General features: G+C 41.8%; 4 protein-coding genes across 8 annotated transcripts; 3 read left to right on the top strand and 1 right to left on the bottom strand.

Annotated features, from left to right (window-relative positions):
- Positions 1 to 3,532: 3,532 nt before the first annotated feature.
- LOC306976950 (SH3 domain-binding glutamic acid-rich protein-like) lies at positions 3,533 to 31,485 on the bottom strand. Of its 5 annotated transcripts, XM_079575088.1 has the most exons (12): positions 31,329 to 31,485; positions 29,763 to 29,928; positions 28,978 to 29,045; positions 25,666 to 25,851; positions 25,514 to 25,594; positions 23,740 to 23,829; positions 20,763 to 20,951; positions 18,933 to 18,956; positions 16,677 to 16,700; positions 16,368 to 16,394; positions 9,525 to 9,583; positions 3,533 to 4,198 (listed from the first exon to the last, which is right to left on the bottom strand). In XM_079575088.1, the coding sequence occupies exons 1-11, from the start codon at positions 31,416 to 31,418 to the stop codon at positions 9,569 to 9,571; spliced, it is 960 nt and encodes a 319-aa protein (XP_079431214.1). In that variant the 5' UTR covers positions 31,419 to 31,485; the 3' UTR covers positions 3,533 to 4,198; positions 9,525 to 9,568. The 5 variants fall into 5 exon arrangements, with proteins under 5 accessions (XP_079431214.1, XP_079431210.1, XP_079431211.1 ...); XM_079575084.1 differs by lacking the exons at positions 28,978 to 29,045; positions 29,763 to 29,928; positions 31,329 to 31,485 and adding an exon at positions 27,840 to 28,047; XM_079575085.1 differs by lacking the exons at positions 28,978 to 29,045; positions 29,763 to 29,928; positions 31,329 to 31,485 and adding an exon at positions 27,840 to 28,047 and having other exon boundaries at positions 18,933 to 18,953.
- A 1,097-nt stretch (positions 31,486 to 32,582) lies between these two features.
- On the top strand, positions 32,583 to 36,124 carry LOC306970304 (uncharacterized protein; the record flags this gene model as incomplete). Its single annotated transcript, XM_079566220.1, has 6 exons — positions 32,583 to 32,597; positions 33,666 to 33,695; positions 34,182 to 34,214; positions 34,300 to 34,329; positions 34,653 to 34,799; positions 35,386 to 36,124. 6 exons carry the CDS (start codon positions 32,583 to 32,585, stop codon positions 35,464 to 35,466), a joined length of 336 nt encoding a protein of 111 aa, XP_079422346.1. The 3' UTR covers positions 35,467 to 36,124.
- Positions 36,125 to 36,571: 447 nt separating this feature from the next.
- Positions 36,572 to 68,628, top strand: brwd1 (bromodomain and WD repeat domain containing 1). Its single transcript, XM_079573144.1, has 44 exons — positions 36,572 to 36,805; positions 36,915 to 36,973; positions 37,093 to 37,122; positions 37,328 to 37,387; positions 40,009 to 40,159; positions 40,253 to 40,351; positions 41,407 to 41,567; positions 41,900 to 42,121; positions 42,204 to 42,304; positions 43,860 to 43,930; positions 44,019 to 44,119; positions 44,204 to 44,244; positions 44,346 to 44,447; positions 46,891 to 47,044; positions 47,131 to 47,265; positions 47,728 to 47,856; positions 47,932 to 48,080; positions 49,325 to 49,401; positions 49,499 to 49,696; positions 50,907 to 51,090; positions 51,196 to 51,286; positions 51,849 to 51,971; positions 52,086 to 52,153; positions 53,271 to 53,511; positions 55,874 to 55,990; positions 56,075 to 56,182; positions 56,287 to 56,411; positions 56,491 to 56,573; positions 58,213 to 58,324; positions 58,398 to 58,459; positions 58,595 to 58,750; positions 60,361 to 60,481; positions 60,556 to 60,681; positions 60,772 to 60,841; positions 60,921 to 60,971; positions 62,809 to 62,934; positions 63,057 to 63,209; positions 63,285 to 63,439; positions 64,273 to 64,445; positions 64,566 to 64,685; positions 64,808 to 64,969; positions 66,256 to 66,558; positions 66,647 to 66,790; positions 66,858 to 68,628. The coding sequence occupies exons 1-44, from the start codon at positions 36,769 to 36,771 to the stop codon at positions 68,300 to 68,302; spliced, it is 6,696 nt and encodes a 2,231-aa protein (XP_079429270.1). The 5' UTR covers positions 36,572 to 36,768; the 3' UTR covers positions 68,303 to 68,628.
- A 1,743-nt stretch (positions 68,629 to 70,371) lies between these two features.
- LOC306976238 (mitochondrial intermediate peptidase-like) lies at positions 70,372 to 116,296 on the top strand. Its single transcript, XM_079574136.1, has 19 exons — positions 70,372 to 70,782; positions 71,611 to 71,784; positions 71,991 to 72,079; positions 72,242 to 72,328; positions 72,833 to 72,896; positions 73,210 to 73,392; positions 74,669 to 74,825; positions 74,901 to 74,949; positions 76,435 to 76,495; positions 78,741 to 78,793; positions 79,055 to 79,208; positions 81,198 to 81,275; positions 84,910 to 85,117; positions 87,351 to 87,460; positions 87,542 to 87,616; positions 89,367 to 89,483; positions 99,821 to 99,942; positions 103,432 to 103,505; positions 116,067 to 116,296. Exons 1-19 carry the CDS (start codon positions 70,633 to 70,635, stop codon positions 116,165 to 116,167), a joined length of 2,106 nt encoding a protein of 701 aa, XP_079430262.1. The 5' UTR covers positions 70,372 to 70,632; the 3' UTR covers positions 116,168 to 116,296.
- The last annotated feature ends 1,654 nt before the right edge of the window (positions 116,297 to 117,950 follow it).

The following is a 117,950-nucleotide window of genomic DNA, read 5'->3' as shown; positions in this document are numbered from 1 at the left end:
AGCTTCATCCATCAGTTTCCACGTCTGTGTAAATAAATTGGTGCCGCTCTGAACATTTTTTTCGATCAAAGTGATTGCAGACCTACAGCTCCAGCCCTGTGAAGTGACAAATGATCAAGGTAACTTTACTTCTACCTCCAAAGCGACAACGACGCCGAATCTGTAACCTGCAACTTTTTGGGGTCCGAGCAACGGCAACAATCAGCAAAACAAAGCGTCTTACTCACCTCTAGCCTCGTCCTTTTTTGAAAGCGCGGTCAGAGTAAGTCCGTGGCAGCGGTGTTTTCTCATGTCTGCTCCCGTGTTGTGTCACCCAAAACTGTCCTTGTTAAACATTACCAAAGTGACTGGGAACTTTGTTTGGCCGAGTAAACACACAGAGCATGAGTCAGTCCACACAGACAATGGGCCTCACTTCTCATCCCAGTGACTCCAAGTGGAAGAAGTATCTGCAGTTTCAGGTTTCAATAAGTGATGTCAAAACATGTTGTTAGACTTTACTGACAAAAGGAAACAGTTTGATTTAGCCTCCAGGGGCGTGTCCAGCCTTTTTCCAATGGGGTTTCCCAAAGGGTGGCACTTACGTATATTTTGGTATATTTAGTCTGTTTATGTTAATTTTTCATCATATATTATTATTATTTTTTAATATACTGCTCATCTGAATGGGGATTCTGGAGGTGGCCCCCTAAACATGCCCCAGTTAGCACAGTAAGATTTGTGTCTGTGGCCCAGGTGTTATGTGGTTCAAATCCTACTCTGTCCCTGTGCCGTTGTTTGGAAAGACACTTTACTCATACCTGGCCTCAGTATGAAGAGGTCAGTGTTGCTCTTCTCTGACAGCTGACCCATGAGTTTCTCTAAAGCCTGTAGAGGATTTGTCCAAACAAAGCAATAAAGGCGCATTACCGGCTGAAATAAAGCTAAAGAAATTCTGCACAGGGACAAATCTTTCCACTCTTTATAGCCATTTTCTGGTGGAATATGAACTTATTTATCACATACACATAATGTCAAGTCTTAATCAGGACCATATGGATATTTTTCCACAGCAGATTGTGAAGTAGAAGTAAAAAAAACGGCAGTCGTAGCTAGCGTTAGCATTAGCACGATGCCAACCTATAGCATCATGTTAGCATTCTCTGTTATTTATGTATTTATGGGCTGTTGAACCACTTTGCTCATCCCCCTGTCTTTGTATCTTTATTGGGTAGAATATTAACAATTCAGCATTTGTTAAAGTATTTTTTGAGTAATTACAGAAAGTTAAGATTGTTCTCCAAATTGTTTTTGCCTTAACTGTTTTCAAACTCTACTCAAGCTCTACTACCGGGTTCCGAGATGTGCGAGAAACTATCAATCAATATTTCTGAAACTCAACAGAGAGTTACTGAGCATACTTGTTTATCAGGCCCATTAGCCAAAAATGCTGTACCTACTGCTAAGTAATACCAAAATCGGTACAGCCGGGTTAGCGGAGAAAAATGCTAACGGCGCAGCAGCTACGCTAACCCCAGAAGTAGTGACTTTAGTAAATCGGACTTTTTTTGCAGTATGTGCGGCATTTTTGGCTAATGAGTCTGAGATATGAAAAAAAATCTCAAATTTTGACCAAAATGGTGTTAAACAAATGAACCCTGGGCGTGAATTCAACCTGGTAAACTCATTACAGCGTCACCTGCCTTCATCCGATGAAAGCCTCGTCACTAGCCACACCTCCGCTTCAGCCTGTCATTGCTCAAGATTCCTCATTCAACCCCCGGTCTCCTCTGCTTGCCAGCTGTGCTGCAACCCACCTCCGTCCCATCATAGATTCGGCCATCGCTCATTCATCTCCAGCGTCCCACTCCCAGTGGTGTGTCCAGACTTTTTTCACTGGGTTGGCACTTGGTTTTTGCTGGGGTGGCACAGATGGGGAGTAATGGAAAAGTAATACTTTAACATGGCAATGGCACTTAGAATAACTTTTTTTGTTAAAGTGATGCACAACAAAAAGGGGTGTGCTGATGATGGGGCTGGGCACTGATAGAGGAAATGCTGCTACAAATATTTTTCCTCAAGCAGCTCTCTTGAATGGGGTGGCTCCTGTCGTGGCCCAGCAGATATCAGGGGTGGCCCGGGCTACCCTAAGCCACCCCATAGACACACCACAGCCCAGTCCACTACCAGCATTCAGGCTCTGGGGGAAAACACCCACAACACTCATCTAACCTGCTCATGCATATTATCATCAACGTATAACACCTATGTCTTCTGCCGGGGTCTGAACGCCAAAACTCATATTCATACATGCCAGCAAGGCTTTCTAATTGCTACTTTTGTTCGTCTCTCCAGGTTGGTCTTTCCGCCTCTGCTCTGCCCAATCCCATCAGGTCTCGGAAGCAGGAAGGGGCCTGGTAGGTACTTGGATGGGAGACCGTTGGTGGTGGTTGGAGTTGTGGCCACAATAGTAGTTGACCACCTCCAAATGGACCCTATTGTACATATATGAGGAGAGTTAGGTTAACCTCTTAACTCCCGCCTGAACTGAGAGGATCTTTTTCCTCACGTCATCAGATTTTTTTTCCATCATTTTTTTGTTGGGTATTCAACTCATTTTTGTAACTTTTTTGTCATTTTTTTGTCGTTTTTTGTCACATTTTTGTCATTTTTTTTATTTATTTTTTATTTTATTTTTTTTGTTAAATTTTTATCTTTTTTTTTTCATATTTTTGTTATTTTTTCATAAATTTTTGTCACATGTGTGTAATTTTTTTGTCATTTTTTCATCAATTTTTCGTCTTTTTTTGTCATTTTTTGTCACATTTTTGTATTTTTTTTGACACATTTTGTCACATTATCGTCATTTTTTTGTTAATTTTTTGGTCAATTTTTTGGTCAATTTCTTGTCACATTTTTGTGACATTTTTGCCACTTTTTCATCAATTTTTCGTCATTTTTTGTCACATTTTTGTATTTTTTTTGACACATTTTGTCACATTATCGTCATTTTTTTGGTAATTTTTTGGTCAATTTTTTGGTCAATTTCTTGTGACATCTTTGTGACATTTTTGCCACTTTTTCATCAATTTTTCATCACTTTTTTGTCAATGTTTTCTCACTTTTTTGTCCCATTTCATTGTTTTAGTCTCAGTTTTGTTGCTATTTTCACAGCTTTTTTTTTTAGAAGCTTTTGGACTGGGGTCAAGCCAAACTGGAGAAAATGTGCTCGGTTCAGGTGGGAGTTAAGGGGTTAACCAAAATGTGAGAAGGGGCCAGGTAGAAAACATAAGATGCAACTTTACTTTTCTGATTCGAAACTTTGCACAAGACAAATAACAGCAAATGATTACATTAAATGAGCACTTGTGTTCCATGGCACTCAGTGGAAAATCACAGAACTAGGGCGTTCATAGGAAGAAGATTCGAAGAGAAATGGTGCACACGGCCTGGGAATCAAACCCTGGCTGTGACGCAGAGCCTGCTCTGCCACACGACCATCAGCTCAATGTCATTATTTCTCCTCTACAGTCAGCGAAAGGAAAAAGCATCATTCTTGTTACCGGTCTACTTTATTTCAATGATCATTACATCAAATTATCACGTTTCTTAATGTACAAAGTGCATTTATTGTATGTCATCGTTGGCGGCTTTTCTACTAATATTAATGTGGTTAGACAAAAAAAAAAAACATTAACAAAACAGACCAACTAAAAAGCAGCTCGAGACACTAGGAGGGTTAGTCGTAGAATGAAAATTGTCTTTTCTAATTGTATTGGAAATAGTTAAGATATTACAGGTCATAGGCATTTATAGAAAGTAAGGCATTTTACACAATAGAACTTGTGTGAGGTGGAGCCTGATTATCTCATTGATAACTCAAAAGGTGTTGATTTTAAGTACAGATGTGAAGAGGCCTACAGTTTACTGCTATAAATCGGGTTAATCGTGTTAACAAATACTAACTATGACACCACTACGGTCTGCACATCACAGTAAGTAAGTCGTAGACAAAAGTTTGTCCTTTGTCTACGGTGAGAAACTCTTGCACGACTGAGAGCTTGCACAAAAATGACAGTAAGTTCCAGCAAAATATAAAAGTTTAGTCAACAGTCGAGAGGGAACGAAGCGGCACGTCTCTGTATCAGCTGTGTCCACGGGGCTCCAGCCAAGAGCGAGGGGCGGGGCAGTCAGGCGGGCGCGGTCCAGGGGCCAGGTCCTACTAACAGAAAAACATCAGACCAGCGGCATTCACAAACACATGTTCTCATACACCAGGGGTAGGCAAGTTTGTGTCATGGAGGGCCGATTTTCTTCATTTCCAAAACGCCAAGGGCCGAAACTCACAATTTTAGCCTAAAGTAAAGCACCTTTTTTTCTACAAATTTAAGTTTTGCACATAATATATGACCTAATGCAGTGTTTGCTGGGAAATGTTCACATTTTAGAGTCCTTTTCAAGTATTTGGTCTCTGATTTATGAATAAATGTTTCTTCAAAATTCTCTTGGGGGCCAAAGGTTTTATGCTGGAGGGCCGAATTTGGACCCCGGGCCTGACGTTGCCTACCCCTGCCATACACTGTTTTATAGTTATCGCTCCATACGGTTTGCACAAAGGTCTGAGAGTAACGCAATCTCAACTCTGGTACGACATGTGGAGAAATTAACAGAAAGATGACACGGGTTCAATGTTAATTTTGACAACATATTATAGTTTAGTTTTAATCTGGCATTTGGTTAAAATCAAGATTTAGTCTAGGACTGGTTGTGGATTATTCTACAGATTATTTTTAGGATTAATCACTTGCTAGGGCCGGGGGAAAAAATCTATTTGATTTAAAAATCGAGTTGGATGCCCGTGACAGTAAAACTGCCCAACGGTTCAAAATTAGGTATAGTCCCTCTGGGGGTAATACAAGTGTTTACGGAATGATTCTTTCATCTCCCCCTGGTGTCTCTGGCCATAAAACCACACTTGCAACTTCACTGCCTCCGGGTCGGAGCCACCAATACACACTAATAGAATGACGAAGAAGAAGCTAACAGGCTAACGGGCAAAGCTAACTGGGCTAGCGCCACTTTAGCAGTATTTACAGCCAAGCTTGAGTGAAAAAAAATATCTCCATTGTGTCATTGAGTTGTGGCACAATGTACAATATCCCACTCTCCCTTTGTCTTTTCTGTCAGCGTAGTATTTACTATCACAGACAATTAATGAGTAAAAAAAAAATGCTACGACACCTGTAGTGGCGCTTATGGCCTCTAGGGGCATGAGTTACTTAGTTCCAGTTTAATGCGAAAACCAATAGGGACTTTACACATGTCAAAAAATGACTTTAAACGCTGAGAATGAGTTTGTAAAGCTAGATATTGTAGATATTATGTGCACTGTTAAAGTTTTAGCTTGGCCTTTAATTGAGGCTCGTCGCCACAATGGCCGCCCAAGTTTCCTTCTTATATGGAACATACTCTATAGGAGAAGACAGATCTGCCCTCATGAACTCTCTCTCCAGCGGCGTTATGGATGTGAAAGGGTCAGGTGAGGAATGACAAGTCTACTGATAAATATGTCTATGATTCAAACACATACTGTATAATCATGCTGGAGCTGCTTCAACATGCGACACAGACTTGTTCCTTTGGCAGTGAATTTTTATATGATATGAGGCTTTTTCCAACGGTCACTGAACAGTTTTAGACCAATCTTTTCATTTTTATTTAGTCTAAATGAGCTGACAAAAACATCAGGAGATTTTAGTCACAGTTTTAGTCCCATTAACGACTTTTATTCTAGTTTCAGTCCATTTTTAGTCTGCAAAAATATCACAATCGACCAAAACCGTGACAAAATAATTGACCACTGTTGACCAAAACAAAATCACTTCTTATCAAAAATAAAAACTGCAACGACCAAATCTAGGTCACACTAATGATCGCACACCACTTTACACAGCCCCGCAGCTTCAGTATCTCCCTGAAGTTCTCCCAGTGGCGGAAGAAGCAGCCACCGCCACAGCCTTTGTTGCCAGTGCCACCCACGGGTCGCCCCGGCTCTGGAGGCACATGAGCCTTAGCAGCTTCCCCCTAACGCAGACTGACAGCGGCTGCGAGGGGCTGGGCGCACAGACGGAGGGGACAGAGCGCCGGCCAAGTCAAAGGATTCAAACGTCAGGATTGTCAGAACTATTGTCATCATTCGCCTCGAACTTACAAGAAAAATGTAGTAAATGGGATGTGGGCGAGTTATTACATACAGTTTGCAGCACATTTGTCTGTACTTTTACTTTACTGCTAATCCGAAAGAACACGAGCGAGTCATTCAGCCTAAAACCCTGAAAATAAAATTGCAGAGGGCCATCGTGATATAGTGAGGAGTGAGGAACTTTGGAAGATTTATAAAATACATTGTATCAGCAATATCTTGTTATGGAGTACGTGACAATACGTGTATCATATCGAGGCACCTGATACGTTTGTCTAACCATAGTATCAACTTATCACAACATGTTCTACAGTGTTGGCGGCAACGTATTACAAAATTAACGAATTACTTGCACAAAATGCTGGAATATATTAGTCATTACAAGTGAACCGTGTATATGAACGGAAAAGGCCAAACATCCCCCAAATAACGGACACTGGTGTATAATATCTGCAGTTGTGTGTAGCTAATATCAAAACAAAACAGAGAGAATGAGGGAAAGAGAAGGAAAAGGAAATCTTTGACTGCAGTTTTGCACGGTGGCATTATTACTATTTTGTGTAACTCAAAAGTAACTCAAAAGTAACTCAAAGTAGTGTAACAGTAATATGTAATACAAACATATTACATTTGAATAGCTGTACTACACATACAGAATATATTAGCAGTTTTAAAGTAACTTGCCAAACACTGCTGCTCTAACACTCCAATAAAAGACTTCAAGGGATTGAATTATGTATTTTTATTATGTTTTTTTTTTTTAAATACATATTTTAAAAAAAGTTAAAATTATGTATTTTCCTCACCCTCATGTTCCAGCCATGTCCTAATGTGTAGAATGAGCTCAGACCTGTTCACCACAACTGTCTCTAAAATCCTGCACTGTCACTCAAAACTTGTTACTTCGGGTCCGAAGTGCCGTCATGCACGAGCTTAATATAGAAGCTGCAGTTACACGTATGGCCTGAGATGGCAGTAGTGAGTATAAAATGGCAAACTTGCATTTATCCCCTTTAAAGGAACAAGCCACCATTTTTACATGCTGTGATATGTTCTTACCTGACGAGTTACCTTAGACGAGTTGATGCCCTCAGTCACACACAACGACCAAAGATGTTGTTAGCATTTAGCCTCTCCCAGTATATAAATATAGCTCCAAACGGGGGTGAAGTTGGAAGCTACCACGCTCTTCCACGGGCACACTCAAAGACCAGACGAGTACACATCAACTCATCGAAACTCAGGTAAGAACATATCTCAGTATGGAAAAACGGTGGCCTGTTCCTTTAAATTTCACACTGAGCTTTTTCAGCATTAGAAAAACCTTCATTTTGTCCACCTATAAGACCCTTTTTCTTAAATTCAGAATATATCTTGTATTATGGGCACTCTATCGCGATACGTTTCATACTGTGAGCTCTGTATCGGGATCGTTAACAATACCCAGCCCTAGTGTGTACATCAATGACACAGAGAAGAACTTTGTATGGGATTTCACTGGAAGTTCAAAGCAAGTTGGTAAATTCTTCATCCAAGCCTTTTTCACTGCTAAAAATACTAATCTAAAGAAAAGTACAAGACTGGAGAATGTGGCGTCTGTGGGTGTTACTAAAGTGTAATAGAAAAGCATTTTGAGAAAATAGGCTTTGAACTTCTCATATATCTACGAGGAGAAACAGTGACTCAGTGCAATAATTATAAACCTTATTGCAAAAAAAAAAGGCAATAGTTTTAGAGGATAGAGGTAGAGAAATAACAAGTTGGGGAAAATACTTTGTTTTAAACTTTTAGTTGTTTTCGTCTCTTCCTCAGGCAAAGACACAATGAACAAGGACATGTACAAGGTGAGCCTGATTTATATGTTGTATATCGTCTACACGCTGCAATAACGCCCGTCCTGCAGCTGTTTTCAGTTTACGGATAAGTCCAAAGAAAAGAATCATTGTGTGTGATCATAATACGGCAGCGTGTGATTGAAAAGAAAGGTCAAAGCGTGAGACAAAAGCTCCACCTCCACACAGCAGTATCTTCTAATTAATGTGTTTACATGGATGATGGATAGAAAAAGCTCACACAGGGACAGAGTCATGAACGTGTCTGCTCCATTAAGCTACACTGCCATCTAGTGGAGGAACAAAGCAATACGCCAGATCGTGTGCAGATTGAATATTCTTTTAAAAGTATTGAAGTATTTTTAATAGAGAGCCCTAAAACACCTCCATCCTACTTCAGAACTACGAACATAGACTGTATTACACATTTTACACAGTTTATGCAACAGCGAGGCATATTTAATGCTTTTGTATTTTGAAGCCACACATTTCTTTGATAATTCAAGGCGAATTCGATACAATGGAGTTACTTTTGCCAAAAAAGAAAAGAAAATTATGTACAATGTCAGGCAAAACTGCAGTTTCATGTGATTTGGACCTCATTCATTCATCCTTTTATTCTTTCTTTCTTCTTTATTTCCTTCCTTCCTTCCTTTCTTCATTCCCTTCCTTCCTTTCTCCTTTCCTTTCTGTCTTCCTTCCTTTCTTTCCTTCCTTCTTTCTTTCTTCCTCTTTCTTCATTCCTTTCCTTCCTTTCTACTTTCCTTTCTTTCCTTCTGTCTATCTGTCTTCCTTTTTTCCTTTCTTTCTTTCCATTCTTTCTTTCTTCTTTCCTTTCTGTTTTCCTTCCTTCCTTTCATTCTTCCTTCCTTCCTTCCTTCTTTCTTTCTTCCTTTCTTTCTTCCTCTTTCCTTTCTTCATTCCTTTCAGTCTTCCTTCCTTCCTTCTTTCCTTTCTTCATTCCTTTCTTCATTCCTTTCTTTCCTTCTGTCTATCTGTCTTCCTTTTTTCCTTTCTTTCTTTCCATTCTTTCTTTCTTCTTTCCTTTGTTTTCCTTCCTTCCTTTCTTTCTTTCTTTCTTTCTTTCCTTTTTTCTTTTCTTTCATCCTTCCTTTTTCTTTCCTTCCTTCTTTTTTCCTTTCTTTCCATTCTTTCTTTCATCCTTCCTTTTTCTTTCCTTCCTTCTTTTTTCCTTTCCTTTGTTTCTTTCTTTAATTCTTTAATTCATTCATTCTTTCTTCCTTAACAAACTTATGCCATAAATATAGTTGAGATGTATGTGATCCCAATTGAACACATTCCTCATAGAACCTAAGGCTTTAACTTGGCCAAGTTTTAAAAAGGCATTTGAAGACTTTGTCAGACCCCGCGGACGCTCAATAACACAGGGTCTTAAACGCAGAATATTAATTTAAATGTGAATATTTCTAAATTACAAGTGTCATTTTGTTGTGTGATAAACCCCCTCCGTGAAGCTGACACATTAAATGAAGTATTTCCAAAAGCAGTACCTGGGCAGTAGTACGTCAACATCACATTCATCTCCGGGCGGCACCTACTCGGCCTCCTCCTGAAAAACAAAACACAGAATGAGGAACATCATCACACGCGATTGAAACGGATGCTTCATTATCACTCGATGGTGGAAGATGCATGTTTGTCTCGTCGTTGATGATGATTATGGAGGGCGTCGTGTGAAGCTTCAGCAGGAGGTGAGAGGAATGTGAGGAGGTTAAAAATGGGAGACTTGTCAGCGGAAAGCGGAGCCGCGGGTGTCAATGTGATCCCTTTAAACATGACCCTGGACGACGCTCAGAACCACCGCAAACTTACACTAAAAGCCTCCACATGTTGTTTATTATGTCTGTTTTGAACATGTTTGAGGAGGCATCATCCAGAAGAAACCTACAGGAACACTGAAGCTGCTGCACTGCCATACCGCCTTATTTACAACTACGGCCTCGACGGTCTGTCGTCTCATGTGTCACCACGGCACGCCAATCCATGTCATTAACAGCAACAACTAGGGATGCACCGATCCGGGCATTTTGAGAGTATCGGATTGGATCGGATTTGATGACTGGACGGGTCCGATACAAGACTGCCATGAATCTGCGGTCATGGATCTGCAGTGGCTCCAGCCTGCAGGTTATCAATTATCAGGAGGATATCAATTAATTTGTCGGTTTTTTTTGCTTCTAAAAAACATTCTAATTTAAAATTCAAAGCTAAAGCCAAAAACTCTTGCATGTTTATAAAAAAAATCTGGTAAAATTACTGTAATATAATATATAATGATATATATTATATACAAATATAATAATACTAAAAGACTGTATCGGATTGCCCCTCCTGGTACAGCCACCTTAACGTGGTGGAGGGGTTTGAGCGCCCCAATGATTCTGGGAGCTCTGTTGTCGGGGGCTTCGTGCCCCTTGAAGGGTCTCCCACGGCAAACAGGTCCTAGGTGACGGGTCAGACAAAGAGCGGGTGGGAAGTCCCTTATGAGAGACCAACAGGCCCGGTTAGAACCGTGAGGCCGTCCTTCTGTGGACCCACCACCTGCAGGGGGAGCCATAAGGTGGCTGGTGCAATGTGATTTGGGCAGCTCCAACAGGACCCGGCAACAGATCGGTACATCCCTAGCAACAACTACACCAGAGGAGCAAACAAAACAATGACGGAGCTTCAGTTCGTGGCTCTGACTAAGATTTTTTTGGCACCGAAGACAATTACATATCATCCTTAAACTTTAATTCATGGAGAAGTGAGAACTATTTAACTACCGGGCAACACTGGATCTTTTAACATTGCAGAAGCTTAATGAAACAATGCCACAGTAAATGTAATCATAGCTAAAGGCGGCTCCACTAAATGTATTAGAGTGTACGTCCGTTGTTATGTGTGTTTTCTTTTTGGGTCAGACTGTGAACAACTTTTAAACTCGCCAGTTGATGCTTAGAAAACTTCTTGAAGTCCATGCTCAAATACAACAGAGATCCCATACACAGACACGCACTCAGGATACTTGCAGAGTTCAACAGTTCTGTTAAAAAAAAAAAGTTGATATTTGTGCGTATTTGACCTTGTAGTGACATGGCGGCTGCATGGGTGGTCAGCATGGCGCCTTTACTTTTGATCACCGTGGTCTTTAAAACGCTCCGGGATCAATTGTTTTGTAGGTTTTCTGGTGAGAGGCTCCGTCAGCAGAGAAAATCTCCAAAATAATTGATCCTGGAGCGTCCTGGAGACCGCTGTGATGGAAAGTAAAGCCGCTGGGTCACTACAAAGTCAAATATGCACAAATATCAACTTTTTTTCTCGCATAAAAAGTTGCATAGTGCACCTTTAATGCTTGTTCCATTGGTAATCTTATTTCAAGACAGCCCAAAACCGTAATTCAAGCACTATAGGATGGCAGGTTTTTCCTGTGTTAGGAAGAAATTACATAAAAGGGTTTAAATCTAAAGTTTGAGTAGGTTTGGCCTGGTCTTAGATCATCGCCAATGGAACAAGTACATTTCTTCATTCAGATTATTTTGTATAATTTCAAGTGAAAAGGAAAGTTAATTTGTCCGATTTCAAGTGGGATTTCAGCTTGTTCCATTGGCATTAGCATTCAAATCTGATCTTAGATTAGTTCAATATGGGGGATCTTCAAAGTCACTCGTTACATCATATCGGAATAGCCTTCATAGCATCTTTAAACACGAAATATTCGAATTCTGAATAGGATTTTTACTTCCCAAAACGGAGCAGGATTCAAGGTCTGCAGTGATTCTAAACGAAACCTGTCCTTTTTTGGTCATATTTTTGCTTTTTATCACATTTTGTCGATTTTTTGGTCAAATTTTTGTAGATTTTTTGTCAAATTTTTTTTGGTCACATTTTTGTTGCTTTTTTGCCACATTTTTGTTGATTTTTGTCTCAGTTTTGTTGATTTTTGTGTCATATTTGTTGCTTTTTTGTCACATTTTGTCGATTTTTTTGTCAAATTTTTATAGATTTTTTGTCACATTTTTTTTGGTCACATTTTTGTTGCTTTTTTGTCACATTTTTGTTGATTTTTGTCTCAGTTTTGTTGATTTTTGTCATATTTGTTGATTTTTGTGTCATATTTGTTGCTTTTTTGTCACATTTTGTTGCTTTTTTGTCACATTTTTATTGATTTTTTGTCTAAGTTTTTTGTCACATTTTTGTTGATTTTTTGTCTATCCATCCATCCATTTTCTTCCGCTTTATCCGGGGCCGGGTCGCGGGGGCAGCAGTCTCAGCAGACTCAACAGACTCTTGTCTAAGTTTTTTGTCACATTTTTGTTGCTTTTTTGCCACATTTTTGTTGATTTTTTGTCACATTTTTGTTGATTTTTTGCCACATTTTTGTTGATTTTTTTGTCATATTTGTTGCTTTTTTTGGTCATATTTGTTGCGGAATAGCCTTCATAGTTTCTTTAAACACGAAATATTTGAATTCTGAAATGGATTTTTACTTCCCAAACCGGAGCAGGATTCAAGATCTGCGGTGATTCTAAACAAAACCTGTCTCAGATTTTCACAAGCTGCTCAGACGACACAATAAAAACCACACGGACAAGTCGCCACCTCTGGACAACCACGACAAAACAGGGACTTCAGTTCCCACCACGACGACGACAACACAAACCCCCCAAAACAAGGCAATGACATTCCCAAACTGAGACCAAAACTGCTCTGTCGTCGCAAACGTATGGGACTCTCGTGCAGCAAATGATGGGAACACACTGATGTCAAAGCATGCTCGCCGTATTCCCCCACCTCTTGCACCTCTCCTTCTTCTTCCTCCTACAGAAGATAAAGTCAAGGTTAAGACCAGAGCACAAAACTATACCGAAGCGTGGAGCGGAACTACTTCAACTGAGGCGTGAGAGAGAATGGTTAAACTGTCATGCCTCGTGAGCGTCTGTACGTGTGGAGAAGAGTGGACAGAGCATGCGGGACAGAGAGAGAGAGAGGAGCGCGGGACGGGGGGGGGGTGAAAGGTCACAGGCAGGAGAGTACCTCGCTGCCGAGCTCGTCCTCCTGCAAGAGAGGGACGCACAGTTTGGACACGGAGGCAAGAGGCAAAGCAAAGCAGGCACAAGGTCGTGGAATGTTTCAGGACAGTTCAGCGGCTTTTCACACAGCGCAGACGAGTTCGGAGAAACGGGAGGTCTCGGGGTTTATACAGGCATTTTTAAGGTCATTCTTAAAGCCTGAATCCTATATTATAATGCCACAAACGCAGGGGGGGGGAAAAGAAAACCGCTGCATATTCATCCTCTTTCCCCCCACCTTAATTGAGCACATTTTCTCCAGTTCGGCTTTACCCAAGTTTGAAAGCTTCTTGTTTATAGATTCTATGGGCCAGTGTAACACCTGATTTGACGCTTTTTCATCACTTTTTTGGTGTTTTGTTTTAAGTTCTCTCTTTTGCGTTTTTTGTAACTTTTTAGTATTTTTTAACCACATTTGTGTTGATTTTTTTTTGTCAAATTCGAGTTGATTTTTTGGTCTTTTTTAAAAATATTTAGTCAAAAAAAAAATGGTCACATAAATTTTTTGTCACATTTTTGTTGCTTTTTTGTCACATTCTTTGTCCATTTTTGTCGATTGATTTTTTTGACAATTTTTTTTTGCTTTTTTGACACATTTTTGTTGATTTTTTGTCATATTTGTTGTTGTTTTGTCACTTTTTTGTCACTTTTTTGTAGATTTTTGGTCACACTTTTGTCACATTGTTGTTGCTTTTTTGTCACATTTTTGTTGCTTTTTTGTCACATTTTTGTTGATTTTTTTGTCATATTTGTCGTTTTTTGTGACTTTTTTGTACATTTTTGGTCAGTTTTTTGTTAAGGTGTTGGTAAGTTTTTTGTTGATTTTTCAACCTAGTTAAACTTTTTTTTTGGGTGCTTTTTTCATGAAACCTTTAGATTTGGGTAAAGCCAAACTGCTCGGTGAAGGCAGGGGTAAAGAGGTCAAAGTCTTATTAAACAAACAATTTGTAAAGAAAATGCCTGATTAGTTTGCGACCCCTGATCTGAGCCGGAGCTGAATTTATACAGTGAAAATTGTTAAGCGATGTCATTATTTAGATTGAATGCCAGTTTTAATCCAATTTAATGCTTTTAATGACATTTAATGCCTTCATTTTGGCATAATTTAATTTAATCAAATAACTTTTAATGCCCCGCGGGACCCTGGTTTGTACCTGATGATGCAGGTGGGTGAACTGAAAAACGAATTTGCTAATTATTAAATGGAGGTTCATGGTTTGGTATTAGAACCAAACGTGTGAAACATGGAGTGAGTGAGAGCGCCGTGAGCGCCGTGAGCGCCGTGAGCGCCGTGAGCGCCGTGAGCGCCGTGAGCGCCGTCAGCGCCGTGTGAAAAGGTCAAACATGTGACACGTGGGATTCAACAGATCTGACAAGACTGGAATGAAGCTTTTACACTAATTAACTCTAACCTACCTAAACAAGTTGGTGACCATCTGTGTGAATGTTTTTGTTATTAAAAAGTCACTGATAAAGTAAACATTACTTTAAAAAAAAGTACTTGGAGAAAATTGTACTTGAGCAGTGAGTAACTGAGTGTAAAAGTCTGATTCATGTTTCAGTTGTGACATAAGTAACCAAACACAAAATAAGATTACTTAAAGGCACACCGTGTAACATTTTGGATTATACAGTTGCCAGCAATACAAAGCATACTCCTAATGACCAGATAGACAGAGAAAGTGCTCTTTTTGCAGTGGATTTTAACCTGTTTAAATCTCATATTTTGCTATGTTTAGTCAGCATCTCCATGGCAACGGGCTGGAGACGCACCCACTCCCTGTAAAGCTAGTTGTCTATTTGTTCATACTTTAAACGTCTATTTCAACAATAAAAATGTGTGTAATTAAAATAAATGCTTGTACTTCATTCTATTTATGGGGTAAAATGTTACGCGGTGTGGCTTTAACTTAAAGGGACTATACGGAGTTTAGCAATGTCCTAATGTGTCGAATGAGCCCAGACCTGTTCACCACAACTGACTCTAAAATCCTGCACTGTCACTCAAAAAGGTGTTGCTTCGGGTCTGAAGTGCCATCATGCACGAGCTTAAAGGAATAGTTCACCTTACCTGAGCTTAGACGAGTTGATGTGTACCTGTCTGGTCTTTATGTGTGCCCTCAGTCACGCAAAAAGACCAAAGAAGTTGTTAGTATTTGGCCTCTCCCAATGTATTCCTATAGCTCCAGACGGGGGTTGAGTTGGAAGGGGCCACTTGTCTTAAGCTCAGGTAAGAACATATCTAAGTATGAAAAAACGGTGAACTATTCCTTTAAAATAGAAGGTGCAGTTGCATGTAATGACCTGAGGTGGCAGTAGTGAGTATAACATGGCCAACTTGCATCTAGTCCCTTTGAAGATTTACTCACAGTGGAGTTACTATTTTTTCTACTCTAGTAAGAAACAAATACTTCATTTTAATATTACTCAAGGTGAAGCACTGAATGAAAAAAAAACTACTTGCAAATCTAGTTACTTCAAAAAGTTACTTAAAGTGATAGTCTGGAAGTCTAAATGTTTTACAGATTTTTTTTTAAATGTGCAAAATCGACCACCTGGTTTAGCATTTTGATGTAAAGTAAGTACACATATACCAATTTTTTTTGTAAAGTCCCTCCTTCCCAGATTTCTTCAGCTAGGGTCTAGTATCCTCCCGCATTGACCAATGAGACGAGCGTTTCCTGTGAACCAGCCTGCCAGAGCCAATCAGGAGGGGAGGGGGAGGAGGTTGATCGTTTACTTTCAAAATTCTGTTCCTGCTCTCCTTATTTTGCAAACTAAGAAGGGCTTTCTGGTCCAAGAGGGGAGGAGTTTACTTTTACTTTTCACGCTATCTCTCCTCACTTTACAAACTCACAGACTATCGCTTTAAGTACATGTACTTGAGTAACTGTAACTGAGTACTACCCACATCTGCTTATACTGTAAATACAAAAAAGTTGTTCCTTCTTCTTCTTCTTCCTTCCCACTGAACGCAGTCAATAACAATCATGGCTTTAGGAATAAATCCCTGTGTTTAAACTGAACTAACGATCAGATGTAAGAAGAGACACTTTCAGGCAACGCTACATGTTCAAACATGTGACCAGGTCTTAACAAAACTATGTGTCAATTCAGGAGCAGGAAAAACCCATATTTCGACTGAAAGGTTACTAAGAGGTTAAAGAAACTAAACTGTGAGTGTTGACACAGTAACGTACTGGCAGTTACCAAACAGGTTACCAAAACAATGCAATCTGTAAAAGAGACACAGATATGAAATACTGGGTCAGGTCAATCTACCTCAAGCTCTCGAAGCTCTTCTTCCTCCTGAGGGGCAGACAGAAGCAGGTCAGCGAGCTGAAACAGCCACAAACCAGCAGCAGAGACATGCACGACTAAAGAGAGTGTGAGCTCTAACAGAGAGGACAGAGGAGGAGGTCAGGAGCGGCTACAGGACTGGGAAGAAATGAGAGGTTGTTAGCAATGAGAGAAGAGACAGAGGAGCTAATGTGAGGGAGATGTAAGACTGTGATGTGAAGAAAGAGAAAGATCAAGGCCGAGAAGTCCTCAGCCCAAACCCATGGAGTCTAGACTTCACCACGCGGTTACCTCTGAACGCAACTCCTCTTCCTCCTGTGGAGCAAACCAACAGATGGGAGAAAAGCTGAGCATGTGTGTGAGACAGTCAGGGGAACCGTGAGACAGACAGTGTGTGAGTTAAAGCTTCATGGTGCTGGGGTTATTATGTCTGGGGTCTGCTGTTATCATTCATCAGTAAACGACTGTGGTGCGACTTCAGGACAGGCTGTACTGTGCCTTCTCTTCACAACGGCTGCTTTGTGCAGAGAGGGGCACACGCATGTTAGCGGTCACAGTTAGACAGGGCAAACTACAGATGGAGACAAGAGTTTGAAAATCCCACGTGGCGTCGACAGAGAGAAATGAGGTGGATGCATCTAAACTTCACAATAATTACTTAGAACAGGGATCTCAAACCTGTAGCTCGCCAAAGACTTCCACATCTATACACGCTTGATGACAACATTTTAGATGCTTTTGCTGTTTGTTCTGAACACGCTGAACAATATGTGAACAGTTGGGTCAATATTGTAAAGCAGTCCAGGGTGAACTCCATCTAAGTCACATTTTACTCAAGTGTTTTTGACAGTGGTGGAAGAAGTACTCACTATTCTTACTTAAAGGGACTAGACAGAGTTTAAAAATGTTAAAAGTATGTATTTCCCTCCCCCTACATGTTCCAACAATGTCCTAAGGTGTAGAATAACTCAAAAAGTTGTTAATTCGGGTCTGAAGTGTCGTCATGCACGAGCTTGATATAGAAGCTGCAGTTACACGTATGACCTGAGGTGGCAGTAGTGAGTATAAAATGGCCAACTTGCATCTAGCCCCTTTAAGTAAAGAAAAAAAAAGATATAGGACCAAAAATGTACTCAATTAAAAGTAAAAAAAAGTAAAGTAAAAGTTTTATTTTACTTAAATGGACTAAGTATTTTCCTCCACCTACATGCCATGTCCTAATGTGTAGAATGAACACAGACCTGTTCACCACAACTGCCTCTAAAATCCTGCACCGTCACTCATAAAGGTGTTACTTCGGTCTGAAGTGCCGCCATGCACGAGCTTAATATAGAACCTGCAGTTACACCTAAGACCTGAAGTGGCAGTAGTGAGCATACAAATGACCAACTTGCATCTAGTCCCTTTAAGTAAATGTACAAAAGTATGCGTTGCAAAATGTACTTTATAAGTAAAAAGAAAAAGTATTGAAGACTTTAATTTGCAGGATTTTTTTTTAAATCATTTGAATCAAACCAGGTCTAGACGAGTAAACCACAAACTCAGGTCAAAAAAAGGAAGTAAATCACGTCTAAACCCCGACTAAACTACGTCTGGTCTAAACCAGGTCTAAACAAGGTCTAAAGGAGTAAACCACTAAACCAGGGCAAAACTGGGACTAAACCAGTTCATCATAGAGAGCTCACTTTGAAAATTAAATACTTTTAACCCAATTTAAAAATGTACTGAAGTAGAAAGTACAGATACAGGCTCTAAAATGTAGTAAAGTACTCTTGTTAGGTTGCCTTATGAGATCTGGCAGGGGGACTACCGGTGAAAACTAGCCTTTTGGCTAATTCGGGTACATTTACATTGTCTTAATGTTCATTAATGTACACAGTCCCACTTACAACTAAATAAATAAATAAATAGTAAAAAGTATTCACCATAAAATGAACTTACTTAATCTAAAAGTACCTGTAATTTGTACTTTTTACTTGTACTTTTTACTGTGTTATTTTCCACCACTGGTTTTTGATGCGGAAGTAGCTTCTTGTCGGGTAAAACAGGTTGGAGACCCCTGATTTAGAACATAGAAACTCTCAGCATTAAAGACATTGTTCTGACTCAGTAACACACAAATAAATGAATAAATCCATCACTAATGCAGTGGTTTTTCAACTGGGTGGGCTTTTGGATATATTATTATAACAATACATTATTTAGTAGCACTTTACAGCATAGTATGAGCTTGGTATTCGCATGATACTTATTATAAACAAGTGTTTCCCAATCTCATATATAATCTTATATCCCCATGGGGGATATTGATACAAACCCACTGTTGTAGAACTACTGCACCAATGCCACAGCATGCATTGTACATTATTCAACCTTCTGTGAAAAGACAAATAGAGTATATCATGTGGACAGTGCTGTATAGTTTCTGTGTAAGAGCGAAAACAGTCGGTTCATACCTCTCCTTCCTGCCAAAAGATAAAAATGAATGAATTGTTCTAACGAGCCTGAAGTCCTTGAGATAATGTCAGTATATTTAAGAGTTCTTACCTGTTCCTCCTCTGCAGCGGCCTGCTGAAAGAAAACACAGGACACAGCGTTAAAGTCGCTCAGTGAGATCATGAACAAATACATTATAAATATGGAATGTTTCAGGGTCGGCAGGAATAATGACACAGATGCACAAGGTCAATGAAGGGGATCGAGAAATTAAAACACAATGTACTCTGGGAATGTTGCTTTTGTTAGTAACAGGTTCACAGGGAGAGAGAAACAGATCACAAGGGAAACGACACGATTCGTATGATGTGCAAATAACAGTCAAACTGAGGAGTTGCATGAGGGAAACTGTTGCATGTCAGACGTTTTGTGGGAATGTACAAACATGGAATGACAAGAAGATGGAGGTGATGCAGTCGGAAAAGACATTCAGTCATTCAGGAAAGAAGGAACTCAAAGTTAGTATTCATGAAAATGGCTACAAATAGGGCTGCACGATGTCGGAAAAATATAGAAGTCTATCAAAGTCTATATCAAAGAGTATTGCAATTGACTCTGTGCACAAGTGACTTCCTGTTTCAATCGAGCACGCCAAAATAAAAGCACACAATTCGTCTCATTGAGTAGTTCAGCAGGTACTTAAAACATTACAAGAAAATTGTTAAATACACACATTTGAAGTGTTTTGTCTGTTAATAGTTAGGCAGAAAGAAAATTGAACTACTGAATAAGATGGTGCTTTTATTTTGGCGGGCTGGATCGAAACAGGAAGTCACTTCTTGGGCGGCGTTGTTATGATTTAAAGTTGAGTCAATTGTGGCAAGACGATACAAGAATCATGCTATTTTTGAAGATTGTTGGAGAAGTCTAAACGACCACACTGGTCCATCAAAACATCACGCTTTTACTACTTTATACAACAGGTATAGTCTTTATGGGATACTCTTTTTTAAGGGAGTTCCAGAGTGTGTTTACACGCACTTGAGTTTCATATCTTGGTTATGACAGTATTCTGGATATGAACATCACAAAAGGTTGTTCAAAAATAATTGGATGCCCTGTTCGAGCTCTTCCCACCCTGTGCAATGAGCAAACTATGAAATCTGCTCACAGGCTCTCATCCACTATATAATCCGTTTGAGTGGCTACCGTCTGGATGCAGGCTCCGCTGCTTGGCTTAAAGAATCAAGAGGAGAAGGGCAACTTTGGTCCCTAAGGCTGTAAACCTCCTGAACATGAAGTAGTTGTAGTCGTGCAGTTGGGGACAGAGAAGCCTGCCCTCTTGTGGCTACCTGATATACAGCACCTGATCTTTTTAAGTCTTTCTTTTATTTATGTCTATGTCCGTTTTCATCTGTGTGTGGGGGGGAATTTTCTGTTCTGTGGGCCCTTTGTAATTGCCGCTTGGGGACAAATAAAGTTTTTTTTTAATTGAATTGATACTTTAAATCCCCGTTGACCTGGATCCTCGAGTGCATGTAAACACACCCTATTGCGCAAATCTTTCATGTTTTACTCTGAAGCAAGAGTGCTGCTCCACCGTGCCACTACCACGTCACCTCAATTTCCAAAATATACAGCCATGAATCCTGCAGCCCTATCACAGAACAAATACTGTATGATGCAGGAATTGACAAGACGCGTGGCAAAACAAAATGCACGGGTCGCTCTCCAGGCCAAGCATGTCCAATGACCAGGGACGACACTGAAGGGGAGAAAGAGGGAACAGAATGTTGCAAATTAGTCGGTGGTGAACTTGGAGTGAAAGATTAGACACTGAGGGGGGAAAAGGAAACAAAAACGGTGGCTTTGACATTCAGGAAGCATTCAGACGTGGAGGGGGAGGCAGGAGGACAGATGGATGGAGCGAGATGGCATTACTGTGTCCTCTGTGACCTCTTCTGTCTGTTCTTCTGTGTCTTCTTCTTCTTCTTCATCTACAGCCGCCGCCTCCTCCTCCTCCTCCTCTTCACCAGCCTCAGCCTCACCCTCCTCCTCCTCCACCTCAGCCTCTCCGTCCTCAGCCTCTTCCTCGTGGGCGTCTCCGTTGCGCTCCTCAACCGGCACCTCCTTATCGTCAGTCGGGAAAGAATAAATGGTTAGCAAAGCACGCTGATAATTGCGGTGGCATTTTGACTCCAAAACCGCATGACGGGGGGAGAGTAGGAAAAGTGGAATGGCGGTCAACAGGGGGCGACAGTGCTCCGAGGAGTGCAAGTCAGAGAGATCAGTAACAAGTTATGTTACATTATATGCTTGCAAAAAAGTAAGTGTGTTTATTTCTCAAGCCAAAGTTAGATTTAAGGCCCTACACCTGATTTTTTGGATGTGGAACAAAATTATTTTTGTCCTTAAAGGAATAGGCCATCATTTTTACATACTGAGATATGTTCTTACCTGAGCTTAGACGAGTTCATTTGTACCTGTCTGGTCTTCACGCGTGCCCTCAGTCACGTAAACAGCACAGACGGCGTTTAGCCTCTCCCCCTCTCCTCTATAGCTCCAAAACAGGTGAAGATAAAAGCTACCAAGCTCTTCCATGTTTTCCTCATTTAAATATGGTTACGTGAAGTGTCACACTATAAATTATAATTACACAAAATTAAACAATGTGGATTTTCTAAGGGGATAAAAAAAAGGGAACTATATTGTAAGGCGCAATAATTGTTAGAAGATAACATTAAATCGCTATTTATCATACTGGGTCAAGCTGTAGAGTGGTACTATCTCTGTCATACCCTTGACTGTGGTGCCTCAGACTCTCAGCCACTGAATGTTTCCTTGCGTGTCAGTATGACGCTCTGAGTCTGTCTATGCTGTAGCAATAGGAATTGCTTATTTATGCTGTGTTCCTACCCGGACAGATTAGAGTGTGACACGCACCTGCAGAAATGTGTCTGCCGTGTGTTTGAGGCAACTGTTAAATAAAAGTTCCCTGTGAGTAGGGCAACGCTCAACTGTCCAGTTTGTATAGTCATTGAAGGACAGAACAAGCTGAAACATGTGCTTCCACAAAAAAGGGTATTCATCCCTTTTCTGTGGAAGCACAGACAGACCTGAATGTAGGACAAGCGCAATGTCTCGAGTTCATGTCTCCGGGTCCCGCACCGATGGAAAAAAAAACATCTCCTGTATAAGACATCAAGACTGCTGCCTATTCTTCATCTGTCCTCTCGAACACCATTGTTAATTCTCTAATAATAACACCAGCACAGTAAAGTGAAGATATTACTGCACAGATGTTGAACTGCTCCTGGTATCGTTACGCCTTACAATATAGTTCCCCTTTTTATTCGCTTGGAAGCTTCTATCTTCACCTCGTTTGGAGCTATAGAGGAGAGGAGAGGCTAAATGCTAACGCCGTCTGTGTTGTGTTTACGTGACTGAGGGCACGCGTGAAGACCAGACAGGTACAAATGAACTCGTCTAAGCTCTGGTAAGAACATCTCAGTATGTAAAAACGGCAGCCAATTACTTCTGTGAAAGTGACCCTGAAAAGTGTGTTGTGAAATGTATCAATAAACTAGTATTGGGAAGCTACAAATATGTTTGGAAAGTTAGGAATGAATTTGGACCACAACGAACATTTTAATTTGGTGGCTTCTTCTTTCAATGTTTGTGAGAAAAAAATCAAAATCAGGTTTAGAGCCTTGAAAGCCGGGTGTACGCTGCGTATTTTTTCATCTTAGAAGATTTTTAGATGTCCCGTTGCGAGACGTGTGGATTGAAAAATCATGAGCCTGCACTCGGTTCCACTGTGCGATGGTTCAAAGACAGAACTGTAGCTACGACCCGCACACTCGAAAATTAAGAATGGACTACTTCTTTCTGAAACCGTAGTGTACACCAGGCTTAAAACCTCAAAGATACAGTGTCCTAGTGCCAGTCTTGGTGCCACCCCTTGGCCTCCCGGTGAAAAACATCAAGACTCGCCCCTGGGGTTAATGGATAATGTGATGTAAAAGTGTCTTAGTGAGTCCAAAAAGATCAATATAAATCCAAGGCATAGTTATTAGTGATTAATTATTAACAGTTTATGGTGAGACACTGCAGGAAAAATACTATTCACCTGGAAATTAAAAAATATATTTATAATTTGAAGCATTTTATTATGTCACTCAATAAACTTTACTTTTTTTCCGTTCTCTCCAGGGACACCATCTCCACTAAAGTAGCACATGTACCACCGACAGTCTTGAATTTAACAATATTTTTGATGGTTTGTTTTGGAAAGATTTTGGAATATCTACCAAGTCTGGCTTATTAAGTTTTTACCCCCCAAAACTATTATAATTTACCTATTTTTTCTCCCCAGATATTGCTATGACAAGACTAGTGGTAAAAATATGTACATAAAATCAACTTAGCTTCTAATATACCAAAAGAATAAGCACGTATGTATTTAAAGATCAGATTTCATTCTCATTTTTATGTAAACTCACCTGCAGTGTCTTCCCTTAAAGTAGACAATGGAAATTCTTATACATTTTGTTAACAACATCCAGAAACCCATATGTTGGACTCAGTGTTTGTTATAAAGAACCTTTTACACACAGCAATTCAACTTTAAAGCAACACTATGCAATTTTAGAGAATCATCTCCAATGGCTACACCATATGAGGAGTAATGAACTCATAATATAAAAGATTATTTAAAAAAATGTCACAAAAAGCAATTAAACTTTAGGATCTAAGGAGACATAGTGTTGCTTTTAGTTTTCTGTAATATTTCCGCCTCTGTTTCTGGATTAGACGACCGATACATCGCGGAAACATGCAAAGACGAGGAGAAACTGTTAAGGGGAAAAGGAAAGTGACTGTAAGAGAAAGAAGGGAAACAAGATTTAAAAAATGTTACTATTGGATCATCTGGGGCTTCATCTGTATTACTGTCTTCCGCATGTGTCCCGTTCTCCACTATGTGAGCCGGGTCCGCTTGATCTGCTTCCTGTGCCAAGAAGACTGGGTCAGAATTAAGTCCGTTATAAGCTCAAATAAAAGCTGTGGCCCACGGTCAGCGAGAGAATCAGTAAAATTCTACAATGATGACTAGATATACATCATAAAGCGCAGATCCCCAATATTCACAGATGTGCAGCTGTTGAAATTTACCAAATATTGTGTTTTATATCATATTTGACACATGGATTTCTGAGCCCATCCAGCAGGGGTGAGTAAATGCCCCCAGAGTGAAATAATTGAGACACCTAAAATGGCTGCCGGTACTTGATCCACAAGAGTTGTAACATTTTAAGGTAAGAAAACCTTTCAAATTGTTACATATTTCAAAAGGAATGTGTTTATATGACTGCAATGTAAAACTTATCAATATTTCACAACTTGGGATGTAAATGTGCATATCAAATTTGATACGGAGGGTCATATAATAATGATATAAGTCATTTACTTGCAAATCTGCACATTGGAATGTATTTCATTTTAATGCGTTTGATAAAGAAACATTCACTCTTCATATATTGAGGTCAATGAATTACAGGTTTACATGACACAAATAGGTATGTTAATGTAACATTATTTAAGTTTACTTTGTCCCCCATTTATCAGAAGGTTCAATAATCACTCCAGTTTCAAACAATTTTAATTTTTTAGGAATTCATCATGATTTGGGCTTCACATGGTTGATATGGGGTTAGCATGGCAGCTTGTGGAGAATCTTCACCTGAGCATTTTGATAAACTTAAACACTACACTAGGGGTAGTAGTTTCCTCAAAATATGAGGGAACTAGGACCTCGGACTTTAGCACTTTGAACATGTATAATGTTCGACATTATCTAAATAGGGGGATCTGAGGGAGGATCCCAAGGACAGTACTTAGTTTAAACTAAACTAAGTAGTGAAATTCCTGTCCTTGGGGTCCTCCCTCAGATCCCCCTATTTAGATAATGTCGAACATTATACATGACCTAGGACTTCCACATTCTCTTAATAGGGGGATGTGAGGGAGGACCCCAAGGTCAGGAATTTTGATTTTAAGTAACACATTGAGGCTGTTTTGGGAATGTAGCTGTTGAGTGCCAACAATCCAGACCATTTTTCATGATATTTGTAGCACCACAGCGTATTCTATGCTAAAGCTATGGACAGCTATGCTATGGCTCGTTTTGAAGGTGAGACTCTAAGCTCTCCATAGGTGAAAACGGTTTAATTCTACGTGCCTCAGGTCCTGAAAAATCCAAAGCTAAACAGAGGCTAGTTTGGATCAAAATCACAGTTTTTTTCTAGATTCTGAGATAATTTGTGTTTTACGCAACAATCTCCTTTCTGATTAACCCCTCTCTTCAGCGCTCTCCTCCTCTCTCCTCTCTGGACGGACACTAACGTTATGGCACTCAATGTGTTAAGAGTGTATTGTGCTTCTTAAAATGATATATGCTACAGGCCCGGATTTGGTCCCTAAAGCAATGCTCAAAAATATGATTAAAATATTCTATATGTCCTCTGGAATAAGCGAGAGTTTTAGAGATTGGTTCAGCTGGAGGATTAGAATCATCAGGGCAAATGATGTCACCAGGTCAGATACAACTGTGGATGCTAATGTCTCAAACAGTAAAGCATAAAGAGGAATGTGTCTGAAAACAAACATTTTCAACCTTCCACAAAGTGTTTTACCTTTGATCCAGGAGGAGGTGGGAGCCCCAGGAAAGTAAACACTGCGTTATCTTCTTTGGCATCAAAGAATGTCTCGTAATCCTGTAATAGGACAGTAGATACATTAGATTCATTATGACTGTATGTAACCACACAGCCCAGTCTGAACTCACTCCACAGTAGCTCTCTTCGTTGAAGATCTGTGGGGGCAGAGGGATGCCGTTGGATGGTTTCTTCTCTTCTGGGACGTTCTGCCTCATCCACATGCGGTTCTGCTCGCTACAGGCGATGTCCAGTGGAGTGTAGTCCACTTTAAGAGCCTCCAAGTAGCCCACCACATCCTGCTGCTTCTTCTTGATCTGAGAAAACATGTACAATAGGTTAATCCTCCAGGTGTTCTAGCGCCTGGCTTCACATGGAGTACACTGGCTGCCCTCTGCTCCTACAGGTCGCCCGGCGGGACTGACGATGGGTCAAATGCAGAGAACAACTTTCCCAACGGGGATTAACAAAGAAACTTAAACCGTATTCGGATCGTCAGGTACCGTAACTATTGGCACATATGTTGAACCTAGACCTGAGCAACCCCAGATCATACAAATCCAGGTCAGGGCGACTTTATTGTTTTATTTTTGACCAGGCCGTGCATATTTAACATTAAAACGTATTATTTACTGATTTTACATTAAAGGTGCACTGCGCCACATTTTGGACTTGCACCGTTGCGGCAAAACAAAACATGTTCCTAATGACACAGATAATGCTGTTACTGCAGTGTGTAATAAAAGAATGGACTTGGATGAGAAACTAACCCGTTTATATCTCAAATTCTACTGCCTTTCGTCCCATCTCCATGGAGACGAGCCGGAGACGTACCCACTCCCAGTAAAGTTTACTGTCATATCTTAGGAGGGGTGAGCCTCATATATGTTTGTTTGTACATTTATATGGTATTATTCAATGATGAAAATATCTGTCATAAAACAAATGTTTTTTTTTTTCTATCTTATTTATTGGGTGAAATTCTACACAGTGTGGCTTTAAAAAAAAAAAACTGTGAAAGACTGCTTAAGGGGAGACACTGCAGGCAAAACTCAATTTTTTCAGTTTTCAGGTTTTGGGCCAAATTGGTCTCTGAACATACAAGCTTTCACCCGGAAACAGAAAATACGCCTAATCTTCACAATAACATGTTCAAATATTGCGCTGATTCAATGTTCCCCCATAGACTTATATGGGACAATGCAATTTCAAGGGCCTTTTTCTCAAAACACATATTTCTGTCATTGTGGCGACACTATATCCACGTCAGTCGGACCTAAAGACTTCACATTTTCCAGCCTTGGACTGAACAATGTTTGGAAGATTTTTTCAGAGGGATTTTTTATTATTTAATCCCTAAGCCCCATTTTTTGAGTTTTGAATGTGAAAAAATGAGGCGAAAATTACATTTTTACAAATTTTTACACTAAAAAACAGCTTATTTTAAAACTAAACAAGGAATCCAAAATCCCCTCTGAAAAAGTTTTGGTAACTCATTTACCAATGAAATGAAACCATAAATTTGAATGTAGCTGATGAAGATGTGAAATTTGGGGCATTTTTAGGCATAAAACACCTTGTTCTTATATGAAAAGATAAAATGACAGAAAACTTGCAATATATTTTTTTCTCACATTTATGCCAGTGATTGACAGCAAAAGTTTCAAATTGATATCTGTAAATTTAAATTTTTTCCCTATTCCCCTGCAGTGTCTCGCCTTAAAATGAAAATAAGCTATAAAATCGAATATACATAAATAAATATATACATGAATCTGTAAGGGTCGTCTTACCTGGGCCTATAGGTTACAATCCATGCCTTAGCGCAGGAGAAGACTGCAGCTACTTCACTTAACCGCTGAAAGGACTCCCTCTTGCTGTGGCCCAGAGCGCCACCATGACACCTCCAAACAACCCACTTATTTTAGCTTTGCCAAAATAGCAAAATGAAGATGAAAATGAAGAAACAAACACTCGTAAAGACAACTCCTTTGACTTTTATCATTTCCCGCAAAAGGCACGTTTATTTAGAAGGATTGTGCTGTAAAAACAAAATGCTGCGGGTCGTCACTAACGGGGTTTGTGGAATGAAAGTTTGTTAGACCCCCTTTCTAGAAAGCTCTACGCCTAAAACTTGCGTAAACAACCAAATAAGCAATGCGCCTTCATCGTGACTTGTATAAAAGGAGACATTGTGATTCATGTAGGGTTAATAGCAATGATTTTCGCTGCACTTTACAAGACACAACTATTCGAACTTTGTAACTATTCATGCACAGTCCCAAGCACCATTACGCACGCTTACCGCAGTGGATCCTGATGAAGTGGCGAGAAATACTTTGATAACCATTTTGGAGCAATTTAATTTCGTAGACTGTGGGCAACAAGTGGGATCTTAAAGGAGCAGGGTGCCTCTTCTATTATTAGAGCACAACTAGAGCCGAGACATAGTCCTGGGAACGCACACAGGCATGCGCGCACACACACACACAAACGCAGGACCTTGGTCTATTTTTGTCCCCAAACTCCAATCAGGACACGGTTGGCTGGTTGGCCCCTAGTGGCTTTGCACCGAACGCACGGATTGGCACCTTCAGCTGTCTGTCGGCCCGGGACACTGGCGACAGGAGTTCATATATGGGTAACACCCTGACCACCCCACTGAGGCTTTGGTTTCAAGCTCAGAACTGGGGTCTGAATCACCAAGCCGTGATTTTTGCAGTGAAACAAACCGCAGTAATTCAGTGGTCCCTTCACACTCACAAGTACCAACTGAGCTGTCAATAAAACATGATGATAAAGTACAATGGGCAGGGTATTTGCAATTTTTATCTTTTATTAAAAGGCGTTTAGTGTTTGATATTCCCAAAACATGATAAAAAGGTAGATGACTTAAAATAAATAACATTATCAACACAAAATCCAGTTCCATTTGCCATAATCACATTACATTTTACAATATGGAAAGGCTGACCCTTAATGCACTGCATAAGAAGTGGCCAGAGCAGCAAAACAAAACAGGTAACACTATGTAGGAGCATGTAGCTTTAAGAAGCTTGTTTAGCTCACAGCGCCGAGACCTAAAGTGACAACTTTGTTGCAAACCACCAACCAGCACGTGATGCCCACACCACCTACAGGGAAACGAAATGGATAAATAATTATACAAGTAATTGAGTATATAGGTATTTTGTAGATTAGTATTTAGTGAGGATTGTTACCTGCAACTCCTGTGGGGAAGGCAACAAGGCGCTCCACAGGAGCGATCCAGCGACTGGGGACCACAGTGACTGGGTCAGCGTAATACTTCCATATCAGCGAGATCATCAGAGCTCCCTGAAAACAACCAACCAAAAGAGAAACTCCTCTGAAATCAGCAACACATTCACACAGTGGCTGCAAAACATGAATTTGCTATTTTTTTTTTTTCAAATACAAATTACCTGTAAAATGTAAAAGATGATGTTCACAACCCACTTCATCTTGGCTTGTTGTGCCGTTCTTGATTTAACTGCAAACACAAAACATTAGGAATACACCGAATCGATACTAGTATTGGATATTGGAGCCGATACAGCAAAAGATACGGCATCAGGTATTGGATATTTGTAGTAATTTTTAATATCAGATACTGAACCAACACCACATTTGGCTCTCATCGCTTTAAAAACACAATTTTCACCGACTAAATCTAAGTGAATATGGGCATGGGAAGAACCTGGAGAATTAAATCCCTTAATTAGTTTTAATCTGTAATCGTATTTTTGATCGCCGCGCAAAATGCCAACAGTTGGTGGGAGCACGCTAATGCTAATGCTAATGCTAACGGCAACTAATCCAGACTGGGTCAGAAACTATGTATGAAATACCTAAAGCAGCCTAATAAAATAAAATCTGCCACTGCTGGAGCTGCCAAGGGTTTGTATTTTAGTTTATGAACCGCTGTTAAAGAAAAAATGAACATATTTGTAATGATCAGATGACTTTATGTGAGCTGTTTATATTTAAAATCCTGGGAAAATGATCTGGACAACACATAAGCCACAGCAGATGTTTTTGGCAAATGTAGTGACTAAAGTTAAAGCTCTCTCTTGTGCTTTGCTCAAGTAGATCTATGTGTAGTCAAGGATGGTAGTCAAACAGCTGACAGGCACACACTCAGTAATGCGGCTTGACGGTAATTCTTAAGACCTTAGTGTCAGCGACAGTATCCACTCTGGCCTCTTACCGTGTGTTTTCAGTTGGTCTGTCAACTTGTTGATCTTGCGCTCCAGCCGGGCATATCTGGCAAATTCATCCATCATACTTATGGAGGTCTGCTCCCTCTTGAGATCTTGAATTTCTGCTCTCATGTCACTCTCCTGCTCAGCATCCTTTTGCACCATTTTGGACAACTTCATAGAAAACAAAACACAAAGATTATTAGAATCAGCCCTAAACCGCCCTCATACCGCCTTTGCGATGCCCAATCCCGTCAGACCTTGGAAGCTAAGCAGGAAGAGCCTGGTCGAATGTAGTGAGTGAGTGGTTGGTGGTGGTCGGAGGGGCCGATGGCGCAGACTGGTTGCCTCGCTTCCGTTAGTCTACCCCAGGGCAGCTGTGGTTACAATAGTAGCTTACCACCACCGGGTATGGAGTGAATGAATAATGCAATGTAAAGCGTCTTTGAGTGTCCAGAAAAGCGCTATATAAAACCAATGCATTATTATTATTATAATTAAATCAATTTACTGTAATTCACTTTATCCCAATTACCCGACACTTGGACAACGTGATCGGTTTAAGTGCATGTGACAGGTTAGACTACATTTTCATCAGAGCATAGTTTGCACAGTTATATTTAAGATCTAGCTCATAAAGTCATAGTTTTCCCTGGTTGGACTTTTTGATTACGGTACAACACTTTTTGTTTTGGTACTTTTTCACTTCCTGTGAAACAGGGTTTAGGGTTAGGCAAGTTTACTCAGTCTCTGGGCGATTTTCTTTCTAAGTCAACAGAAGGAGGTCAACCCTTTCCACGTGGCCCAAAATTCAGGGATGGTTATGCACAAATAGTATACAAGATATCTCTAGTGTTTCTACTCCTTGATTGCACATTTTCCTGTTCATCTTGCACACCCTTGCGTGTTCTTGAGAGCTGATGTAACACGTGAATTTCTCCATTGTGAGATTAATAAAGTCCGATCTTATCTTCACACATATGCACTAAACAAGGAGGTTGCTGGATTTCCCCTAAGGCAGGAACTAACAAGATTTTCTATATTTTTTTAGTGTGTGATCAGATGTTAAGACTTTGAGTTGTGTACAATCCTGTTTCTCAACTTTTCTTTATAAATTACCTCTTCACCAGTGTAAAAAAAAACTATTACTTGTGCATTACCCTGTCAAACTAAGTAATTATTATATTACATAATTATATTACATTATGCACTTAAATGTATGCTATCAAGATTATACGTGCAATGTGTAGTAATAATAGTCATGTGTGGACAGCATTGAAGGCAGCTACGGGACAGTTTGAGTACCAGACCAAACTATCTCATGTAATGGCAACTAAAATGGGTTCTGGGTATGACCACACCCTCTTGCTACAGAAAAAAACATCTGCAACAGTACATTCTGTACAATTAGCCAAGGTTTTCAGAGCCCAGCTAGCATAACAGACAGGGCATTATGCTAGCCCTGCCTTAGCAAACAAAGCGTTCCCTCTTCTTCTCTACGTATTAAACTTAAAAGTAAGCGATGCGTCCCAGGCAAAGCGTGTACAGGACGAGAGGCGAAATGCCGTACTCACAAAGGACGACATGGACGGGAGAAGTGATTTCATGAGGTTGCATAAAAACACTGAGCACAACACGAGGAACCAAGCGTACCCCGCCGCCATGTTTGTTTCTCCGCCTCCGCCACGGCTCACACACCAGCGGCGCGCGGGCCAGCCTTGATCCAGTGATCCGCCGACACTGGGGGGTGGGCTGTGCCGATTACATAACGCGGAATTAAACCATTAAACCTATACCAGTTAATTAATGAGCGATATGTCATCGATATAGGTTATTATTACACAAAAAGATAGGCCAGGGACCGTTCTTCCTCATGTTATTTTGGCCGCGCGACCCCCAAAATCACCATGCCAACCGTGTACGAGAGCCCCCGATAAAACAAATAAAAATAAATAAAAATAATAAATTAATAATAATAATAATATGCATAAGATCAAGCAGCAAAACGTTTTAGAAACTGTTTAAAATAAAATACTTTGACTTAAACAATTTTCATATAAGACTTACGTACCACCTTTAAATAATTTGAAATAATCTCGGAGGGCATTTATAGGCAATAATGTATTTTACTGGAGCATGAATTGAATCAAATACACGAAAATTAACTACAAAGAATGCATGTAAATTATGTTAAAAATGCACAGAACAAGAAATTATGTAAATATATGGGGGAAACAAAGAAAAGGAGAAAGGGAAATACATTGCTTCACTACAAATCATGCCATTCACACACAAAAATCATACAGTAAATACTTAAAATCTCAAGTCATTTATTGGTCAGCCGCCGCTTCTTTTACATTACAGCTCCAAATTTGTTGCACATGTGCTGAGCAAACTTTTGGGGGGGAAGGAGAGAAAGCGCGCTGGCCGCCGGGGCAGCCGCTGCAGTGATTGGCGTGCGCCCCTGCCCACACAGGTGAGTTGTTATAGTTTGAAAACGTGTGGCCCGGACCGCAAAGCCAATCACTGGAGGCGAGGGGCGGGTGGAGGCTCTTCCCCGCCGGGTTGGTAGGACGAGGGACGAAATATACCGTGAGGTGGGATCCAATCCGGTTTCAGCTAGTTCTGGTACTGCTCGGACGTGTGCGTAATGCGCGCACTGTGTGTGTGTGTGTGAAAGCGAACGCGGCTCAGTCCTCGGGAGGTGCTTTATGTTGAGGTGCCCTCTTCACTGGCTTTACATTCAGTTTATGCACAGCTGCAACTGAGCACTCCATTGTCCTCCCCTCTTCTTCTCTCTCTCGACCCGAACGACAACCCGAGCAAACATGCCACGGAAGAAAGTAAGTTCACCTTTTGTTGGAGTTGGGTTTTTTTTTTTACAGTAGGATTTACAGTATGGGCTTTAAAAAATGCAAAGGCAGCGAATGTAGCTGTAGTTTAAACCTGCTTTGCGTTGGTTTAGATAACGTGTGCGTGAGTAAACTGTGCTTTGTGGGACTCTGTTGGTCCCCGGGAGTCGTGTGTGGCGCACCTTTGCTGTGCTCAGGTCCGTCGTGGCTGCCCTGTTGATACAGGAAAAGTGGCGCCTTTTTACTTGGTGCTGCGCGGCGCGTGCAGTCCGCTCGTGCAAGAACCCCCCACTGTACACGGAGCATGTGTTCTCACTGCTATCGTGGGGATGTTATAAGGCTTTTACGCGCATTATTTACCAACGCATCGGTTTTTTGTTATTTTATTTTTTTTAACTTAACTTCAGAACAAAGGGGCGTGTTGCCGCTCGACGTGCAGCCTCAACATGCATCGTCTTCCCCCATGTTCAAGCGTTTAGAAATATGGCCGTGCATGTCTTTTCACGTTTCTTTTCCGCGCGGACCCATAAGTACCGGTTTGTGAATGTGTTTGCGAAGCCAACAAGTGTGGTTAATATTTGTCCTGCAACCTCGCCTACCCTGGAGGTGTTTAGCCCTTTTCTACTGGGAAGTCGGTGCACATTTTTTCAGTTAAGACCGACACGCCCGGTTGGGGTTGGTCCAGAAATATGTAATAAAAGTCCAAAGATTTGATGGCATTGTTTGTTTGGCGCACGGATTCGAGCCATTCGCACATGCTGTGGGATGCTACTGTACCACCGTGTTCCACTGTGCAGAACCACCGTGTGCTCCTTTTTTGGATTCCACGATGTTTAAAGCTTTAAAACCAGTGAAATGTCTGAAATGCACAGTCATTTCCGATTTTAAAAGATAAAATTTGAACGCTGCACCCCCTTCCCTCCTCGAAGACTGTACATTTTCTTTGTGACTTGAGGGAGAAGGGTGCCCATCCCCCCTCGGCCTCACACACCCACTTTCACTCACTCCTGCACAGGACTTTATTTGTCTAATTTATAATCCTCTCCTTTTCTTTTTCAGTCTAAAACTGAGGCTGAAGTAGCTGTGGAGGTATGTATAACGCACACATGCATTGTTTTTGGTTTTATAAGGCATCACACTACTTTCTGAACCAAATGAACATTTTGTTCTCATTGTTGTCAGCTGACCTGTGATGTCATATTTTGGGCAAAAGTATATATATATTTTTTTTTTAGTAGTTTGGTGCAAAGACGCCATTCTGGTTAAGATGTGCCGAATCATTTCCCCAAGTGAGCGCAGTAGAATATGGATACATTTTAACACTTTACAGCCCTGTACTCTGTGGTTGCGCCGTTAACGGACGCCTGCAGGGGGCGCCAGAGCAGCTGATGTGGCAGCTCTTGTTTTGATAAGGAGAAATTGGCCCAACACAAGCACCAAATGTTTTTTACTAATCATAATAACAGTTATGTGAGATGTACTATATTCATTATTAATAACTGAGAACAGATTAAAGGCATTAAAGGTAAATTTAATTAATTAAAGGTAGATTTTAACAGTTCTCCCCATTTTCAGCCAAGAAGAAAGTCGGCAAGATTGAGTCTGGCGGTAAGTCCTTGTGCCCTTTGAAACTGAATAATTTTGATTCGTTAACTTATCCTTTTACATTGTCTAAAATGTTTGTGTTTTGTAGGAGAAAGAACCCGAGCCTGAGAAGAAAAAGGTACAGAAATTGTTATTCATAAAACTGTCGAGGTTTTCAAAGTTGTCAAACTGAAGAAGATTAGCGCGGAAACTGCGGACTCCACTCAAAATAATCCCCTGAACCTCAGTGGGACTATCCAGTTAAAATGAAGGTCACATGAACCTTTTGGGCGAGAGGTGTAATGTCTTCAACTTTAAACAACCCGGTTTAGATGACAACTTTGAAAACTTCTGTTAAAGTGTGATGGAAATGCTAGAAAAAGAGCAAACCTTCTCAGATACTCAGAATAAATATGCATAATGGACATTGGTTTGAAAGTATTTTCTTATATTTTCTGGCAGACTCCTGCTCCTAAAGCTAAAAAGGTTAAGGAAGCAAAGAAAGCACCTGCAGAGAAAGTAGAGGAGCCCGAGGAGGAGGAAGAGGAGAAGGAGGAAGAAGCGGCTCCAGCTCCTGCAGAGAATGGAGACACCAAGGCTGAGGAGGAGGTATGTTGATGGATAATTGTGATTGGTAGAGGACGTATCAAATCAAAGTTTATGATGCTGTAACTTCTTTAAAAGCATAATGAAGCTGCAGTACAACTTTGCTTCATTCACACAGTTTAAATCTGATCAATTTAGTTTTATTTCTTCTACAGCTGAAGTGCTCAATCTGTATTTCCTGGTTTTCATTGCGTAATATAGAATCCAATGTTTTTATCACTGTGCCATCATACGGTTTGTTACTAGTTTGATTTCCCCCGGCTGCCAACAGAGGGCGCTCCAGGCAACTCATGAAAGATGCAGAAGTGCAGCCCGGCTCTTTAAATGTCTTTCATACAAGCTGTAATTGCTTACAGGAGAATACGCTCCGGCTCTATGCTCAGAGAATGTTTTATTATCAACACTAATCAAGAATAATTATGTATATGCTTCATCAGAGGGTCATTGGATAACGGCGTTCATATTCTTGCACCTTTTGCCATCTAACAATCAATTGGTTAATAGAAGAAAAAGCTTAATCTATCAATAATAATGTAACTATGAGCTGCAGTACTAAAATGTCCCAAAACTAACGGAGTTGTTCGTGCAGGAGGCTGAGGCCGAGGCTGATGAAAAGGAGGACGCAGCTGAGGAGGAGGAGGAAGCGGGCGAGGAAGAGAAAGCGGAGTAAATCCTCGATGTCACCCACCACCTTCTACCTTATTTGTAGGCAGCACAGAGAATCTCTATTTTCTTAAAACGGCAGTGTTTTTAGGGATATTTTAACTGCAAACTCCAGTTTTGTGGTTCCAGTGAAGGGAAGTTTGTCTGTGTTGGGAATACTTCTAGCTTTGTGGCCTTAGATTTTAGTTTTGTTCTTTATCAGAAATCACTCACTGAACTGGGAAACCTGGGCGAGGGCATTTCCAGAGGTGTTTTGTAACCTGTACTGTTTGATTTTAATTCATTCATTATGATTCCAGTGTTTTAGCGTCTTTGAAAGGTGATCAGTCGTGTTGTATGCTATACTTTTTTACATTGCTTTTTGTTGAAATGTATTTAGTACAACTGGAGGTAGGGTTTCATATCTTTGTATCTTTTTTTTTTTATATATATATTTTTTGTCAGCATTAAAAGAATATGCACAGGTGCTGTGAAACCAATATTTTCTTTGCATTTAATGGTACATTTAAGAATGAACCGCATGTTCTGAACTGTGCCTAAAGTGTATTCGTTGTGTCATTGCTAATCCTTCAAGGATCATTGTATTTGGGGAATTCCTATGTTTATTGGATTTCTTGAACAATGTACAATTTCAAATAAAAAGTTGAAAAAAGAAATAAACTTGTAAAGTTGGTACAAATCAGCAAAGTGATTATCTTTCTTATTTTAGGAGGAGCTCAGAGTTGAAAACAAGCCTATATTGTGTAAAGTGACTGGCACATCATTGTATGGCAGTTTTAAACGTGCAGGCAAATATGTAAATGTGCAGAACCTATTTAAAACATGGAAAAGTGACAAATTGTGTCATGAAATGCTAAGTTATAAACTTAAGACCGCATTTAAAACGTAATAATTTCAGATGACGTCATGTGAGGAGCTGGTGACCTTGCCAGGGGGCGGTCTGTGCAACTAATTACACCATCTAAACGGCCTTTATTTATTTTTATTAATAGTCTCAATATATCTCGACAAGGAAACACGTGCACACGTTTAATAAAAGATGACAGCGCGCTCGAGGACGGCGCATAATAATCTTTTGTTGGGTCTCCCCTCCCCCTGGTTCCTGTGTGCGCTCCGCTGTGGCGGAAGTAAGTCGTATTGCTCAGGCCTCATCCTTCCAATGGCGACTGCAAACAGGCTCAACAGAAAGCGGGAGCAACTGTGGAGGGGGCCAGTGCGCTGGAACCAAAATTAATTAAATATATCAAGCTTCACACAGCCATAAAGTTCTGGTAAATCTATTTCGACTCTCCAAATCGCGGCCGAATCAATGGCCAAAAATCGGAACAGTTCGCTCCTTGAGTCGGGTAAGCCGCAGAAGTAAACCTAATTGAAGCCCAGTGTAGTTAGTTAACGCTGTGGTTAATTGATACAACCGCTTTGTCGCTTATTGCCGTTCGCTTTGTTCCGTTTCAGAGCTGTATTACCTCGTATCCCGTTTTCTAACCACGGGTCCATGTCGGAGAGCAGCCGAGGTGAGCTGGCGTGTCTTGACTGGCACACTGTCCTGCATTTCCAAATAGTTGCCTGATAATCGCGTTAATGGAGAGACAATCTAACGCGAGCCCTTCTTATCTCTGCCCCCCGTGCGTAGGTGCTGGCGAGTGAGCTGGAGGAACATCAGGTGAGTGTCCGCGCGCTGTCTTTCCCGTGTCTCATCTCTCCGCAGCCCGAACGCCTCAGCCGCGTCCGGGCATTAAAAGTTGTTACTTTCGCCTCCGCCGTGTTTATGTCTCGGTGGTTTTGACGTGCCCGTGCGCCGCTGCCAGCTGCCCCCGTGCTCTGTATCGCTGATTCACCCGGGTGTGTGTTTTTTTTTTTTTGCACAGCTCTTGCCCGGGAGACTGGACTGGCAGGGGAACGAGCACCCGAGATCCTACGAAGATGTGGTGAGTTTGTTTTCACTTTGCATGCGTGAAGTTGGCGGTGTGTTCGTGCATTGTCTTGTGACAGTCGCTCCGTGCTGTTTACGCTCTTTGTTCTGATCCTCTCTGAGCATGGCGCTCGCGGAGGCTGCGCTGACTTTAACCGCGGACGCGTTAGTGCGTTACCGCAACACGCGCGGTGCAGGCGAGGGGGCCGCGCGGGGGGGGGGGGGGGGGCACGCGCACGCTGAATATCGCTTTTGACAAACGCTAAGGTTAAATAATGTTTAGCCCGACGGTTGTACTGCGGATAGGGCGGGTTGTAAAGGCTGCCGTGGAGTCGAGACGGGAGTCGTGGCCAATCAGAGGCGGGGATTCACTGTCACTGCACTGTTTTGCATGGGAACCGAGCCCTGATTGGTCAATAAAAGGAGAGGATTTTGCATAATAAGCCACGCCACCGGTTATGTGTGAGATAGAGAAACATGAAAACACCACAGCTGTCAGGAAATAGCAAAAAAACAAAAAAACATGCTACTATTTAATATTGTGGTCTGCTGCTGTTTATATTGTGAGAGTGTTTGTAAAGCATGTAGCGAATTTCCTTTTAATAGTGTGATTGTTTTTAAATATTATTTTATTTACTGGTTTATTTGGTCAGGACAGTACTTGTTAATGAACAAACATGGGACTCATGCATGTAAACACGCCACACCAGATCGTAACCATAGGCTCATTTCCATCCGTCGTCCCCGATGCGGACTCTCAAACACACACTTTCATCCAGGCCTATTGCACATGTTTTTAGTGGTAGGTGTTTTTAGTGGTGGGGAAACCGGAGCACCCGGAGGAAACCTACGCCGACACAGGGAGAACATGCAAACTCCACACAGAGAGACCCCGTCCAGGTGGGAATCGAACCCGAGACCTTCGAGCTGTGAAGCACGAGCGCTAACCGCTGTGCTACTGTGCCGCATTACACGACCGCACAAAAGTTCGGGGTCACTTAAAATATGGTAATGTTCTAAGAATGTTTTAAAGAAAAGCACAGATCAATTTAAAATGAGGATAACAATAAATGAATCAGAAATACAGTCTTGAGGCTAGACATTGTTAATGTTGTGAATGCCTGTTCTAGATGGAAACGGGTGATTTTTAATGGAATACTTACTAGGGCTGGGACAAAATATCGTATCGGACTTGGATCGCAATACTTTGTGCTGCAATGCAAGTATCGATACTTTATCAAGTATAGCAATACTTTCATTGTGTTTGGAGGCGCTTTTTTTTATCATACACTGTTTTTTTCCAGTAACAGTTACACAGCACTTTGTGTTAATGCACTTTTCAGTCTGAACATTTCAGTAAAAGTCAAATGGCATTTGGTTTGTAAGCTTTGGACACATGACTTTTTACACATTTTCAGGCAAACATATCACTTGTTATAATTACTTACTGTATCACAATACGTATCAGCCCCTGGGTGTCGTGATATGTATCGGATCGTTACAAAAGTGTATCGTCCCAGCCCTTATGCCTACATACATGTGCAGAGACATATCGCTCCAGTGTCTAACGGAACATTGTGTTAGTTAATCGTGTTAAAGGGAAACTGATGATCAGAAAACCCTCGTGCGATTATACTCGCACTGTTGAAAACTGTGGTGTTTGATTAGAGAAGCTTTGGGTGACCCCAGACTTTACAACTGTAGGGTACATTGCTTAAGCTGCACAGTATATTGTCAAATTATCTTTGCTGCAATATTATATTTTGCAACACAGGGTTGGGAAAGTTTGTGTCGGGAAGGGCCGGTTTCCTTCGCCCCTAAAACACCGAGGGCCAAACCTCCCAAATGTAGCTCAAAGGAAAGTGTTGTTTTCTGCAAATGCCAGCATTGTACATCATAAAGGACCTATTGGGATAATTTTGCCAGGAAATTTTAAACCTGTTGACAGTGTTTTCCGTGTTCTTAATTCTTGAACACAGGTATTTAATCTCTGATTTGCTCAATATTATTTCTCTAAATCGTCTTGAGGGCCTGAGGTTGTATGTGATTTTGCAATACACAACTGCAGGTCAGGAATCGGTAAATTTATGTTATGCAATTTCTCCATCTGTGAGATCAATAAAGTATCATCTTATCTTATCTCATCAAATCCGGCCCTCCAACAGAGTTCTTTCATTAAACTTAGATTCAAATTTTTTGGCTTACACAGTGTAAAACATGCATGGTTTGCGTTTGATCCTGATTTCCATTTTTTTTAATTAAATGTCTTGTTTGGCACAATTTGAGGACATACACTCATATTGTTTTCGGTGCTTGTTCAAACTTGGACGCTGTGTTGAAATTATTGAGTAGAATATTGTAGTTGTAACAATATCATTATTGCAACACTCAATAGTTATTAAATATCACATTTTTCTTCTTACGTGCAGCCCTTCACTTCATTTCACTTCACTTTATTTCATGTACCCAAAGGGGCAACTGGTTTTACTGCAAAAGAAGGGAAAAATAGAAACATAAAACAAACACATCAGACACTCTGTACTCGAATCACAACAGAATCAAAAACAAGCTTTACACAGAGAAGGATTGTCCTCACACCCTTCGCATTACTATATAATGTCTTCTTTGTTATCACAGGTTGCAGGCAACAGGCACATTGCTCCGGACCATTTGCTTAAGATATGCCAACAGATCGGGCCACTTCTTGACAAAGAGGTGCCATCCTGTGTCCCAGGCGTGCACTCACTGCTGGGCTCGGGGAAGCAGTCGATGCTTCGGACAGCAAAAGGTGCACATCATTCCTGTTTGACAATAAATGTAGGATACTCATTGTGTCTTTCTTCATCCCATTGTAACGTGCCTCTTTTATGTTCTCTTCCAGAATGCGAGAATGTGCGGTTTACAGTTTCATCATATGCAGCCCTACACAGGGGACGACCACCAGAGAGGCCTTTGAACTGCAAAAAACCTCTACCACTCGGTAAATTCAAAGATCTGCTTCTGTGTTTTGGATACCCCTAAAGTGTGCTATGTTTAAAGCAGTACTAAGTAACGTGTTTACCTTAATAAATCCTTTTCGTGGTCCCTGTGGGGGTAAAACAAGTGTTTATGGGATGATTGGATGGTCTTTCATCTCCCCCTGGTGTCCCTGACCAGAAAACCATGTTTGCAACTTGACTGCCACCGGACCGGAGCCACCAATACACACTAATAGAATCACGAAGAAGCTAACATGCTAACGGGCAAAGCTAACTGTGGGCTAACGTCACTTTAAACAGTTTGTACAGCCAAATTTGAGTGAAAAAAAATGATTTCCATTGTATAATTGGATGTACAATATCCCTCACTCCCTTCGCCTTTTCTGTCAGCGTAGTATTTACTCTCAAAGACAATAAATAAGTAAAAAAATCGCAACTTGCTACGACACCTGCAGTTGCGCTTATGGCCTCTAGGGGCAAGAGTTACTTAGTACTGCTTTAAACCTAGGGCTGCTTAAAGAGTCACGAGAAGAGAATAGTTTGACGCTTGTTCTTTGAGTTAAATATGTAAAGTGTACTTCATTGTGGCTGTCCCCAAAGACAACAATAATCCAAACACTGTTGTATAGAAAGAATTATAAAGGCTTTAATATATTGTGTATAAAGAGACATAAATACGCACCAGCTCGTCTCGGCCTGGCAGTGGCCTTAATCAGGATTCGAGAGAGTAGTTTGATCAGGTGTAAAACTGATCAATCCACAAACATGTTTTGAAATGCATGTGGTTTGTGTATTAGCTTAGCGGTTCATTTCCATCTCCTTTAAACATCTAGGCATGTTTAGAATGTGCACTAAGAGGAACTGAGTCTTGATCAGAGAAGCAGTGCTTATCAGAAAAAAAGATTACTGGTACTTTCCTAAAATGTGCAACTTAACGTGGGAAAAAATGTACTAGAAAGCAATTACTCTACTTTCAGATCGCATACAATAATGTACAATAATAAAGCTCGATCCTTTCACATCTAAACCATTTGCTGCTTGTGTTTTTCATTCACAGTGAAGGTTCACAGAGGGAGAGAGCTGACGGGAGTCCAGAGGTTTGGCTCCATCAACCCAGTCAGCAACTACGAGCGCATGCGTCTGCACCGGCGCATCCTGGGCCACCTCTCCGCCGTCTACTGTATCGCCTTCGATCGCACCGGTCTCAGGATATTCACGGTAAGACTGTCCTCTATCTGGATCGAGACTGGCTGGACGCAGAAGGAGGGTCACGTGATCAGTGGAGCTCAACAGGAAATGACATCACCACCACCACTTCTTATTTAGATGATTCTCAATAAGATGCCTTTAGTAAACTGCACTGTCCTTAGGTTTAGCTTGGAGTAGTGGAGGTGATGTCATTTCCTGTGGAGGTGTGGAGCTCCACTGATCACATGCCCCTCTAGCGGCTGCATCCAGACCCTTCTCATCTGGATTGAAGTGCTCGTTTAAGGCTGGGTCTGTACTGTAGCTTCTGCTCGTGGCGCTGAGACCTTTCGTGTCCGTTGTAGGGCTCGGACGACTGTTTGGTGAAGATCTGGTCCTCGTTCGATGGAAGGCTCCATGCGACGTTGCGAGGACACTCTGCTGAGATCACAGACTTGGCCGTGAATTGTGAAAACACGCTGATCGCGGCTGGGAGCTGTGACAAGACTATCCGTGTGTGGTGCCTTCGAACCTGTGCCCCTGTGGCTGTGCTGCAGGGCCACAGTGGATCCATTACCTCCTTACAGGTACAGTATATATCATATATTTACAGTTAAAGGTTGGGTGGATTGTTTTCCATTTGGTTTAAAATACATGTGTTTGTTTCAGTTCTCACCATTTGCCAAGGGCTCAAAACGCTACATGCTGTCCACCGGGACTGACGCCACTGTCTGCTTCTGGCAGTGGGACGCTCACAACACCAACTTTAGGTGGGTCCAGCTTCTCAGATATTCAACGCTGCACTGTAGGTGCTTCACAATAGACCATACAGAGCTCGATCATCTCCCAGACGTTTGTGCAGATATGGGATCTTTACGCTGTTCTTTGCATTAAATGACTACATGCTTTTCCAACCCTTTACAAAGTCGTGTAGTCTGGGAATCTGCTGTATCTCTGGGTTCTTCAGGGTGTGATTGAAAGAAGGATTAACCAATCAAAGAAACACATGGTCTGTCAAACATTGCGGCTCACTGTGGTTCAGTACTTTAAAAATGCCAAAATCAACCTTCAAACTACTAGTTTATTGTAATTACAGGAGAGAGAAGTTCTAAAGTTTGTTCTGAATCATGCGTGATGTGAGAGTCTTTCACATTTAAGTGCCGCATTACAAATTTGCATCTGCAGTTGGAGCATTAAAAAGCTTTCCGGTTTTGGATTTGGTTGTGGTCAGACGACCAGACTGAATGGCCAGGTTATGAATGTGTAAACTAAGCTGATAAAGAAAATATACTATTTTATTCTTGGAGTTTTCTGCTTCAAACTGACTGTACTTCAAACCTGACAAGAGCTTTGGTGGTTGGTAGAGTGTGAGTGGTGAGGCAGTTGGCCCGGTCTAGGTTTAGCACCAAAGCATGAGATCAGCTGAACGTCCTGAATGACCAGGTTTTTCCACCAATGGATTTCTTCTTCTGTGATCAGACTCACATTGTGAAGGAGTCGTTCAGGGAGCATGTGACATAATTTCCATCATTTTTCATTCACACATGGATTGGCCTCCACAGAGTCCAGATCTTAACCCTATTGAGACTCTTTGGGATGTGCTGGAGAAGGCTTTGTGCAGTGGTCACACTCTCCCAGCATCAATACAAGATTTGTCTGGATGCAGCCAATGGAGGGGAATGCTGTCTTAAACGAATCCACACTAACCCTAAACCTAACCCTAACCTTAGATGAACAGGCCACAGTTTTTCCATACTGAGATGTTCTTACCTGAGCTTAGACGAGTTGATGCGTACCTGTCTGATCTTCATGCGTGCCCATCAAAGACCGTGGTAGCTTCCAACTTCACCCCAGTTTGGAGCTGAGCTGAGCGCACGCACAAAGACCAGACAGGTACGCATCAACTCGTCTAAGCTCAGCTAAGAACATATCTCAGTATGGAAAAACAGTGGCCTGTTCCTTTAAGGATAGTGGAGTTTACAATAGGTGTCTTATTGAGATTTATTGAAATAAATGTTGCGGGGGGAAAAAAGGAGGTGATGTCATTTTCTCTGGAGAAGAGAAGCTCCAGTGATCACGTGACTCTCCCGTTGACCGCATTCAGACTCTCTTGCAGGATCTTGGTAAAAAATTAATACATTTCAGAAGCTTATTGAAATAATGTCAGAGAGAATGGCTGCTGTAGTCGGAGCTAAAGGCATCCAACAAAATATTAGAGCGTGACTTTTTGCATAAATACATGTACTTGGATAAATTACAATGACTAGACCATTTTACTTGTTGGTTAATGCTGAGAAACTACACAAAATTGTACTTCTTTTCCAGTGACCGACCCATAAAATTCACAGAGCGGCCTCGACCCGGCGTCCAGACTGTTTGCTCCTCCTTCAGTCCCGGTGAATAAATCATTGATCGTCACTGTTGACCATTGGCATGTTTTTATTGCTTGGCTATCAATTATTTACCCATTCACAAATCTTCCAGGTGGGATGTTCTTGGCAACGGGGAGCACAGACGACGTCATCAGAATATATTACCTGGGAGGTGGCAGCCCGGAGAAGATCTCAGAACTTCACGAGCACACAGTAAGACAAATCTGTTCCCTTTTTAAACACAGCTGGCTCCTGAATCCTAACTCAAATCTTCCACTGTCTGTTTTTTTTTTGTAGGACAAAGTGGATAGCATTCAGTTTTGCCACACGAGCGAAAGGTTTGTACTAAATTTAAACCTCAGCACAAGTACAATCGGCTTGAATCGTGCAGCTCTGCGTGTGTGTGTGTGTCTAACGCTTGTGCGCATTGTCTTGTCAGATTCGTGAGTGGGAGTCGAGATGGAACAGCGAGGATCTGGAAGCTCCATAATCGACAGCAGTGGAGATCTGTCCTGCTCAACATGTCTGCCACGATACCAGGGTAAACAACCGCAAAACACGGCTCCACAAACTGGGATCCCAGATTTCGATATTCCATTTTGGTTCTGGCTCGTCTGTTTGTCAGATATGGTTTCTGTTGAGCTTTTAAGGGAAAAATACGCTTAGTGCTTTGACAATGCGTAGATTAGGGGACTCTGCTGCATAATATGTCACAAAATTACAACTAATGCAATATTTGACATGGTTCTGCATCAGACAAAAGATTTATACCTTCTTTTACTTTGCTTCCTAATATGTAAAAAGGAGCAGAGAGGAGCTATCTTGAAAGTTGAGTGACAAAGTTGAGATCTTGCCATGTTATAGTTTAAAATAGCACTTTCCCCCTCGGATTATGCAGTTTTATTGGGGTTCTGTAATTGAAGCCAGGGGACGTAGATTTGACTGAAAGTTGTATGTTGTTGGTTGTTTTATCTTCATAGATGCGATACCATTTGTTTGCCACTATACGGAGACTGCAGCTGATGCCAGGCTCAGCTTAACGGCAGCATAAACACTGACTGTGGAGGCTTTAGGGACAGGCGCTTAAACATGAAATGGCTGATGCTTCTCTATTGCTTAGAGCAGGGGTAGGCAACGTCAGGCCCGGGGGCTAAATCCGGCCCTCCAGCATTGAAGCTCTGGCCCTCACAATGAAGTTGAGAAATAACATAAATCAGAGATCAAAACCCTGTTGGTCTCTTAACCCCACCTGAACCAAGCACATTTTCTCCAGTTTGGCTTTACCCAAATGTAAAAGCTTCTTGAAAAAAAGTGTCAATATAGCAACAAAACGAGGATGAAAACGCAACAAAAAGGAAAAAAAAAAAGCTACGAATAAAAGTGACAAAACGCGAGAAATAAGTGACAAAAAAGGAACAAATGGACGACAAAAACACGACAAAAATCAATGGAGAAAAAGAATGAAAACGCAGCAAAAAAAGCAACGGCACAAAAAGTTACAATCAGTTTTGTAGGTCTTAGCTTAGGCTTTAAGCTCCTAAAGCTTTCTGATTTGGGTAAAGCCGGACTGGAGAGAATGTGCTCGGTTAAGGCAAGAGGTTCAAGTACTCAATTCCTTTACATTTCTTTGCAGAACAGCCACTTAAGTCGTATATGACGTACAACTGGCATTTGTTGAAAGTGAAAGCTTTACTTCGGGTTACTTCGAAAATCGGCCCTCCACAAAGCAAACTTTGCCTACCCCTGGGTTAGAGAGTAGATCGTCTTTGCAAGGAAAGGACCTTGGATGAACTGCTTCAAGTTATATTCCTTAGCACGGCGCTAACAACAACATGTCAAACAAAACCGCCAGGCAAATGTAGTTAAAAGCGAATATCTCTTTCATCTGTGGTGTCTTCGTCCTGATCTCACGTAAGTCTCAAGCTCTCGGTTGCCGTGGCACCGATAGCAGTTTGGAGACATGGCGGAGGAGAAGCATGTTAGGTGATGACGTCATCGCTCCACTTCCGGGTCCAACGGTGTTTTAGCCGTATTGACTATAATGGGATTTTACTGATTGTAACCTGCTCTATCTGATCACACAGAAATATTATTTTTACTCCGGACTGTCTTGAGTAATACCTTTCTGACAGTATCAAAAAAAATAAAAAATGTCTATACATAATGAAGGCTTATTTGGGAACTATGGGAAGAGTACCTGTACAGAAATGTTTTCCATTGACTGAAAACTCATACAAAGTCTTACCTTTTGGGTTTGACATACTCAGTCCAATTTGTCCAGATTTTGTAAAACACGAAAAGTTTTCCATAATGTAGATTTCTTGAATTATATCGTCGGAGGGTCCGGTTTTAGCCACTTATTTTAAGTATAAAATGGAGAATTATTGAGATATCATTTTGTTTCGGTGTAAAACAGTTCTTGGCCTTTAATCTATTAATTCAGCAGAAGATTCAGATAAAGTTGTGTTTTGTTGCTGTGTTTTCTATGGAACTGGAAGTAGCTCATTATTGTGTGTCTGATCTGTGTATTTATTTATTTATTTATGGTTTATTTGGTAGGGACAGAGCAAGTTAACGAACAAGCCACACCGGATTGTAGCCCATGCGTACTCTCAAACACACTCTCATACATCCTGGCCTATTGTACATGTTTTTAGTGGTAGGGGAAACCTACGCAGACACGGGGAGAACATGCAAACTCCACACAGAAAGGCCCCGTCCTTGGTGGGAATCGAACCCGGACCTTCTAGCTGTGAAGCACAAGCACTAACCGCTGTGCTACCGTGCCACCCATGATGTCACACTTAACAAACGAAGAGGGAGATGCTTTGAAAAAATGAAAATGAATGAATTTTGTCCAGTGTCATTATATCGTTGTCATGATCTTCCTCTTTTATATCATGATATAAAAGCCATAGTGTCGACTTGCACGATCGCACATGTATTGTCTGCCATTGATGTTTCTGTTTTTCTGCCCCGATCAGATCTGAACCCGTGAGCGAGGACGACAGCTACTTCAAACCCAAAGTCACCATGGTTGCGTGGGACCGGCACGACAATACAGTTATCACAGCCATAAACAACCATCTCCTCAAAGTGTGGAACTCCTACACAGGGCAGCTGCTGCACGTCCTCAAAGTACCACCATTTACTTGTTACATTCAGAGGAAGTGACATGAAAACAACAACATCCTTTTGGATCTAACTTCCAACACTGATTCTAGGGGCATGAGGCGGAGGTGTTCGTCCTGGAGCCGCACCCCTTTGACTCCAGGATCATCCTGTCTGCCGGCCACGACGGGAACGTCTTCATCTGGGACCTGCTGCGGGGAACAAAGATTCAGCACTACTTCAATATGGTACATGATGATCGTTTTGATTTTAAAGCTGCGGAACATTTCAGCCCTTTTTGTCACAAGAGCAACTAACGTAAGACCAAGCTAGGCACAGACGATGCTATTTTTGCTGCGGTTTTTCAAAATAAAGCATTTGGAAGAGGACCTACTGTGTTTAAACTTCATGGTTGGCCATTTATAGTCAAAGCAAAGCTGGAACATCCCCATATAGTCAAGTTGGTGATGTCCCGCAACCAGCAAAGTAATGAGAGTTGAGCCGTCTCACAGTAAGGACGCATGTTTTTAAGTGTAACCATAGAAACATCTATGATTACATAATTGCTTGTTTATGTGCTATTTATTGGGTGAAAAGTTAAACCTTGTCCCAGTAAATTGGACTAAATTGTGACTAATAAATTAATGGAATCACATGCAGCTGCCATTATAAGAACCATGGACTGACTGAAGTGATTGTGTCCTCCTCAGATCGAGGGCCAGGGACACGGCGCAGTGTTCGACTGTAAATTCACCCCTGATGGACAACGCTTCGCCTGCACAGACTCGCACGGCCATCTGCTCGTCTTTGGCTTCGGCAGCTCCAAGCCCTACGAGAAGGCAAGAATTGGACACATTTACGTCGCGGGGAAGATGCACAGATCGCTCACATTTTGATATGATCTGTCTCCTCAGCTCCCAGACCAAGTGTTCTTTCACACGGACTACAGGCCCCTGATCAGGGACGGCAACGGGTTCGTGCTGGACGAGCAAACGCAGCAGGCCCCTCATCTCATGCCGCCTCCGTTCTTGGTGGACGTGGATGGGAACCCTCACCCGCCCAGGTACACAGGACATAGAAATGATTAATCAGTTATAATATCACTCACACGACTTTGTACATAAAGGCTCTAGGGCTACATCCGAAATCCTCAAATACGTACCTTCTATGTCCTGATTCTAGCTCCTAATCCTTATGATGTGATAGGGTCAACTGTTTGTTCACTTTGCAGTTAGGAACTAAAGGTTCAGAGCTGTGTGCCGTATTGTTGTTTCTCATCCAGCGGCACAAACGGGAAGTGACATCACCAACAGTTTCATAAAAAACTACATTACCCATATAATATTGAATTACAAAAAACACTCCTACTGCAGCCCCTGACTTTAATTACTGAAGCCACATGGCTAGAAATAAATGTTTAAAGGGGCTAGATGCAAGTTGGCCATTTTATACTCACTACTGCCACCTCAGGTCATACGTGTAACTGCAGCTTCTATATTAAGCTCGTGCATGACGGCGCTTCGGACCCGAATTAACACCTTTTTGAGTGACAGTGCAGGATTTTAGAGGCAGTTGTGGTGAACAGGTCTGGGATCATTCTACACATTAGGACATGGCTGGAACATGTAGGGGGAGGAAAATTCATAATTTTAAAATTTTTACACTCCGTATAGTCCCTTTAAGTTTCCTGTAAATGAAAGCAAAAGCACAAATTGCCTTCATTTGGCCATTTACTGAGGCGGCTCTTTATAAAAGTGACAAAATACATGTTAAAGTCACATGTCACTGTTTTAAAGTTAGGCTATTATTATTGAATGTGACCAACAGTGGTTGCGCATGAATTACTGGAGGATGGGGTGGTGATGGGGGGATTGGCAGCGTGGTGGCTAATGGAATGGCACATAGCTCTCTCGCCGGTGAGGAATCGCCAGAGGTCCTTATGCTAAAGGAGGTATGTTAGTTAGCATTGAGGCTCCTTTCCCTCCCTCCCTCCCTCCTAACTGACTGCCTGCCTTATTCAGACGCTTTTTGTCATGGCGGACACTGACGCACATCCGTTTTGGCTTACTTTTTAAGTCAGTAAGAATTGGTTCCATTCTTGTTCGGTTGGAGCACTCTCTGCCGGCACTTGTGGGAACTGTTGGTCTTTAAACAGAAAATAAAAGCTTTTAAGTTGAGTTAGCAAAGAGAAAACTATACCATACATTTGCACTATAAAAACTTGATCACAAAAACAAAGAGATGATGTTTAAAAAATCCATTTGCAGTTTACTCGTCACAAATCTTAATTCTTTAATTTTATTGAAGGTATCAGCGCCTGGTTCCTGGTCGGGAGAACATTTCAGCTGAGCACCTCGTTCCACAGCTGGGATACGTCGCCACAAGTAAGAGCATGACATTTTAAAGTTTCAAGCGGAAAACAGTTGTGTGTTTTGTAAGAACTATCATTAAATTTGTCCCCTGTTGTCTGTCCTCTCCCAGGCGACGGTGAGGTGGTGGAGCAGGTGATCAGCCAGCAGACGGCAGAACCTGAGGAGATTTCCGTGAGGCGCAGCAGTCTCCTGGATGTAGCTATTCGGCAGCTCCAGGAACAACAAGCCCGTCAAACCCAGTCCGGGACTGAAGAGCAGCAGCAGGGGAACAGAGACGTGGCTCCAGCACCGAGCACCCCGCGCAGAGGTAACACCTCTACATAAAACTGTTACAGTAAAATAAAGACGTTCTTGACTTAAAGCCACATCGTGCAGTATTTTACCCCATAAATAAAATTGAAATATAAGCATTTATATTATGACAGATATTTTCATCATTGAAAAAGACCTCATAAATGTACAAACAAACATTTTTGAGGCTCACCCCTCCTAAGATATGACTGTAAGCTTTATCGGGAGTGGGTGCGTCTCCAGCTCGACTCCTTAGAGATGTGACTAAAGGCAGTGGAATTTGAGATTAAAGCAGGTTAGGTTCTCATCCAAATCCATTCTTTGATTACCCACTGCAGTAACAGCATTTTCTGTGTTGAGCTGCTCATCAGGAGCATGTTTTGTTTTGCCTGCAACAGCATAGTCCAAAATGTTACGCAGTGTACCTAAGTAGAAGCTCAGATACAAGGGTTAAAATGTACTACTGCAACTTAAAAGTATTAAAGTACTTCATCATAAACTGACTAAAGTTAAAACAGTCTGTGATGGAACGTGGTTTATAATGTGATTCAATATTGGCTTTGAATTGAATTGTGTCAGAAATTAATAGAAATAATAATAGTGAGATGTGAAGTGCTGATGTAGCCTGAATGTGAACTGTAGCCATACTTATGTGATTTTTTTATTTTATTTTTACAAGCAGTAAAAGCAGTTTCTGCTAAAAGTAACACAATTTTAAAATGTAAGGATAGAAAGTACAGATATGTGAAATCTAGGGGTAATTGTAAAAAGTCGCCATAAAATACAGGTTTTCCAAGATGCATTGTGTCATTAAAGGAATTTTGTCCGAATCAAGGACTTAAATTTCATTAAAAAGTACTAAATTGAATTCAAACTGGCATTAAATCTAAATTTATTGGAAAATGAGGACATTCCTCAACAAAGTTTATTTTAAATACCAAAATTATGGTCTAGAACATTGAGTTTTAGCCCATAATGGCTAAAATTGACCAGGTTCTTTTGCTTTTAAGTTTCCTGTTTTTCCTGTTTGATGAAATGGTTGCATATCTTAAGAAATTAAATATGCGCTGATTATTTTTCTGTGTTTAGTGTAGTATATGAGCATTCAAAATGACATTTGACTTGTTTCTCCCTGGTATATACAGAGTAAAATCTATAGAGATAGGTTAGTTTTTTGATTGCTATCAATCTTTCAGCCCATGTTTAACGATGATGTTGTGTTGCAGTGTCGGTCAACGATCGAGCGGACGTGCAGTCGCCTCCTAACGTGGGTTTGCGGCGCAGCGGTCAGGTGGAGGGCGTGCGGCAGATGCACCAGAATGCCCCTCGCAGCCAAATGGCCACAGAGCGAGACCTGCAGGCCTGGAAACGCAGGGTGGTGGTGCCCGAACTTCAGCCCAGCTCCTACAGGTAAAACCCTTTCACACAGGATTACGTAGCTGCTCAAGAGTGTCGTATGATCAGGTTTTTGTGCCTTTTTGTGCTCATGGAAGTATGTGTTCTCCTTTTTTTTAGGGACCAGGAGGAGATCAGAAGCATTAAAGGAGATGAAGAAGTTGCACTGTTTATTGCAAGGAAAAGACGCATCATGTACAGCAGCTGTCGGGTCAGTATCTTTTTCTATTGTATGGCAAAATTGTACCCCATGTTTCCTCAAACAAAACAATAAAGCAACCAAGCACAGATGACGTTAAAGCAGTACTAAGTAACATGTTTAGCTTAATAAATCCTTTCTGTAGTCCCTCTGGGGGTAATACAAGTGTTAATGGGATCATTGGAGGGTCTTTCATCTCCCACTGGTGTCTCTAGCCAGAAAACCACAAAACCAGATTTTCCTGCACCGGGTTGGAGGCCCCAATACACAATAATGGAATCACGAAGAAGCTAACAGGCTAACGGGCAAAGCTAACTGTGGGCTAGCGCCATTTAAACAGTATTAACAGCCAAGTTTGAATGAAAAAAATGATCTCCATTGTGTAGTTGGATGTACAATATCCCTCTCTCCCTTTGCCTTTTCTGTCAGCGTAGTATTTACTCTCACAGACAATGAGTAAAAAACCGTAACACGCTACGACACCTGCAGTAGCGCTTATGGCCTCTGGGGGCACGAGTTACTCAATTCTGCTTTAAGAACCTTTGTGTTATAATCCAGTTGTGCGTCTCCACAGGATGATTCAGATGAAGAGCCGCCTCTCGTCAAACGGTCTCACAGCCGCACGGACCCTCAGGAGCTTCTGGACTTGTCCTGTGAAGAAGGAGAGGAGACTGCCTCCTCAGACGCACACACGGAGGTAGAGCTCGCTACCTAAAACACTACTTGCTATTTTGCATGGTTTACGTTGATCTTTCTATTGTTGTACAGTGGAGTTCATATTCAAATGTCAAGTCTTTCTTTCTCTGTGCAGGACAATGAACTGGAAGGCAGTGACCTCGATACGTCCAACGATGAGGAGTGGAACAGTGACAGCCCCAGGTATCGAGTTTCAAACTTCTGAAAATGTATTTGAAAAGTTAAAGGGATATTTCAGGATTTTTGACATGGGGCCTCATCTCCTAGTTATCCAGAGTGTTGCTGATTTCTGGAGATTTTTTTTTGTAATTCATGCAGTTCTTATGTTTGAAGAGTTGCGTTATTTGTATGGTATCAGCTAGCCTGCATTAAAAACAGTCTGACCCGCTCCACAGAGCACCTGAGGCAAATCACTTATAACACCAGACGAACCATATGCATGTCTGTGTCGATAGAATATTTTTTTGGAATATAACTGACCTTGCATCACATGAATGATCGCATTTTGAGGGACTATTTTCTAGCGGATCACTCCGCCGCTGCGTAGCTTATACAACCACGAAGCTGATGCTGCTCAAATATAAGTTCTTTTAAATGCAAAATGGTTAAAATTATTCCATCGACACAGACATTTATATCGTCAGTCTGGCGTTATAAGTGATTTGCCTCAGGTGCACTGTGTAGCGGGTCAGACTGTTTTTAATGCAGGCTAGCTGATACCATAGAAATGCACTAGCCTTGCATTAGCCTAGCGCCACGTAACTCTACAAAGTGAAGAACTGTTTACACTACAAAAAAAAATATCTCCAGAAATTAGAAACACTCTGGATAACTAGGAAATGAGGCCCTATGTCAAAAATCCTGAAATATCCCTTTAACATGTTCCAAACTGAGACTTTTTTCACTAATCAAAATTAATCACACTTCACTTTAGTGGCACAGACACTTTTCCAGTTTCCTTTTTCCTGGAAGACGTTGCTTAGAGACGAACACGGTGTAAAGCCAACAATTCAATCAAACTTGTTTATTCACACAGTTGAGCCACAAAAAGATCATTCTCCAAAATAAATCAAACTGCTTTTGTCTTTGAAGTGTTTGAATGATCACACAGGCCAAGGAAATAAGTTAAAATGTTGGAAATTACAAAGAAGCATCTAAAATATACCGCCTAAAAAAGAAATCCAACCCCTAAGTAAATAACATTACAAAGGCCATAATTATGAAGTCCCACCACTAGTTCCAAATCCATCATTTTGCACCACATCGTCTGTCTTTGTGATTAATCCTGCTTTAATTTCAGCCACTCATCGAGCGAGTACTCGGACTGGACGGCAGACGCCGGGATAAACCTGCAGCCCTCCACGCCGCTGTCATCCAGGAAGCGCGTGCGGCGACAGCTCAGCAGCTCTGAGGAGGAGGAGGACGAGGCGAAGGAAGACGACAACGAGGAAGAGGAGGAGAAGCAGCACAGCGACGAAGAGGAGAGTCCTCAGAGGAAACCCAAAAGCAAAGCAAAGAAGGAGAAAACCAAGTCGCCCCGGGTGAGTTCATGACGACTCTTGTGAAGTACGGCTGACATTAAAAGAAGTGTTCGGATTAGTGATTCAGTTTTAAATGGCGGGTATATGGAGAATAGGGATGGCAAGATTAACCTACTTTACTTTTACTGCAGTTATAAAAGCTCACTGTAGGTTAATCATAAGAGTTTTAGGACTCACGGTCACGTCTCATGGAGCTGTATTATTTGTGTTCACTCACCGGTAAAGGCTGAAGAAATCCGCCCCACAACACTGGTTCAGTAATCAAATGTGCAAATCTTATCTATTCTCATATCTGCATAATGCTGCTGATGGAAGAGTCCCAAAAGAACCATGTGCAGCTGCGTTTATGTCACGTAAAAATTAAACGGTGTAAGTGCATGGAAATCAGCTGATCGGTTTGTTTGTCCCATTAATTTACGTCAATTACAAAAGAGTTCAGAAACAGATCACAGGAATAAATTACTATTATTATCTGTTGAAAACATAAACATAAATTTGCTTCCTTTAAATATGGCTTATAATGATTCTATAGCCTATTTATTATTTATATATTTTTTTACTTAATGGCAAAAGCATAAAGATAAAAGACAACACAGATTGAAGGCTAAATAGACTTTTGATTAAAACAACCCTCAAATTAATATGAAAATGTCTTGTTTGTAAACCTTTAGACAGTACTGTTCAGGTTTTGAGAAATCGATTTTATGTCTTTCCCGAGCTTTCTACTAATGGATGTTGGGAAAAAAAAGTAGATGATGTAATGTAACCAGTGCATTAAACCGGAAATCCTGATTGTTCTCATTAATAGGGCCCGACCAATATGGTTTTTCGAGGTCCGATAACGATATGAAGGGGTTTGGCGTGGCCGATAACCGATATACGGTCGATATTTTAAGTAATTTAATTGAATGAATGAATGAATGAATGAATAATCTTTATTCGGACCATAAACAAAACATAAAAACACAAACTCATACGAACTCAAAATACAACCTGCCATGATTGTGGCAGTTGTGAGCTCAGTTTCAGCTCAATACATTTACAGTTTAGTACAAACAATTTTGTTTTACCTTTTGCACCTTTGAGATAAGGCTGTCCGAAAAGGAGTGGGGGGAAGTAAACACTTATTTAGTCCCACCCCTTTTAAGTACTGTCAGTCTCTTTTCCTATTTACTTTTTAGGCTTCCTTAAAACAGTAATTTGAGCACTGTGATCTAAATCAAGTTGTCATATACAGTGTGAATACTACCAATCAACATCAGGTTTGCAACAGCTGAACATGAAAAGTCAGAGATTTTCTTCCGATACATACTTAGAGAATATCCATTCTTTGTATTGATATTTAAACTGTCTGATATTTGGACATCGTTTAAGGTCTACGTGTAATTTATTCCATATTTTAGGACCACAAACGGACACACAGAAACTTTTTCTGAATGTCCGGGCATGGGCAATTTTAAAGTGATCCAAGCCCCTTAAATTATATTTTCCTTCTCTTTCAGAAATCAACTGCTGAATTTTTAGAGGTAGTTACTTATTTTTAGCTTTGTACATTAATTGAGCAGTTTTAAAAGTTATGTCTTGAAGTTTTAGAATCTTGGCTTTAATAAACAATTTGATGTTAAGCGTTTAGTTAAGCATTTATTATAATAGTAAAGGTTTCTGTTATAGAAATATCGGTCGGCCGATGTGGGGATTACAGATGGAAATAAGCGTAGTGGTAAATCTGGTGCAGCCATCTGTTTAGTTTATTGAAAGGACACTGTGCAGTTACATTAAACTAAACTACTAATCAGTTATTGGGTATTTTGATTGGCCGATGCCGGTGTGCGCCAGTGATATTTTCGAACTGTCTATCCTGTGTATGAAGCTTCTAAATGTCAGTGTTGAACTGTGACAGCAGGGGGCGCTGAATATTTATGTATAGTACTTACTTCAGAGGGAGCTTGTTTGAAAGACAAAAATCAGTAGTCTGTGTCTCTCATGGTTCCGACATAAAAAAGTTTATAAGCTAAAATATATAAAGGGGGACTGAGCTCTTTCCGGTGCTGAATACGGAAGTGTCTATCACTTTCGGTCGCGGATATAATATAATATATACAAAATAATATCATACGGCCGATATATTGGTCGGGCCCTTCTCATTAACCTCTTAACCCCCACTTGAACTGAGCACAGTTTCTCCAATTTGGCCATACAAGACTAAAACAAGGATGAAAATGCAATGGAAAAACAAGTGACAGCAATGTGGCAACAACGCAAGGAAAATTATCCGTTTAAATGAGTTTTGTAGATTTGAGTAAAGCTGAACTGGAGAAAATGCTCTTGGTTGAGAGTTTAATAAAATGTCTTGTTTCATCAGCGACCGAAGCCCAGGCCGTCCATCAACAGAGAAGTGTCCAACGAGTTCAGGCCTTCGCAGTGGATCACCGACGTCATGCCCAGGAAGTCGCCCTTCGTCCCTCAAATGGGTGACGAGGTTTGTAAAGTCGACTCGAGTCCTAAAATGGCTCCGTTTTTTTTTTTGCGCTTTGCCTTAAGCCCATTTGTGATTTCATTTTAGGTCATCTACTTCCGCCAAGGACACGAAGCCTATGTCGACGCCGTGTCCCGGAGCGAACTGTATCCCATCAATTTAGAAAAGCAGCCGTGGAAGAAAATGGAGCTTCGGGTAAGACGATGAGATGGGAACAGTGTAGACGGGGCGTTTCCAGGGCAGGTATTGTCCTCTTCTAACCCGGGGCCTTTTGTCTGCTGTCGACTGTTTGCGTGCAGGACCAGGAGTTTGTAAAGATCACTGGAATCAAATACGAAGTCTGCCCTCCGACGCTGTGCTGCCTGAAGCTGACGCTGATCGACACGGGCACTGGCAAAATCACCGACAAGTCCTTCTCTATAAAGTAAGCCTCGCGCACAGGATTTTAGATTCACTTTTACAGTGATCGAGACAACCAAGCATTCCTTTTTTTAATCCAATAGGTATCACGACATGCCCGATGTGATCGACTTTTTGGTCATAAGGCAAAGTTATGATGAAGCACTTCGAAGAAACTGGCAGCCAAGTAAGCAATTCCCAAGCTAAACGTTTTACTATGTTTGCATTCAAATAGTTGCTTTTCCAGCTCAAACATACACTGCTTCACCAATCATCAATATGTGTCCTCGTCAGCTCTTATCCATTAGGTGTGTTCAGGGTTTCAGCAACGCATTAAACTAGCTATGCCAAAATGAAGGCATTAAATGTAATTACTAAGTATGAAATTGGACTCAAAATAGCATTAGATCTAAATTTACTTGAAAATCATGGCATATCTCAACCATTTCTGCTGCTCAAGTTGACCTTGAATACAAAAAATATGGTCTCAACTGGTATGGTTTTAGATTCTGCCCGACACGCGGTTTTAAATAATGCCAGGGCGTTTTCAGAGGCTACAGCTGAAGAATCCCCTTGGTTCCGCCGTTGTAAATCAATCAGAATGCTCTCCTCCTTCCCGCAGTGGGGCAGTTCAAATAACCTATTCTGTTGAATGTAGCTGTTTCTTCTTCGTGTCAGCGCCTCGTTCTTTACTTCCTGATTACACTCGCGTCATTGTTCAAACCCAAAAACTGTCCTCCACTTGTAAAGCCCATAATCCAACATCATCGACTCTGAGCTTGAAGTGTGTTTATCGTGGAGAAGATATTCTTGAAAAAGGAACAGGCCACCAATATTTCCATGCTGACATATGTTCTTACCCGAGTTTAGACGAGTTGATGTGTACCTGTCTGGTCTTTACGCGTGCGCTCAGTCACGCAAAAAGACCAAAGCTGCCGTTAGCATTTAGCCTCTCCTCTATGGGGCGGGGGTGAAGTTGGAAGCGACCAAACACTTCCACTTCTCCCCTATTTAAATACAGTTATGTGAGTAGTTACACGATCCAAGTATAGTTACACAAAATTAAGCATGTCGGGTTTCTAAGCAGATAAAAAGGGGTACTATATTGTAAGGCGTAATACTTTGACATCGCAGTGAAGTGAAGATATTGTGGGAACCCAGGGTGCTGAGGGTGAGTCCTCCCCCTGGTGGATAGTTTGCGAACTGCAGGCCATATTAATAAATAGGAAATATACTCAGAAAAGGCATTTTTGGGGTAAATTTTGTCCCTCTGCACCCCCTAACTAAAATATCTTCCCACGGCTCTGATTGCACGGATGTCGAAGAGCTCCCAAGGTGTTTCGGCCTATTTTTAAAGGAACAGGCCACCGTTTTTCCATACTGATATTTGTTCTTACCTGAGCTTAAACGAGTTGATGTGTACCTGTCTGGTCTTTGTGCCCGTGGAAGAGCGTGGTAGCTCCCAGCTTCGCCCCCGTTTGGAGCTATAGGAATATACTGGGAGAGGCCAAATGCTAACATCTTTGGTCTTTTGCGTGACTGAGCGCACGTGTAAAGACCAGACGGGTACGCATCAACTCGTCTAAGCTCAGGTAAGAACATATCTCAGTATGGAAAAACGGTGACCTGTTCCTTTAAGCTCCATATGTAGGATATGTCCACAAACAAGCAACATATCGTACCTTTTGTGTCAATATATTATTGTGTCACACATCAAACTTCTCAGTGCAACTTCAGAATTGACAGAAGCGAAATCAGGCGTAAGACAGCGAAATGGAATGACTTGTCCCAGTAGGGCAATTAACTTTGTTCCTCACGTTCTGCAGACGACCGGTTCCGCTCCGTTATAGACGACGCCTGGTGGTTTGGGACCATAGTCTGTCAAGAGCCGTATCAGCCAGAGTATCCCGACAGCCTGTTCCAGTGCTTCAAAGTCAGGTGGGTAAAAAAAAAACATTTATTTATCAGTTATTAGCTCGTACTTCTTGACATTGTCTTGCATTATCTCCAGGTGGGACAATGGGGAGACGGAGAAGCTGAGTCCGTGGGACGTCGAGCCCATTTCAGATGAAGGTAAGCGTTGATTACTGGGTCTTGTGTGTTTGTAGCTTTAAAGATATAATATTTGAGCATAGAAATGAATGAATGTATGAATCATAAACCCTTGAAAAGTCCTTTATGTTGAAGAGTGCGCTGTGTGTTTTCCAGCCCAGCAGCCGGAGACGGAAGGAGGCGGGATCCCAGTGACGGCGGAGGAGATGAGGGAGCTCATGTACAAACCGGTGCCCGGGGAGTGGGGCGAGCGCAGCCGGGACGAGGAGTGCGAGCGCATCATCGCCGGCATCAGTCAGCTCAACACCGTGGGTGAGTCAAACCTGCATTCTCACAGTCTATTCACGACAGAAGCTTCACCCTCGCCTCTGACATGCAGCAGTCTGGGCTTCATTTGCTTTAAGAGCCTATTCTATGCTAGGAAGTATTTTTGAACTGCCCAGTTAATGCTCCTCCTGAGGTCCTACTTATCCAGGAAATGCTTTCTTTACCACTCGCTCTCTAGCTAAGTCTGATCTTTTCTGTGCAGAGAAGGAGAAGGGTGGAAAGAACTTGGTTAGTTCACTTCTGTAACCAGGAAGTGAAACCACAAGATATTTCATTTCAGCTGTTTTAGAACAAAATTGCATTTTCTAACCAACAATGTGTAAGATACTGATAGAGTTGTGTTTGACATTAACAAATATGTGCAAAAAGCATTAGACACGCTCTTTAATCTATGTAAACTCAGACATTTGACCTGTTATCTGCCATCTTAGGGTAAGGTTTAGAGTTGTTCATTTCCTCCAATTATGCATATCCAAATAGCAAAATATATTGACAGGAGCGCTTAACACTGTGGGTGTGATACCTCATTTGAAAGCCCAGACCTTCTAGTTTCTAAAAATATGTGTAAGATCTGTGTGAGTGAAACACAACTTGCATCACATTTGCTGTTCCTAACCCTAGTCCCTGAACCTAAACCCCTGATGGGCAAGTAACAGGTTAAGGGTTTTTCATGTCCATCCCTCCATTACCCAATAACAACAATTTAGGGAGGCACAATATATCGCAATAAAAATATCGTATCATATTAGTTGATGCAATATCCGTATCGCAAGGAGCCACAACATATCGCAACATCACTTAAGTCTTCAATGGACCTAGATCGACACTTTTTTTTGTGCAAATTCAGCGAAAAAATGCACTGAATTCATAAATAAAAAAAGTTCTAGCTCAAATTTGAGTTAAACATTTACTAATTTAGTTCAGTTTTAGTTTGGTTGTGTTGTCAAGTCTTCTTATGAAACAATTTAAGTTATAATACAATCTACTTACAACTTGTGTTCAATTAGAATGGAACATATCCATCCATCCATCCATTTTCTTTCACTTGTCCATTGCCGGGTCGTGGGGGCAGCTGTTGGAGCTGCCCATATCACATTGCACCAGCCTCTTATGGTGGTGGGTCTACAGAAGGACGGCCTCATGGTTCAAAACGGGCCTGTTGGTCTCTCATAAGGGGCTTCTGAACCGCTCTTTGTCTGACCCATCACCTAGGACCTGTTTGCCCTGGGAGACCCTACCAGGGGCACGAAGCCCCCGACAACAGAGCTCCCAGGATCATTCGGGCGCTCAAACCCCTCCACCACGTTAAGGTGGCGGTTCCAGGAGGGGTTTAGTAAAATGTTGCAATAATATCATTATTGCAATATTGCACAATAGTATCACATATCTTACTTCAATATCGTGCAGCCCTACAACAGATCACACCTTTCTACTATTTCATGTGGTCACCTACGGGTCCAGACCAGTTTAAAAAGTCATTTCTAAAGCATGATAGTGGAGTAAATGACAGCCACACAGTGCTTTTACGATGAATCTTCCCTTTACCCTTCTACCCTGTTTCTGTGTTCATGCTCTATTGTCTGTTTTATCTCCAGAGATCGTTGCGCCCTTTGCTGGCCCCGTGGACTTACTCCAGTACCCCACCTACTGCACTGTGATCGCCTACCCCACCGACCTGGGCACCATCAAGCTGCGGCTCATGCACAGGTTCTACAGGTAAAAGCTCTCGTCTTGTGTCACATTTGTGAAATTCAAAGACATTTAACTTTTGCGTCCGTTCCATCCTGCAGACGACTTTCTGCACTAATTTGGGATGCGAGATATATCGCAACCAACGCGCGCACTTTTAATGAGCCAAGGAGCAAAATAGCCCACTCAGCAAAACTCATCTCCAATGTTCTCCTGAAGTTCATAAAGTATGTTTCGCTCGCACCATAAATCTGTTGGATAATGTCAAGGCAAATTCGACTCTCGAGCTCCTACAATGTTATTGTGCTTTCTTGTAGCAATCCAAGCTGCACAGACATCATGGAGATTTACAACGCGGTGGAGGAGATGGATGAAGATGAGGATGAAGTGCGTTTCTCAATTGTTCATTCACGATAATCATTAATATGAAAAGCGTATTATTTACCAAACTTGCAAATGTTCTTAGGAGGAAGACACTGAGGTTCCTGGAACTTCGTCCGAACCTCGGATGCGTCAGGTAAAGTCACAAACTTTAATGTCATCGATTAACTTTTGCAGGTTCTTTTAGACGTCTTTAACACATTTAGACAGCCCACAGGCGACTCTTTAAGAGGGGGGGTATTATACAAAATTGACTTTGTAGAGCTTTTTACCATTTCACAATGTTGTCTCATCAAAAACATGCCGGGAGCAGTGTTTCGAGCCGCTAGGGCAGGGATAGGCAAGTTGGCTTGGTGAGGGCCGATTTTCTTCATTGTAAAAAGACCAAGGGCCGGACCTGCCAATTGGAGATAAGCCCGACATTGTAAATGTGCAGATCTTCCACACATTATTGTTCTGTTTTCTGGATCTAGACGACACATATTTTAGTACAGATATCGGATAAAGCATTGTTCAGATATTGAACGGTACCCAGCCCTATACATGACCTAATTGGGTGTTTTTGTTTAGAAATTTTGAAAGATTTGACTGTATTTTGCACATTTTATTCAAACAGGCATTTGACCTCTGATTTGTGTAATAATATCATCATCAAAATCATTCAACAAATTCTGAGGGCCAGAGCTTCTATGCTGGAGGACCGGATTTGGCTCTCGGGCCTGACATTGCCTATCCCTACGCTAGTGCATCTTTGAGTAATATTTGGATCTTCACTAGTGCCTCAGCAGCGCAGCGACTGCTCCTAAAAAGCTCCTCCAGAGCTCCTACGTTTCCAGGAAAGGCTTTCTTCACCTCAGAAATTGAGGTCATCGCGAAGTAGAAACATTCGCCATAGCTTCACTACAACCACACAAGCCTCTTTATTGAAACACCTGCGCAACAAAGGGGAGTAAGAGGAGGGGGATGGGTAGCTCACTCGGAGGCTCAGGAGGTGAAACTTCTGGATATTCTGTTTCAGCTTTTTTTTTAGATCAATATTGCATTTTCTAACCAATAAAGTGTAAAGTGATGAAGATGTGTTTGATGATATTGCCAAATGCCTACAAAAAGTAAAATACCCCCATTTAAAACTAGAGGTTGACCGATATGGGGTTTTCTAAGGCCGATGCCGATTTTGGGGAATTTTTATTGGCCGATGCTGATATTTTTGGCAGATTTTTCCAAATGTCTTTACTACAATCCTGTGTATGATGCTCCTAAACTGTAAAATGTATCAGTGTTGAAATGTGACAGCAGGGGGCGCTTTATTGGGGCATAAGGCTGATGTATTTATGTTTAGTAGGTATTTTAGAGGGAGCTTGTTTGAAAGACACTAGCCATTTTTTGTTTTGGAATCTGCTGATTTTGTTCTATCTCTTATGGTTCCAAGATTATAAGCAAAAGTCTGCAGCATAAAGATATATAAAATACGATCCGAGGTGTACAAACCTGTGACAGATTTTCACTGCTGACTGCTCTTTCCAAGGCAAAACCGGGAACTCTCTATTACTTTCGGTTCTGAATTTACAGTATGTAAAATACCCAAATATTGGCCGACCTCTATTGAAGACACTCGCCTGCTCATGTTTGCCGTCATATCCCGGTGTTTTCTAATTTTCCCTCTAGATAAAATCCTACGTGCTCCTCTATGTGTACATTTTACCACCGTATGGTTAAGGTTTTGACACAATTGCTTATTGTTTTGCTCACATTTAATGCTAAGTACTTATATTGCGATATTCCATTAAAACATTTCAACAGTGTTATCGCAATAGTCAAGAGTTGGAGCTGGAGAATAACCCTCTGCAGCAGCCACAGATCAGCCATGTGCACTGATTGTAAAGGGCTTTATGTTCCTGATCCCAAACCAGCTGCTGTAAAAATCATATAACGTTTTCCTAAATTTGACCTTCCTCTTCTGCTTCTGCTCGTAGCGCTCCGCTGAAGTCCCGCCTGATCGCGACTCATGGAAGGGTCAGTGCAAGAAGCTCATCAACTATATTTTTCAATGCGAGGACTCTGAGCCATTCAGGCAGCCCGTGGATCCTGACAACTATCCAGTGAGTCCTATACGTTTACATGAGAAGCTTTTCGATATAAATCAGATGTCAATGACTTTAAATACAGTGTAGAAAGCTGACCGTTGCTAAGAAACGAAGTAAAAATATCTTTGATTGCCCAGGATTACCAGGACATCATCGACACGCCTATGGACTTTGGATCGGTGAAGAGAACTTTGGACGACGACCACTATGACAACCCCATAGAGTTGTGCAAAGACGCTCGGTTGATATTTGCCAATGCCAAAGCCTACACGCCCAACAAACGCTCCAAGGTACCGCCCTTTCTTTTTAAATAATGCCTCCGTTTCCTCTACAGTTTTTTGAAGGATCCTCCTTTTGTCTTAAAGATTTACAGCATGACCTTGCGTCTCTCGGCCTTTTTCGAAGAGCAAATCAGGAACGTCATATCAGAGTACAAAACTGCCGTGAAGAGCAGCGACCGGCTCCGGCGAAGCCAAAGGTTCCGGAAGAAGATGCAGGATCAGCCGCCAACCACCCATAAGTTAGTCCATTTAGACGTCTACATTTGAATTAGGAATGAGTGTGTGGGAAGTGTTTTCCTTTCCAAATCGATTGAAAAAGCCGTTGTACATTTGTCTTGAATTCTCCTAAGTTTAAAATCTGAACCGAGTTGCTCATGACTCCTTGAATCCTTAAAGCAACAGGCCACCATTTTTCCATACTGAGATATGTTCTTACCGGAGCTTAGACGAGTTGATACATATCTGTCTGGTCTTTGTGTCCGTGGAAGAGCTTGGTCGCTTCCAATTTAACCCCCATTTGGAGCTATAGGAATATACTGGGAGAGGCTAAATGCAAACAACATCTTTGGTCTTTGTGCCTGCCCTCAGTCACGCTAAAAGACCAGACAGTTACGCATCAACTCGTCTAAGCTCAGGTAAGAACATATCAGTATTGTAAAAACGGTGGCCTGTTTCTTTTTAAGTTTTCGTGGCAAAAACTACATAGATCGTTCACATTTGTCTCTGCTCTTCTCGCTAATGCTTTGTAAAACCACTAACTTCCTTGTTTACAAAGTATGCGGCTTGCGCCATATTCAGCTTTTCTCTGATTGATTAATGTGCTTCTCAATCGCGTCTGTCGGGAATTCGAAGAAATTACGCCTAATCCTAGACTGCACGTCTTTGTAAAGAACAGGAACAGCGTGTTTCCGGCTGGTCAGACTACTAATTACTTAGCCTTTTGTCTTTTTGATTGATTATAGACACATTTGATGAAAAAACAAAACAAATCATTTGCATTTGTTTGTGTCTGATAACAGTTCTTATAACTTGCAGCCCCACGGCTTTTAAATGAATGTCCTTTTCTGTCTAGTCATAGTCACAACAGAAGAGGTGCTGTCAAAACTCAGGAAACCAGGGAGGCCACATCAGTGACCAAATCTACCTCAGCTCAAGTGAGTGCCTCTGAGAGAGCCCGCCGGAGCCGCCGCAGCTCAAAGAACAGCTCCTCCGAGGACGACGCTAAAGCTGCTTCTTCATCATCAGGTACTGTAGTATTTCTATGCCATAATAAAATAAAGTAACATTATGTATTATGTATTACAAACAACATTTTACAAACAACTTGACAAAAACATAATTTGAGTTTCTGTCCTCTGTCTTCAGAATCTGAAAGTGAGAGCGATGCCAGCGAGTCCGAGGATGACAAATGCTCAAGAGGCTCTAGACAACACGGCAAGAAAGCTCGGCCTGCAAGAAGTAACAGCTCCAAGCATGGGAGAAAAGGTTGGTTATGGAAGATGACTGGGCAACGGCTCAGGCTTCACGTTTATTTACATGGCAAAGCAAGAGATAATGTGTTTTTTTTTAAGTTCTAACCACATCACAAATCTTGATATTCTTCGTAGCCGTTAGTGACAGTGATGATGACAATGAAGAGGAACCAGCCAGTGATAAAGAGAAGAAGTCTTCCCGCTATTCCAGCAGTCGCAGTCGCTATCCCAGCAGGTCAAGCCACAGGAGCACAAGACTCGCTCGAAACCGCTCGGCTGCCGACAGAAGACCCACAGGTTTGTTCACTCTGTGTGGCTCGATCAGCTCTTAGTGATGGGCCAGTGTAGCGCAGCGGTTAATGCTTGTGCTTCACAGCTACAGGGTCCTGGGTTCGATCCCCGGCCGGAGGGGCCTTTCTGTGTGGAGTTTGCATGTTCTCCCCGTGTCTCCGGTTTCCCCTAGAATAGAATAGAATAGAAAAACTTTATTGTCCACCATGCACAATGATGGCAGAAATTTGTCTTTGGCTTGCTCATACATTCCACTCATACATTCCAATACATTTAAAATCAGTTCATTATAAAATCGGTTCACTGCAGACACAGCAGCAGCAGGTTCACTACATTACGAAAAGGAACAGACTGACTCAACGACATTAGTACTTACAACTTATTTAGCTCCTTGATGGCAAAGGGAACAAAGGAATTCCTGTACACATTTTTCTTGGCACAAGGAAGTCTGTGTCTCTGCCCTGATGGAAGGAACTCAAAGTGATGGGACAATGGGTGGCTATCGTCATCTGTGATCTTAATACAGACACGACGCACTGCTTTACTATAATGCTGAGATAAACTGGTTTGTTCTTGGCCTGTTATTTTACTGCCCTGTTTAACAACTCTGCCAAGTTTAGCTTTGTTTTTGACAGTTAAATGACCGAACCAAGAGACTATGTTAAATATCAGTACGCTCTCAATGAAACACTGATAAACCCTTGATAAGATGTGGTCACTAACAAAACCTCTCAGCTGACGCAGCAGGAAAAGCCTTTGCTGAGCTTTCTTGTAAACACAGTCAACATGTTCGTTAAATGTGAACGAAACATGTACAATAGGCCACAATGAATGTAGTGTGTGAGTGAGTCGTTAGTGGTGGTCGCAGGGACCGATGTAACAGACAGGTATATTGTGGCTACAATAGGAGCTTACCACCACCGATTATGAAATGAATGAATAATGACTACAGTGCAGCGCTTTGAGAAACTTGGTAACACAGGTTTGTAAAGTGCAATACAAGCATACGCCATTACAGTGAGTCCAATGTGTGACTGAAGCTTCGATTAATACTGCCATCTGCTGTCAATTTAAATGTCTCGCAACAGTGAAAAATCTAAAAAGGCTTATGCTATTAACTACATCAATAAGTTCCTATAGGTGTGAGAAACAATTCAAACTTTTTTACACTCATAAATGTTTAATTTCCCAAACTGAGGCCTCCGTTGTGGGATTTTCTAGTTCTTCATACATATACTTTCATTTGACACACCCACAGTTGCTCTTAGAGACATAATCTGTTTGTCTTTCAGACCGAGCCGTGGTGAATGGCCACAGCAGCAGGTCTCTCAGGGAAAGGCGGCGGCGGCGCAGTGACTCTGACGGAGCCACCTCCCCGGGCTCCGAGGAGGAAGAGGAGGCCTCACGCCGCAGGTCTACGAAGAGGAAGACCGCACGGGCCGCGTTTAATAAGATCAAACTGATAGAGGCTTCAGAGGAGGAAGATGAGGAGGGAGATCAGGACAAAGAAAAGCCTGGGAACAGCCATCCACGAAACTCCGCCCGGGCGAACAAACGAACAGCAGTGATCGAGAGCAGCTCGGAATCAGAAGGAGGTAGAAAAACACCAGGAACTCTCTTTTTCTTTATTTCTTTTTTATTCTGGACTTAAATCGAGATGTATCTTTTTTTTTTTTTTTTTAGATTCTCAGAACACAAACAAATCTGGTAATGAATCCAGTGAAGATGAAGATGAAAACTCTAGAAACGCTTCTCCTTCTCCTAAACAAAATGGAAACATGAGAGCCGCTAAAAAGACAAGAAGGGATCATAAACCAAAAGGCAACCGTAAGTCAAATTGTTTTGTTAGAACGGATTATGTTTATAATGTGATTCTAATTCATTTCATCTGCAGATATCTTGGCGAATGGACATGGTGCTAAACAAGGCTCAGAACAAGAGGAATCCAGTGAAGAGAGCTCTGGAGAAGCAGATAAAGAACGGTCTGAGAAACCTGTGAGAAAAAGTAGGATTTCCAGTGATGAAGAGGAGCAGGATGAAGATGACTGGCGGCCGTCTAAAAAGGACAAAAGTTCTAAACCACAGAAACGCACACATCAAAATGGACGGGGTGTAAATGAAAGTGGTTCTAAGAAAATCCCAAACAAATTCTCTGCAAAAAGCGAAGACCTCGCAAGTTCTTCAGCAAAGTCTAAACGGGAGTCTGCAGAGTCAGAGGAGTTGAGCGACACTCCGAAGTCCTCCAGCTCACGTGTGAAGAAGAGGACAAAAAACAGCTCCAGTGATGACTATGAGCCGAACTCGGAGAGGCCAAACAGAAACAGGAGCAAACCCAAACGAAGCCGAGGCGACACCTCTGAGAGTTCCAACCATGAATACAAGCCTCGACACAAGTTCAAACGAAAAAGGTCCACGGGCTCTTCTGAGGAGTCTGATCAGTCAGACAGCAGTTCAACCCGAAGGCCAAGGCTTAGGACTTTGCCAAAAAAGAATTATGTCAGTGACAACTCCCTTTCTGAAGCCTCTGAGAGACAAACTAAATCGAGAAATGGAAACTCTACTTCTTCATCCAACAGGCCTTCAAGACAAAAATCCAACAGAAACTTATCTAATGGAACAAGAGATCAGCCTAGACTTAGAACTTTACCTAAAAAGAATTATGCCAGTGATGATTCCTTTTCTGAAGCCTCTGAGAGTCAAGCAAATCCGAGAAATGGAAACTCCACCTCAGCATCAAACAGGCCAAAAAGACAAGAATGTAACCGAAACATCGCTAATGGAACAAAAGAGCAGCCGACTCCCAACAAGAGGAAACGCATTTACACTTCAGACTCTGAGGAGGCAGAGAAGGAGGAGGAGGACAAGGAGCCTGTGACCAAGAAGAGCAAGAACAACAAGTCGGGGTCCTCAAAAAGTCCCCAAAAGACAAAACCCAAATCACAGGGTAGTGACAGCAATGAGGAAGACTCTGGTTCGGAGTCTGCAGATGAAGAAGAGGACACTGGCCGTTCAGAGGGAGCCAAAAGAAATATAAAGCGGCCAAACCGTGAAAAGGGAAGGGAAAGTTACAGCAGCAACAGCAGCCACACATCGAACTCAGAAAGTGAACAGTCTTCTGTCTCTGAACACTCATTCTCCGGCTCAGGGTCCCACAGCAGTCCAAAGAGGAGGCAGGTTCACCGGCGCTCCCAGAGGGCGTCCCGCCAGCTCAGGCAGCGCCGCACTTTGGCTGCCTCAGAGGAGGAGGGGAGTGACGAGTCGTATGGCAAGAAGCGGACACCACGTGTGAATACACGCTACAGGGGAAAAAGAACTGTCAATTATCACGACAGTGAATGAAGGATTTAGTCTGGGGCTTTTATTGATTAGTTAAGTTGCATCCAGATTTGTTTGTCTGTGCTTTTGTGAATGTGTGAAATGATCCGTTAATGCTCAGAATACTTTTGTCTTACACATATCTCTAAAATCAGACATGCAGCCATCACCCAGATATGCAAGTTTTGTTCAACTAGATTTTGTTGAGGTTTTAAACCTTAAATTCTTTAGTGACTCAATAAAAACGGCAGCAGCAGATTTATACTTTCGCTAAAACACTAGGATGCATTTATAGCAGACCACAAAGGCATTCACAATTCTACCATGTCCTATTCGGATTCGTGACTCGAGAAAATAACGTGATTGCCTTTCAATTCTATTTCGACTGGCACACTGCAGTAAGTCTAATCATATTAGCACACAAATCTGTGGCGAGTGGCCTGTCTGATTTTAGAACAGAGCATTTTAGAATTGGAGCACTTTGGGATTTTCAGATAGATCATTTAACATGTTTACGTGAGTATGAATTTGCAAATCTAACATCAAATACTTAAGCAATGGCCCCACACTTAACAGCTTTAGATATTAACTGGAGACCTTCAAAGGGACGCTTGATGGTCGCTTTATGGTAGTAGCACTGGAGTCTTTGAGAGAAAATGCTGTGAATCTGTTTCATTCAGGGATATTATTTATATTTTCTATGAAAAACTTGTTTATAAATGGAATTCAAGCATTTGAACTGCTGTTTATCACAAGGACGGTGAACGCTCATCTCCCAAAAGCTTAAGATATGGCCAGCTGAGTTACCATTCTGGGGATTTCTGTCTGCTTGGGTGCTATATAATATACCTCTGTTTAATCGAGCATATTGCTGGCTTGCACTAAAAGACACTGTACTGAGGTATTTCATACACTAGTTTTGCATTAGAAACTCAGGGGTCAGCTAAGTTTACTGTAGTCTCAGTCATGCAGATACTTTTGGAGCTGAAGTAAAGGCAATTCCAGGTCGGAAAATGTCCACGCACATGAACTGGGACAAAATACTTCATGAATCTATGGAAAGACTTTAGACTACAGCACTCCCTTGTAGATTCACACACAAGCTTGACTGTACTGAATTAAATGAGCCAAATAGAAGTTCCCCCGACACATTTCATTTTGTTAGTGTTTTTGTTCGTGATTGGTGTAGATACTGTATGTGATTGAGCGGTGGCGATCAGTCAGTAGCTACTAGCAAAATTAATTTAATGTTATATTTGTTTTTTGTTTTTGTTTTTTTTTACATTATTTGTATTGTCTTGCCATATGTCACATTGGTACCTTTTTGCTAAGTGCAAATAACTAAATGTATAAGCAAAATTCAGTGATTTCTCATATTGGGAAGACTTTATAAGTCCTGTGTTACCTACAGTCAGTGTTAAATTTATTTTCTAGATTTGCCAGTCACATAGTTTTAGTTTTTGGGGAAGTTTCTTAATACAGTCGCTTTTGGCATTTTGCTTCATGTTTTTCATACTTCATACTTTGCAGGAAAACTGTTGAAGCAATGTGGTTGTGGAGTGCAATGATTTTTTTTTTTGATTTTTTTTTGTTGTAATAAAAAAAATACATTTCATCATCATTGTTTGTGTTATTTACATGTCAGATACTGCATAATAGTTACAGTAAATTCGTGTATTTCTCAAAGGCATTTGCCCACAAAACTGGCAAATACGAAAATGTGAAATATTTACTGCATTTTTTATTTGAACTGCCCTAAATCGTTACTTCTCAGCAGCAGCATATTTTATTGTTCATCAATGGATTGCACAGTTGGTGACAATTTCATTTTTATTCATTTATTTGTTGTTTTTAATGTTTGTTTATAAAATATACGTCGCTTCTTTATGACGACAGAGGCGGGCGACAGCGTGACCTAGAGATTTATCAAACATTTCACACTTTCGACACAAAAACACCGTTAACTACCGAGCTAGACATTTAATAAAAATAGCGCTTATATTTTCAGCATGAGCACATCCTAAATGTAAATCAGATGTGAATCAGATGTGCGATATTTATTTTGTATTATAATTCGATATTTATTTTGTATTATAATTCTGACCGAAAATGCCGCCTCTAATGTTTGACAGCAGCGGAAGGGTCGCATGTGAGCTATGGGGTTGACAGGTACACTCCAGCTTTGAAGCGATTAAAATTCCCATTTGTATCAAAGGAAAACGATTGGGGGGGGAAAAGAACTAGGATATTTACGAAGGTTATGTGTCTTCGCTTGTATAGCAATGCCGTCTATACGTGCGTGTTAATTCCAAGAAACTGCAGCTGTTTCAGTTGGGACAGATAGTTCTTCAGAGATGTCTGCGGTCAAAAGGCTGCTGTGTCTCATAAAGCACAGAGGCTTTTTAAGGACTCAGTTTGGGAGAAATGTCACAACCTGGTCCCCCGTAGGAGCAGCTTTCAACACCAAACCTCACCGAAAACAAGACCTCTTCGAGAAGAATGTGGTGAGCAATTATACCATAACATTACTGCTATTTATTTAATTTCGACGTCCATTGTGTGGATTGTGTATGCATTTTTTATATTACATTTTGTGTGCCCTGATATAAGGGAAATACTTTCAATTAAATGATTAAAAGATGTAGAAGTTTTCTGTTTACTTTTTGTTTTTTATCTGATGACGTCAATCAGAGAACTGGGAGATTTGGGTTGCCAGATCCAATGGTTTAATCTGCTCACTTAAAAAATCCCAGGTCATGTCCCCAACCGAGTTCTTATTAGTCCCAATGCTCAGGGCCTGGTCGGTTCTTGGATGGGAGACACAGGAAGCCAAGCGAATGTAGTGAGTGAGTGGTTGGTGGTGGTCAGAGGGGCGGATGGTGCAGACTGGTTGCCTCGCTTCCGTCAGTCTACCCCAGGGCAGCTGTGTCTACAATAGTAGCTTACCATCACCAAGTATGGAGTGAATGAATAATGCCATGTGCCATGAGTGAGCTTTGAGTGTCCAGAAAAGCGCTTTATAAAACCGATGCGTTATTATTAATGCAGACACCATTATTATTTTTATTATGATTGTATTTAAAACCCGGAAGTGTGTCAGTGGGATTACAAACTCTGTGTCCTGGCCAAGAGGCAGCAGCAAAAGAGTTACATGTCCGTCTTTAACCATTCGTGTCTGCACTTTCATGATGTATCCACATACTATAACGAGATTGAGTTGAGCCTTTTATAAACAGTCATGGCATTAACAAACAAAAAAAGTACAATCCTATTAACCTCAATATCAGTGTATTATGATTACTCCATGTTATTTCCTGTTCTTCTGTCCATAGGGCTTGTTTGGGGTGCCAGAGCTCAACTGTCCTGCAGGTTTTCAGGTAGCCACGCGGGAAGCTCTCAAGAACACGGAGCGGCTGCTGAACAAGGCCTGTACATGTCCCCCGGGCGTGGACACAGTGGAGTCTTTTGACCAGCTCTCCGACGGCCTGTGTAAAGTGGCCGATCTCGTGAGTTCAATTACACTGTTGCATTATTTTTACAAACTCACATAGGATATTGAGTCTTTCTCTTTGAGGAAAGTTCTGGCTCCAGACGATGTTAGTGTTATAGGAAAACTTATAAATCAATGTATTTTATTGCCTTCATGATATCTTACTTACAGTATATTATGTCTATATTTTGACACTTAAACATTTTTGCTGGTCTTTTAAAGGCAGATTTTGTGAAAGTCGCTCATCCCGACCCTGCTTTCCGAGAAGCTGCTGAGAGGACGTGTGTTGAGATTGGCACCGTTGTTGAGAAGTAAGAAACTATGAATAATAACTTAGTAGAGCTACGCTAATGTAAAACAATATATTCAAATGCTCTGAATGAATAATTAAATAAATATATGCTGACGATTTGTTTGACTAGCAGTTGATTCAAAAAGCATGTATATCTTTGTCATTTTTCTTTTCTTCCAAGGCTCAACACTAACGTTGAATTATGTCAGAGCCTCAAAAGATTGCTGGACAATCCTGAAGTTGTGTCTAAGCTGGACCCCGACACAAGGTACAGTTTTTCCCCCGTGTCCACAGAATTTTCAAATCACATCATTTATTTTGACCTCTACAAACATGTTCTGAAATGATTATGCATCAATTTAGCAGTACATCATTTAGTGTTTTCTAAAAGGATGACACTCCTAGACACATATTTCTATCTTCCAATCCAGTCATGCTATAATCCCGCCCCCTACATTGTTCTAACCCTAACTTTTACCCTGGCCTTAATCCCTAACACTAGACTTTTGTAAAATATTAACTTCAGCCTCCTGGACATGTTTACAATCTGCTCTGTGAACTGAATCTTCATTTTAAAATGTAAATTGGAAAACTAAAAGCAACACAGCCTATCTAGATATTTGTTTTAATCTCTCTGAACTACTCTTTGTTAAGCCACTCATCCATGCTACTCCCAATGTTCCTCACTGTCAGTCCTCAGTGTTGTACATTTTAGCTGTAACAAGGCTAATATCCGTGTTTTAACAGTTTTGTTTCCATCTTGTCTTTGCAGGCGAGTGGCCGAACTGTTCATGTTTGACTTTGAGATCAGTGGAATCCATCTGGATGACAAACTGGTAGGTTTTAGATACCTAAGAGTAATTTAGAGCACAGTAATCACTTGGTAATAGGATGGCTTGGTACACACCTGTCATTCTATAGATATTATGATATTATAGATATTATGGTGATGCAATTAATGTTAATCCTAACCAAGTGTACTCTCTTCGATTTCATCGTTTTATGTAAGAGATTGACACAAAGACAGGAATCTCAAACTTTTGTGACCAATTATGAAAAACCACATGTGCTTCAAAGGCCCCAGTAAAGCCTAATATATTCTGTATGACTGTCAATAATGTGAGCATTGAACTTCTGTAAACTCTGCAGAGAAAAGAGGCCGTTGCTCTCCACGTGAAGCTCCTGGACCTGAACAATGAGTTCCTGGTTGGGTCGCACATGCCGAACAGAATTGCCAGAACCGCCATCCCCGAACATCTCCACATCCACTTTGCGAGCGAGGGCAGCTTCATCCAGGTCTCAGGACTTCACGCAGACTCCCCCGATGACTTGGTGAGACGCTGTCAGAAGAAACATTTCCACTGTTGGCCTGCAGAGTGCGATGTTGCTCAAATCTGGCTTTTCAATTACACATTGAGGGTAGTTTTGAGCGGACTTGTATATATGGGGTCGGCACTTATAAGCTTATTGCTTCAGCCGACTCCATTTTGAGCTTCCACACTGTATGAATTTTGGAAGATAAGATGAATGTAAAATTGCTCAAATAAATTTGTGCACTTCTGCACACTAAAAACAAAAAAACAAAAATATATATATATAGGGATACTCAGGTAAAAGCCGTTAGTTTGGCATAAGCAGACTTAAAAAAACAAACATGTTTTCTTATCTTAATCCATAAATATTTCTCACTGGAATGCATGTTTGGAGTAATGGCGTAGTGGTGAGCAGCACTGCCACCTTCCACCAAGACCATGTTAACCTGTTACTTGCCGTCCCCCCCATCAGGGCCTTAGGTTTAGGGCAGGGGTGCCCAAACGCGGCCTGGGATCCGTTTTGGGTGGCCCTCAGGCTTCTTGTTGATTTGGCACACATCTTTTTATGTCATGTTTCATAATTCTACACTATAACCTCATTTTATTGTCCGAAACAGCTGTTTTTTAAGGTTCTAAGCCTAAATAAAGGCGTGGGGCAGGAGTTTAAACTGCTAAATGAACTCAGTTGAAATTTTCAACTGAGTGCCCTCCACATCATATACACTTCATTATTCGAGCGGCCCTCAATGATGAAAGTTTAGACACCCCTGGTTTTGGGTTAGGGGTTAGGGTTATGATTAGGATTAGGAACAGTAAATGTGATACTTATGTTTCAGTCACACAGACATATTTTTCTAGAAAATAGACTTGGTCTTAGTTTTCAAATGAGGTATCACACTGACATATAGGCGGTAAACTCTCCTGTCAATACGCTTTGAGATTTGGATGCATAATTGGAGAACATTACTCTAACCCTAAGATGGCAGATAACAGGTTAAGGCTTTTTGGTTTGTGTGAACTGTATGTATTTTCCTTATGCCTGACCCTCTGTTTGCACAAGAAAAATCGTCTTTCTGTTTACCCATTTTCCCACTTTTATGTCAAATATAGATTTTAAAGGCCAGACAGAGACTAATCAGACATTTTTCCTGAAAATCAATGAGTGGGTTTCATGCTCTGTCTATGTTAATAATGCATAAATAAATACCTGTGTGTTGTTACTTTGGGAGATGTGCCAAACGTGCCTCTTTGTGCAGGCTTTAATGTCTGTATTTTGTCTTATCTTTTGTTGTAAGATTCGTGAGATCGCGTACCGGATCTACCTCTATCCAAATGCTGACCTGATGAATTGTCTGGAGGAGCTGCTGAGGTGCAGACATAAACTGGCCAAACTGGTGGGTTACGAGTCGTACGGGCACCGGGCGCTGAAGGGGACCATGGCCAAAACACCGGGTTAGTCTCAACACAGATCTGCAGGTTCATCTTTACTTTATTGTAGTGATGTCAACTTCTGTTTGTGTTTTTCAGAGATGGTGATGAGTTTTCTTCAGCTTTTAACAGACAGATTGTCAGACAAGTGAGTATTCTTAATGCTGCCAACATTTTTTACCCTGTTATGTCATGTTTGCACTTTCCAAAAGCCTATACAGTGTCCCTACTATTGCTTATACCTGTCACTACTGTAATGTACCTCCCACTTTGACCAGGAGGTGGCGACACAGACCTATTCCAGTCACAGAATCATATGGCAACATTGCACATGCTAAACTACAATCAGAGATGGGTATACTCAAGTAGACATAAAAAGTAATGACCCAAACAATTACTCAAGTAAAAGTTTAAAAAAAAAAAGCACTGTGATTAACTGCGTAACTGTTTGAGCGAAAAAGTCTGACTTATTTTCAATGACGCCATAAATTGTGGGAAAAAATCATGTGCAAATCGTGATATTTCCAAAGAAAATAACAAATAAATGGCCGAAAATATAGAATAACAAAATCATTGTAAAGAACAAGGAACACGAGACGATCTACATCCATTTTATTTATCAAAATGAAGCATTCGCTGCTTAAATATTTACCGTACTCACAGTGGAAAAAGTTACAATTATTTTTACTGAAGGAAGAGTACAGATAGTTCATTATAATTTTACACTTTGAAGAAATAAAAAGTACTGTACGAAAACACTATTTAAAGGTACAGTTACTTCAATAGTTACGACTCATCGGAGTTTAAAAATGTTAAAATTATGTATTTTCTTCTTGTCTGTGTCTGGAAAAGGCACTTTATAAACAATAACTTTGTTGGTCTTTATCTCTGAGTGAAGGAGGCGCTCCCTCTGCAGGCAGCGGTGGGAATGACCAAAATATTCAACTTTATTCAAGGTTTAATTTTTACCCAATAATAAATCAATGAGGGTGTAATAAACCCTGTTGGGATGCAGTTCAGAACAAGTCCAGTGATGATTCATGGACTTTTGAGAATGTGTGGGAAACCTCTGGGATCTATTACGCAGCAAAACCAGGAAGCTCCTTAGCAGTAGAAGAAGAAACAACTAAAGCAAACAATGGAGCTCAAATCTGCCTGAATAAAGCAAAATATTACTCCAGGTACTGTATGTTTTTGACAAGGGAACAACATTGTAACCTGGTTGAGAGCTCAAAAGTTGATTTAGCAAAATATTTCCCTTTAAAGACATGTTATTGTCGTGTATAACGTGGAAAAGGCTGAGTTTTATCCAAGAGCCTTTATTCTAAATTGTGTAAAAGCAACATTGGAGTTTGATACTGTCTGTCTTGTTTGTGTGACAGCCTCTTCCCCCATATGTCCTCATATCCCTCCTAGCGTCCTAAGCTATGTAGGAGAGGTGAAAGCGAGCCTCTAAATACCCCCCAGGTGTGAGCGTAAGCCTGTTAACCTGGCAGCCTGTCCAGGGTGTTTCCCCGCCTTCAGCCAAATGCATGCTGGGATCAGCTTTAGCCCCTGTTGACCCCGAGTAGAACAAACGCCTTCAGTGACTCGCTCCTAACTTTATATTTATGTGTTTTCTGTTGTGTTACAGAACTGCAAAAGACTTCAGGATGATGAAGGATATGAAGACAAAACTCAACCCTCGTAACGCTGTAAGTGTAAACCACTAAACCACAAGCAGTTTATTTAATTTAATAAATGTGGAAAGATGGCTCAAGTCTTCATTCTGGGCTGTGTCCGATTGTCCACACGATTCACTATGTTAAAGTCACGCCATTTTGTATTGTCTGAATGTCCAGAGAGAAAAAGTAGAAAACCCAAAGTGAACCACAAAGCATTCTGAAAAGTGATGAGCTTTGAGCAGCGATGATCTCTATATGGATAAATATAGCCCACAACATTAACAATGTCTAGACCAGGGGTGCCCAAACTTTTTGTCTCCAAGGGCCAAAATGAAAAAGTGCCTGTGGGTCGCGGGCCAAACACGGCGATGTCCAACACATGTAATTGCATTTTATAATACTTTATTTTATTTTTCGGTATCCACTTGCATTTGATTTTATCTATGCAAATAACATGCTACATTAAAACAATTGTTAACTATGGCAAAAGCCAAGTTTTATTAGAACAAAATCAATTATTGTAGCGATATATTGCAAAACACCTGTATCTACAGCACCTACAGTGACTTGTCAGTTCAGCATCAACTCTTTTAGAAGTAAAATTTTATCATTTGTTGATCTCAATGGCCTTTGCAGTAATACAATGCTCTGATAAATACCAAGACACTACAACAGTGTTTCCTTAACTTTGTGAAAGGAGGGAAACAGCGCCCCCAATTTGACGCAGGTGGCCAAAAAGTGTACTGCGCCCATATTTACCATTGAGAATGAATGGGAAAGAGTTAATACTAACCAGATGCGGCACAAAAGTAGGTCACCCTCTGGCGGGCCAACATAATTGTTCCGGCGGGCTAAATTTGGCCCGCGGGCCCCACTTTAGGTGCCCCTGGTCTAGACTGTATTTCTGATTAACTTAATTTTATCAGTTCTTTTCTGATAACAGAAAAAAACAGAACAAAACAGAAAGGAACACTGAAAAAATGTCAGTGAGCCCAAACTTTTGAGCGGTAGTGTATATATTTTCGTAGAATTTTACAGTTAAAATTTCATTGCATCACACACTTTGCTCAATCACACACTTTCTGCACTCACACATCCACCCACTCATGCACACTTGAGGAGAGAGGCACCAGTTCCACAACTCGAGGTTCACAAATGAAAAGAAAATGCCCAGATCCAGCCTGCACTGGCTCAGGATCAGCAGTCGATCCAGACCAAGGTGAGCTGGATGATTGTTGCGATCCCTGGACCGCTTCCTGAAGATCCCTCCACCATTTCATTTCATTTCTAATACATGTTTAAGATTTACATATTTCATAATAAGTTAGATTCCAACTAGCATTAAATCAGAAGCTTTTTTTTTTTTTTTTTTACAGCAGAAGTTAATCAACAAGAGTTGCCCGTTGTGTCCCCCGATTTAAAGGGGTTCGATGCAAGTTGGTCATTTTATACTCACTACTGCCACCTCAGGTCTTATGCGTAACTGCACCTTCTACATTAAGCTCGTGCATGGTGGCAATTCGGACCAACTTTTTGAGTGACAGTGCAGGACTTTAGAGGCAGTTGTGGTGAACAGGTCTGAGCTCATTCTACACATTAGGACATGGCTGGAACATGTAGGGGGAGGAAAATACATGATTTTAACATTTTGAAACTCTGTATAGTCCCTTTAATTTGAATATTGACATTTTCCTTCATTCCTCTGTTTGCAAATCTTATGAAATGAAATATGTACTATTTTCATGTGTTTGTGGCATTAAAAATATCATCTTTGAGCATTAACCACGCATTTCCTCCGGTTTGTCATTAACCAAATTTAACAGCTCCTTTAAAAAAGTGTCAAAATAGCGACAAAAAAACAGATGGAAATGAGGATGAAAGCGCCAGAAAATACACGTAGAAAATGTAACAAAAAAAACAACAAGAAAAGTCCAAACAGTGATGGAAAAAATGGGAAAAATGCAACAGAAAGTGACAAAAGAGCCTCAGAAAGCTATGGGGAAAAAAGTGACAATAGCACAAGGAAAAAGATCCGCTTAGATCAGTTTTGTTGGTCTTTTCAAATGAGACGTTACACTGGCATATAGCTTTTAGAAGAAGCTTTTAGATTTGGGTGCATTTCCTTCGGCGATGTCATTGACTCAATACGAGTCATTTGCTGTGACTGTGTTTTTATTAATTTTCCTGTGTAGAAAGGGTTGAAATGCGTTTTTCTGTGTCAGTTGTTGCCTTAGGTCCTCATCCATTTAAGTTTTGTGTGGTAATCTAATTACAGGAGCTGATGCCCTGGGACCATCCGTACCTGAGCGGCGTCATGCGTGCGGAGAGGTTTGGCTTTGTTTTCCTTTCACCCGATCGTTGTTGGATAAAGTCAGGCTGATCCATATCTGATTTCATATTCCACTCCACCGCCCTCTGCTCGTGTGTCCCTCTGCACAATAGGAGAGCAGGGTGTAGCTCTGTGTGGCGTTTAATATGTCTTTACTTATTTAAGGTTTCAGATTTGTAGGCTGTAAAAAACAAAAGAAGTGGTGTATTCATGACGCCCACTCCCGTCTAGTTTCTGACATTTGTTTGGGGTTTTTGCAGATACAACATCGAGCCCAGCCTGTACAGTCCATACCTGTCTTTGGGCGCCTGCATGGAGGGTCTGAACAATCTCTTCTCTCAGCTGTACGGAGTGTCCCTCATGTCGGAGCACCCCAGAGCGGGAGAGGTTTGGAGCGAGGACGTGCGCAAACTGGTGCGTGTTCAGGCCAGCTGTTCATTTCCCGAGCTAATAGAGATTATAAGTGAGAGGTGTGAGGTTTTCACAAAGGCTGCAGTGTTTTTTTCCCTCTAAAATAATTTGATGACAAATTATCCTAGATCCAGTTTGTAGATTGTAAATTAACCTCTTAACCCCCACCTTATATGAGTGCATTTTCTCCAGTTCGGCTTTACTCAAACCTACGAGCTTCTTGACTGGAGCTTACAGTCTATTGGTGGGTTGCAGGTACTAGAATATGATGATGCCACCGGACCAGTGGGGGGGCAGGAGCCTGTTTCTCCTATTAACGGCATTACACTTCCACAAGTCATAGCTAAAAAGAAAATGGATTAGAACAATGATCATTAATATCAGCCACTGGGTCCATGATCTCTCTGTGCAAGACCAAAAATGTCCTCAAAGACAAAATATTTTTTCCTCTGAACAATAGTATAGGCCTTTAGAATACTGTGATGTCACCTGCAACCCTGCAATAGCGTAATGTGACGCCTCATTTAAAAGCTAAGATCTACTAAACTGATTTAAAAGTATATTTTTCCTCCTCGTTGTTACCTTGTTGGTCTCACTTTTTTTGTTTTGCATTTTTGTGACATTTATATCACTTTTTTATTACCCCCTTGTGGCGTTTTTCTCTCTTTGTTTTGTTTTCATCTCATTTTTTTATGCTATTTTGACACTTTTTCAAGAAGCTTTTAGATTAGGGTAATTCCAAACTGGAGAAAATGTGCTTGGTTCAGGTGGGGGTTAAAAGGTTGAAGAGACTAGATGCAAGTTGGTCATTTTTATACTCACTACTGCCACCTCAGGTCTTACGCGTAACTGCAGCTTCTATATTAAGCTTATTCTATATTAATTAACACCTTTTTGAGCGACAGTGCAGGATTTTAGAGGCAGTTGTGGTGAACAGGTCTGGGCTCATTCTACACATTAGGACATGGCTGGAACATGCAGGGGGGCGGAAAATACTCCATCTAGTCCCTTCATCCTTTGATGCCGCTGGGGAAACCGGTAAGGGGCAGTCCCACACTTTACGTAGGCATGGAGAGAACATGCAAACTCCACATAGAAAGGCCCCGTCCAGGTGGAAATCGAACCTGTGACCTTCTTGCTGTGACGCACAAGCGCTAACCTACAAGGTGTTCAACCTAAATAACACACAGGTCACATATTTGCATCATTACTAGAAGACCTAATGAACCTAATTGGATTCATCCTAAATAGTTTAGGATAAACAACAGTTTGCTGTTTAGTTTGCTCATTAAACATCATGAGCCAAACTGCATGAAATATAAATAAGCAAGAATAAAATTGAGTTGTTATATGTAAAAAAGCAGCTCGCCTCCTCAGACCTGACTGATGGGACCTCTCCAGCTCGTCTCCATGGAGATGTTGCTGCTACACTAACATGAAGCTTAAAGGAATAGGCCACCGTTTTTACATACTGAGATATGTTCTTACCTGAGCTTAGACGAGTTCATGTGTACCTGTCTGGTCTTCACGCGTGTCCTCAGTCACGTAAACACAGCACAGACGGCGTTAGCATTTAGCCTCTCCTCCTCTCCTCTATCGCTCCAAACGAGGTGAAGATAGAAGCTACCAAGCTCTTCCACGTTTTCCCGATTTAAATATGGTTACGTGAAGTGTTACACAATCCAAGTATAGTTACACAAAATTAAACAATGTGGATTTTCTAAGCGGATAAAAGGGGGAACTATATTGTAAGGCGTAATAATACCAGGAGTACATCGGCGTCCATTTTGACTTTTACAACAATTGGTGAAACTTGTGACACATGACCTGGAATTTTCTGCAGTGTGGCTTTAAAATGTAGCTAGTATTTTACTCCAGATGCAGTTTTTTTTTACCCCAGGTGAAATGTAGGGCAGTGTGAGTTTCAAAGTGTGAGTATTACGTTTCTGCCTTTGTGTGTGATGTGGCTTAATCCGTGTGTTCTCTTTTAAGGCCGTGGTACATGAGACCGAGGGATTACTGGGATACATCTACTGTGACTTTTTTCACCGCCAGGATAAACCTCATCAGGTGCGCAACTGTTTGGCAACCACAATGCCACACTGTGTTTAGTTTGGAGCGCCAACCTCGCCGCTGACGCCCAACAGCACTGCAAACTTACATGACTAATACTAATTTAGCGTTTAGGCGGTTTTCACGGCTCGCTCTCCAAGTTCAACATCGGGTCACTGTCTCAGAGGCGAATAACAAGGACGCCTCTTTTATCTGCCGCTGTTTTTCTGTTTCCAGTGTAAATAAGACATAAAGTTAACGGCCAATGTTGATCTGCTTTTTGATCATGTTATAGTGTTGTTTTATTATTTGTTTATCGCAAAGCATACTGAGACTTGCGTAGCTGTGAATATTCAGTTTGTTCCTTCTTAAGAGGTCAAAATGCTCTGTTCCACCTGCTGATGTCATGAGGGGGTGGCATCTTCTTTTGACAGGAAGTGCTCCATACACATGGTCATATCAGTGCTCAAATTGCCTTCTCTTAAAATCTAATTTCCCCACATTCCTTGGTTCTTGCATAATACTGTATCTTGGCATTTCACTGGTTGATTCTGATTCCCAATGCTTCGGTTTATAGCACATGTGTCAAGGTGAAGATGATTTAGAGAGGCTAGATGCAAGTTGGCCATTTTAAACTCACTACTGCCACCTCAGGTCATACGTGTAACTGCAGCTTCTATATCAAGCTCGTGCATGACGGCACTTAAGACCTGAACACCTTTTTGAGTGACAGTGCAGGATTTTAGAGGCAGTTGTGGTGAACAGGTCTGAGCTCATTCTACACATTAGGACATTGCAACTGCAAAAAGCAATTTACTAGATTAGTTTATATGTCTCAGTTTGAGCATGATAATCCCAATTTTAGTTATTTTGACTAGTTAAGATTTAGTTGGGCATTTCACCTCGATTATTTCACTTGTTCTGAGAGGTTTCTGATTTGTTTCAATACATTTCGCCTTTATTTCAAGTAAGTTTCTCTGCCAATGGGGCACGAAAAATGGTCTTGTCCCATTGGCAGTTTTACTTTCTTATTTCATGCGAGATTTACCATAGAACCATCTGAAATGTCCTCAAACTGGCAAAATAATCTTGGTCAGAACAGGAAAAAGGTCTAAATGAGTGAAAACCCCTCAAAACAAGACACAGTTCCTCAATTCAAGTCATTTAAGCCAATGCTTGATATTTACTTTTGGTGGTGTGAGGAGCATTAATTAACTAATTGAGTATGGTCTCAAGCCCATTCCTGTGCAGAGTTATGGATTTTTAAAGAAATAACCAGTTTGCCACTAGGGGGCAGCTTAAATTAAAAAAAGGAAAAAATTCCACACGTGTCCAGCAGAGGGCACTGACATAATATGAGATCAGGTTATAAACAGCATATTATAGCCACATGGTAAATGGTCAGTCTGCCCCAGGGCGGCTGTTATAACTTACTGCCATTGAATGTGGAGTGAATGAATAATGACTTTATGTAGCACTAAGAAATGTGTGACACAGGCTGATAAAGCACAATAAGTATAAGCCATTATTTATGACCCTCGACCCAAACGACTCCAACACCCCTGACTAAATACTAGGCTTATTTCCCAACGGCACAGACTTTCCAACCTGAGTACGTCCCATTGCCCATGAAAGTCAAAAGTCGGTATAGTCTCCTCTTTGTTCGGCTTCACCAGCAGCAGCGATATCAACCGGATCACGGCGGGACGGGGCATCTGAGTGCGCCATCAACAGCCCGGTGCTTTGCGGGAGATGAGGCTTCTGTGCCTACATTTCAGACGACACGTAGATACTTGGAAGGGGTTTCCTGTAAACTAAGCTGAGTGCATCAGATAAACACTATCAGAGTTTAGTTTGGTGCAGGTTTGGCTCCGTTTGAAGATACGGAATTGATTTGATAAACACACTAAAAGGAGCACTTTCACTTAGCTTTGACTGGGAGGAAACTGACCTGAGTGCCTGTTTTTCATTTCTACTGGACTTTTTTCTGTGTCAAAACATCCATATGGACCAGATTCTGACGTTATTTGTGTGTGATAAATGTTGATGCCTAAAAAAGTGGAAAATTGTGATTCCCATAACAAGCTTCCTTTTCCCTCGGCTTGGCCACGAACCCCTTGTGGTCAGCTAAGAGCAATTTTTGTTACTTGAGTTAAAGTTGAAGACAGTTGTTTTCACTTTCTGTAAATTTCACCCAATTACAAACTTTTTGCACTAAATATACGTCTTACACTTCAACTACAGAGTACAGACGATGACTCAAGAACCTTAATCTAATTAAATAAGGGCTGAAACAACAAGTCAGAACAAGGCCGTGGGAACCCAGGGTGCAGAGAGTGCTACAGCACCCCCTGGTGGATGGTTTGTGTATCACAAGCCATATTATTAAATAGGAAATAAGCACAGAAAAAGCATTTTTCAGGGCAATCTTGTCCTTCAGCACCCCCTAACCAAAATAAGTTCCCTAGGCTCTGAGTCAGAATCTACAAGGGCAAAAATGACACAAAAATGTAGTATCGTATTTTCTGGGCTATAATTCGCTCCAGAGTATTAAGTTGCACCAGCCTTTGCAACTACCTGGGCATGGAGGCGTAACTGCACCGTTGACAAGCCTCTTCCGGCAGCACGGTGTTCACTCTTGTTTTTGTTTTCTTCATTGCTGTTAGAGTAACCTCTGCTTTTCGCCAGTCCCTCACAAATTTCTCACACACTCCAAACTTTATTTCTACTCTACTCGATATTTTAAAAATTTTCAGTGGTACAGTAGTAGAAGATACTAGCGGGTGTTATTGTGAAAATAACGAACATGTGAAATTACATATTTTGATATACAGTGGGGAAAAAAAGTATTTGGTCAGTTTCACATAGACATTGTATTGGATTTTGCCCAAATACTTTTTTTCCCCACTCTATAAGTCACACCTGAGTATAAGTCGCACCTGAGTATAAGTCGCACACCCAGCCAAACTATGAAAAAAGTGTGACTTATAGTCCTGAAAATACGGTATTTCTAATGGAAAAAGGACTTTGTTTTGAAGTGAGGGTATATAGAGTGTTTTGTACATTTCATAAATATAATGGGTTTGTGTCTCACAATTACCCAATCAGAAAGCAGAATGAGCTCCACTCTTATTGTTGCCAGATCCTATTGTTTAAACTAGTTTGGAAATAAACTTCCTCAATCCCAACTCCTGTCTCCAATAAAGTCCAAATCAATGCTTGTGCATCCAGTTATTAAAGCTCAGTGGTTGAACTCTGGAGGTTCTTAGCTTTCAAATGAAGAATGGCCTGTTCACACAAACTTGTGCTTGTGTTCATGTGCAGCTTTGGGCAAACCAAGTTCAGCCGTAGTGACTTTTTTAAAGCATTAAGCTCCTCCTAACATTCACTTTAAGTTTACTCCATCAACACGTCCTCAAGCGGCTCCACTTTAGCTTTATGTGGGAAAAAGTGGGGAAAAAATACAATTTCTATGTGCGTTTCACAACCAAGCAATTAATCGATGAAAATAATCTTCAGACTAATCGATTACCAAAATAATCGTTAGTTGCCGCCCTAAAGTAAACCAATAAACCAATGTTCTGTGTTCTGATTTTTCTAGTTTTTGGTAGATCCTCACATGATTTTATTCAGATTTCTGTCCTCCCTCCAGGACTGTCACTTCACCATCCGCGGGGGCCGGCGGTGCCAGGACACGGGGGAGTACCAGCTGCCTGTGGTGGTCCTCATGTTGAGCCTGCCCCACCCGTCCCGTTCAGCGCCCGCCCTGCTCACCCCGGGGATGATGGAGAACCTCTTCCACGAGATGGGACACGCCATGCACTCCATGCTGGGACGCACCCGCTACCAGCACGTCACAGGTGACAGAGTGAGCCGTGAGTGAGCCGTGAGTGAGCCGTGAGTGAGCCGTGAGTGAGCCGTGGCTTTAATCCAGGACAATTGAGTCTCTGAACCGAACACAGTTACTCCACTTTGGCTTTACCCAAATCTAAAGGTTTCTTGAAAAAAGCGGCAAAAATTAGGATAAAAACACCACAAAATAATGACTAAAAAAGCGACCAAAAGAAAAGCAACAACAACACAGTAAAAAAGCGACAAAAGCACAACTAAAAAGTGATTAAAAAGCAACAAGAAAGCCACAAAAGAGTGACATAAAAAGCAGCAATAACTCAATAAAAAGGTGACAAAAAAAGCAACAAAAAAGTCACAAAAAATGACCAAAAAGTGACGAAAACCTGACAAAAAGTGACAAACATGACCAAAAAGTGTTGAAAACCTGACAAAAAGTGACAAACTTGACCAAAAAGTGACCAAAACGTGACAAACATGACAAAAAAATAACAAAAAAGCAGCAACAAAGTCACAAAAAAATGACTAAAAAGTGTCAAACGTGACAAAAAAGTCACAAAATCATGATTAAAAAATGACCCAAAAAATGACAAAAAAGCAACAAAAGAAGTCACAAAAACGTGACAAAAAGTCACAAAAACACAACAAAAAAGTCACAAAAACGTGACAACAGAAAAGAGAAGAAAGAGCAACAAAAAATGCCAAAAGTCTATGTGTCATGTTTAAAAAATGTGATAAAAACACGGCGACAACACAAGGTCTTGTAGGTCTTTGTGTTACACTGGCCTATCGGCTGTAAGCTCCAGTCTAGAAGCTTTTAGATTTGGCTAAAGCCGAACTGTAGAACATGAGCTCGGTTAAGGCGGGGGTTCAGAGGTTGCCTTCAAATTGCCTTCACTAGAAAATGCCCGCTGTTATAAAACATGAAATGCTAATCCTGAAGCATGCAAAGGTATTATAGAAAGCCTGAATGAAGCGTCATTTTAAAAATGATTAGTGTGTAATTTCAGGAGTGATATTAATGCAGGAGCTGTTGACGTAAAAGCCCCAAGGAAGGATCTGGATCAGCTTTAACCGTCAAACCTGTCATGGGATCGTGTTAGTCTCAGGTCATGTCGTGCATTTACATCATGAACACAACACTAGATCAATAAACTCCTTAACAACTACTGAGCACCGGAGCAAAAGGGAAATTGTGAAAACGTCGTCAACTGGGCCTTAAAGAGCGGGTATTATACTTATTATCGACTGATGTATTGGTCTCTTCACTCCTTTACAAATAGCTTGAATTTAATTAGGAAAGTTGATCTGTTGATTGTAATAGTCAAATAATTCTCTTCCATTTTAGTCTCGTTTAAGTCGACTAAAGTTGATGAATTTAGTTAACTTTGCATTTGTGATATTTATTATAATCATATTTGTGGAGCTTTTCCCTCAAACCTGTTCCTTTGGATTTAAATGATATGTGGCTCATTTTTATTTAGTTATAGTTTTAGTTTACACTAAGGCTACAGATCCAAGCTCTATCTCCAAGTCCTACAAACCTAGCAAACAAGGCACTTGAAGGGATATTCAGGATTTTTGAAACAGGGCCTCATTTCCTTGTTATCCAGGAGTGTTGTTGATTTCTGAAGATTTTTTTTAGTTCTAGGCTAGTGCTAGGCTAGCACATGTCTATGGTAACTAGTAGCCTGCATTAAAAACCTTCTTCAAAATCATGGGGTCGTCCTCCAAACGTTGCCTGATTGTAGAAAGTAAACAAACTACTGTAGATCCAGTAACCTCAGATCGCTCCGCCGCTGCTTAGCTTACAACCAGGAAGCTGATGCTGCTCAAATATAAGTTATTTTAAATACAAAATGGCTGTATTTCAAAAATGATTCAGTGAACTCAGAAATTTATACCCGTGGTTTGGTGTTGTAAGTGATTTTCCTCAGGTGCTCTGTGCTTGGGTCAGACTGTTTTAAATGCAAGCTACTAGTTACCATAGACATGCACTAGCCTAGCACTAGCCTAGCACTAGCCTAGCACTAGCCTAGCACTAGCCTAACACCACTAAACTCTTCGAATATAAGGACTGCATGAATAATTAAAAAAAAAAAACATATCTCCAGAAATCAATAACACTCAGGATTACCACACTAGGATATGAAGCTCTGAAATATCCCTTTAAAATGTTGAATACAGTTTTTATCATGTATTATTGTGTGAATAGTGACAATACTTAAAACGTTTGCTCTGTAGGAACAAGATGTGCGACAGACTTTGCAGAAGTGCCGTCCATCCTGATGGAGTACTTTGCTACAGACTACAGGGTCATCAGCCAGTTCGCTCGCCACTATGAAACTGGACAGGTAAGTCACCTCTACGTTATATCCCTCTGTTGGCATCATTGCACCTAAAGGGTTTTTAACGCCGCACGTTTGTGTCCTCAGCCGCTGCCGGAGAGTATGGTGGCCCGGCTGTGTGAGTCCAAGAAGGTGTGCGGCGCGGCTGACGCACAACTACAGGTACAAGAGGATAATATATTGTATGGTGGGAAACTATTACATGAATGTCCTGCACATTTAAGAAGTCTACAATGAGTATAAAATAACTTGGGGATAGATACAGAGAGCAATGTGTCATACAAGGGGGAGTGGCTTAGCCTAAGGGGACACAATTTTTCTCTCTTTTTATCTGTTTTCTTTTATAAACATTCAGTATTTATCACATACTAATAAAGTCAAGCCAAAATCAGGTCAATGTGGAGGATTTTTCACTGCAAATTGTTTAGTAGAAGCGATAAATGGCCACTTGCTAACGTTAACATAATGTAGCATGAAGCTAGCGCTAGCTTCCTGGTTAGCATTGTCATTTTTTAAAAGTATTTATGGACTGTTGAACCACTTTGCTCCTCTCCATGTCTCTGTAGCAACTTATTTTCATAATTCGCCTTAACCAAGTGCATTTTCTACAGTTCAGCTTTACCCAAATCTAAAAGCTTACGGCCAGTGTAACCTACAAAACTGATCTTTTTCGTCACGTTGTTGCAGCGTTGTTGCAGCGTTGTTGCAGCGTTGTTGCAGCGTTGTTGCAGCGTTGTCATCACTTTTTTTTTACTTCTTTCATTGCTTTTTTGTTGTAGTTTCGGCAAATTTTTATCATGTTTTTGTTGCTCTTTATGACTTATTTCTATCTATCTATCTATCTATCTATCTATCTATCCATCTATCTATATATCTATATCTCTCTCTCTCAGTCGCTCTCTCTCAATCTCTCTTTTTCTCTATCTCTCTCCCTCCATCTCTCTCTCTCTCTCTCAGTCGCTCTCTCTCAATCTCTCTCTTTCTCTCTATCTCTCTCTCTTTCTCTCTATCTCTCTCTCTATCTCTCTCCCTCTATCTCTCTATCTCTATCTCTCCCTCTATCTCCCTCTATCTCTCCCTCTATCTCCCTCTATCTCTCTCCCTCTATCTCTCCCTCTATCTCCCTCTATCTCTCTCCCTCTATCTCTCTCTCTCTGTCTCTCTCTCTCTATCTCTCTATCTCTCTCCCTCTATCTATCTCTCTCTCTCTATCTCTCTCCCTCTATCTCTCTCTATCTCTCTCTCCCTCTATCTCTCTCTATCTCTCTCCCTCTATCTCTCTCTCTCTATCTCTCTCCCTCTATCTCTATCTCTTTCTATCTCTCTCTATCTCTCTCAATCTCTATCTCCCTCTATCTCTCTATCTCTCTCCCTCTATCTATCTCTCTCTCTCTATCTCTCTCCCTCTATCTCTCTCTCCCTCTATCTCTCTCTATTTCTCTCTCCCTCTATCTCTCTCTATCTCTCTCCCTCTATCTTTCTATCTCTCTCTATCTCTCTCAGTCTCTATCTCTCTCAATCTCTATCTCTATGTCTCTCTCAATCTCTATCTTTCTATATATCTCTCTCTCTCCCTCTATCTCTCTATCTCTCTCTATCTCTCTCTCTCTCTCTCTATCTTTCTATATCTCTCTCTCTCTCCCTCTATCTCTCTCTATCTCTCTATCTCTCTCCCTCTATCTCTCTATCTCTATCTATGTCAATCTCTATCTCTCTCTATTTCTCTCTCTCTCTCTCTCTCTCTCTCTCTCTCTGTGTCTCTCTCTCTATCTGATCCTCTGTTTAATTGAATATGCACTGATTTTTTTGCAATAATGGCAATAAAATATAAAATAGTATTTTAGCAGTATTTTAGAATGACATCGAAAAGCATTCAATTTGACTTACACCTTTTTTCTTCTCTTTTCTGCAGATTTTCTATGCAGTTTTGGACCAGATCTACCACGGCGTCCCCCAGAACCGCTCCACCACAGAAATCATCCGGGACATGCAGCACGAGTTCTACGGGCTTCCCTATATTCCCAACACGGTATTCTCCCCTTTAAACCCCCTCTCCTTTTGTAACTGTTTCACCTTTATACGTCAAATTTAATTACGAGCGAAAATCACGAGTTCTTTGATGGAACTTTTAAAGATTTTCCACTCGCCATTAGCGGATTAAAGCCTGTTTGAAGCTCACGGTCGAGTGAGATCTCCCCGGGGGAAATATTCTGAAACTTTTCATCCCAGGCCTTTCATAAAAAAACAAAAACGAGCTCACTATTCCCCGACTTTTGCAGCTGTGGCGGGAGGAAGAATCCAAGAAATACTCATAACTTGGTCTGGATTGGCTCGCACAAAGCACTGAAGGCTGTGATTATGTGGGAACCATCTTGAATAGACATTAAAGAACTGCTGTGTTGCGCAGTTTCTGGTCATTTACTCCTCATAGGTTTTGTGCCTTTGGTGGTTTATATCTTAGATGTAGCTTTTCCGCTCATCTTCAAATGTTTAAGCAGGAAACTGATACCTATGAGAGACACTTTAGACGGATTGTTTTTCTCATTTCAGCTAAATATTGTGGGAAATCAGCAGCTGTGTGTGTGATGTTTTGATGATAATGATCTGAGGTGATTTATTGCAACAACACATCAGAGCAGGAAATTATTCACTCAACATAAGTAACTGTCCTTTCCAGGGGACATATCTTACAAAATTGTCTTTTATAAGCTTGTTATACAAACTTTATTCCTGCTGGTTTGGGAAATGTAACTTGGTTGTTTCTTCATCTATTGCTGAAGCTGAACTTTGTCATTATGTGCTAACCATATAAATGTCTGTGTCGATAGAATAATTTTAACCATTTTGCATCTAAAATAACTTATATTTGAGCAGCATCAGCTTCGTGGTTGCATAAGCTACGCAGCGGCGGAGTGATCTGCTAGAAAATAGTCCCTCAAAATGCGATCATTCATGTGATGCAAGGTCAGTTATATTCCAAAAATTATTCTATCGACACAGACATTTATATGGTTAGTCTGGCGTTATAAGTGATTTGCCTCAGGTGCACTGTGGAGCGGGTCAAACTGTTTTTAATGCAGGCTAGCTGATACCATAGAAATGCGCTAGCCTTGCACCACAAAACTCTTCAAACATAAGAACTGCATGAATTACAAAAAGAAATTCCAGAAATCAGCAACACTCTGGATAACTAGGAAATGAGGCCCTATGTCAAAAATCCTGAAATATCCCTTTAATGGCCAGTAGGGCGTTAAACGATACCAGTATGCTATCGAAAAAAGTTTAGGTTCTACTGGTAAAGAAAAAATAACGAAAGCATGTACTGGGGCAGGTATCGGGGACTGCAGATCAGTGTTAATTTCGTCGACTAAAATATTTAGTCTTAATTTTAGTCAAAGTGATATTTTTGACGACTAAAATTGCACTAAAACTAAATTAAAAGTTTTTCATGAGACTAAAACTATGACTAAAATGTCCAGATATTTTAGTCGACTAAAATAAGACTAAATAAAAATGAAAAGGAGAGACTAAAATCATCCAAACTTCTATTGAGCGTCTGAAAGAGCCTCAGATCATGTAAATTCTCTGCCAAAGGATCAGCTCTGAGCTTTGTTCATGTGGAGCAGCTCCATGAAGCAGAGGAACAAGATTAAATTGATTGATTGATTAACCCCATGAACTGCTACCTTAACGTGCTGGGGTTGTTTGAGTGCCCGAATGATCCGAGGAGCTATGTTGTCTGGGGCTTTATGCCCCTGGTAGGGTCTCCCATGGCAAACAGGTCCGAGGTGACGGGTCAGACGAAGAGCAGTTCAGAAGATCTCTATGGACGTACAATATTCAAGGACCGTGACGTCGCCCGGCATGGCGCAGCCGGGGCCCCACCCTGGAGCCAGACCTGGGGTTGGGGCCCGAACGCGAGCGTCTGGTGGCCGGGTCTCTGCCCACGGGGCCCGGCCGGGCCCAGCCCGAAGGGACGACGTGGGCCCGCCCTCCTGTGGACCCACCACCCGCAGAGGGATCCGTAGGGGTCGGGTGCGGAGAGGACTGGGTGGCAGTCAGAGGCAGGTGCCTCGACGACCTGGTCCGCATGCACAGCTTCTGGCGTTCGGGACATGGAACGTCACCTCGCTGGGGGGGAAGGAGCCTGAGCTTGTGCGGGAGGTTGAGAGATACCGACTAGATATAGTCGGGCTCACCTCCACGCACAGCTTGGGTTCCGGATCCCAACTCCTGGAGAGAGGCTGGACTCTCCATTTTTCTGGAGTTGCCCGCGGGGAGAGGCGGCGGGCTGGGGTGGGTTTGCTCATATCCCCCCAGCTCAGCCGCCACGTGTTGGAGTTCACCCCGGTGGACGAGAGGGTCGCGTCCCTACGCCTTCGGGTCGGGGACAGGTCTCTCACCGTTGTTTCGGCCTACGGGCCCAACATCGGTGCAGAGTACCCGGCCTTCTTGGAGTCCCTGGGAGGGGTACTAGATAGTGCTCCGACTGGGGACTCCATTGTTCTGCTGGGGGACTTCAACGCCCACGTGGGTAACGACAGTGAGACCTGGGAGGGGGTGATTGGGAAGAACGGCCTCCCCGATCTGAACCCGAGTGGTGTTCTGTTATTGGACTTCTGTGCTAGTCACAGTTTGTCCATAACGAACACCATGTTCGAGCACAAGGGTGTCCATAAGTGCACGTGGCACCAGGACACCCTAGGCAGGAGGTCGATGATCGACTTTGTAGTTGTGTCGTCTGACCTCCGGCCGCGTGTCTCGGACACTCGGGTGAAGAGAGGGGCTGAGCTGTCAACTGATCACCACCTGGTGGTGAGCTGGATCCGCTGGCAGGGGAGGAAGCCGGTCAGACCTGGCAGGCCCAAGCGTGTTGTGAGGGTCTGCTGGGAACGTCTGGCGGATCCCTCTGTCAGTGGGGTCTTCAACTCCCACCTCCGGAAGAGCTTCACCCAGATTCCGGGGGAGGCGGGGGACATGGAGTCAGAGTGGACTCTGTTCTCCTCCTCCATTGTCGATGCGGCTGCTCGTAGTTGTGGCCGTAAGGTCTCTGGTGCCTGTCGCGGCGGCAATCCCCGAACCCGGTGGTGGCGCCCGGAAGTAAGGGATGCCGTCAAGCTGAAGAAGGAGTCCTACCTGGCCTTGTTGGCTTGTGGGACTCCTGAGGCAGCTGAGAGGTACCGGCAGGCCAAGCGTGCTGCGGCTCGGGCGGTCGCGGAGGCTAAAACTCGGGTCTGGGAGGAGTTCGGGGAGGCCATGGAGGAAGACTATCGGTCGGCCTCGAAGAGATTCTGGCAAACCATCCGGCGCCTCAGGAGGGGGAAGCAGTGCTTCACCAACACTGTTTACAGTGCGGGTGGGGGGCTGCTGACCTCGACTGGGGATGTCGTCGGGCGGTGGAAGGAGTACTTCGAGGACCTCCTCAATCCCGTCGTCACGTCTTCCAATGAGGAAGCAGAGGCTGAGGACTCGGAGGTGGGCTCGCCCATCACCGGGGCTGAAGTCACCAAGGTGGTGAGAAAGCTCCTTGGTGGCAAGGCTCCGGGGGTGGATGAGATTCGCCCTGAGTACCTTAAGTCTCTGGATGTTGTAGGACTGTCTTGGCTGACACGTCTCTGCAACATCGCGTGGCGGTCGGGGACAGTGCCCCTGGATTGGCAGACCGGGGTGGTGGTCCCTCTCTTTAAGAAGGGGGATCGGAGGGTGTGTTCCAATTACAGAGGAATCACCCTCCTTAGCCTCCCCGGTAAGGTCTATTCCGGGGTGCTGGAGAGGAGGATCCGGCCGATAGTTGAACCTCGGATCCAGGAGGAACAATGCGGTTTTCGTCCTGGTCGTGGCACACTGGACCAACTCTATACCCTTCATCGGGTACTCGAGGGTTCGTGGGAGTTCGCCCAACCAGTCCACATGTGTTTTGTGGATCTGGAGAAAGCGTTCGACCGCGTCCCTCGTGGTGCCCTGTGGGGGGTGCTCCGGGAGTATGGGGTCCGGGGCCCTCTGCTAAGGGCTGTCCGTTCCCTGTATGACCGCAGCAGGAGCTTGGTTCGCATTGCCGGCAGTAAGTCAGACCTGTTCCCGGTGCGTGTTGGTCTCCGCCAGGGCTGCCCTTTGTCACCGGTTCTGTTCATTACTTTTATGGACAGAATTTCTAGGCGCAGCCAGGGGCCGGAGGGTGTCCGGTTTGGGAGCCTCAGAGTCTCATCTCTGCTGTTTGCGGACGATGTTGTTCTGATGGCTTCAACGAACCAGGACCTTCAGCACGCACTGGGGCGGTTTGCAGCCGAGTGTGTAGCGGCCGGGATGAGGATCAGCACCTCCAAATCCGAGGCCATGGTTCTCCACCGGAAAAAGGTGGCTTCCCCTCTTCAGGTCGGTGGGGAGTCCTTGCCTCAAGTGGAGGAGTTCAAGTATCTCGGGGTCTTGTTCACGAGTGGGGGACGGATGGAGCGTGAGATCGATAGACGGATCGGTGCGGCGTCAGCAGTGATGCGGTCGCTGTATCGGTCTGTCGTGGTGAAGAGGGAGCTGAGTCGGAGGGCAAAGCTCTCGATTTACCGATCGATCTACGTTCCCGCCCTCACCTATGGTCATGAGATTTGGGTCATGACCGAAAGGACAAGATCGCGAATACAAGCGGCCGAAATGAGTTTCCTTCGCAGGGTGGCTGGGCGCACCCTCCGAGATCGGGTGAGGAGCTCAGTTACCCGGGAGGAGCTCGGAGTAGAGTCGCTGCTCCTTCACGTCGAAAGGAGCCAGCTGAGGTGGCTCGGGCATCTGTTTCGGATGCCTCCTGGTCGCCTCCCGCGGGAGGTGTTCCAGGCATGTCCTAGTGGGACAAGGCCTCGTGGAAGGCCCAGGACACGGTGGTGGGACTATGTCTCCGAGCTGGCCTGGTGTCGCCTCGGGGTCCCCCCAGAACAGCTGGAGGAGGTGTGTGTGGACCGGGAAGTTTGGGCATCTCTGCTGAGACTGCTGCCCCCGCGACCCGGCCCCGGATAAAGCGGAAGAAAATGGATGGATGGATGGATGGATGGATTATCAATGCAAAGTCGACTAAATTCGTCTTAAATTTAGTCGACTAAATTTACTAGCAATTTTAGTCGACTAAAACTAGACTAAAATTGAAGATATTTTTTTGACTAAAACTAGACTAAAATCGAATTACATTTTCGTCAAAAGACTAAGACTAAAACTAAATTAAAATATGTTGTCAAAATTAACACTGCTGCAGATAGAAGTTTGCTCCAAGAGCTAAAGTCTGGTACAAAGCATCTTTTCTGATTAATGCTCCTGTACACAGCCCCTGTCAAATAAATAAAATAAATATATCTTTAGAGACAACGTTTTGATGCCCGTTGGGTCCAGGGAAATTCAAAAGAAAGAGTATTTTATGGAATATTATTGTTCGGTTTTCTGTTTCTAGATGACAGATAGTAGTATAGGTATCAAAAAGAGTATCGTTCAGGTATCGTAAACCAAGTATTATTAAAGTAATGGCTACTGAAATAAAAAACATAATGTAAGGCCTAGTCATTAATGAAGTACATGAGTTGCTATATCACAGTTGGATGATTTTTGTGAAATTAGGTAGATCCTAATTATGGACTAAATGTAATGTTTTCAATATTGGGCAAGCCATTACCGTAAAACCGTAAAACCTGCAATAATCCACAATGTGTGCCTTAAACCCTGTAAATGTAATTCATTTTGGGCAAACGGTTGAGAAGTTGCAGCTTGTCAAAGTTTGGAATTTTACAGAAGCAAAAACCTAAAGAAACCTCCTCCAGATTTCACACACCCACGATTGTGTTTTTCACCTCAAGTTTCACAAGAAGCAGAACAGTAAGTGGCGTTTGAGTTGAAATAAACGCTGCATTTTAGCAAAACTGAGCAAGCTTTTAGTTTGTTTAGATGGAATTTGTCTTTTTTGTGTGTCCTTTTCATTGACTGCAGCAGCTTTTGAATCCAGTTTCCTCTGTGAAGCGGGACAGTGGAGTGGCTAATAGGTTCTCGAGGGCCCCAGACTGTAAACACTGGGTGCACGCTGACATGTATAGTTTAGGGAGCGCCGTCACTCGCCCTGGATGTGAGCGCGCATCAGCTGTGTGTAATACAGAACACATGCTGGCCCTTGAGACGGGAATAATATTTGGAAGTATATGGCAGAAAGTCAGACGTTCCGCTGGCTTTTGTTGACATTTCTCTAATCTGCGATTCTTGGCTCCGGCGCTTTACGACCGCGTGTTTCTTCCTCTTTTCCCTTTTCCTCCGTCAGGGCCTCGTTAAAGGTGGATGCGGCTGGAGGAAAATGAGGCTTGTGTTTTCAGTCACGCGCAATAAACTAGGGCCGCGCTGATACTGAAAGATTAAAAAGCAAGGAAGGTCATAAAGGATTTGAAGTGAGGAAAAGGAAGGATTCAACAGGCTCTGACAAGATTTGTGCAAGAAGACGCTGAAAAGGACTTCCTATCTGTCTCAAAAATACACGTAAAGATCTGTCCTTTTAGCCAAATACATTCAGAAAAAAAGTAGCATGATGATGAGTTGATTTTCTAAGTGAATAAAAAGGGGAACTATATCGTAAGGCGTAATAACACCTTGGGCGCACTTAAACTTTACTGCACAGACATATTTAAATAGGGGAAACGTGGAAGAGCTTGGTCGCTTCTAACTTCACCCCTGTTTGGTCCCATGGAGGAGCCAAGGAGAGGCTAAATGCTAACAACATCTTCTTCTTTGGCCTTTTTGCGTGACTGAGGGCACGCACAAAGACCAGACAGGTACCCATCAACTCGTCTAAGCTCAGATAAGAACATATCTCAGTATGGAAAAACGGTGGCCTGTTCCTTAAACAAAACTACATCATGTGCCTCATGGAATACAGCGACTGGAAGACTCAGATTCTGCGTTGCAGAAATGTTATAAATCAGGACTTTCCGGGTTAAGGTAAACCCACAGGCAAAGCCTTTTTTTCGGGGTTGGTCTCTTTACATATAAAATTTCAAAAAACCTAATCTTCACAATAACAATTTATTTGGGAAATCGTAATTTTAAGGGCATTTTTCTCAAAATGCATTTTTCTCACGTTGGTGCGACAACATCTCCACGTAAGTAGCTCCTAGAGACTTCATGCTTTTCAGCCTTGGACTCAGTGCTTAATTTGATTCCCCGTTTGGGGGAACGCATTCCCCCAATTCAATTTTTTCAGGTTAAAGGATCCGGGAAATATTTTGGGGGATCCGGCAAAAAATGTATCTGATATAATGGTGTCTAATGAGAGTGTTCCGGCAAATGTTTTGGCCTGTTCCCCCAATCCATCACATCAGAACAAAAGTGTTCCTGAAAATACTAATTTACAAATCAAGCACTGCTTGGACTGAACAATATTTTTAAGGGGTTTTATTCAGCGTAAGATTCAATATCTAATTCCCATAGCCTTATTTATTCCACTATTCCACTATTAAGCAGCTGATGTTAAACTAAATAAGATTTCCAAAATCTCTTCTTTGTAAGTAATACGACAACAAAATAAAGCCATAAATTGATACCTGGCTCGATCCATTATTCAGATTTCGTTGCCACAAATATCGTACATTTTGGGCATTTTTAGCAAAACTTGCAATACATTTTTTCCTCATACATATTCCAGTAATCTACAGCAAACGTTTCACATTGATATCTCTAAATTGAAAAAGTTTCCCTATTCACCTGCAGCGTCTAAAAACAAGCAGTAGACATAACATTTTACAACAGCTTATTAATATTTTACGGGTTCACTTATTAATAATCAACTGAACCATTTATCATTTACAATCTTAACAACCGTTGGTTTTATTTGTCTTAAGTCGACTGGACGTGCTCAGACTCAACCCCATAATGGAGCCTTTATAAAAGCAGTCCCATGTGTCCTCCTCAGTCGTTTACAGCACTGTCGGGTCACTCTGTAGCCCCAGCGCTCACATCTGTTATCGCTTTTGAAAACGCTCCCGACGGACACTCGTTTAACTCGCAGATGAAGTGTTAATCATTATCCCGCTTGAAGTTTTTTTTTCATCCGGGAGGTTTGAACGGTTACTGCCTCCTCCAGCTGTTTCCAGGCGCTGTGTTGTGTTTGCCAGCTGAAATCCCCTGACATCCCCCACTCACAAAAAAAACGCATCATAAAAGGAAGCTCATCTTTTTACAGATTCGGAGAGTGGGCCCCCGAAGGCACCGCCACCACAGAGAACAGAGGAGCATGAAAGAGGGGGCTTTTTTGGCGTTTAGGAGTTTCCGCATTTTGTCTTTTTAAGTTGGCAGGTCGGGATGGTTCTGCCTCGGGATGGCAGCGGAAGGGTGTTTTTGCCAAGTCGATATAATGGCGACCACAAAGACAATGGGAGAGAGATGAAAGCCGTGTTTGCTCTCCGCAGCGCCGAGGTGGTTCAGCTGGAGAACTAGTCTGGGCATAGTCCTCGAACGGTCATGAAAGGGTGCCACACAATTAACTTTTATACGCTTTGAGAAAGGTTTTTAGAATCGATTGCTGTTTAAATGAGGCATACCGTGCAAAACTCGACTTCTTTTGTGCTTTAAACTAAATTATAACCTTGTCAAAAGCATCATCTTTACGTGGTAATATCTGCCTGGTTTCTTCTTCTACTGTTAAAGCTATGATCTGTCCTTCCTTGGTTATCTTGCGTCATAGGATAAGCACGAAACTGTTCTCCACATCTAACCTGCTGAAGAAAAATGCATGGATTAGTCTCGCTAAGTCTGGTTTAGACACTGTACCTCTGATCTTGGCAATGTTTTTCAGATGATAAAAAGCTGCTGATGTTATTGCTTTGATGCGGCTGTTTAAGTTCAGGTCCATGATTACTCCTACATTTCTACAGTTTTAGAGGAAGAGACTCAAGGTGACTGAAAGCACTTTCTCTTTGTGTCTGTGGGCCGAAAACAATGATTTCAGTTTTGTCTTAGTTTAGTTGGAGAAATTTGTTTTGCATCCATAAACTGATCTGTTGGATGCAGTGACAGAGAGTGTCTACAGGCCCATGTTCAACTGTTGTCAGTGTGTGAATGTGACATTATTGCTGTTTATTAGCTGACCCAATGGAAGCATGTGTAGTTTGAATAAGAGGGGTCCTAGGATTGACCCCTGGGGGACTCCAGTTCATGGCAATTTTGTTTGAGACACAGTTGCCAATTTCAACAAAGTACGTCCTGTCCTTGAGATGGGACTTGAACTAGTTTAGAGCTGTACCAGAGATTCCCACCCAGTTTTTACGTGGTAATATCTTCCTGGTTTCTTCTTCTACTGTTTAAGCTATGATCTGTCCTTCCTTGGTTACATTGCATCATAGGATAAGCACGAAACTGTTCTCCACATCTAACCTGCTGAAGAAAAATACATGGATTAGTCTCTTTAAGTCTGGTTTAGAAACTCTTCCTCTGATCTTGGCAATGTTTTTCAAATGATAAAAAGCTGATGATGTTATTGCTTTGATGTGGCTGTTTAAGTTCAGGTCTGTGTCCATTATTACTCCTAGATGTCTAACCAGTTTTAGAGGAAGAGACTCAAGGTGACTGAAAGCACTTTCTCTTTGTGTCTGTGGGCCGAAAACAATGATCTCAGTTTTGTTTAGTGTCTGTTGGATGCAGTGACAGTGTGTATCTACAGGCCCATGTTCACCTGTTGTCATTGAAACATAGATCTGAGCCGATATGACATTATTGCTGTTTATTAGCCGACTCAATAGAAACATGTGTCTGTTGAATAAGAGGGGTCCCATGATTGACCCCTGGGGGACTCCCAATTCATGGCAATTTTGTTTGAGACACAGTTGCCAATTTCAGCAAAGTACGTCCTGTCCTTGAGATGGGACTTGAACTAGTTTAGAGCTGAACCAGAGATTCCCATTCAGTTTTGTGACCTGTAATATCCCATATTCCACTGTGTCAAAGGCGGTGCTCAGGTCCAAAAGAACTAAAACTAGGACTTTGCCTGTGTCCATGTTTTTGCAAATGTGTTTTGAGCCCCATGTGCAGGATTTGTCCATTTTAAATTATCAAAATCCAGTCTCATGTTTCTAACAAAAACATAAATCAAATTGAATTGAGGATTAGACTGGCATGGGATTAGAAATGCTCTATTCCTTTTTCTTTTCCGAATAGATATTGGGGACCTTAAAACTTCTTTCATCAAGGCTTCATACCCCAGAATTCAACTTCTGTTTAATATCCAACCTTTTGTGAAAAAAATATCTGGACATTTTGGACAAGACTAGAGTCCAAAATTGTCTCGTAAACCCATAATCAAAGCTTTGTCTTAGCCTCTTGTGGAAAGCATCAGTGAGAGCTGTGTTGTGACTTCTTTTGCAGGCCTGGCAGCTGAGATTCAGTCACCTCATTGGCTACGGCGCCAAGTACTACTCCTACCTCATGTCCCGCGCTGTGGCCTCCATGGTGTGGAAGCAGTGCTTCGTCCAGGACCCTCTGAACAGGTGAGGCGGCTTTTCCATCCTCCGCTCCAGACTGTGAGCAGCTAAAACCATCTCGCGCTCTATTCTCCATAAAGCAGGATGTAATTCAGTTCATATTATGCAGTGAAGGAGTTCCCAAACCTTTCAGGTGACGACCCCCAAAATATCAACATGAACAAACGGTGACCACTGCAGTTATAGTGGTTTCAGGATTAAAATTCCGTCATGAATTGATCTAATTACAGGACATGAATTCCACTGCACTAAAGCCTCTGAATGCAGTTGTCCATTCAGCACTTAGATTCATCACAGGAGATGGTTACAGCATAATGGTTTTAATTGAATGAATATTTGGTTATCGGGCTGATACCACATGCTTGTACTCATACTCGTACTCATTAATGAGGTCCCGATACCAGAAACCGATATCACTTGACATGTGGCCGCCGCTCCTACAGGAAGCAGGTCTCCACTGAGGAGTGAAAATAGCAACAAACTGGAGAATTCTGTAGTGGAAATACAATAATCCACATAGAGCTGAGTTTATTACAGACGACACTCCCTAAATCAGAGTCTGTGCTGGATTTAACCAGAGCTAAATGTTGTTAGTGCTGCAGCGTGGAGTCTGCAGTGTTTACATGATACAGGCTAATGTTGCTAATGTTGCTAATGATGCTAAACTAGCCGCTAAATCGCAGCTAGCAGTTCTGGCGATTCTTGCGCCGATTTATGCCCAGGGGCTTATTCATCTGACAAACTAACCCAGCGACTAAAAAGTCCTCAGAAAATCCAAATTAAAGAGATACAGCATGTTTATATTGAGCGAAAAGGAGCTGGAGCAAAACAGTCAAAACTCTGTAGCTACTGGATAACTTGCTTTAAACACACGAGAAAATCCACACAGAGTTGAATTAAAGGCAAAAAGAGACCATTTAGCTGCAGTAATAAGTAACATCTCAATGCTATTGTTAAATAAAAATAGATAAATGAATAAAGCACAAGCACTAAGGAGCTTTTGGACATGGGCTGTTCTGTCTATGATGGACAGTGCAATAAACATTAAAAATAATATTAAATGAAAATAAATAAAATGGCATCTGCACAATTTTGATATAACTACCCTTAAAAGCGTAGCCTACTTTACTCAAGGAAATGTAAATGAGTAAATTAACTAATTACTAACCAATCTGCTGTGAAAAACTAATAAATAAAAGTATGTTGAAGAAAATGCCTTGTACTCGTATCGGTATTCGGTATCGGCAAGTTCTTAAATCAAAGTACTCGTATCGGTTTGAGAAAAAGTGGTATCGCTGCATCTTTAGATATTTATGTTGTTATTGTTGTCTATACTGTATGTTTTAATGAATTTATAAAACTGTTCAAGCAGGTCCATCTTGCAATTGAGACACTAAGCCAACCTGCATAAAGGATAATGCTAATGCCAATAGATTGTAAATTAATAATATCTGTAAAATATTGTAACAATGTCATTATCGCACTATTCATGACAGTTTTCGAAGTCTTTACTGAGCATCCTTGAGAATAAGCCGTCGTGAAAGGCGTCAGGGTCGACAGGATAATCAGGAGGAGAGCTGCGGGGGAAAGACTTTTAGACACAAGCAGGACTCATTTTTCAAAATAGTCCTGTGAGCCGTGTCCAGGCAGATACAGGCTGTTCTGCTGAGCCACCGCCGACACCTGCCAAGTCCACATGCGCTTCATATTAACGTCATGTTCTGTGTCAACCCCCAGACTCCACCACATGCAACAGAATCCAGAGAGCGGCCTGTCAGCTCTGCGCCACAGGGGAAAGTCTTACCCGTCTGTCAGCTGGGCTTTATAAGGAACACAAACCAGCCTGATGTATTAACGGTTTAATTTGATATGGCCTCACACGGCAAACCTAAACTTGAAGCTATTTTAGGATGAAATGGATCTAGAACTTGTCAGGATCTACAAAACGAAGGTCGTGTTTGTAACAATATGAATGAAACAGTGCTGAAGAAGATATTCTGAAGGCCGTCTGGGCTCTCCCTAAAGCAGCTACATCACTGTGGCATTGCATTTCGGACGCACTCTAAGCAGCCTGCGAGCGCATGGACTTGCTCGGAAGAGAGAACGAGGCGTGCCTTTGAATTGCCTTGTGTATGAATTGTGCTCTACAAATAAACTTGCCTTGCCTTGCCTTGCGTGGTGCACAGACGTTACACAGACACGGAGCGAGAGTGTGCAGGGCAGGGTTCAAAGACGCACCATGTGAACTGCAGAATATTGAACCACACTGTGTTTTCAAAACATTAAGTTGAAATTGAGGAAAAAAATAATTTTATTTATTTATTTATTGACCTTTATTTAACCAGGATAGTCCCACTGAGATTAATAATCTCTTTTTCAGTGGAGTCCTGGCCCCAGAGGGGAATCTATTGTACACGTTTGAAAGACAAGACTCGAAGCTCTCCGTTGGTGAAAACAGTTTAATTCTATATGCCTCGGTTCCTGAGAAATCCAAAGCTAAACAGAGGCTAGGTTTTTTTCTAAGCTAATTAGTGTTTTATGAAACACTTTCCTTTCTGATTGACTCCTCTCTCCACTAAGGGAAGAGGAAAATGCCTATGAAATGAATCGCTTTTGCCAGGTTCTCGGATTGAAGACTTAACCCGGATGTTTCTCAGTCGTCCTTGGACCGATTTTTAACCATTTAAAAACTCAGAGAAACATTAAAATCTCAACTGTTTCAATCTGTACATGAGCCTCTCTGCTTTGTCAAACGCGCTGCAGAGAGTGAGAGAGAAATGTTGGCTTTTTGATAGTGTCTTTTATTTCACTTCTGTTCATCACAGAGCCACCAAAATCACACATAAGGTGTATTAGAGTGTCTAGCTTCGAATAAATAAAAGAAAACCGCGAAACCAAGCTTTTCCGTTATTGGCACTCAGTGTTAATATTGACGAGCAAATGATGCTCTGAATAAATCGTCCTCCTTTGAGACTCCATGGTTCTGTTCCGAAATTATGAATAGTTTGTCTCCATTTATCCTGCAATCTCAGATAATTTCCTTAAATATTATGTTTAAACACAAAATGCACATGTTCCTGAGACTTCTGAGGATGGCCTTCAAATGGAGGCTGAAACTTGTAAAGGTAAAACTATTCAAAATCTCTAATCCTAGTGTCTGACCAAATGAACCTTGAAAGTTCTGCATTTGTAGCGTTTGTACATTGTAATTAGCAATACAATCTTTCAAAGTCACTCTACAGTACTTGAGTATTTGAGTTCTTCCTTCATTCTTCCATGTTTTTTCAAAACAATTAGACTCTCTCCCCGCAGCGATCTCCTCATCCTCCTGTTTACGGTCTGGCCTTGCCGCTCCTGTCAGGTGTCTGTCTGCCGTCACGCGAGCAGACACAGCCGGGGGGGAGCGGGAGAGGGGAGGAGGGGGAGGCATGTATAGAGTGTGACGGGACGGCATACCTGTAATGGAAACCTAATCTGTGTCTCCACATCTTTTAGGGAGATGGGGGAGCGCTACAGGAGGGAGATGCTGGCCCACGGAGGAGCGAAGGAGCCTATGCGGATGGTGGAAGGTAACGCTCTAAACACCGTGACACAAGCTCCTCATCGAGACACCAAAAAACATTATTTCCTGTTTCCTGTTTGCACTATTTAAGTTTGAACAGTTTAAAGGATTCCCCTAAACTCGCCTTTTGCCTGTAATCCACCGCCGTTTCACAAAAGCAGGAGCCCATGTGTTGAAGCATTTATCCTCCCTCTATTGTTTGCTGTGGGGTCGTGCGGTTCAGCGGCACCATCTTGAATCTCTGTTTCAGAATCGGACGGAAAACTTTGTAGAAAACGAGCTTTTCATCTTTTCCAGAACTCTGAGGCTTTTTTTGCGTGGTTTTGTGTCATTGGAGGAGATGTTGGTAATTGCTTGACTGTTCACGGAGGCAACGTTGTGGACAGTAACTTGAGAAAGTGGTCATAGCTCTGGCTTATTTCTCTTTTATTGCATCGCTGTTTGATACTCTCACAATACGCATATACACGACAGACCTATCCACGGCTTTCAATCATTGCTGTGCTGTTTGTTGTCACTCATCTAAAAAAAGCCCAATAGATAAATCGAGATTCCCGCTCACCTTGAAACCGTCTGGGATTTGAGAGTAAAATTCCCATTCAAAAGTCCCACTGACTTTCGAAAAATTGTATTGGATGGATGGATTGAGGCTCATCAGCTTTGTGGTAACTGGTTCAGAAGATTGATTCCAAACATTATAAACAGAAAAGCTATACATTTGAGATGGTCAGTAGTTATCTCGGAGCGGATTCGACTCCTTCCAAAAGACTTTGGGCCTGATCTTCTGCCTGGCGCAACAACAGCGTTGCTCAAGACGATGCTGGTATCTTGCGTACAAACAGTGCACCAGTGCTTTTGCGGCCAGACTACGAGAACACTGCAAAAAGTAATTAACTAGATTAGTTTAAATGCCACAAATTTAAAGGAGCTATCCCTGATTTTTTCTGTTATTGGAATAAAATGTGTTTTGTCCTTTAGTATATGGTAAAAGCAGACATTTATCCAAAAAACACTGGTTTTAAAGCCTTTGAAGCAGTCATAAAATGTCAGGCTAGTAGGCATTTTTTACAGTGAAGTGACAGTTTTCCTCCCTGAAAGTTGTGAAACCTGGTTTAAACTCAGTCCCCGTGACGAATGTTGATGTTGTAAATGCATTCGGAAAGTTTGAGATGAGTTTGGACCAGGAAATAGCAATTTGAAATTTGTGTGACCCTGTTTCTTTGTACAATCAGATATAGCTCCTTTAAATCTGAGCTGTTTTGTCTAGCTAAGATTTAATTGAGCATTTGACATAGATTATTTCACCTTTTCTGAAATGTTTCTGACTCGTTTCAATACATTTTGGTATAATCTTGGTCAGTTCAGGAAAAAAATCTATAAGGGGGAAAACAGCTCAAAAGCAATAATATACATTTCCTCAATTCAAGTCATTTAAGCCAATGCTTGATATTTACTTATTGTAGTGCACTTGCTGCTTCTCCTTCACTCTCCTCATCTGAACATTAACACTGTACGTCGTTCAGGTTTTAGGCTACATACTTCTTAAAGGAACAGGCCACCATTGTTACATACTGAGATATGTTCTTGCCTGAGCTTAGACGGGTTGATACGTACCTGTCTGGTCTTTGTGTGTGCCCTCAGTCACGCACAACGACCAAAGATGTTGTTAGCATTTGGCCTCTCCCAGCATATTCTTATAGCTTCAAACGGGGGTGAAGTTAGAAGCAACCACGCTCTTCCACGGACACACACAAAGACCAGACAGGTATGCATTAACTCGTCTAAGCTCAGGTAAGAACATATTTCAGTATGGAAGAACTGTGTCCTTTTCCTTTAAGCTCTCACAGGACAAACTACACTGTGATTAAACATTGTCCATGTCCTGAGAGAAAGAGAATATACTGATGGTCCCGCTCTAGTGCTGGTATTAAGAAGGAAAGGCTTGGGGATGGACCACTATTGTACATAACATCGCCACGAGTACAAGATCAAGCTCTTTGAACTTTTCATGTGTACATTTTTCAAACAATATGTGGGAATTTTACTTTGATGAGCTCCAGCCTCCAGCCTCAGTACCAATATTTTAACAATAGCAATAGATGATTTTAGCACAATAGCGTTACAAGTTTTTACACTGCTGATTTTGCTAACCACCTTTTGTTCCTTACCAATGGGTTGGGTTTAGTTCATTATCATAAGAGGTTACGTTTTCTCCCTCAAAATACTGTTAGTACAAAATATTAGTAGTATTTTATAGAGAGGAATGAATGCTTCCCAAACCTGTCTCTTCTGTAGTAGTTCCTTCAGCTTTCGGGGCAGCTGGGTAACGGGAGCGTTGAATGCCTGGCCGCCTGCCTCTAGATGTTCCCGGTGTTGAAACGTAAACCTCAAATGCAGAATAAGCTGGAGAGGAGAAAGTGGCCCGGTGGAGGAGAGGCTCAAAGGTGACACGGTGTGGGACGTGATCCCGGGCTGGCGCTACAGAGGGAGCTTTCATGGGCCGGTAAGTTCCCATAGAAAACGGCACCGAGAGGAAAATGGATATACGCTTCTACTGTAGCGCGCTCTGCTTTGGTTCTGGAAGGGCTTTGTTCACTTTTGCTAAATTGTCAAGTCATCGGGATAAGAAGGTAGAGTTGGATTAGTATATAATGGCTTCAGAAAGTATTCATACACTTCTGTTTAAAGACTTTTACAGAAAATACTAATAATAATGTATATGCACAGAAAATACGCCTAACCTTTTTTCCTTGAAGCCTCCCTGCACGTGTAGTCGGGCCGCGCCCCCCCCCCAGTCTAAAACTGTGGCCCCAACAAATGTATCAAAACAGGAAAATAATTGCTACGAAGTATTTATTTTAAACATATAAACTGAAATTGGACCTGTAGTTCTTACTCAGTCATTTTTGATGATTTTAGACCATTTATTTTGCCCAAATAATGTCATTTATGGCCTGACCCTCTGACCAGGCAAAGCTCTGGGCCCCCTCAGCAATCCCAGGCTCGCCCCCCCAGGTTGGGAACCACTGTTGTAGAGCACAATTCATATAAAGTATAAAGTACAAGGCCATTCAAAGTGATTTTACAGTTGCATAAGATTACAAGAAAGCAGATAAATCAATCCATAAAACATCAACACAAGCACTCATTTACAGTACATTTACCTGAGTCCATAAAGTTTTTAAAGTAATTGTACTTCTTGCTTTAATTGTATCATGTAATTTTACTTTCTCATGAGTAACACTATTTTGAACCATCAGTACAGTTACTTGAGTACAACATTTATTGATCTTTTGACTCTGAGTTCATCTTTACAGAGACTAGATGCAAGTTGGCCATTTTATACTCACTACTGCCACCTCAGGTCATACGTGTAACTGCAGCTTCTATATTAAGCTTGTGCGTGACGAGAATTCAGACTCGAAGTAACAACTTTTTGAGTGACAGTGCAGGATTTTAGAGGCAGTTGTGGTGAACAAGTCTGAGCTCATTCTACACATTAGGACATGGCTGGAATATGTAGGGGGAGGAAAATACTTGACGTTTTTAAACTCTGTATAGTCTCATTTAAGTGAGAAAAGCTCCATGTTCTCATACTTATCCTCTTGTGTCTTGCACATTTTGTGATATTTTTGGAAATAATCAAAATGTCCACATTATTGTGTGTTTAGATTCCTATTTTTACTCTCAAACAAATGCTCAGTAGTTGATCATTTATTGTCCTTGTGAGGAAATTAATTTTCAAACACAAGAGACGAACACCAAGACAACATTCTCCACAAATCTAAACATGCCCAACGTAACAACAAAAATAGTACATACTGTATTTCTACAAATTACCTTTACTTTTACCCAAGTTCTTTACTGTGTACTCCTACTTCTAATAAAATGAAGAGATAAAGATATTCTTATTTTGGCTGCTCTATCCGACCTCTGTAAGCATAAACAATAATAGCTTGCCCCCTTTAGCGGTTTGTAAACTGCTTTTGTCCTTCTGACGATAAAATTAGCAATTGTATTCATGGAAATTAGCTATGTTTCCTATAAACCTTGTAAATAATATAAATGTACAAGCTCTACAAAGGCTACGGTCCACAAAAGTCATTTAAAAACCCTGAATAAATCATCAAGTCACACTTTTTGCCTTGCGGTGCGTCACATTGTGCCTTTATATTCGTCCTGTAATGTTGTTAAAATAACCTTTATCCCGTGTTGACTCTTTGAGCTTGGCCGCTTCCACGTCTTTGTTTTGAAGTTGGCTGAACAAAGGCTCTCCCGGTCCGTGTTTGTCATCGCCCTTGTCTCGCCGCTTCTGGGGCCTGTCTTAAGTGTGATTTGTGGAAGACGCTTCCTGAACTTCAAAGCGCTTCATTACAGAGCTTTGCCTGCAGCCAGCTCAGGTGACTGGAACATGTTATGAGCAGCACGAGGGATACGAGCCTCAAACGGGGCAACGAGATGAAACACAATTAAATTAATTATTCGCTATTTATGGCTCCAATTAGCAAATCAAGAAAGGGATGGAAACTTCGGTACTTTTTTCAGTAATATTCATTATCTAGAACCTAAAAAATGACCATATTGTTTAAATGTTCCACAACAAGAGCTTTCTTTTCATTTTCTATCATTTATTTGAACTGGAACGACCAAGTAACTTTCTTGAGTGCCGTCTCAGGACCCACCAGGGATCAAAACTTGCCATCTGAAGAGAAATATACATATATAGTTTAGGTATCGTTGGATCAGGATTAAAGTGGGTCAAAATGGTCTAAAATAGATCTAAATTCAGACTAAACTGGGTGTAAACCTTGTCTAAAGCGGAAAAACTTTAAAGCAGTACTAAATAACTCATGCCCCTAGAGGCCATAAGCGTCACTGCAGGTGTCGTAGCACGTTGTGATTTTTTACTCATTAATTGTCCGTGTGAGTAAATACTTCGCTGACAGAAAAGATAAAGGGACAGAGGGATATCGTACATCCAATTACACAATGGAGATCTTTCTTTTCGCTCAAACTTGGCTGTAAATACTGTTTAAGTGGCGCTAGCCCGCAGTTAGCTTTGCCCGTTAGCCTGTTAGCTTCTTCTTCGTGATTCTATTAGTGTGTATAAGCCGAATGCCCATCTCGGGTCGCCCGTTGCATTATGGGTAGTGGAGTTTCTTTTGGCTACCAAACAATATTGATAGTTAGCGTTAAGCAACGAAGAGAGCTCTGATTTGGACCGTTTTAACCGCTGGAAAGTTAGTGATATAAAACTTTTTGTCGTTGCCGTGGAGCTTGTTACAATATTGGCTTAAAGCAGTACTAAGTAACTCTTCCCCCGAGAGGCCACAAGCGCAACTGCAGGTGTAGTAGCAAGTTACGATTTTTTAATTTATTAATTGTCTTGGAGAGTAAATACTACGCTGACAGGAAAGGCGAAGGGAGAGAGGGTTACTGTGCATCCAATTATACAACGGAAATATTTTTTTTCACTCAAACTTGGCTGTAAATACTGTTTAAAGTGACGTTAGCCCGCAGTTAGCTTTGCCCGTTAGCATGTTAGCTTCTTCTTCTTGATTACATTAGTGTGTATTACTTTCTCCGCACCGGGTGCAGTCAAGTTGCAAACATGGTTTTCTGGCCAGAGACACCAGGGGGAGATGAAAGACCCTCCAATCATCCCATAAACACTTGTATTACCCCCACAGGGACTACGAAAAGGATTTATTAAGGTAAATAAGTTACTTAGTACTGCTTTAAAGTCTATTTTTTACAACCAGGGCTGCGTACGGAGATAGACAGAAACAGAAAGAACTGAGCGACGTTCATATGCAGAGATGCTTCAAAAGTGACGACCAGTCCGTGTTCACAAAGTTGGAACTATGTGAGAAAAACATTTCTGACCCTTGAAGACGACCGTTGGACAAAGTGCAGGGTCTGAAACTGCGGCCTCATGACACCGATATTCAGAACATTTTAGGTAACATTAGTTGCAGATTAGACGCTTTACAAAACTGCTGCAGTTCAGCGAGATTCAGGCGGTGTACTTACTTATCCCACACTCTCCTGTGAATGCTGACATGTTACGGCCAATAAAAGTATAATCAAATGTAAATGTTTGGATGGTATTAGTTCAAGCAAGCACTGTTCATTCTCATTCGTATGAATTTAATAAAGATCAGACCACATTTTATGACCACTTTAGGCAGAATTCCAAACAGTGCACTCACTTCATATTTTCCAAGTTGTATTTGATTGTGGTGGTTTAGACGCCATATCAGCTGAGAACCACTGGTTTAGCTACAAACATGTTCGCAAATACATCTCATTCTGGTATTTGTTGAGCAGTTCACATTTTAGTCTTCTCCTTAATGTTAACTCCTAGACAAGATCTGACGCCAGATTTTTAAACATAATTCGGGAAATTTTTCCTCAAATCCTGCAGCGCTGGTTCCAAGTTGTTGTAAAGAAGAACAGTTTAATGGGACTGGGCTAATAGCTGGAGGCTGAGGAGCATTTTTCTGTGTCATTATCAAAGCTCAGAGCCACAAAGGTCATTTCATCGATAGACATCTCTCACCTCCCTCCAAATAAATAAACACGTCCTTCTGTAAGCGTTTTCTGCAATGGGAATGAGCTTTCGATCATTTATGACGAGAGTCTTTTTCATATTGTCTTTATTTGCTTTTAGTGTTTTTTGTTTTTAAATAAAGGTTAAAGCTGAGGTTTGTGTAAGCTCATGCAGGGGTTATTTTATTGCAAAACATCAGAGCCTCCTGTGGCTGTGATCTGAGGAAATGATGCCTATTAGAGAAAGTGCGGCAGATGTGCTGACTCCGGTTAACTTCTGTAAACTCTGCAAGCGTCTGCATGTTGGTGCAGACGGGAGAGGTGGGGGTGAGAGACGACAGTGAGGGGGATGGTATCAAAGCCTTTGTTTGGATTTCCTTCACACACAAAAAACACACAGGGTCAGGTGTTCAGACCCAGCTGGAGAGGAGGCTGTCGTCACTTTCCCCGGCGAGACATCACTGAGTAATGTGTAATTAAGTCTGCTCTGAACAGACTGGAAATTAGAGTTTAATGGGAGGCCGCAATGTGTCACGGCTTTTATCAACTTCCTGTGAATTATTAAGTTGATTTCAATTGTTACTCACATTTAGAGCTTTGATCCCGAACATTTTGATTCTCCTCTGGCCTCATCATAGAGGGCCTGGCCTACAGAGGGAAGGAAGCTAACTATAGTATGATAATCACAATGTTTTTTTTTAACTTTTCTTTATTAATATTAAACACATACAAATAAAATTGGCGAAAATGGATCCTTATGGATGTTTTGTCTCATTCTTGCCTTAGAAAATTTGGCAGATTGTCCAGTAGAAGTGAAGAACTATCACTCAAAGCTAGCCGTTAGCATGTAGCATGAAGCTATTTATGCATTTTTGGACCTTTGAACAACTTTTCTCCACCTTATGCCTCTGTATATTTATTTGGTAAGATGTACATCCATAATTAAGCATTTGTTAAGATTGTGGTCAGAGACGGGTCGTACCCAACATGTACTTGAGTAACTTTTTGAAGTAATTGTACTTCTTAAAGGAACTAGACGGAGTTTAAACATGTTAAAATTATGTATTTTCCTCCCCCTACATGTTCCAGCCATGTCCTAATGTGTAGAATGAGCTCAGACCTGTTCACCACGACTGCCGCTAAAATCCTGCACTGTCACTCAAAAAGGTGTTAATTCGCAAGACCTGAGGTGGCAGTAGTGAGTATAAAAATGTCAATTTAGTACCTAGTAGTAGTACCTTTAAGAATAGTTTTCCCCATGTTACTTTTTACTTCTGTATATGTATTGATATCTTTGGGACTCGTAGCAGCGCTCAATTTTCCAGTTTTTTTCTATTTTCACTCTTTAATTCTACTTGAGTAATATTATACAGTAATGAAGTATCTGTATCTGCACTAAAGCAAATTTTACTCTTTCCACAATGAGTAAATCTTTAAGTGTTGACATACAGTATATAGTAGATGCAGTTTGTGTTTCATGTATTTTGTTCTTCATAAAAAATATTATTGGATATTTTTATGGCATGTTTTTCTGTTATGTTTTGTTTCTCCCCAAGTACATATTTACTCTTACTTGAGTAATTATTTTGGTCACTACTTTCTAATTCTTCTATTGTAAAATGATTTCAAGTACACCTACAGTAATCTTCTATAGTGGTGGAGTAATTGTTGAATGAATCATCCTTTTTCCCTTGTGTTTTTCCTCTGGCAGCTTCGAACATGACCTTTTGGGGGTGTTCCCATCTGTTTCTATAACTAAGAGAGGATTTGTGTTGTGCCATTTTAGATGAATATAGCATTTTCCAGACAACAAAGTTATATTATTACCAAATACCTGCAAAAGTATGATACCTGTCCTTTCAGTCTCTAACCATCAGACTGTGGAGGTCCCTGTAGTTTACTCTTTGGACTATTTTAAAGATAAAAGCCTCAGAAATTCAGTCCAAGTTATAAATTCATCCCAGCGGTTTAGAGAGGAAAATAAAAAATGCTACTATAATGACCACAGTTACTGAATGCTGTAAATCAAGACACCATTCAGTTACACATAACATACTATTCTCTGTTCACTCCCCTTTATATAACTTTTCCGCCTCTCTTTGATATCAAATCCCATTCCTGCACTTGAGCCGATAAGTTTGGAGTATTCAGTCCCTGAGCGCTGGTGGACGTCCCAGCAGAAACAGTGCTTGAGCTCATAATGACTGCTATCATTTCTGCTCCGGTCCCGCTGCTTTCATGTGGCAGCCATGTTCCCAGAGACGCGGGAGTCTCGTGGTTTGCCGGACTCCCACACATCGGTGTCGTCTTGTAGCCGAGGGGCAGGGCGCGCCGTAACAGGAGACCTTCCCCCAGACTGCAGAGTCTTATCGAAAACATACCTGGAGTGTGGTTGGGTCGTCATCTGAAAATACTTTCTGCAATAGACACTTCTTGTTCGACTGAGACAAAAAACGACAAATCTGTTCTTGTGGATTAAAGCAGCAGGTTGTTTCAGACTGTTGTGGTGAAAAATTAGCCGAGCCAGAAGGTGAAGGTCTTGATTCCGATGGCATTAAAAAGCATTAAGTCGTTAAATCAACTGTGCCAAAATGAAAGGCAGTTGTCATTAAGAAACATTAAACTAGATTAAAGACTGGTATCAAAGTAGACCTCTGTGAGATTGAAAAATGAGGAGAAAGAGAAGTGATCTAGATGCCCCCCTCTCCTGATTGAACCTGAGACCCACTCCTTGTTCCCTGTTGTTCTCATTGGTCTACGCGTAATCCTGCAAGGGTCTGAATTTGCTGCTGAGATCAGTAAAGGGAAGGACTTTATAAAGAATATAATTATTCCATGCTATTTATGCCCCATTTCCACTGGCAGTCCCGACCCGGCCCAGTGTCTGGTCTAAACTGTTAGGCGGGCGTCCTCACTGCCGAGACTAGGGCTAATCCGGGCTGAACCGGTACAAGTTTTTGGGCCGTCATCAGAAGTATCACCGGCGTGCGGTGACGCGTCACTTATCAGCTGTTCTTACTTCCGAGGCGTGACCAGTCTGACGATCCCAACAGGTCCGACAGACTGGTCACCCTGGTTGCCTCTGATTGGCCAGAGGAGCGGAGACAGCCCTCACTAAACCGGGCAGGTCATACGGGAATTCACATTTCACATCTGTCGAAACAGTTAATTTTGCCCATGATAGCATTTAGCCGCTGTTAGCACAACTTTAGCTGGTGTTAGCATAACATTAGCATGTAGCTTTTTTATTTATTTTGTTTGCGAAGTGACGTTCCATCCTCAGGTCGGTGGGGAGTCCTTGCCTCAAGTGGAGGAGTTCAAGTATCTCGGGGTCTTGTTCACGAGTGAGGGACGGATGGAGTGTGAGATCGACAGACGGATCGGTGCGGCGTCAGCAGTGATGCGGTCGCTGTATCGGTCTGTCGTGGTGAAGAGGGAGCTGAGTCGGAGGGCAAAGCTCTCGATTTACCGATCGATCTACGTTCCCACCCTCACCTATGGTCATGAGATTTGGGTAATGACCGAAAGGACAAGATCGCGAATACAAGTGGCCGAAATGAGTTTCCTTCGCAGGGTGGCCGAGCGCACCCTTCGAGATCGGGTGAGGAGCTCAGTTACCCAGGACGAGCTCGGATCAGAGTCGCTGCTCCTTCACGTCTGAGGTGGCTAGGGCATCTGTTTCGGATGCCTCCTGGTCGCCTCCCTCGGGAGGTGTTCCAGGCATGTCCTATTGGGACAAGTCCTCATGGAAGGCCCAGGGTACGCTGGTGGGACTATGTCTCCGAGCTGGCCTGGTGTCGCCTCGGGGTGCATGGATGGGGAAATCTGAGCGTCATCGCTGCTGAGACTGCTGCCTCCGCGACCCGGCCCCGGATAAAGCGGAGGAAAATGGATGGATGGATGGATGGATGGATGTTTTTTTTGCCCTTTTTTTAACCAGGAAAGTCCCACTGAGATTAACAATCTCTTTTTCTGGGGACTCCTGGCCCCAGAGGGGAACCTAATTGTTACCTTCATTGGTTAATCTTTTAGCTGCTTCTTTCCTTAAATATTTGCCTTGAATCTCTGAATGATTCGATAAACCCCACCAATGTGAGCATTATTTGTCCACATTGTTCTCATTGCGGCTGTTCTGTTGTTCCTTCAGTATTGTGTATTCTAGCGTGCAACCCCTGCGGTCCATTTGCAGTGGAAACGTGAATTTCATTTTGTAATACATTAACATTTACAGACATCTCATTGTGTCAATAGAAATTAAATATGCACTGATTTTTGCTTTTGTGGCGTTAAAAATGTAGTAATTGGACTTGAATTTGCCTGCCAGAGTGTCAGCAGAGGAAGAGTCCGGGCGTTTTGTTCAGAAGTTACCAGTTTTCATACACACATAATATTTTAGGTTGGAAAATGTGGAGCGGCTCGGCTGAGAGGCTCATAATTGCTCCCAAAATCCTCAGTCAAACACAATGTAGGACTTAAGTATATGTTTGCCCTCTCGAAATCCCCTCCTTGTTTCTCGTTTTGCCCTCATTTGTGCATCATTTGTGAAAGCGTTTGGCGTTGGCATCGTGGTCGTGCTGTGGGCGAGCGTGTGTGCGGGCGTGCCAGTTTGGAGGTGACCCGCGCAGGAAGAGAGTGGGGAGGAGGGGAGCGCCTATTTACACTGGCAGCCACACAAGGGGGAAATGGAGAGACTTCAAAGCGCCGCTGCCGCCGCTCACTCGTAAAGAGAGCAAGGGACTCGTCCACGCATGAGCGGGCAAACGGCGGGACACACACGGTTCCCAGGCTCCACGAACTTATAACAACGGCCTCAGATTCCGGCATTTCTTCTCTGACTTGTTTTGAAACTAGTTATGAGTTCATATTGGAAGGAAACATCATGCAAAAACTTTTAACCATGGATTAAAAACAGGCCTGCCGTGTACTTTTCTGTATTCACTTTGGAACTCACTGTAACAGTTCACAGTTCTGCCCAAAATGTATTAACTCCAAGCAACATACAAGTGTATAAATATAAATCAAATAATGAGTTTTACTTTGGGTTTGAGTCTCACCTTTTTCTAAAGCTCTGGTTTTTACAGTTCCATCATCTGAGCAGGTCTGACTCTGCTCATCTGTGTCACATCTTATGAAAAAAAAGAAGAATATTACTACTACTACTTCCTTCCAAGTATTTTTCTTTTTGTTGACATCATACTAATGAATTCTTATTTACAATGCTGGAATCTAATCCTGCATTGGGCTCATTTATGCATTTGTGCCTCGTCTGGTAAAAAAAAAAAAAAAAACAGCTGCGTGGCTCATTTCATCAATGTAAAACTCCTCTCGTTTATAGCGCTTTAATCGCGGGGCTATCGTGTTTATTTGATCAGAAATGCTAAGATAATACATGGGTGTTCTGGCCCCGCTGTGTTCCAGTAATGCTCACTTACGTGAGCGGGTCAGAGGTTCACATTTCCTCGTCTTTATCTCATTTTGCTGCGGTGCTAATGTTGAAGTTACTTTGATGTAGAAAGTGTAAAAACTCTTCCTTCACGGAGAGCGCCTGCAGAGCTGTTTCGCTGGAATACTCGTCGCATTTTTCAGCTAAATACGTGCAGAAGTCGGAAGTATATCTGCTGCTGTAAACGTGCTGTCCTGAGTCTGCAGCAGCTCCGGGCTGCAAGACGTGCGGGCGGCGCCCGCCGAGAGAAAGGCAGCGAGCTGGAGCCGCAGATTCAATGTAATTTGAGCTTAAAATTATCGGGCCTAATTATCTGCCACTTTTTTTTTTATCGGCTTTATCGGGGATGCCGCCAAAATGCCGATAAATGCCGATAATTATCGGCGGCCGATATTATCGTGCATCCCTACATTTTACCTGATGTGAAAGTTGTTTGTTTTGAGCTTTTATGTTTTGGTTTCTTGAGACGAGTATCCGATCAGAAAGCAGAATGAGCCTCGCCAAATCCTACGGCTAAATCCCTACTTCAGTTTCCATACGACTAACAGCTCCCGCTCTGTGTTTGTGCGACAGGGATGTTGCAGAAGCAGCCGACCATTGAAGACTTTGTGGACGCCCTGGTGTCGGAGCTCGACCCCAACTTCGAGACCTTCCTGATGGACTCTGAGAGCTGAATCAGGCCCGTCCCGAAGGCCACAGCGCATCAGAGGAGACCTGCCGTCCACTAACACAGACACTGGACGACTCGAGAGACTTTTTTCACTTGCTGTCAGAGCTGTGTGTGGCGGCATTCAAGTGCAGTTTTTAAAAAGACAATTATGTCCGTCTATAGCAGATTTACTTATATTGACAGTGCTCCAGCTTGAATTTTCCTCAATTTTGGTCTAACTTTTTGGTATAATTTCAAGCACGTCTTTATTATTTTACATTTTGTGGGTTAGAAATTGCTATAATGATATAAAACGACCTATCAAAAGTTACCCTTTCCTTTCTTGCACTGTTATATCTGCTGTCGGACGTCAGTGCCGGTCTCTGAAGACAGTGTACACTGCAAAAAGTATTTAACTAGATCAGTATAAACATCTCAATTTGAGCATAATAATCCAAATTTTAGTTGTTTTGACTAGTTAAGGAGTCCTTGGGCATTTGTTCTAGATTATTTCACTTGTTCTGAGATGTTTCTGACTCGTTTCGATACATTTCGTCCTTATTTCAGGTCATTTTCTTTGCCAATGGGGTAAGAAAATTGCTCTTATCTCATTGGCAATTTTACTTTCTTATTTCAAGCGAGATTTACCCTAGAACTGGTCTGAAATGTCCTCAAACAAGCAAAGGAAACTTGGTCCGATCAGGAAAAGTGTCTAAATGAGTGAAAACCGCTCAAAACAAGATATATTTCCTCAATTCAAGTCATTTAAGCCAATGCTTGATTTATACTTTTTGTAGGGCCACAGACGAACCATGAATTTAATGAATGCATTATGAATCGCTGCCTCGGAGGAGATTAAACATGCCTTGATGGCGAAATACAACTATGACTATGTTCTTGAACATCAAAGGGGGGTATTATCCAAAGTCGACTTTTTAGAGCTTTTATCCATGTTACAATGTTGTTCTCTCATCATATTTGGAGGTGTGTTTCAAGAAACTCACGCATCTTTAAGTAATATTTGAATCTTCCTAAGAGATATTCACAGCAGTAGTAGCTCCCATAAAGCTCCTTCTGAGGATAATAGGTGGCTTTTGTTATTCATAGCCTAGTTTGAATATTAAAGCAGTACTAAGTAACGTGTTTCCCTTAATAAATCCTTATTGTAGCCCTCTGGGGGTAATACAAGTGTTAATGGGATGATTGGAGGGTCTTTCATCTCCTTCTGGTGTCTCTGGCCAGAAAACCACACTTGCAACCTCCCTGTCTCCGGGTCGGAGCACCAATACGCACTAATGGAACAACAAAGTAGAAGCTAGCAGGCCACTTTTGCAGTATTTACAGCCACGTTTGAGTGAAAAAAAATAATCTACATTGTGTAATTTGGTTGTGGCACAATGCACAGTATCCCTCTGTCCCTTCGTCTTTTCTGTCAGCGTAGTGCTTGCTCTCACAGACAATTAATGAGTAAAAAAAACGCAACATGCAGCAACGCTTATGGCCAGTAGGGGCATAAGTTACTTAGTTCGGCTTTAATGTAGAACCCAATGGCCGCTGGCAGCTCTGCTTTTTGGCCACAGCACTAGAGGCCGCCATTGCCCCGCCATCGAAACAAACGGCATCTCGTCATAGAAGGGGGCCACTCTTTTTAGCCATTTTCTGGTGGAATATGAACTTATTTATCACACATAAATAAAGTCAAGTGTAAATCGGACCCATATGGATATTTTCTCACATATTGTTCAGTAGAAGTGAAAAAACGGCAGTTGTAGCTAGCGCTAGCTAACCGTTAGCATAAGCACGATGCT

This window comes from Gobius niger, assembly GCF_951799975.1.
Source record: "Gobius niger genome assembly, chromosome: 1".
NCBI lineage: Eukaryota > Metazoa > Chordata > Actinopteri > Gobiiformes > Gobiidae > Gobius > Gobius niger.
The sequence above is the reverse complement of the archived record's forward strand: the minus strand, read 5'-3'. Positions and strand labels throughout refer to the sequence as shown.

Coding starts and splice junctions, on each gene's coding strand:
- LOC306976238 (XM_079574136.1), top strand. CDS start 70,633: ATGTCTGCGGTCAAAAGGCTGCTGTGTCTCATAAAGCACAGAGGCTTT. Junction 72,329..72,832: donor AAGCTGGACCCCGACACAAG/GTACAGTTTTTC, acceptor TTGTCTTTGCAG/GCGAGTGGCCGAACTGTTCA. Junction 79,209..81,197: donor GCGAGGACGTGCGCAAACTG/GTGCGTGTTCAG, acceptor TTCTCTTTTAAG/GCCGTGGTACATGAGACCGA.
- LOC306976950 (XM_079575088.1), bottom strand. CDS start 31,418: ATGGCGGCGGGGTACGCTTGGTTCCTCGTGTTGTGCTCAGTGTTTTTA. Junction 25,852..28,977: donor TCATCTTTTACATTTTACAG/GTAATTTGTATT, acceptor ATGTTTTCTCAG/ATCAAGAAGAAGCAGCAGGA. Junction 16,701..18,932: donor CCGCTGCAGAGGAGGAACAG/GTAAGAACTCTT, acceptor TTTGCTCCACAG/GAGGAAGAGGAGTTGCGTTC.
- brwd1 (XM_079573144.1), top strand. CDS start 36,769: ATGGCCAAAAATCGGAACAGTTCGCTCCTTGAGTCGG. Junction 47,045..47,130: donor AGCTGCTGCACGTCCTCAAA/GTACCACCATTT, acceptor CACTGATTCTAG/GGGCATGAGGCGGAGGTGTT. Junction 47,266..47,727: donor TTCAGCACTACTTCAATATG/GTACATGATGAT, acceptor TGTCCTCCTCAG/ATCGAGGGCCAGGGACACGG.